Raw genomic sequence first — 144,179 nt, forward strand, 5'->3', positions numbered from 1 at the left:
TGCAGGACAACTTTTCATGTACTTAGTTGCCACCTGTGAGTCCTCTGGTAAAATGTCTCATAGCAGTTGCCCATTTTCTAATTAGCTTTTCTTTTCTTCCTTGCTGAGTTTTGACAGTGCTTTGTATAGCTTAATTAAGAGCCTTGAGGGGGGGGGGTAGATCCATGGCTTGATGATATATTCTCAAAGTCCCTGGCTTAGCTTTATGAAAAGTCTTCTTGGAGGACTTGGTGGAGAGCAAAACTTTTCAGTTTTTGATAAAGTCAAGCTTATCTAGCTTTTTAATCCATGGACTATGTTTGTGGTGTCATCTTTAAGAATGATTTACCTAGTTGTAGGTCCTGAAAACATGCCATTCTTTCTAAGTGTCATAGTTCAACATTTTGATTGGAGTCTGTGATCCAACTTGAATTAATAAGTTGTCAGAAATGCACAGTTTTCACACTGAGGATGTGAACTGTCTTTATAACCTTTTATGCCTAAAATCTACTTGTTACTGATAGAAGTTGTGCAGAGTCTACAGGAGCATTGTCTCACTTCATCTGAATGGCACCGAGTGTTGTCCGTTTTGCTTGTTTGATTTCAGAGGCCCTCACCTTGTTCTGAATTGTGCTGGGATTGTCATTTTTACAGACTAAAAATTGGAATTCTGGCCTCACATTCAAGAGGGTAAGAAACAGTTGCCAGCTTCTATCTTTGGTTTTGCTTTTCTTTTATTGATATTTTTATTTACTTCTAGTCCCTAATCTGAATAATTTATAACTGCTGGGTTCAAATAAATTGTTATCCTTATAATGTGTGAACTTTTTGTTCACTTGTCTGTTCTTTATTCTTCAAACAGATTAAAAAAAAAAACTCCAAAGGAAAAGACTATGAAAAATATTTCTCGAGAGTTGGGCGGTAGTGCTGTGGGTTAACCGGTGTAAGGATTCTGGTTCGAGCCCCCAGCTACCCACCTGCGGGGGAGCTGCTTCACAAGCAGTAAAGCAGGTCTGCAGGTGTCTATCTTTCTCTCCTCCTCTCTGTCTTCCCCTCCTCTCTCCATTTCTCTCTGTCCTATCTAACAATGATGACATCAATAACAACAACAATAATAACTACAACAATTAAACAAGGGCAACAAAAGGGAATAAATAAATAAATAAATCTTTTTTAAAAAAAAGAAAAAAAATTTCTTACTTAGAAGTTTGACTATGGGTTTTCTCCATAAGCAGTGTCTGATGTAAATACTTGGATATAAGTGGTTTGTTTGGTCAGTGTCCTGAAAAAGTTCATGTGAAGGAGAGGGAAATGTTAGAATGGGGGATAATTCATGAAGGGTGGATTAATAATAAGATTAGGGTTACAGGGGCTCATCCCCTCATTTCCCCTGACGAACCCTGCTGAATGTGCTTCAGAATTCTCAGGAAGGGGCAGCATATCTGGGTGTCTATTCCACATAAACTGAGGGTTGCCATGGGGACATTCCCCAACATGGACTGAACAAGCTTCCTTTTGTGGGAGGCATGCCCACAGAGAGATGCCATAATGGGAGGAGGTAACAGTTAGGGTCTAAGCCATTCAAACTAGGACATGCCTTAATGCATAGTCTCTAATACTCACACGTCAGGGAGCATGGAGAATCAGCCTTTTCTTGCAAGTCCTTCCCATTTCCACTCCAGGTAATTATGGTGGTTGCAGTGAATTCTGTATCATCCGACATTCTGACCTTTTTGAAGCTGTCCTGTTCATATTGCTGTGTGGATTAAAGGGTCTCCAGGGGAACAGTAAAGCTGGAGCCCTTGATCTGGTCTTACCTGTCATGCTTTGATACCAACTATGGGAAGGAATAGTCTCTGTCCTCTCTTAGGCTTGTGTCTCCCAACTGGAATTGGCAGCTGACTTGCAAGAATCATGGCACATTCCTGTTCCCACCCCAGTACAAATACCCTGATATTTACAAAAGCATCTGTAACTTACTGAAAGCATGCACACTTAAATTTTGTCATGTTGCATGTGGGGTATTTACACCTTACTGGGTTTTCCTTCATGCCTTACACCCCAAATCTAGCAGAACCATAGACACATCTCACCATGTGTATAACCAACTTATCATCGGCTATGATTATAATGACTTATATTATTTTTAATTGCATTATAAATAAATAGAGATAGAGAAGATGGAGAACATATCATTGGGCTTCCTCTAGTGCTGTGGCACTGCCATGTGTTGCTGGTGCTCGAGTCTGGACCACACACATGGCAAAGTACACAGTCTACCAAGGAGGCTATCTTTTAGTCCTAAAAAATAATTCAGTTCCATTAATAAAAATAGGAACTAAGTGCATATACTCCTGCAAAATAGAAGCAGGGAGACACTCCAAGAAATAGGGATGTGGTGACATTCAGAGACGAATTGGGATAGAGTTAGATATGCCACACTACAAGGAAGTATTTTTCTGTCAAACTCTCCCTCCTGGGGGGTAAATTATGCCCTCAAAAGGCCTCAGTTGCCACAGTTTGAAACCACTTTTGTGCCACTTTCATAAAGCCGTAAGAGTACTTGACATCTTAAGGAGGCATTGAGAAAAGGGCATTTGTTGTTCATATTGGTTCTGTAACTCTTTGCCAGGAATCTGGAATATTGTTACATCTTTAGTGTATTTCCATATGTTGAAAAGATGAAATAGTCTAACGACTCCACAAAGTGATATGCTTTATTACATCTTAAAGCTCTCTGAAGAGCAAGGCTGGAGGCTTGGGCCTTTTGTTGCCTACAGATAATACAGATGCACACACAGAAGTTGAGGGTGATTTACCTTACTAAAAGGGTAAGCAGTAGTGAAAACAGCATAATAACCAGCCTTCTACTCTTTACCCCCGCTGGTCTGTGAATATGTGAATTTTATCAGTAGCTTTGTATTTAATCTATTTGTCTCCTAGATGCATGGAAACCTGAGAATGGAAGTCAATCTGGTAGCTTGGTCTTAGTTGGGAGATCTCTCCAGCATTGTACTATCATCTATCAAGGATGGAAGTAAGAGAGGGAGGGGAAGAAAGAATTCTATAGGACATAATAGCTGAGAACTTCTCTAGTCTAGACAACATAAAAGACATAAATGTTCAAGAAGTCCAGAGGGTCCCAAAGAGAGTTAACCCAGACTTAAAGACACCAAGATACATCATATTTAGAATGGAAAGGAATAAGGATAAAGAAAGGATCCTGAAGGCTGCAAGAGAAAAATAAAGAGGAAAACCCATAATATTAGCAGGAAAATTTCTCTACATAAACACTACAGGCCAGAAGAGAATGGCAAGATAACTATTGAGTGCTTCAACCTTTGGGGGGCTTTTAGCTGGACATCTATCCTGGTTCATTTCTCCAATATTTCTTCTTGTTTGTTTAACCATCCTAAATAGTATGTTATGAGGTCCCTCTCTGTACTTTTCAAATTACTGATCGCTCTTGCCTGGATTGACTTGTGTCTAAGTACGGTACTTAGAGAGTTCACAGTTGTGGAAATTAGCAATTGTTTCAATATTATGTCAATCCCTGACTTGAAGCACAGTGGCTTTTAAAGCCTTTTTTGTTCTTTTTCTTTCCTTTAGGCTATGGGAGCCTGAGAGCTTTTAAACTATAAGTAGGCTTCTTAGCTTAATCCCTCATTCCTGACCAAGAGATAAAGCAGGGTGGGAGAGAGATATCACAGTGTTTATGCAGAGAGACTCTAATAGTCCAAGGACCCAAAACTCTGGGCTCAATTCAGCTTTTCTGCCCAGCACTGCTGGGCCCTGTGAGTTTCTAAACAAGTCCCATTTATAGACTGTAGTTTCTGAGGCAATTATTCACCATGTTCTCATCAGGAGAACAATGTGGAAAGGCTCCCACCACACAGCCCCACTACTAGGCCACCAAGGTTTTGATCTTCTCCTGAGTGTCCTGGTCAGTTCTCTGTTCCTAGATGTCAGCACAGTGCCTCCCCCCTACTGCTCCAGCCTTGAAAGCAGTAGCAATGGAGACTCATAGTTGTATTTGATGCGTCTTAGGGGAGTCCTCTCCTCCCTTGATCAGTCTTTCTGTTGGTAAAACAGACTGGAGGTAGCGCCTCAACCAGTAAACTGCAGTACTGTTACCAGCCGCTCAGTCTTTTCTTAGGCTCCTCTCTGTCCATGAGTCATATATGTTTTGCACTCACCAGACGGCAACAAGACAGGACTAGAACGACTACAGGAACCCACCAGGTCACCGGTGAATGCAAACACATGTGGCTGGTGACAGAGAGGAGCCTAGGGAGAGACTAAGTGGCTGGTAACAGTCCGGCGGTTTATCAGTTGAGACACCACCTCCAGTCTGTTCCACCAACAAGGGGACAGCTGAAGGGAGGAGAGGACTCCCTGGAGACTCACCAAGTGCAACTCTGAGTCTCCTTTGCTACTGCCCTCAGAATCTGGAGTAGCAGCAGGGAGGGACACCAGGGGACATAGATCTAACCAGGAAACTCAGGAGAAGACCTATACCTTGGTGCCATAGCTGTGGGGCTGTGAAAGTCTCTTTCCATAACTACTGGAGTATCTCTGCCACACCCTGCTTTATCTCTTGGTCAGGAGTCAGTGATTAAGCTAAGAAGCCTACTTGTAGTTTAAAAGCCTTCAGGCTCCCATAGCCTACAGGGAAGAAAAAGAAAAAGAGGCTTTTAAACTGGTAGACTTCCCAAAAAAGCAAATTGCCTGCTTAATGTGGGTGACCCTCATCTAATCAGTTGAAGGACTGAAAGGAAGAAAAGACTTGCTTCTCCAAAGGAAAAAACAAGTAGACCAACAGACTGTATTTGGATTTGAACTATAACACCAACTCTTCCATGGGTCTCCTGCTAGATTCCTGCTCTGAAGTCTTCCTATTCTTATTTTGCCACCAATTCAGGGTTAGGTTTGCACCTCATGCCAAATCCCACTTTCTTATACTCCTGTCTTCCTCTTTGGTTGACTTTTCATTTTTGTGGCATTTATGTTCCAGTATATTTCTGTGAAGTTGGAAAAAAGGGGGGACTTTATGAAAATATATTAACTCAAGATGGAAGTTTGACTGTATGTAATATTTTGAGTTGAAAATAATTTTCTTTTAGAAACCCCAAAGAATTGCCCCATTGTTTTTTTTTCTTTCTCTCTCTTTTTTATTGTCTTTATTTATTTATTGGATAGAGGCAGCCAGAAATCAAAAGGGAAGGTGGAGATAGAGTGGAAGAGAGGCAGAGAGACACCTGCAGCCTTGCTTCACCACTTGTGATGCTTTCTCCTGTAGATGGGGACTGGGTGCTTGAACACATGTCCTTGTGCATTGAAATTTGCATTCAACCAAGTGTGCCACCACCTGACCCACCCACCTTCATTTTTTTTTTCTGTTTATTTTTAAAATTTATTCTTTATTTATAAAATGAAAATATTGACAAGACCATAGGATAAGAGAGGTACAGTTCCATACAGTTCCCATCACCAGAACTCCATATCCCATCCTCTCCCCTGATAGCTTTCCTATTCTTTAATCCTTTAGGAATATGGACCCAAGGTCATTGCGGGATGTAGAAGGTGGAAGGTCTGGATTCTGTAATTGCTTCCCCACTGAACATGGGCATTGGCAGGTCATCCATGATGTGCAGGTCCACTTGTGGTCATCCATAGCAGTGACCCTCCGCTACCCTCACTTCCCTCTCCCACCAGCACCAATGGCCACTGGCTGTGATATGCATGTCTGTATTGTCACAATAAAGACAGGCCACGGAGAGCACATGTTACTACTTGCAAGGACCTTAATTTAAGCCTGATATATTTATTATTGTTATTATTATTTTATTTATAAAAAGGAAACATTGACAACAAACAGTATAAGAGGGGTACAACTTCACACAATTCCCACCACCAGAACTTCGTATCTCATCCCCTCCCCTGATAGCTGTCCTATTCTTTATCCCTCTGGGAGCATGGACCCAGGGTCATTATGGGGTGCAGAAGGTGGAAGGTCTGGCTCCTGTAATTGCTTCCTCACTGAACATGGGCACTGGTATGTCATTCATGCCTGCAGCCTGTTTCTCTTTTTCCCTAGTGCCTCATTTTTTTTTTTTTTTTTTTAGCATTAACTGTGACTTTGAAAAGGCCTCTGTGTGTCTTTGATCTTCTCAGCATGTTTGTCTTCTCATGACTTGATTTGGTTATAAGTTTCTTCCACCTCTTGTGCTGGGGTTTCAGTGAACTCTTTTAGGTTGACGATTCATTTTCTTTCTTTCTTTCTTTCTTTCTTTCTTTCTTTCTTTCTTTCTTTCTTTCTTTCTTTTTTAAACTAGAGGACTGCTCAGCTCTGGCTTATGGAGGTTTGGGATTGAACCTAGGACTTTGGAGCCTAAGGCATGAGAGTCTCTTTGCATAACCATTATGCTATCTACCCTCCACCTGAGAATTCATTTTCTTGAGTCAGTACAGTGATAATTTATTCTGTTCCTTTCTATCTGTTATTTCCTTTCTGGCCTCCCTATTATTTGGATGTTGGATCTGCACTGACCTGTTCATAGTCTTGCCTTTTCTCTGCTGTTTTGCACATCTGCTGCTCCCCCCCTCATTTTTTTTTCTCCAACACTTTTACTGACTTTTTAATTTTTGAGACATGTTTCTAATTTCCCATTTTACTATCTGAACATTCTGTTATTTGATAGTGCTTTGCTTCTCTCCTATGTCTATGATGCTTCTGTTCTAGTTACTGTTGCATAAGAAACTCCCTCAGGGTCAAGGAAATAGCAGAATGGCTTTGCAAACAAACTCTCATGCCTGAGGCTCTCATGTCCCAGTTCAATCCGCCACACCACCAAAAGGCAGAGCTGAATAGTGCTCTGGTAAAAATAATTAAATAAATAATATAGACACAGAGAGAGAGAGAGAGAGAGTACTGGGCTAGCATAGGGGTGCCTCTTCCCTGGGCATGTGCTCTCTGGGTTGGAGAGAACTCGACCAGACTCAGCCTGGACAGTTTCTCACTCAGCGACTTGGGAGATAAATGACTCAGGAACTCATGGCAGCGTGGTAATGCAAAAGGATCTATTGATCAGAGAGTCAATGCTTTCATAGGATAAAACCAGAAGTGGCAAGTCGGAAATGGAAATGCCTAGGAAAGGGGGTGGAGAAAGGCAAAAGCACACTGGGAGGGTAGAAGCTTCCTTAGCAACTGTTGCTAGGGTTTTAACTGGTGGGATTAATGTTACAAGATAGATCAATAGAATGGGTGGGGATCTTTCAGGCAAAACAATGATTATGTAAATAGGTCATAATATCAGCAATGCAGGATGCAGGGGGGGGGGCTGGCTTAATGCCCCACAGAGAGAAAGAAAGCAAGCTATCTCAAAGTTGGTGCAAAGAGTATTTCTGAGCAGTCACCTTGCTCTTTTGGTTCTGGCAGTCAAGGTGAGAGCAAGACTAAGAAACAAACAAAACCCCAGTGCTATTAATTTCAAGCGCAGTTGGCAATTCAGGTAAATATAAAAAAAAATCTGTGCCAAGGATAGCCGGCTGGGTGTGGGGTGAGCTTAGCAGTATGGGGCTCACTTCAATCAGGGCACACACACTAGAGAGAAAAATAAACACTTCAGAAGGCACTTGACCTTTTAAATGCCAGGCTCTAAAAATAGTCATGAAGTGCTTTTTAGCAGAGAATGCCCCTGCTGCTCTGAATCTGCTACCTGAGAGCAAGGTTCCCTCCTCAGAGCCAGGATTAATTCTGTCACCTTTACTTGCTGAGTCCTTGTAACCAGGTTCCTGTGATTTTAGTACTCTGCTGTTTCTACTTCCTCTTCCTTTTCCTCTCCTTTCCCCTCCTTCCCCTGCTCCCACCTTTTCCTCCTTTTCTTAACCAGAACACTGCTCAACTTTGTCTTATGGTAGTGCTAGAGATTGAACCTGGGGCCTCAGAAAGGCCTGACAGTTTGTTGTGTAAACTATTGTGCTATCTCTCCATTCTCTCTCTCTCTTTCTCTCTCTCTTTCTTTGTCTTCAGGCTTATTGCTGGGGCTCCATGCCTGTACTATGCATCCACTGCTCCTATAGCCATCTTTTCAATTTTTTTTTAAAAAAATTTATGTATAAAATGGAAACACTGACAAGACCATAGGATAAGAGGGGTACAATTCCACACAATTCCTGCCATTGGAACTCTATATCCCATCCCCTCCCCTGATAGCTTTCCTATTCTTTACCCTCTGGGAGTATGGACCCAAGATCATTGTGGGATGCAGAAGGTGGGAGGTTTGGATTTTGTAATTGCTTCCCCACTGAACATGGGGATTGACAGGTCGATCCATACTCCCAGCCTGTCTGTCTCTTTCCCTAGTGGGGCAGGGATCTGGGGAGGTGGGGATCCAGGACACATTGGTGTGGTTGTCTGCCCTGGGAAATTCAGTTGGCATCATGGTAGCATCTGGAACTTGGTGGCTGAAAAAGAGTTAAAATAGAAAGCAGAGCAAATTGCATCTTTTCAATTATTTTGGATAGCTCAGAAAGAAATTCAGAGGGGAGGGGAAAATAGTTGGTGAGAGAGAAAGACACCTGTAGGCCTGCTTCACCACTTGTGAAGTGACTCCCCTGCAGGTGGGGATCTAGGGGCTTGAACCGGGATCCTTGTTCCAGTCCTTGTGCTTGGTATTATGTGTGCTTAACCCAGTATGCCACCACCCCCACCATACTGTTTATAGCTGGAAATAACTAGAATCAGTAGGACTTTATTGGTTTACACTGGCACTCATTGTTTACACTGTAGTCTGCCACCAACTTAAAAGGATGTAGACTTTCTATTTTCTCTCTGTAGCTCCTCCTCCCCTGGTCTTATAAAATACCTTGCTTTTGTTATTCCCAGACAGATGAATCTGAAAGATTTTTCTTTTCTTCCTTTCCTTCCTTTCTTCCTTCCTTCCTTCGTTCATTCGTTCCTTCCTTCCTTCCTTTCTTTTTCTTTCTTTCTCTCTTCCTTTCTTTCTTTCTCTCTCTCTTTCTTTCTATTGTATTGTATTTCATAGGACAGAGAAATTTAGAGGAGGGGGGTGACAGGGAGAGAGAGAGACAGTTGCAGACCTGCCGTCACTGCTCATGAAGTGTCCGACCCCCCACTGCAGGTGGGGAGCTCTTTTCTTTTATTTTTCCCTATTTTCTTTCTTTTTCTAATAGAGACAGAGAGAGTGGGAGGAGCTTCACCCCTGCACTTGGGGACCAGACCACTAACCTGGGCTGCCATACACTGAGAGAGGTACACTCTACTGGCCGCATCAGTACCTGGATGGTTTTGCTTTTCTGTTCTTGCTTTGACCAGTTCTGAACTGTTCTTGCTTTGACCTTTTCAAGTGCTGATGGCGCTGTCTTTGCTATCTACTGCCTGCGAGTTAGATGGATCCTCTGATGACACCCTAAGCACATCCGTCTTTAACTGGCTAAAGATGTCCCATGCTCCCTGAGCTCTGCCTGAGTCTGAAGTGCTTCCAGTCTCCATTTACTGGATTTCTTTGAGTCCATGTTATTCTTCTCTCTGGCTGCTCTAGCAGGAGAAGTATTCCTCAGGTTAGAAAACAAGAACTACTTGCTCAGTTTGACCTTGTTCAAGCTCCAGTTTCTTTTGATTTATTTCAGAGTTTGTTAGGATTTTGAGTTTACGTGGAAGTTATGTGGAAGGCCCCAAATGCACAGGTCTTGCTTGACTTTAAGAGGAAAAGGTAGAGGAGGGAGAGGCTCTTGCCTTTTCAGCCAGTCATCGTCCCTGGAGTAGGGCTGGCCATGCAGGTCAAGCTGGGCCAGACTTGAGCAGCAAAGTCAGTTCCAAAAGCCCCTTCAGTCATGTGGGTAGCCTGGGGAAAGGATTATTTGGTCGGCGTTTTCTGAGCACAGCTTTGTCTTTCCATTTTGACCTTAGCACATTTTGTTAGGGGTTCTCTGTCTGAAAACACACTAACTCACAAATCAGACTGTGCAGAAAGAATTAAAATACTCCTGAGACCTGACAAATCACCGACCCATCTCTGTCTTCCCCTCTCAGGGAAAATCCAATTTTCCTGTACTTGCTCATCCTCTTGACTCCTTCTTTTGAGCGGAGGGTCAAAGACAACAACCTCTCCTTTCTTTTACTTCAGGCATCTTTAAAGAGAATGGTGGATGGGTAGTGTGGCTCAGCTGTACAGCACACGCACACGCTCTGCAGAACCTCTGGGTTTGATCCCTAACATCCTCAGCCCCGCCCCCATCCCAGTAAAGCAAATTGGACCCAGTTAGGTATTCTTCCCTGAGAACTAGTGTGGTCAGGCATGAGAAAGGGGATGAGGGTGGGTAGTGGTCACTGAGGCTCTTAGTGAGAGAGAGCACTGCCCACACATCTGGTCATGGGGATCATTGCTGTCCATCCACTTCCTTCTTCTCACCCCTGCTGACCACATCAGTGTTCTGACCTCTAATTGTGAAGTGAGTAGCTTTTGGGATCACATGAGTTGGCCGTGTGTGTGTGTGTGTGTGTGTGTGTGTGTGTGCTGAGGGAGGGCTGGTCCATATGTTTTAAAAAAATTTAAAGTGACTTAATTATGATTAACACTATCATAATATAACAGGAATACAATTCTATACAGTTCCCACCACCAGAGTTCCATGTTCCATCCTCTGCATTGAAAGCTTTCTTATTTTTTACCCTTCTGGGAATACTGAACAAAATTCTTTTTTTCCCCCATTTAAAAAATTTTATTATTATTTTTTGCCTCCAGGGTTATTGCTGGGGCTTGGTGCCTGCACTATGAATTCACTGCTCCTGGAGGCTATTTTTTCCCTTTTTTTGCCTTTGTTGTTTTATAGTTGTTGTGATTATTATTATATTGTTATTGATGTAATTGTTGTTGGATAGGACAGAGAGAAATGGAGAGAGGAAGGGAAAACAGAGAGTAGGAGAGAAAGACAGACACCTGAAGACCTGCTTCACCACTTGTGAAGCGACTCCCCTGCAGGTGGAGAGTGGAGGGCTTGAACCAAGGTCCTTATGCTGGTCCGTGAGCTTCACGCCATGTGTGCTTAACCTGCTGTGCTACTGCCCAATCCCCCACCAAAATTCTTTATGGGGTGCAGAAGGTGGAATGTGTGGCTTGTATAATTGCTTGTCCACTGTGCATGGGTGTTGACAGGTTGATCCATACTCCCAGCCTGTTTCTATCTTTCCCTAGTCAGGTAGGGCTCTGGATAGGTAAGGTCTTGGGACATGTTGGTGAGGTTGTCTGGCCAGAGAAGTCAGGATGTTTAGCTTTATCTACCTGATCTTTCTGCACTGACTTTGTGGCACCATTAGTCACAAATTGAATCAGCCATTTTGGTTGCAACCAGATTTCAAACTAATCTCTGCCGTCCGACTAATCCTATCAACTAATGACTTACTGGCCCCATCAGTGAGGCTGCCTTCTCAAACAAAGAGAATTTGTTCCCTCTGTCATAAGGCCAGCACAGGAAGTCAGAAGTCCAACTAATCATTTCCTTTCTGAATCACATGTCTAGCCCCAAAACACCAGAGAGCATTTTGAAGCCCTATTTCACATTTGGGAATGGATGAATCTTTTCCTTCTGTCTTCCAGGGATATGAGCTGAGCCAATACCCTGTTCTTCAGTGGTGTTCTTTGATGGACTCATCTGTGTGGGGCCAGGGGAGACTGGCAGAGGGTTTGTCAAGTGAATGGGGGAATTCTGACCCCAGATGTTCTGCCTGCAAATGACATGTTTGTTTTTGTGCCTGGGGGGGTAGGAAATCACTTAGCTTTCAGCTGCCTGAGGTCCTCTGAAGGTGCTGGCCAGGGTAGGTGACAATTCCCCTGTATTTGTAACACCTTGGTGCTTGGAGAGCTCTCTCAGCGGGTCCTGAGTGAGGCCCTCCCCGGAAAGGCCTACAACCATGTTCCTGAGGAGACCTCAGGTCTGACGCTCTAAACAGGTGTGCAGCCCAAAATGAGACTTAGTGTTTCTGAAGAAAAGCAAGGTTGGAATAAGATGTGATGACAGACCACCTCTATTTGCATCTTGCCCTTGAGAAAGATTTTTTAAAGACATTGCTATTAAAAATAGCAATGAAACTTCAACAACAGTTGAGCAGTGCTGCAGATGCCTCCCTTTCTCTCTGTAGTATAAAGAGAGAAAGAGAGAGAGAGAGAGAAATGGCTGCTGGGGGTGTTTTAGGAACAAGCCCCAATGACATGCCTGGTGGCAAAAAAAAAATGGTGAATTTAGGGAAGTAGAAATATTTGTAGGTCCTCCAGAAATTGATTTAAGTAGTGTGTCATTCAGTAAATAAACAGTTTAGGAAAATATCCTCACTACTTCTCATCTCCCCACAAAATAAAGCAGCGTTTTGGGCTTCAGGTCCTAGTTAGCATGTGTCACATAGCTCTATGGAGTCAGCGTCTCCTGAAGCCTTTGGATGCTGGATTGGAATGCTGCCGTAAATATGCTAGGAGCACAGAAGGGGGGTTAGGGGGACTGAGTAGGTTTCCTAAGGTACACTAAGGTAGATACGGACCAATCCTGACACCTCCACGGTCCTCTGCTTGGAAAGGAAGCTTGTGGAAGAAGAGTGACTTTCAGGATATTGCCATAATGTGGTGAGGAGGTCGAGGTCAGCTCTGGTGTGTGCCACAGATCTGGCAGGCTGAGTGAGGCCTTGGGTCCCCACAGCCCAGTCAGTACCATGTGGTGAACCTCCCTCAGTGTCCTAATACACAACATTAGGAACTCCAAAAGAGTGGTTATCAGGCCACTAAGGTTGCTTTTTGATGTTTTAGAGGGGTGGGGTACTATTAATAAGTCATAGAAAACAGAATCTGGAGTTACTTAGGATATGAATAATGTTGTAGCATAGGTTTTAATGACTGCTTTATATCCATTTGACATGGTTCTGGGATGTTCAGGTTTTTGATTGAATACAATTTTTGGCACGTCAGAGGGCTGTTTTCTGGATGAGACTCACATATGTACCAGTGGATTGAGTATAAAGCAGACTGTCCTTCCCAGTATGGGTGGGCTTCATCCAATCCATGGGCATTTTAAATAGGAAAAAACAAACAAACAAAAACCCTACTGAAAACAAATAAGGGCAATAATAAGAAACAGTAAACACAAAGTTAGTAAGTAGCAGGAAATATTTCTTTAAAAAATATTTATTTATTCCCTTTTTTGTTGCCCTTGTTGTTCTTTTATTGTTGTGGTTATTGATGTCATCGTTGTTGCATAGGACAGAGAGAGATGGAGGAGGGGAAGACAGAGAAGGGTAGAGAAAGACACCAGTAGACCTGCTTCACCATCTGTGAAGCGACTCCCCTGCAGGTGGGATCCTTAAGCCTGTCCTTGCACTTTGCACCCACCTGCTTGTAACCCACTGCTCTACCGCCCGACTCCCGAAACATTTATTTTTAAAAAATATTCATTTACTTATTATTTTTTTATTTGATAGGGCAAAGAGAAATTGAGAGGGAAGGGGAAATAGGGAGAAAGGAAGAGACACCTGTACTTACGAAGTTTCTCCCCTGTCGGTGGGGATGAGACACTTGAACTGGAGCCCTTGAATATGGTCATATATGCACTCAGCTAGGTGTGCCACTAGCTGGCTTTAGAAATAACTATTTCTGGGAGTCGGGTGGTAGCGCAGCGGATTAAGCACACGTGGCGTAAAGTGCAGGGACCGGCATAAGGATCCCGGTTTAAGCCCCTGGCTCCCCAACTGTAGGGGAGTCACTTCACAGGTGGTGAAGCAGGTCTGCAGGTGTCTATCTTTCTCTCCCCCACTCTGTCTTCCCCTCCTCTCTCCATTTCTCTCTGTCCTATCCAACAATGACAACATCAGTAACAACAATAACTACAATAATAAAACAACAAGGGCAACAAAAGGGAATAAATAAATATTTAATAAAAAAAGAAATAACTATTTTTACCTGACACACTTTGAACTGAGGCATCATTTTTTTTTTTGATAGCCTCCCAACCTAAGCCCACACAGATGAATGAGAAAATTTTTTGCCATTGTAGACAACAACCTTCATTTTGGATCCGCCAGGTGATGGCTGTATGCAAATGTGTATGTAACTTTCCTTTCAGGAAAAGCGATTTGTACCTATTTCTAAAACCCCGCCATTCAAGAATGCTATAATAATACAGAGTCGCCTAGTATGTTCCCTTTGAAAATCGACTTTTTCATTCAGAATAATTCAGTGGAGAAGAATCTTAGTTGTTTTAGTACCAATGAATTCTTCCTTTTATTGTTGCACAGAGTTCCATGTATGGGTAGACTACAGCGTGTTTAGCCCATTGAAAGCATTTTGATTATTTCCAGCTTTTCCCAGTGACCCATGCAGCTGCTGGGCTCAAGCATGTGCCAACTTCCATGTGAATATATGTTTTCACTTCTCTGACTCATGTACATAGGATTGTATGGGAGTTGAATATTTGGTTTTACACATAAAGTGGTCTGTTTTTCAGAATGACATTACCATTTTAAATTTCTATGAACTTATTTTGTTTCCTTTCAAATAAAATGTTATCAAATGATTCGGAGGGAGGACAGTCACAGACGTGGTTATAAAAGCCACTAGTGGGGGTCGCGCGGTAGCACAGTGGGTTAAGCGCACATGGCATCAAGTGCAAGGACTGGGGTAAGGTTCCAGGTTTGAGCCTCAGGCTCCCCACCTGCAGGGGAGTCGCTTCACAAGTAGTGAAGCAGGTCTGCTGGTGTCTGTCTTTCTCTCCCTCTCTCTGTCTTCCCCTCTTCTCTCCATTTCTCTCTGTCCTATCCAACAACAATGGCATCAATAAAAATAACAATAATAATCACCACAATGATGAAAAACAACTAGGGCAACAAAAGGGGGAAAACAGGAGGCTTGCAGGAGCTGTGGATTCATGGTGCCAACACCACACCCCAGCAATAACTCTGGAGGCAAAGAAAGAATGAAGTCACCAGAGAAGTGCTAGGGTTAAGCTCACATGGTTTTATACACAGTGCATGGGCTCATAGTCAGTGACAGGATTGTATAGAACTAAACTCACACACATGGGCACACATACAACAGGAAATACAGAGCTGTGGATATAACAAGTCAATTGTCAGCAATAGGGTGTTCTGAATGGTATATTATCATAGTTATGCAAGATGACATGATGGAGAAACTGAGTAAACGTAATGAATGCAGAATCTACAGTTCTATAACAATAAAATGTGACCAAGAGATAAGTCTATGAAACATTATGAGGAGAAGCCTTTAATCTCACTCCTTCTCCAGTTCCAACTTAGATGAGTTGGACAGAATTGAGGGAACTGAATCTCAGGCAGACTGGCACCGGGAGGAAGGAGACGCAAGTGACTTTTCCCAAGCTGGAACTTCCTGGTAGAATCCTTGGCATATCAGGGCTTAAAAACCAAGCATAGGCAGTCGGGCGGTAGCGCAGCGGGTTAAGCGCACGTGGCGCAAAGCGCAAGGACCGGCATAAGGATCCTGGTTGGCAGGTCTGCAAGTGTCTGTCTTTCTCTTCCCCTCTCTGTCTTCCCCTCCTCTCTCCATTTCTCTCTGTCCTATCTTACAATGACATCAATAAGAACAATGATAACTACAACAACAATGAAAAACAAGGGCAACAAAAGGGAAAATAAATAAATAAATATTAGAAAAAAAATTAAAAAAAAAAAACCCAAGCATGAAGATTTACTTCAGGGGCTGGGTGGTGATGCATCTGGTTGAGTGCACATATTACAATGCGCAAGGACCGGGATTTGATCCCCCGGTCCCTACCTGCAGGGGGAAAGCTTCATGAGTGGCAAAGCAGTGTTGCAGGTGACTCTGTCTCTCTCTCCCTCTCTGTCACCCTTTTCTCTTTTGATTTATGGCTGTCTCTAGCCAATAAATAAATAAAGATAATCTTTAAAAAATTTAAAAATGAGCTCAGGGCATTAAAAAAAAAAGATTTACTTCAGACCCAGTAGAGGGTCCTTGAGACTGAGCTGTCAGGTCTACCAATGTTCTATATTAGACGATATCATGGTGATGTTGAAACTTAAGAGGAGAAAAGCCATTATGATAATCCAGGGGTGGACAGTAGTTAGAAGTTATAGGTCTGGGCTTGTGGGAAGCTCCTGTCTTTAATTTGTTCTCTGATGGCTGCCAGACTTGATTCCGATAAGACATCTGGAATATTTGTTCAGGCCCACCTTTGCTTTGTGGTTCCTGTAGAGGTAACTTTTTTTTCCCCAGGAAAACATTGGCCTTTAGGATGGACTATCTTGTCACCAAAGGCTTTGTAGCATTAAAATGTGACCTGTTTCATTAGCATGTCATATGGAGCCTATAAATAACTAGAAATGAGATCCTGTCGCAGCTTGCCACTGTTATTATTGAAAACAAATATTGGTTATTTATAGTCGGGTCGTTAAGGTGGCCATTTCTTTCCAAAGCTTCTTATTTCCTTTAATCTAATCTGTGGCATGTAGCTTTATAAATAACCCTGGAGGTGGAACGAGGTCCCACAGGCTGCCTCTCCTTTTTAGAACCTGGTCTCCTAGTGACACAAAACTTTACAGCATTTATACCCTGGTTAGCCTCTTGAAAAGTCTATTCTGTTTCCACTGACTCAACACTCTAATCTGCATATGAAATTCTCTCTTTCAGTAATTCTATCCTTGCAGGAGTTGTGATGGGTCTGAGATTTACTTCTTCTAGCAAGTTACCAAATTAACCTGTAAATTTCCTCTCCTTGAGATTCCTGGGTCAGAGACAAAGACAGCCCATCAGCAGCAACCAGAGCACCAGTATTTCTGTATTTTTCCCCGAACCCCAGTTCATACAGGAATCCCAAATCCCCCTCATTCCAAGGGTGAGGTGATATTGTTTTATGGAAGAAGCCCAAACTGAGGGAATGTTTTTTTATGCCTCTAGGGTTATTGCTAGGGCTTGGTGTCAGAACTATGAATCCACAGCTCCTGGTAGCCATTTCCTTTCTCTCTCTTTTTCTTTCTTCCTTCCTTCCTTTCTTCCTTCCTTTCTTCCTTTCTTCCTTTCTTTCTTTCTTCCTTTCTTTCTCTTTTCTATAGGATAGAAAGAAATTGAGAGGGGAGAGGTGAGAGAGGGAGAGAGGACGATAGACACCTCAGACCTGATTTACCACATGTGAAGCATCCCGACTGCAGGTGGAGAGCAGGGGCTCTAACCTGGGTCCTTGATTATATAGTACTATGTGTGCCTAACCCAGGTATGCCACTGCCTGGCCCCTGAGAATGTGAAGTTTTAATAAACCTTTTGTCTGCTGTTCCATATTCTTCAAGGAGACTTTGTCATCATTTTGGTGAACAGGAAGTATGCTTACTCTTTGTTTCAGAGGAAGACACCTTTACCCAAGAGCCTTTGCAGACATAGCCCAAAACTAGAGGCAGTCAACATCAGATTCCTGATTTGTGCAAAGGACTATGCAATGCATTAATTTAATTTTTTTTTTCTGAATCAACTCCTTGTCCCAGTTATGCAGCTAGTTGCTTGTTCTTGTTCTTATCTCCGCTACTAATAATAAGTCACGTGCCCTTGTGTGGCAGCTCTGAAGAACTGTCGTTCATCTCTTTTTCCAAAACACTATGCTACTCAGCTGCTAGGAGCACCATTAGCTTCCAGTCTCCAGCTGTCATGCAGCAGAGTCCACAACACCATTGACGGCAAGGTCACAGTCTTCTTGGCAGAACCCTGACCAATGCCTGAAGATAACAAGGCAATAGAGACTGGTCACTTGCATTGAGTAGGCAACTGTTTATATGGATCCTTGTGAGGCTTCCTGATGAACTCCTTAAGACTTTCCCCAAGTTGTGCTTCAATATGAGGCTCCTCAATGTTCCTCCTCCTCCTCCTTCTTCTTCCTCTTCCTCCTCCTCTTTTTTTTTTCCCTCCAGGGTTATCGCTGGGGCTCAGTGCCTGCACTACTAATCCACTGCTCCTGACGCCAATTTTTTCTATTTATTGGATAGGACAGAGAGAAATTGAGAGAGGAGGAGGAAATAAAGAGAGAGAAAGACACCTGCAGACTTGCTTCACTGCTTGTGAAGCTTCCACCCTGCAGGTGGGGAGCTGGGGCTTGAACCCAGGCTCTTGTGCGTGTCCTTGTGCCTAGTACTATATACGCTTAACTGGGTGTGCCACTACCTGTCCCCCTTTTGTCCCTTCTGCTTTCAGGAATTCCAGGCCTGCATTATGACGTTAAGTCTCTCCTACACACAGCTACATCTATTCCTTCTACATCACCGATCTAACTTCTAACCAATCAAACTCAATTTCTAAGGGGACCCAATTTATACTTTTGATTAGGTCAGCCGCTAAATTTCTCTGGAAAGAATTATCTAACAAAATGTGAGACTGAGCAAGCTTTCCTCTAAAACATCCTCTAAAACATCCCCTTGGACAAATGCACTTTGGTACTTTGAAATATTTTCTTTGCCAAGTGATATTTGATATTTATCTCCTATTTTCTATGATCCCATTTATAACCTGTCAACTACTTCTGAAAACCAGGGAGAGATTTAATTCAATCCATGTCCTTGTTTGGATTTTTAATGGGCTTTTTGTAGTATGTGGGCTCAGCTCAAAGATTGTCTGTTGGACCAGTCAATCCTGGGCTTCCTTTTCTGCCCTTTTTAAAAAACTCCTCCCCCCACTCCAGTCTTCTTATTTGCTTTTTATTGCCGCCAGGGTTACTACTGGGACTTGGTGCGGTACCTTCTGGGGAATCCACTGCTTCAGATGGCCATTGTCCACAAATTATTATTTGACAGGACAGAGAGGTATTGTGAGGAGGGAGGGAAATAGAGAGAGAAAGAGAAACAGAGACACCTGTAGCACTGCTTCACCTTTTGTTAACCTTCCCCCCTGCACTTAGGAGTTGGGGGTTCAAATCTGGCCCTGTGTGCTTAGTAATGTGTGTTCAACTGGGCATGCCATCACCTGTGCCCCCTACATGCCCCTTATTTCTTTATAAGTATATATGATTCCCACAAGATGGTAAAATTTGTGAGTATAGGTACACTTTTTTTTTTTTTTGCCGCCAAGGTTATCACTGGGGCTCGTTGCCTGCACTAGGAATCTACTGCTCTTGAAGGCTATTTTTCCCCTTTTGTTGCCCTTGTTGTTTATTGTTACTGTTGTTATTATTTGTTGTTAGTATTATTGAGGTTCGATAGGACAGAGAGCAAGGGAAGACAGAGGGAGAGAGAAAGACATCTGAGACCTGCTTCACCGCTTGTGAAGCGACCCTCCTGCAGGTGGGGAGCTGGGAGCTCGAACCCGGATCCTTATGCCAGTCCTTGAGCTTGGCGCCATGTGCACTTAACCTGCTGCGTCATCGCCTGGTGCCCCACATTTTTTTTTTCTTTGATTAAAGTATTGCCTGTCATGCAGTAAACTTTAAATTAGATTTTTTTATCAAAAAATTACAAGTAGGTACTCTGAATTATTAATTTGTCACTTTTTGAGTTTAATAATGATATCAAGTCAAATTCTGTACTCCTAACTCTCCTCTTATTTATTTATTTTTTTGGCTCACTTATCACAGATGCATTCTGGGGTAGTAAGTTTCTGATTTATGAAAATGCTTGCATTCAAAGTAAATGTATCAGTTGTTACTCCTGCCTGTGGATTTCCCAAGTGGTGACATTCAGAAGCTGGAGATGTCACAGAACAATATTTATAGGCTCCCAAAATGCTTTATCAGCATCTCTGTGGGAGTCGTTCTTGCTTCAACTGTGCTGAGAAATGTTCTTTCTCTGGGGTCATCTCTGGGAAAATCCACAAGGATGACAGAGTCCTCCCAACCCCCTAGCTGCTCCCTCCCCACAACACTACACCCTCAGCCTGAGGGGCATTCCCAGATAGGGAAAGAGTTGGAATGGTCAGAGCACTTAATTTATTGGGAGACACAAGAGCATTCTTTGACAAGTCTGATGGTCGTTTCTACAAACAGTGATCCCGCTCTCCTCTACTCCTTCATCAGTGCTGGAATGTGCCATAGTAATTTCAGAATGTTCCTGTGTTTCTGTAAGTCAACACTCTTCCCAAGCACTCTGTGTTCCTGGACTGCCAAGGTCTGGCATATTTCTCAGATCTCTGGGGATTATGAGTCCAAATTGTTTGTGCTGTTATATAACACATCTAACCACCCAGACTTCAAGACTCAGTTTCTATTCAGCAGTCATAAGAATATGTTAGAAATATTTTAATTGATTTATTTTAATGGGAAGAGGGATAATATGAAAGAAGGAAATCTCTCCACCCAAGTATGTGTAGAGCTAGAGACTCAAACATGAGAATTCTGTGCTTAACCCTGAGTCACCTTTCCAACTGTCAAAATACTTTCTGACCATCCTCTGTATGTTGAAATAGATGCAAGTTCAAATTCTTTTTCTCAACTATGACCAACCAGCCCCTAGTCTTAAGTTAATTGTCAGTGAAAATAAATAGGTTGGCACTGTGCCCCATAAAAATATTTTATAAGTAATGGATATAGTTAGTATATAAAGCAAACTTTCCCACTAACCATTTAGGACTTGTTCTAGCTTTCTGCTACTGATGTCTTGGAAAATAATAGCCCTCACTTGTGTTTTCTATGGTACAGAGATAGACTTTGTCAGCTCACTATCATTGATCTTACAAACTTCCTGATAGCTACCTTTACTTTTAAGATTCTCAATTTTGGACTATTTCACTATTATGGTCACTACTAGTGGTATTCATGCTTTACTTTTTTCCTTTTGCTATGATATTAACAGTTTTAAACAAAAAATGTGATCAAACTTGATAGATAGTTAATATTCTGCCTTCCATGTTCAGTATTTTATGGCAAGAAATTTGCTACTGCATATCAGTTTTATTTCTTGAAAAATATTTATTATGACACTATACCACTGGTCATCATTTATTTGATAAACTACTTTTTATTACTGACTTAACAATGATTGATAAGACCATAGGATAAGAGGGGCACAATTCCACACAAGTCCCACCACAAGAGTTCCATACCCCATCCTCTCCATTGGAGGTTTTCCTATTCTTTATCCCTCTGGGTACATGAACCCAGGATCATTAGGGGCACAGAGGGTGGAAGGTCTGGCTTCTGTAATTGCTTCTCCACTGGACATGGGCATTGGCAGGTTGACTCATACTCCCAGCCTGTTTCTATCTTTCCCTAGAGGGGTAGGACTCTGGAGAGTTAAGACTTTGGAACATATTGATGAGGTCATCTGCCCAGTGAAGTCAGGATGGCATCGTAGTAGTGTCTGCAACTTGGTGGCTGAAAAGCATTAAGATATAAAGAAAAACACATTGCTTAATAATCATAAGCTTGAAAGTAAGAATATATAGATGAGATTTGGAGTCTCCATTTTGGAAAAAGCTAGTAGGTCTGTGTTAGTTATATTCTAAGGAGCTCATGACTTTACGAATTTGAATCTTATGTTCTTACATGTATTCCTATTGTAAACAAGACTGCTATGAATCTCATTTGTAATGGATTTTTGTATATTTGATTGATCATTTAGACTTGAATTGGTGGCAGACAATTCCAAATCTTAGTGAACTAATGCACTAAACACTATCTCTTGTCCACTGACACAATTAACAAAGCATGTCCAGGAACTACAATTCCCTAGTCACTAGGTATTCAGAACTGAAGAAACTGAGGAGGCCTTTTCCAGAGTTTGCACTGGGATCCAATGGGGAACTCACACTGCTTTTCAGTGCTCACTGGATGTGCAGCTTGACATGCCTCTCACAGCCAATTAACTAAGCCAGCCCCTAGTTATTGAACTGCCCAGGAGTTATATTTACAATTTTTCTCAAAGGCCAAAGGGAGCAAAGCAGAAGGTGGGCAGGCAATGATATCCCTTCTGTATAAAGGCATGATTTTACTGAAGATATATGTTCTGTATTATTGGGTTCTCCCATTTTACTATTACCTAATAGGTATAAAATATTTCAATCATTTTGTAAATTACTTTTATTTTTTACTTTTTACTTATTTATTTTATTGTTGGATAGAGACAGAGAGAAGTTGAGAAGGGAGGGGGAGGTAGAGAGGATGAGAAACAGAGAGACACTTCCAGCCCTACTTCACCACTTGTGAAGTTTTCTCCCTGCAGGTGGGGACCAGGGGCTTGAACTTGGTTCCTTGAGCACTATCATGTGTGCACTTCATGAATTACTTTTCTACTCCTGAAAAGCTTGAAGTGTTATAATTTTTTTCTTTACTGTTCATTGATCTAAGAGATATAAATTCCATCTCATTGTCTTCCCCCCCCCATCTCTGGTGTTTCACAACTCCAGCATTAGAGAGAGAGAGAAAGAGAGAGAGAGAGAGAGAGAGAGAGAGAGAGAGAGAGAGAGAGAGAGAGAACCATAGCACTGAAGTTTCCTTCAATGCTATAGGGGCTAGACTCTGAGTTGGGCTGTGCACATGGCAAAAGCAGCACATTATCTTAGTGAGCTGTTTTGATTTGTGCTGTTTTTATCACTGTAAGGGATATCTTTTCATATGTGGATCACCTATTTTTACTTTTACAAGTTGTCAATAGACTTAAAAACAGGAAAGTTCTCTGGGAACCTGGTGGTGGCACACCTGATTGAATACACATGCACCATGCACAAGAACTCACATTCAGGCTTCAGTCTGCATCTGCAGGGGCTGGGGGCTGGAGATCTTCACCACTGGTAAAGCAGTGCTGCTGGTCTCTTGGTCTCTCTCTCTCTCCCTCTCTCTCTCGTATTAAATTTAAAAAGAAAAAAAATAGTAGAAGTTTCTGAATGTCCTTATCCACTTCATTTTTAGTGTTCAAAATATTTTTAAATATCTATGAAAATGTTCCCTATCACTTAGCTTCCCATTTCTCTCCTAGTGGTCATTTGAATCATTCCTTTGGGTACAGATCATTCCTGGAATAGTTCCACATTTTATAAGTCACAATAATCCTTGGTTCTCTGGCTTTGGCACCACTCTGAAGGCGAGTCTCCAGCTGAAAACTCACTCCTTTCTATCTACTGTTAGAGGAGTGGGAGATGTAGGGATGTCTAGAGTCCTTCTATAGGGGCTAAGAGAAGAGCTCATAGGAGTAACTGATTCAAAGAGTGGAAAGCATAGTATTTCATATACTTTAAAATATTTTTTTTACAAAGGAAACATTGACAAAACCATAGGGTAAGAGGGGTACAACTCCACATAATTCCCACCATCAGAACTCCCTATCCCACCCCCTCCCCTGATAGCTTTCCTATTCTTTATCCCTCTGGGAGTATGGACCCAAGGTCATTGTGGGATGCAGAAGGTAGAAGGTCTGGCTTCTGTAATTGCTTCCCCACTGAACATGGGTGTTGGCAGATAAATCCATATACCCAGCCTGCCTCTCTCTTTTTCTAGTAGGGTAGGACTCTGGGGAAGTGGGACTCCAGGACACACTGGTAGGGTTGTCTGTTCAGGGAAGTCTGGTTGACACATGCTAGTATCTGAAACCTGGTGGCTAAAAGAGAGTGAACATACAAAGCCAAATAAACTGTTGACTAATTATGAACCTAAAGGCTGGAATAGTGCAGATGGAGAGGTTTGTGTATGGGGCTCTCTATTTTGTAGATAACCAGATAACCAGTAGGCCTATTTTAGTTATATTACAAAGGGCCATGACTATAATAGTTTTCTTTCTTTCTTTTTTTTTGAAGCTTAGGAAGTGATTTAATTTATTATTTTTCTTTTTTAATTTAATTTTATTTATTAAAAGGAAACACTGACAAAACCATAGGATAAAAGGGGTACAACTCCACACAATTCCCAATTCCCAATACCAGAACTCCGTATCCTATCCCTTCCCCTGATAGCTTTCCTATTCTTTGTCCCTCTGGGAGCATGGACCCAGGGTCATTATGGGGTGCAGAAGGTGGAAGGTCTGGCTTCTGTAACTGCTTCCCCGCTGAACATGGGCGTTGACAGGTCGATCCATACTCTCAGCCTGCCTCTCTCTTTCCCTAGTGGGGTGGGGCTCTGGGGAATTGAAGCTCTAGGACATATTGGTGGGATTGTCTGTCCAGAGAAGTCTGGTTGGCATCATGCTAGCATGTGGAACCTAGTGACTGAAAAGATAGTCAACATACATAGCCAAACAAACTGTTGACTAATCATGAACCTAAAGGCTGGAATAGTGCAGATGAAGAGTTGGGGTAGGGGTGTCTCTGTTTTCTAGATCACTAGTAGGCATATTTCAGTTATATTCCAAAGGGCCTGTGGCAATACTGGCTTTTTTTTTTTCTTTCTTGAGCCTGAAATCTGATATGCAGGTGGACCCAAGTTATTGTCTGGGGAGATGATGTCATGGCTGGATAAAGGTCCAGAAAGCTAGATCAGGGAAGAGAGTAGCTCCCAAATATGGGAAAGGTGTATAAATATTGTTAACTGTAAACCCCATTGATTTGATCTGATCTGGGGTCCATATTCAGCTTAGGAGCCTATGTGGCCTCTGCATCCCTATAAATCTGAGCTCACATTCTGTGGTCATCAGTAGGAATGTTCCAAGCTGCCCCAATTTCAGGACCCATTTTCCTTAGGTGTAGCATAGGGTATGTTGTCCATCCTCCCTTCAGAGGATGGAACATTCTCTACTGTTGTTGATCCAAGTGGAGGACAAGGTCCCATGGGGGTTCACAAAGGGGTCTATTGTGTTGTTCTTGATAGAAATAACTGATAACATTGGGGAGAGGGATTTATTGTAGGTCTAGGCCCATCATGTCTGTTTGGGAATCTCAGGACTCCCCGACTAGGGCCCCAGCTAATGGGGTGGCCTGATAGTGACTAAAGAGTCATCATTAAAATATACCAGTCTCTTTCCCTTATTCAGCTTTTGCAGTCCTTGCTTTGATAAGGTTAGCCTTGGAGTGAGTGGGGGAAGTGTAACAGGAAGTAGGTGAGGAGGGTACCTAAGTCTAAGTAGACAATATTTTTTTAGGAACGTTATACTGACTCACTGCAGTCTAATGTGTACTTTTGCTTTCAGGTATATATTTTGCCCTAATTTATGGATACATGTGAACATATGCCCTATCTCATGGGACCTGGTCTATATCTAGGTTTTGGGACTTTGTTAGGAAGTGAATCTCCTGGAATGGAATTAGAGAATCCTATGAAAGGAAAGGTCTCACCCAAGTAGTGATGCTGATGAGTTGACATTGACTGTGTCTCTGGACAGTCTGAAGTGAAGCATGCTGAGGTGGTACTTACTGCATTGGTCAGGTTGGGATCAGCAGATGCAATATCATTTGGTATGACTTGAGAGAAGCATGCAGGAATGTGAGCCCCATCCTAGAGGTTCCAGGACTGGGGAAATATAGGCTTTATAGAGGAAGCTGTTCCTGCTGTCTTAGGGTTTAAGAAGGTAGTAGATATGTATTGCTATAATCAAATTATTTGGCAATTGGGTTAACTTTGAATATCCATTTGTTAGGATTTGCTGTATCATACACAACGTCACCATAATTTATGTCCTTTGACATTATTTGTATATATCTGTGCCACCGGTTGCTTCTGTTCTCCCTGGTCTAAGCTTTTAAGAGAGTCAACATATCAAAGACTCAGCCTACAGTCTGTGCATTAAAAAGTTTGAGACATTCAATCAATTTTCCCCTCTCATATTAATTAAATAGTGATTTATATGACTACAGATTAATAGGAGTGTACATAAACATCGTTCCCACCACCAAAAGACTGTGTCCCATCCCTCCTTCCCCCCCACCCCCCACCTGCCCCATGAAGCTGAACATCCACCATCACCCTTGAGCCAGGATTTTTACTTTGGTGCCCTACTCCAAATCTAGTCACATCCTTCTTTGAGTTTCCCTTTCTGTTCTTCTTTCTCAACTGCTGTTGATGAGTGGGATCATCCCATACTCATCTTTATCTTTCTGACTTAGCTCCCTTAACATAATTCCTTCTAGCTTCATCTAAGATGGGTCAGAGAAAAAATATATATACATATATATATTATCCTTTTTGATAATATTTAAATGACACTGTTTCCTTAATTTTGTGTTTGGATTGTTCATTATTATTGTGTAGAGAATATTGATTTTTCTGTCTCAGGCAAGCCTAAACTGATTTTTGGACAACTGACCAGGCTTAAAAATATATATCTTTAGGGTCAGAAAGTTTCCTCACTGAGTAGGGCATTGCTTTGACCTACAAACAGCCCAGGTTTGAGGCCCAACACCACATGGGAATGCCAGAACACCAGAATTTTAGGGGACACTCTGAAATTCTGGTGTCTCTCCTTCTTTGTTGTTTATTCTGTCTTAATGAAAAAGTGACCAGGGCCAGTGAAATTGTTTATGTGTGAGGTTGAGGAGCTACAGGAAATACTGATTTTAAATATTGACCTTGTGACCTCAGCATATGAGTCCTACTAGATTATTTTGTAGATTACTTACAACTTTCTTTATACAAACTCATGTTATAAAAATAATTTTTCTTCTTGATGGCCTTGGATTTCTTATGTAGTTTCTCCCAGAGAGTATTTCTGTCTTTTTAAAAGTTGCTCCCAGAAGTATTTCTGTCTTTTTGAAAGGACAGGTTGCAGTAGCCTGGTGCCACAGTGACTCAGTTAAAAGGAAATTGAGAAGTCATCCATTCACTAATCCTTTTATTTGTCCAATGTCTCCTCAGTGTTCACTGTGGAGTGGATAGTGTAGATACAAGAGAGAGAAGACCCTGCCTCATGGTATTGAGAGTCAGGTGACAGAAGCAGTAAAATAAATCAACAGGATCATCAACAAGATTGTTCATAGATTTCATAAGATTCTATGTAGGAAATAATCAGGGTGATATGAAAAAACATATTTTGGGGGAGAGGGGATTGTGTTACCTAGAACACCATCAGAAGAGATCCACTGAATTCAATCCTTTTTCTACTCAAGTATTGTCTACTGATCTCCCAATAAGAGCTCATTAGGATTTGACCTGGAGAACTACTTCCCAGGAGAGGAAACTCATTGCCTCTTTTGAAAATCTGTTTCATTTTAAGTCTACTCAAGTATGTAAAGAGTTTTTCCTTAATGCTGGAATTGAATTTCTCTTAGCTTAGTTCACTGCTGGCATGGAATTCTTTATCTAGGGATTTGCTTATATAATGAACACAGTCAGTCTCTCCTGTAACCAAACAAACAGTTCTGTTTGTCCCCAGAGTGGATACTTGGTTGAGAATTAACAGGCTGGTGCTAATGCCCATGACATTCTGGAATTAGTGCACTTATTACCACCCACAGTTTCCATGGGGGAACCTGAGATTTGGAGACCTACAAACATAGTAAGGAAGGCTGTTGAAGTATGAATTTAAGTTTGCATGAAACTGAGGCCTACCCTCCATCAGGTTAGGCACCACCAACATTAGAGGGCATGTGAGTTGAAGTAAAATTAAGAACCACTACTGAAAAATCTAGAGTTTGAAAGAAATTAATGATATTTCCATTAAAAACTCCTTGAGGTAACCTTTGATACAGTGACAGACTGGAAATGCCAACAGGGTAGCTCACACACACGGTTTTACTACTGAAACGGAGGGGAAAAAAAACATAACAAAACTTGTGCTTTGGGGCAGACCTCAGGCTCTGAGAGAAAACTGCCATCACTCTGTTTTCTGATGACTCAAGTGCAGAAACACACTCGATTTTTGAGTATGCAGGTCTGATTGGTGACAACATGCTGATGTTCTTTGGCAACTTGTCTATTCATTCCACTCAATCAGACAGTCAGAAATGACTGATAAAGTGCAATGGTTTTTTGTGAAGTTTTTTTTGAAACTTGAAACTGAAATTTTAAGTAAGGCAATAGGTTAAACAAAATAAAAGTAAGTAGGGACCCGGTGGTGGCGCACCTGGTTGAGCGCACACGTTACAAAAAAAATAATTATAAAAGTAAGCTAGCATATAACCCCTTACCCTGATAGAGGTTAGATTTAAAATTTTAAAACAAATCACAAACAGGTTTTTTCTTTCTGTCTTCATTTTTTTTTCTCCTCCAAGTAAAACCTTCATAGTGATGAAAGTGAAAACCCTTTTTCTCAGGTGACTTGAAACAAAACTTTGAACCATGCAACAAAAGTATGTCTACTGCCTGCCTGCTACTTATGTAATCTGTGTCTCAGTTTCCTCATCTGTCCTAGAGGATAATAACCATCTTTGTTTTATTGTGAGAAACAAATGTGCCAAAACATGTCAAGTTATACAATAGGGTCCACCAGAAACTTTTGGAAACTTTAGAAACATTTGTCATTGGAGTTTAATCTCTAGCCGTTAGAGGTCAAAGCTCATGCTGTGGGTTAAGTCATTTTATACATAGTATAACAAATATTAAATATATTTTTATATATTATCCATTAAAGCAGAATTGAAAGCCCACAAATAAACCCACATACCGATGCCAACACTTAATCCATGACATACGAATTGAAGTCATGTAATAAGGGAAAATCTTTTCAACAAATTATCTTAGAAAAAAAAAAGGGTAGCCACATGCAAAAGGATAAAACTGAATTGCTATCTTTTTAACTTTTTTAAAATTTATTTTTAATGACAGAGAGAAAGATACACAGAGACACAGACCAGAACATTGCTCATCTCTGGCTTGTGGTGGTGCTGGGGATTGAACCTGGAACACTGGAACCTTAGGTATGACAATCATAACCAGTATGATATCTCCCTAGCCCTACAGCTACTCTCTAATCTAGCATGCAAAAAATCTAATAAATAAATTGAACACCTCAGGGAAGGTCCCTAAACTTTTAAGTGCATAGAAAATACCACAAGAAGTCCAGAAGGTGATTTACCTGGTAGAGTACACACACTGCCATGGGTGGGAGCCCTGAGCCACCACATGGGAGCATCTGTGGTGGGGGGAGGGGAGCTTCATGTGTGGTGGAGGGGTGTTGTAATGTCTCTCATTCTCTCTCTGTCTCTCACCCTTGATCAAAGAAAGAAAAGAAATGGCCCCTGGGAGTGGTGGAGTCCTGTAGGCAGTGAGCCCCAGTGATAATGCTGGTGACAAAAATAATAAGTAAATAAAAGAGAAAAATTCAATTACATTGATATTGGAGATGTTTGGAAATTCAGTCACAAGAGAAATAAAATGAAAATAAAATAAGCAATTAAAACTACTTTAAATTGAAATGCTTCTGAATAGCATAAAAAAATATAAAGAATGAGAGGATAACCTACTGAGTGGGAGGTATTTACACATCATATATATGAGAAGATGTTAATAGCTAAGGTATAAAAAAACTCCAACAACTCAAAAATAAAATGTCAAACAACCAATCAGAGATGGTCAGAAGAACTCAGAAGACAGTTCTCCAAAGAAGATAGACAGGGGGCAAATAGACATACAAAAAAATGATCATCGTCACTGATTATTAAGGAGATGCAAATCAATACCACAGTGAGAAACCACCTCACAGAGAATGGCTTGCTTCAAAATGAACAAGTATTGGTGAGGACGTGGAGAAAAGAAGAACCTTCGTACAATGTTGGTGAGAATGTAAACTGGTATGGGCGTTTTGGAAAACAGTGTGACGTGTTCTCCTGAAGCTCATGATAGAGTTAGTTTGCAAGCCAGCAATCCTCCTTTTGGGTTTCTACCTGAAGAATATAAAAGTACAAATATGAAAAGTCATAGCTACTTTGATATTTATTGAAGCATAATGTTTAGTAGTTCAGATATGGAAACCACCAAAGTGCCTATGGATGGATGAAAAAAAATGTATTTTTTTTAACTGTTTCCAACAAATGGAAGAAACTTAAGGTGCTTCTGTGAAGCAAATAAGTCGGAACAAAAATGAAAAGTATTGGCTGATCCCACCAGTGTGTGAAATATAAGGACATAAAATGGATGAATGAACAAAACCAAAACCAAATAATAGACAAGAACATAGCTAAAATTACTTGAAGTGGAGAAAGTGTGATGAGGGGTAAGAGAGAAGGAGGTGTAAGACAGTGCAGGGGACTTTGTTCTTTTAAATGAAGATAAATAAATTAAAAATTTTAAATACTGACCTTTACAAGAGGCACCTTCATTCAGTGGAAGGACATTCAGTTGCTTTATACTCAAAGACATCCACATGGGCCCTACAGCTCTTACATCCACATGGGCTCTACAGGTCTTTCCTAACCCAATATGCCTTTGATTTGTAACTGTTCCTAAGAAACACATAAAAACATCAGATAAATATATTGCACTGGGGATATTGACATTTCTATGCAGTTGTGTGAATAATTTTAAATGACCACCAGAATTTTCCCAGGTTCTCTGAGCTAGTTCAAAACCAAATACAGGGGGCCAGGCAGTGGCATACCCATCAAAACACTAATTATAGGTTCAAGCCCTAAGTCCTCACCCATAGAGGGAAACTTCATGAACAGTTAAGTAGTGCTGCAGGTCTCTCTTTCTTCCATTATATCTCCTCTTCTCTCTTATTTTCTGTCTTTACCCAGTAAGTATAGTAAGAAAAAAAATAATAAAATTTCCCAAATATGCTGACCACCATCTATTTCAAGTATATGTCTGATATTTTGTTGTGTGTTATCTGATTCTTTCCAGCATTCGAAGATTTGTTTGGATTAAGTTTATTGCACAGAAGACGTAGAGGTCAGAAACCTAGTCAGAGAAGGAATTCCTAGGGGAGTTCTGGCTAAGACATAGCTCACCCACTTCTGAATCACCTGCCAGGCTACCATTGAGGAGAACCCAGGATACCTCACCCAGATAGGAATTATCAGTCTCTGGACCTTTCTTTTTTTTTTTTTTCTGTAGTAATCAGGGTAAGGAGGATCCAGCAAATTATGATGAAGGGGGCAGAGTCTTGATAGGATCTGTGGAGAGTCTAGAAGATAGCTTCTGAGTAACAGAGAGCCACATGTTACCACAAATTACAGCACCGCCATAGAAATAGTAGAGAAAGCTATTTGCAGAGAAAGCAAATTAGAAAAGCCCAACCGCCCCCCCAAAAAAAAAACTCCCTCAGGATCCGTTGAGAAATACCCTCCTCCTGGGGAGGGGAATTAGGGGCCCTGAAACTGAAGACTTTGGATGCTCCCCACTCACTCTTCAGTCTTGTTGAAGTGTGTGGATTAAGATTGGGGAAAGGAGGATAAATCTGCAGGAGTTTGGGGTTCAGTCAGAAGAACATTTCTTTTGGGTTTTAGCCATTGTAACCTGGAATGTTACTCCCCTCTGCTATCTAGATTTTAGTTCTCTGTTCCAAAGAGAAATCACAAAAGCCCAGGAACTTTCTTCTACCTAAGTATAAAATTCTGGACCAAACCTTTGCCTCTGATTTTGCGTTTCTTCTCACTTAGTATGTCTCTTGTAATTTATTTTTTAAAAAGTTTCTTCTTTTTTTTTTCCCCCAGGGTTATTTTTTTGGGCTTGGTGCCTGCACTAGAATCCACTCCTCCTAGATGCCTCCCCCCATTTTATTGGATAAAACAGAGAGAAATCAAGAGGGGAGGGAAAGACAGAGAGGGAGAGAGAAAGATAGACTCCTGCAGACCTGCTTTACCACTTATGAAGTGACCCCCCTGCAGGTGGGGAGGTGGGGGCTCGAACTGGGAACCTTGTACTTTGTACTACATGCACTTAACCCAGTGTGCCACCACCCAATCCCCTTATTTTTAATCTTTATTTATTTTATTTGATAGGACAGACAGAACTTTAGAGAGAAAGAGAGACACCTGCAGACCTGCTTCACCACTTGTGAAGTTTCTCCCTCCTGCAAGTGGGAATGGGGGACTTGAACCCAGGTCCTTGTGCACTTTAATGTGTGCACTTAACCAGATGCACCATCACCTGGCCTACACAGGTCTTTTGTTCTAAAGAGACAATGTGTATGATAATGTGCGCCACTCAGGAGACATTCTTGTACCATTCCACAGAGATGTTAGCATATGCCATCACAGACAAGAGTCTAGTTACTTTAAATTGTTGATGTGATATAAACTTCTCTCATGCAGATTTCCCCTCTGTAGCTTATAAACAGACCTGGGCCACAAACCAGGTTGAGAAAAGCCATCAGTGTATCCTACCTTGGCGTTTTTCTCCTGGTCCAGTGTAACTGCAGTTCTGAAAAATCTTAATCAAGTTCTTTTCTTTTTCCCACACACTGAGATATTTGACTTAAGTTGACAAATGTGGTTCCAGTTCTGCAGGGTTGGAATGGGACCTAGTTCTGGGGGTAGGGAGTGAAGCTGGGGTGGTGATATTATGGAGGTTACTGGTCACCCACACTTTCAGCAGGAGGATTCATCTCCAGCATCACCCTTTGTCCCTTTTCAGAAGTCTGATATTTGTGTGACAAGCCTACTATGAGTATAGGAGTATCTGAGGCTTTCTACCAGTTGTCCCCTACTATGAGGAAAGCTGACTGAAGTAAAAATATCATCCCATTGCACAATGCTGAAATAGCTGTGGATATGAATGATGGTAGAAGTCTGTGTAGTGATTGCCTGAGGCCATGGAAGGCCAAGAAAGCAACTTCAAACCTTAGTTCTAATCACTGTTAGTGACATCAGTGAACTTGAGTTGGCTTCATATCTGTGCCATAAAGATAGAGACATTTACGTCATGGAGAGTAAGAGAATTTGGAGGTGAGGAAAATCGAGGAGTAACTTATGCAATATTTGTTTCCTTCCACTCTTGTTATTACTGAGCACTGATGAATCTCTGTGCCCCACGGGAAGTACTCTGCAGAAACAAGTCTGTAACTGTGGCATCTTCCAGAAACACTGAAGACAAGGACCTTCTCTGATGAAGCCATCCACATTGTTCAAATCCAGAAACTTGACATTAATGCACAGTGGTTTTTCTAACTTCCCCAAATGGCCACTGCATCTCCTTTGCACCCAGGATCAAGTCACAGCCTGTGTAGGGCTACTGCATCAGGTTAACCCTTAGCTGGAGCAGAGTCTTGCTTTTCTCTGCCTTCCTAAGCTCAGGATTTGGGCGACAACAGGGAAGTCATTTTGTTGGTTGTCTGGATTTGTGTTAATCAGACATGTGGCAAAAGTGATTCAGCTAAAGTTCTTCTGTCTAGAATGTGTGTATCATGTGCATGAGTGTGTGAATATGTATGTGCCTATTTGGAAGTACATATCTGAGCATGCATGTTCATATGAAGATGTGTGAGTACATAGATGGAGTGTATATGTGTGTGTGTACACATGAATGAATGTGTATGTAATGGCTGCCTCCAGAGTAGGGTATAGAGATTCCAGTGGAAAGATCTTATTCTTTCACTGATCTGATGGGTGCCTGACTCCCAGATGTACTGATCCCCTTGTGAGGTGGTCTGTGTGCTGAACAGTATCCACCCAAAGGGCCATAGTTAATGAAGGGCAAGCCCGGGGAAGTCAGAGATCCTGACTTCAGAAAGAAGGTAGACCCCACAGAGGGAAAGCAAGACATAGGCAGATACAAGAGGGAAAGGAAGCAGACGGTTTCCTACTCTGTGAAGGCGTCCTCTTCAACAGCCAGGGGACTCTGCATGCACTTCTGACAGCACTTCAGGTGCTACCTATACGGGGAGACTGAGATTTCAGTATCTCTGTTTGCAGGCAATATAAAAACAGTGCAGACGCCCCCAGTTTAGGACCACACCACATGGGAAGTCTTGTGAGGCATCCATTTGTCTCTGTGACATTTGCATGCACATGTGCATACTCCCCACCCTCTGTGTACTTTCTTTCAGATTTTTCTCCCAAAAGTACTCATTGGACCAGTTGGAATTCTTCATTCAAGGAAGACATCTTTCATCTCTGTAACCCTTTGCAGCCTACGCTTTCCTCTGGGCTTGTTCTCATTTTCATTTCAACTGAAAAGCTTATCATTGTAACAGTGAAGAAATTTAACAGTTCTGCAGAACTTCCCCCCCAAAAAAAAAAAAAAAATTGAGCTTACTTTCCAAAGCCGGTCTGTACTCGAGATCAGGTGAGGTTGCGTTCGATGGTGAATGGATTGTTTGCTTGGAGTTGCTATACTTGGAGATGAAGAGTCACTTCAGGTGTGGAAAGGCAGGCAGGTGTGCATTCTGTCTTTAGGTAAGCTTTGTGGCAATCCTGCATTAGTAAAAGATTCCAAAATTTCTCACCAGACCGTGACTGGCAGACATTGAAAACTGCTGCCCTGACATTGCCTGGGCCCCTTCTCATTTGTGAAAGTCCTGACGACGACGTGTGAATCACCACGCTTGTCACACATATTTTACTTCACTCTGCTTCCTTTTAAGGCTGACTCATTTAATTAGTCAGTCCCTCTTTTCTTGAACTTGCCATCTTGTAAGTGCAGTGAGTCTGTGCAGTATTGTTTTACTCTTGGAGTTTGCAAAGTACTGCTGGACTGTTATTTCCAGTTGATGAAAATGCTGTAGTGAGAAAGACAGAGAATCTCGAACTCCAGAGAGGGCCACTTAGAAAGTGCTGTGCAGGTCTTTTGGTGAATGCTGTATGCCCTTCGTTTGCATTTGCTGAAGTGTCTATGCTTTTAGAATGGAGGGACCACCCATATCTCCTATGCTGAGGTGAAGCATTCCTAGACACATTCTAGGTTTCTAGGTTTATTAAGAAAATGAGAGAGCAAAAAAAAGAAGAAAGAAAATAAATGTACATGCGTTTTTCTAAATCTACATAAAACAATGTTTCTTTTAAAAATATTTTTATTTTATTTATTTATTTTTCCTTTTGTTGCCCTTGTATTTTTATTGTTATTGTTATTGTTGTCTGTCTTCATTGTTGGGTAGGGCAGAGAGAAATGGAGAGAGGAGGGGAAGACAGAGAGGAGGAGAGAAAGATAGACACCCGCAGACCTGCTTCACCGCTTGTGAAGTGACTCCCCTGCAGGTGGGGAGCCAGGGGCTCGAACCGGGTCTTTGCACTGGTCCTTGCGCTTTGCGTCAAGTGCGCTTAACCTGCTGCGCTACCACCCTACTCTCAAAACAATGTTTCTGTATCTGTTCTCTCATCACTTGCTGGATTTGGGGACTGGTTATGATTTGAGCCCTGTGGTGAGGCACGTTCAGTTGCCCCTTTGCCTGAGTCACAGTATCCTGCAGCTGCTGTATATAAGCAATGCTGCCTCTAGTTTTATTTGAGGGTTAAACAGAGTGTCCTAGAGTATTCTGGAACATTCAAATGTTGGTTCCAGTCTTGGGGTGAGCAGGAACAGATGATGACATGACCTCCAAGTGTCCTTCTGTGGAAGATGACAATAGAGGCTCACAGTGCGAGGCTGCCTCCACCACAGAGACCACAGCAGAGGCTGGGTGGGAGGGCAGGCTACAGCCAAAGAGAACGCGAGAGGATGCCAGATTGAGGGAGCTGCTTTTGCTGGAGGTCCCCTTTTTAGTATCAAGTATGCTGGCAGCCACGTCTGGAGGGCTCCCTCTGTGGGACAAGCTTTGTCACAAGACTCATGGAGGTGCTATGTACACTCAACTGCTCTTGGCAGGGCAAAGCTACTGGTCTGCTATGCTCTTTAGGTCAATTATAGAGAAGGTCCCTCTGTGGTTGCATCCAGGGTCCTACCTCTTTTTCCTGGGACCGCATTCCTTAGACCAGCATCCAAAGATGCTTCCTACAAAGGATCAAAGAGTAATCACATCTGCTTTTGTAGATCAGTCTTTATTGAATAAATGCTGTTTATGTGCTTTGGTAGATTTGGGATATCATACTTGCCTGATTTTACCGCTCCTTCCAAGTCACTTTTTTCATTCAGAGAGAAAGAGACAGAGAGATGGAGAGACACCAGTGCACAGAAACCACCCCCACTTGTCAGAGCACCTCCTGTGCAGTGCCAGGACTCCAACTTTGGCTGCTCACACAGCAGTACTGGCTTGCTGCCTGGCGAGCTTTATCCCTGGCACTTCCTCCTTGTTCTTGCTATTGCTCTCCACCACCTCCTCCTTTTGAGGAACTTTAGCTGGCAGGCCACACAGACAAGGTCAAGGCTGGGCTTAACCAGGATTGTCCTGCTAATTCTGCTCTTGACCCTGAATCCATTTATGGCCATGCAGGTGGCCTGGGAGCCTTCTTCTTTGTCAAAGAGGGTTGACTTGACTCTGTCTGCCTTCTTATCAAGAGCTCATACTTGCTTTTCTTTCTTCTTCTTCAGCTCCTTATTACCATTTGATGTCAGCCAGTAGAAGCTTATCATGCCTAGAGACCATGTGAAACATCACAGGCAGACAACCTCCTTCCTGTGTCCTAAACCTGGCTCTCTTGAGTGTGATGTTCTTTTTCTCATTTCCTTTCTTTCCTGGTTTTTTTTTTTTTAATTGAGTCTTGGTCATTTTTTCTTTTCTTTTAGATAGTGATAGAGGGAGAGAAATGGAAAGAAGTAAAGATAGAAGTAGACAGAGAGAGAGACAGAGGGAGAGAGAGTGAGAGAGAGAGACCTGGAGCCCAACTTCACTGCTGAAGAACTTCCTTCTAGGAACCTGGGGTTTGAACCCCAGATTATTGTGCATAGTAATGTGTGAGCGCTACTGGGTATGCCACCACCTAGCCCTTCCCTCTCATTTCTTTTTCTTTCTTTCTTTTTTTTTTTTTTTTGCCTCCAGGGTTATTGCTGGGACTTGTGCCTGTACTATGAATCCACTGCTCCTGGCAGCCAATTCCCCCCACTTTGTTGCCCTTGTTGTTATTGTTGCCATTGATATTGTTGTTGTTGGACAGGACAGAGAGAAATCGAGAGAGGAGGGGAGACAGACAGGGGAGAGAAAGATAGACACCTGCAGACCTGCTTCACTGCTTGTGAAGTGACCCCCTGCAAGTGGGGATCAGGGGGCTCAAACTGGAATCCTTAGGTGCGTTTAACCCACTGCACTACTACTCAGCCCCCTCCCATTTAAAACATATTTATCTTTATTTATTGGATAGAGACAACCAGAAATCGAGAGGGGTAAGGAGAAAGAGAGACACCTGCAGCACTGCTTCACCACTCATAAAATTTTCTCCCTGTAGATGGGGACTGGGGGCTGAAACCTGGGTCCTTGAGCATTGTAACATGTACACTCAAAAAGGTGCGCCACCACCCTGCCCTCTCTTCCATTTTTATTGTTGAAACTCCCGTAACAATTGGAATAAGTCATTGTTGTGCAGGGATGTATTTTTCTTATATCTTCAAGCAGAAATGCCTTCAGATTGTGTATAGATGCTTAATAGTAGGTGAGAAAGTTACTTTGGAGTCTGTTGTGACACACTGTGAAAAGAGCATTAAAAAAAAGAATTAGAACTTTGGTTAGTGAGAGGGATATAGAACAGATACCCTCATCCCAGTGTTTTTGTGATTCAGTTCTTCTTCTTCTTCTAGTGTTTGCCCTTCTTCTGTAGCCAGTCAACAGCATCAGGTTGAGCCTGATGTAAAGTTTTGAGACCTCCTTTGAATCTGGAGAGGTGGCAGTCGTTGACTATGTGGGTCATAGTCTGTCTGTAGCAGCAGGGGCAGTTCGGGTCGTCTCTGGTTCCCCAGCGATGGAACATAGCGGCGCACTGGCCATGGCCTGTTCGATAGCGATTGAGGAGGGCCCAATCATAACGTGCTAGGTCAAAGCCGGGTTGACGCTTGCAGGAGTCTGTGATGAGGTGTTTGTGTAACATTCAGCAGCTGGGGACCTACTGCACATTGGACCCTAGTCTGGGTGCTTGGGGACCTGGTAAACAGAGAAATTAGAGCCCCTGTCCTCAAGAAAATCCAACAGTCTTGAGTCTTCATGTGGGGACAGTCATGGTGGATGTTTAAAGGGACAAGCAGATGCTGCTTCATGGCTACTGGCTCACAAGTTGCTTGTGTCAGTTACATGACTCTGGGAAAACAGCCCTGCTGAGGCCACTGCACCAGAGAAATCTGCAGCATATTGTCTCTCTAGTGGCTTCACACTGATGACCAGCTCTGCTTGGATCCTCTCCAGGAAAAAGACTTGTTTCTCTTTTTTCCCTGTCTGCCTCTTACAATGCAGTGGATTGCTATATTAACATGACTTTTCTCCCCCTTTCCTGATTAGCACTGTTAGTGTTCAGAGAAGAAACACAGTGGGTTTATCCTTTTTTGTACTAAGGTAGTAAAACCAGATTTCTTACCATAATCTAAGAGAAGCGTTCTAGGAAGTCTTATATCATACTTTTGAGTTCTTAATTAATTTTGCCACTAGGGTTATTGTGGGAGCTGGGTGCCTACACAATTATACGACCACTTCTGGTGAGCATTTTTTCTTATTTTTTTCTCCCTTTTTTCCTTCCTTCCTTCCTTCCTTCTTCCTTCCTCCTTCCCTTCTTTCATTTCTTCCTTCCCCTCTTTCTTTTTTGAGAGAGACAGAGAAAAATTGACAGCTAAGGGATAATAGAGAGGAAGAGAGACATATGTAACCCTGTTTCACTGTTCATGAAGCTTCTCCCCTGCAGACAGGACCGGGAGGGTTTGAACCCAAGTCCTCGTGCATGGTAACATGTGTGCTCTTCTGGGTCCACCACTACCAAGCCCCCTTAATTTAATTTAGACAGTACTTTGTGCATTTTAATATTTTTGTGATCTGGTATATACTTCTAATACCTTTAAGTGTGTATATTTTTATAAAGAGATTTGTGGTAAATTTCTGGATTCATATACCATAGTTAGAGTCTGAATTTTTGAAATTTATATGTAATATATTTTGTGAGTTTTGTTTGTTTTGCTTGAGGTTAAAAGAGAGAACAGCTTTGTATTCTGATTATTCACATGGGGACATATTATGCTTTAATGCAAGCATCCCTCTGAATGCTATTCATTCAAACATATCAACACAATTATTTTCTTTCTGGATTAAAGACATTGAAGACAAGGTCTTCAGTGTTTGTCTGAGTCTTTACATATGCAGCTTCGCCTGTGCACTGGATCTCAGTGATGCTCTTTTTTAAATTTTATTTTTACTTTTTAAAATTTTATTTATTTATTTACTGGACAGAGACAGCCAGAAATTGAGAGAGAAAGGGGTGGTAGAGATGGGAGAGAGACAGAGAGACACCTGCAACACTGCTTCACCACTTGCAAAGCTATTCCCCTGCAGGTGGGGACTGGGGCCTCGAACCCGGGTCCTTGCACATTACAACATGTACGCTCAACCGGGTTTGCTACCACCCTTAATTTTTATTTTTTATTTTTATCAATTTATGACTGGTTAGAAACAGAGAGAAATTGAGGAGAGGGAGACAGAGAGGGTAAGAGACAGAGACACCTGCAGCTCAACTTTACCATTCATGAAGCCTTCCCTCTGTACATGGGGACTAGAGATTTGAAACCAAGCCTTGAGCATTGTAATGTGTGAGCTTAACTAGGTATGCCACCGCCTGGCCCCAATCTCAGTGATTCTCTAACAGAGAGGAGATGGTGGGTGGGCAGATCTCTTTTAGCTTTGATTTAGACTGAGTCTCCTTGAACTAGTTCAGTGAGGGAAGTGCAGGCAGCCTGGTTCTTTGGTCATTGTGGCTGTGGGGAAATATAGGGAAGGAAATAAAAAGAAACTGTGAATGAGGGGGAACTACGGAACTTCTCTGGTGGCTTAGTTTCTCATCTGTAAAACTGATTAAAATAGTGTGTCGGGCAGTAGCATACCGGGTTAAGTGCACGTAGATCTCGGCTTGAGCCCCCGGCTCCCCACCTGCAGTGGGATTGCTTCGCAAGCGGTGAAGCAGGTGTCTGTCTTTCTCTCCCCTCTCTGTCTTCCCTTCCTCTCTCAATTTCTCTTTGTCCTCTCCAGCAGAAGCAACAACAACAGCAATGGGAAAAAGATGGCCACCAGGAGCAGTGGATTCTAGTGCAGGCACTGAGCCCCAGCAATAACCCTGGAGGCAACAAAACAAAACAAAACAAAACAACCTGGATAAAATAAAGCCTATCCCAAGGATAGGCAAGGTACAAATGTGAAGAGAATAGGACAGGACAGTGACACTCCATTAAGGCACCATCCCTGTATGTTTGCAAAGGTTCCAGTTTTCAGAGACATGGCCAGCCCGAGTAGTGCATATGCAGTCAATACACATAAGCTTTATGGGGAGTCCTGGGATGTCCTGTGATGACAGAATTCTTCAGATACTCAGAAATAGTTGGGACAATCTCTCCGTGAACTAGCAAACTTAATTAAGGACCTGGAAAAGGTGAGTAACATCCTGCCTTTTTCTGACACAGGATCATCCCTACTCCCAGAACAACGTGACAATAAAAACAATCTTATGCAAAGAGAACTCGAGATGTACACTCCTTGGATATGACTAGAGATATTTCTACTTGTCACCTCAGTTCATAGGTAATTGCATCTTTGTACACCCATCCAACAAGTCACAACACAGACTTGAGGATCTTGTGTGGGATTACTCTCCCCATTAATAATGAAATGAAACCACTTGAATCTGTATTAAAAAGTGAAAGCTAAGATAGGGAGATTCTTTAAAGTGCCTTTGGGGTTTGTGTTAACATTGGCTGTCCTGCCTTTCTCTATTATGACCTGCCTCTGTGGAGCAGGTCAGCCCAGGTGTGTTCAATATATGCTCTGGAAGCCCCAGCCTTCCCAGCAAGAAGGTCCTTCATCTACAGGCATAAAGTTTCTAGAATACTCACATGAGGTCAGTTATCTAATGTGGTCAGGCAACCACAATGCCTCCAGCCAGCATCTGTCCACAAATCACACATAGGCGTACATTCTGTGATGTTAAGACTATATCTCCTTCCTTCCTTCTACCCTTTCTTCTTTCCTTCCTTCCTTCCTTCCTTCCTTCCTTCCTTCCTTCCTTCCTTCCTTCTTTCCTTCCTTTATTTCTTTCTTCCTTTTCTCTTTCTCTATTTCTTTCTTTCTTTTGCTACCAGAGTAATTGCTGGGGCTTTGTACTTTCAGAAAGATTTTTAAAATTCCCAGAGCCTTTTAATTTTTTTTATAGAGAGTGAGAGGCAGAGATACAGGAGAGGAAACAGACAGAGATGAAGAGAGACACCTGTAACACTGTTCCACCTTTTGCAAATCTTCCCTCTTACAGCTGGGGACTGAGAGTTGTAGCCAACAGTCACACCTGGTGACCTGTGTTGTAAGTGAGCCACCACTCCACCCTTATTCATGACTTTCTTACAGATGATGCATGAACATGTGAGACTGCTTTAATTATATTTTTAGTCAGCTCACCTCCTACACACTGTTCCACATGCATAAGTTTACTAATGAAACACAATCTTCTAACACCCTATTTAGCTCATTCACAGAGTCCAGTATGAATAGAGATGGAAGGTGCAGAACCAGCTGTTTCCTGATAGTACACAGACTCCTGGAGGGCAACTCTGAGGTTCAAAAATGTGACAAGAGAAGTTAACTATCTATCCTATTGGACAGTGAATGTCTCAGTGCGTCTGTGATGCTATAACAACAATAACAAAAACCTACAGATTGGATGCTTTATTTATTTTTATTTCTTTATTGGGGGAGTAATGGTTTACAGTCGACAGTAAAATACAATAGTATGTACATGCAAAACATTTCCACATAACAATTCAGCCCCCCACTAGGTCCTCTGCCATCATGTTCCAGGACCTGAACCCCCCGCCCCATGCCAGAGTCTTTTGTTTCGGTAAAATATACCAACTCCAGTCCAAGTTCTGCTTAGTGTTTTCCCTTCTTTTTTTTTTTTTTTTCCCAAATTTCTTTTTTATTTTTTTCTTTATTGGGGAGATTAATGTTTTACAATTGCCAGTAAATACAATAGTTTGTACATGCATAACCTTTCTCAGTTTTCCACATAACAATACAACCCCCACTAGGTCCTCTGTCATCCTTTTCCAGGACCTGTACTCTCCCCACCACCCACCCCAGAGTCTTTTACTTTGGTGCAACACACCAACTCCAGTTCAGGTTCTGCTTAGTGTTTTCTCTTCTGGTCTTGTTTTTCAACTTCTATGAGTGAGACCATCATATTCAGATTAGGTGGTTTATAAGCAGCAAGTACATATTCTTCAGAGTCAAGGTCAAGGTAACAACAGATTGCATGATTGTCAAGAGTCCCTTTCCTGCTCCACACTGTGTCTTATATGGTAGAAGGGACTAGGGAATCTGGGGAATCATTTGTAGAGAGACAGATTCCAGTTATCAAGACTTCACATTCAGGGTCCATTCACCTCCCAAAGGCTTACCTCATAATACAACATATAAATTGACGGGAGTTGTTAACAGATACGTATTTATTTAAGACAGACAGAAACTCCAGCCCTCTCCTAGTATGTCTAGGAATTCGGCAAAGTCTGCATGTCACAGTAATTACTCTTCCTCCTTTTACCCTAGATTAGATAGCTCCTCAGATGGTCACCTCTCACTCTTGGAACTCCTATTTTTTTTCTGAGACTTTTCCTGCAGTATGCATTTGGCATTTTCTCCCTTATTCTAGTTATGTCTTAGGCATTATAGATTTTTAAAATTATGACAGCATTTTCTATCACTCTTACAAATGGTGTATATGTACTTTTGCATATGCAGTATATGCAAATAACAAGCAACCATATGGAGCTGAAGTAAATTGTATGTGGTCTTCATATTATTTTTCTGAATCTTCAAACTTAGGGATTTAGTCAATGTTTTTAAATATTGGTATTAGGGAAAAATTATAACAAAAGGGAGGAAAACTTAAGATAGCCCAGCTTTCATTCCCAGTAAAATTCTTTGGCCAAAGCAGGCCCATGTCCCAGCTTTAAAGTACTTAGCTGACATACTAGTCTCACTTCCTCCGCCCTCCTGCTTCATTCAGACCAACCCTGCACTTTCACTCTTTCGAAAACCTCTTTCCTCAGGTTTCATATTTATTTTAGCTGCTATGGTTTTAATCTCCAGAGATCATTCTTTTTTTTTTTTTATCAGTACAACTTTGTTTTTAATTTTTTTATGTTACTAATAGTTTGTTATAAGATTGCAAGATTACAATTTATGGTTCTATACTACACCCACCACTGAAGTTCTGTAACCCCATCCTCCTCCCTCCCAAAGATAACCACCAGAGACATCTCTTAGGTCTCAGTTTGTTTGCTTCTGTTTTGTTTGGATATATATATATAGGCAAGTGCATGTAAATTAGACTCTAGATTCCACATATGAGTGAAGCCATCTGGTAGTTGTCTTTCATCTCTTGACTCCAGGGACCATTCTTAATTGTCCTCTTTAATTATAACCTTTCTGGTTTTATGGGTGTAATATCTGATGCTATTTCTCTAAAGGTATTAATGACAGTTATTTTGAGGTTGTGTTTTACTGTTTATCTTGTCTCTCTTCTCTCTGGCTTTATTACCTTCTCTCCCTCTTTCTTCCCCCTTCCCTTCTTCTTTTCTTCCTTCTTTCCTTCCTTCTTTCCTTCCTTCCTTCCTTCCTTCCTTCCTTCCTTCCTCCCTCCCTCCCTCCCTCCCTCCCTCCCTCCCTACCTTCCTTCCTATCTCCATTTTCACCTCCTTTCTTGTCTTTCTCACTCTCTCCCAGTCCTTTCCTCCTACCTTTTTGGTATTCATATCTCTCTTTCAGTCTTCTTTTTCATATAGGAATGATTCTGTAAATGTTTGAGAAAGTTTCTGTGTTAAAGAGAAAGTTAAGAAAGACTGACTGTCAGATAGTGCTGCCCTGTAGGGACAGCATGGCAGGCAGGCTCTTTTTGTGTGTGTTCAGGTAGGAACCTACAGCTCTCTCATGGAGACTTCTCATTCAAAAACAAATACACCAGGAACTCTCACCAGTGATATGCTTTCTCACAAGGAGTGAGCTGGAGAGGGAGGAGTACAAAGGGCAGAATGGGTGGGGCGGACGGGGGGGGGGGGTGTTTCTGTAATTGTCTGAGGCACTGGGAAGGTGTCCTTTGTAAAATGCTTTCCTCTAGTGTCTTCTTGGAACCTTCCAGCTACTCTGGTGCATCAATTCTTGAACTTTCCTGGTGTTTTGTTGAAGTTTTCTCACTTTTGTCAGAATTCTCAGCAGGTTTATGAATTGTAGTTTCATTTACCCTGTTGTTGGTTTCTACTACTTCTGCGTGGATTTTTATTTCATGTTTCTAAAATACTTTTTATGTCAAGCGAAGTATTTTAGGCCTTCATTGAGATATAATCAATATTCAATAATGAACATATTTACAGAGTAAAATTTGATACATTTTGGGAGTAGGGTGGTAGTATAGCGAGTTAAGTGCACGTGCCGCAAAGCGCAAGGACCCTCGTAATGATCCCAGTTCGAGCCCCTGGCTCCCTACGTGCAGAAGAGTTGCTTCACAGGCGGTGAAGCAGGTCTGTAGGTGTCTCTCTTTCTCTCCCCCTCTCTGTCTTCTCCTCCTCTCTCCATTCTCTCTGTCCTATCCAACAGTGACATCAATAAAAACAGCAATAATAACTACAACAATAAAACAAGGGCACCAAAAGGGAACAAATATTTAAAAATCCCTCTTATTAAAAAATTGTTACATTTTGACACATATTCATAAGGTTCTTGCCATAAACAAAACATGTAACTCACTCCCCAAAATTTCCTTGTACTACCTCTCCATCTATTCCTCCCATCACTGATTGATCTGCTTTCTGTTCATCAGTTTCCTAAAATAAGTGTAGTGATTCCGTATGTACTTTTTTTTTTGGTATGGATTCTCCACTCAGCATAATTGTTCTGAAAACAAGCTTTGTTCTACTGCATTCTTCATTATTAACGAAAAATGTTCCAATCTATAAATAGATTACAAGTAATAATTTGCCTACCTCCTAGTCGACAATGGATTCTTTCCAATTTTTTGTCTTTCTTTCTGTGGACATATGCTTATTCTCGTTTTGGTTAAATACCTAGGAGTGGAATGACTGAGTCATACGGTTTACATATTCTTTTGGTTAAGCGTAATTTTTGTGAAACTGCCAACATGATGTTCAAAAAACTTCCATACATTTCCACCAGCAATGTAAGAAAGTCCCAGATATTTCTCATCTTTAACAATACTTGATGTGCTTTGAAATGTAATCATTCTGCTAGTGGATTGTTGAGGCATCTCACTATAGGCTTAATTTTCATCCCTGTAATAGCTGCTGATGTTATGTTTTCATGTGCTCATTTGTCATCCAACTCATTTGATAGTGATTTATGCTGATCATTTACCTATTTTGAACAGATTTTTTTTGTTTTTGCTATTAATATTTTGTGGTTTTGTATTCTATGTGTGCTCATATCTCCAGTATGGAGAAAAACACAGATAGTTATGTAATGATATGTTTTCTACATATATCAAATTACCAAAGGGTAGCTTGTTCTTATATAGTTTTACTGTATACACACACACACACACACACACACACACACACACACACAGAGACACACACACATTTTTTTTTCCCCACTAAGGTTATTGCTGGAGTTCAGGGCCTGCATAACTACTTCACCACTCCTGATAGCCATTATTATTTTTCTTTTATTTGATACAGTCAGAGAGAAATAGAGAGGGAGGGGTGAGAGAAAGAGATACCTGCACCATTTGTGACAATTTTTCCCTCTCCCTGCTGGTGGAAACAAGGGGCTTGAACATGGGTCCTAGTGCATGATAATGTGTGATCTCTAGTAGGTGTGCCAATGCCCAGCCCTCTTAGATTTTTTTTTTTACCAGAGCACTGCTCAGCTCTGGCTTATGATGAGGGTGTGGGGATTGAACCTGGGACTTGAGAGCCTCAGGCATAAAAGTCTCTTTGCATAACCATTATGCTATATTCCCATCTCCATATTTGTTTTTTGAATGGAGTATTTTGTTTTGCCATAACTGGGTAACTTTTTCAGATGGAGATAGACATAGAAACAGAGGAAAAGATTCCACAGCACTAAGGATTCCTCCAGAGGTGTGGGGGCTCCAGTTTGGGTCATACTCATGAAAAAGCAGGCATATTCCCAAATGAGCTAACTTGCTGGCCTTTGAATTTTATTTATTTTTCACAGTATGCTATTGAAAAGAGACCGTTGACTGATTCCCTTTTCCTTCTAAAATGTAAACATTAGCACTTGGTGCATATTCATGGTTTGATATTTTTACTACCTACACAATATTTTGTTCATTATTAACCATTAACTTTTCCCTGTGTATGGATTTTATAGTAATGTAATAATTTATGTTCTATTTTTGGTTACAGTGTGTTGTTGCAATTAATTCATCTATGCTGATTCATGTCCCTGTAGATCATTTCATAGTGGTGGATTTCCATTAGATGATGACTCCAAACTTTATTTTCATAGTGTTGTTATTCATGGATAGTTTGTTTCTTTCCATTTTTTACTATTAACAACAAAAGTACTATAGGCATTCTTGTTCTCACCCTCCTTATGCATGTTTTCACCCACCCCCCACCAACCCCCCCCAAAAAAAAAACACAGAAAGAAGAGTCAGTTGTGAAATATTTCATTTCTTTTTTTTTTAAACTTATTTTTTATTTTATTTATTCCCTTTTGTTGCCCTTGTTGTTGTTATTGATGTCGTTGTTGTTGGATAGGACAAAGAGAAATGGAGAGAGGAAGGGAAGACAGAAGGGGAGAGAAAGATAGACACCTGCAGACCTGCTTCACCACCTGTGAAGCTACTCCCCTGCAGGTGGGGAGCCGGGGTCTAGAACCGGGATCCTTAAGCCAGTCCTTGCACTTCGCACTACCTGTGCTTAACCCGCTGTGCTACAGTCTGACTCCCCAAATATTTCATTTCTTAACTGGATTAAATAAGTTTGCAGTTCCACCAACCAGTGATGCTGCGTTCTCATTCATTTACATTCTGTCCAATACATGGTATGAGCAGACAATGTCTTTTTGTTTAGTTGGTAGGTGTGAATAGAATTTCAACTTCTTATTGGCATTATGCCTGTCTTAGATGTTTCCTTTGTATTGTCTTCTGAATCCTATCGCTATTTTCCATTCTTTTGTATATGACAGTTGTTTTGCAGCTCATATGTTGTGTCCTTTAGCATCCTTTTCAAACTTGCTCTTTTCTTTTGTTGTCACTATGATATATCTATGTGCAGGGGAGGATCTTTAAAAAAAAAACAACTATGCTAGAATTTTATAGAATTTCCTAGATCTAGTTTGTTGTTCAACAAATCTGGAAGATTTTCAGAAATCATCTCATAAAACTACTGCTTCCTCATCCCCTGACATTTCTTTCCCCACTCTGATTAGACATTTATTAACACCATCTCAGTTGATAATCCAAGTTTCATAACTAACTTTGTTTTTCTTATTTCTTTGTCTGCTTTATCTTGGCTGCTTGCTTTCCTTCTGTGTTCCTGTTTTCTCCAAATCCTGTCTCCAAATGAAAATAACCCGAGAGTTGTCTTTCCACTATGTTTTGAGTGACTGTTTCCTCGTTAAAATACGTTTGCCTTCTTTTTCACATAATCATCTGTTAATGTAAAAATGTATGGGGTATAGGAATCTGCAGTTTTGTAGATAGTCTAGAGAATTATTTTTCCCAGTTTTTTTTCTTTCATCTTTTTTGATTAGTGATTCAACAGTGTTTTATAAAGTTATCAGACTTCAAGGGTATAGTCCCATACCCACACACGGTGAGTGTAGCCACCACTTCTGCCACCAAAGTTCTGTGCTCTCTGTCTTCTGATAATTACTAGTTCTCATGAAGTCTAAGAGCAGATTTAGCCATTTTTTTTGCAAGTTATTCACTTTAGTTATCTCTACTCCAAAAATGAGCAATGCTATCAATAGCTGCCCTTCAGCTCTTTGCTTTTTTCTGACTAAATCTATACCTCCAATTCCATCTAGTTTGTCCCAAATGATATAATCTTGACTTTTTATTGCAGAGTAGGATTAAATAGAATAAAAGTTTATTCCATAACCTCCCAGCTTCCTTTGTCCTTAGGTAGTTAGGTTACTTTTATATGCTGACTATTGTAAATAGTGCAATAATAAACAGAGAGAGGTTCATATAACCTTTTGAATTATTGTTTTTATGTCCTTTGGATATATGCGTAGTAGTGGTATTTCTGGATCCTAAGTTATTTCCGCTTCAGTCTGTTAAGGGCTCTCCATATTCTTCTTCTTCTTCTTTTTTTTTCTCTAGTGGCTGCACCCATTTGCATTCCTACCAACGGTGTTTCAGAATCCCTTTATTTCTATATCTTCACCAGCACTTGCTATCTCTTGATTTGTAGATGTAGATAATTCACTTGTTTAAGAAATATGGATATGACTTAAGAATGTAAAAATGCCTTCCATACAGCCCACTTCCCAACAATGTTTTCTCATCATTTTTTCCACAGTATTGTTGGAAAAAATATACTAAAATTTAAGAATTAAGGCAGATTAAAAAAAAAAAAAAGACAATGCTGTCAGTAGCTATTCTTCAGCTCTCTACTTATTTCCATTAATGCAATCACCTCCAGTTCCATCTAGTTTGTTCCAAATAATACAAATCTTGACTTTTTATTGCAGAGTAGTACTCCATGGAAGCTGTAATCCACAGCTTCTCTGGTTTCATCTGCCCTTAGGTATTTAAGTTACTTTCATATGCTAGAATTCTTCTTCTTTAATTTGATAGTCAAATATGCATTCCATAGTTCTTTTGTCTCTAAGAATATCCCCTATGAAGCCCATGTTGCATTTGTCAAAAAGTTGGATTTGTGGGTGACAGGATAGAAAATAGGGAGGCTATGGATGTAGGGATAAAGACCTTCAGAATTCCTTTTTTTTTTTTGTTTATCTTTTGGCAATTTCAGGATAAAATGATGTAGCTTTTTAAAAATAAAACTAATTAAAAAAATAAAACTAATTGCCATTTTTTCCACCTAAAGCAGATAGATTTCAATACACAAACCTGGGGAACATTTAAAAGCTTCTGTCCATTTCTAAGACACTCCTTTTTAGAGTTAAACTCAAATTTACGTTGTGCAATTTGTGGAAGACTATAACAATAACGTGAAATAAATAGATGGTATTTATCTAGCACCTACTTTTCTCTGCATCATTGTCTCTGAGTCATTACATCCTTACAATAGCCCTGTGAAGTAAGCTCTGTTATTAACTTTATTTTACAGATGAAGGAATTGAGACACAGAGAGGTTCAGCAAATTGTGCAAGGTCACACAAAAAATAATAGAAAATCCACAATTAGAACTGTGATAATGAGGTCCCAGAAACTGTGCACTTAACCTTTTAAACAATTTTACCTCTTTGTATGCAAAAAAAACAGGAAAGATAGAAAGAAAGGAAGGAAGGAAGGAAGAAAGAAAGAAAGAAAGAAAGGAAGAAAGAAAGAAAGGAAGGAATGAAGGAAGGATAGATAGATAGATAGATAGATAGTACACCATAGTTTAGATTAGCATGCTTAATCCCTCAGTGATGGAATAGGGGAAAGTGCTACTTGAGGTTAAAAAAATCTAAATTTAGGGGCCGGGTGGTAGTGCACCTGGCTGAGCGCACATGTTACAGTGTGCAGGGACCCAGGTTCGAGTCCCCAGTCCCCACATGCAGGGGGAAAGCTTCATGAGTGGTGGAGCAGGGCTGCAGGTGTCTCTCTGTCTCTCTCCTTTTCCCTATCACCCCCTTCCTCTCGATTTCTGGCTGTCTCTATCCAATAAGGAAATAAAGATAATTAAAAAAAATTTAAATCTAAATTTTTATTTAGATATACATAGTTATAAATATAAAGTTACCCATATCTGTGGCCTTAGGAGAACTACTTCAGCTTCCAGTGGAGGGGATGGAGACTCAGAACTCTAGTGGTGGGAGTAGTGTGGAATTATACCCCTATTATCTTATAAATTTGTAAGTCAATATTAAATCACTAATGAAAAAAATATATCTGAATTTTCCTTGGAAGGAACATACTGAAATACACATGAAATCTGATAAGTTTTGTAAAACAATGTGAAACCACTACCAAAATGTAAAAAGGTCATTTGAAAAATCTAAAGTTAAAGGGTTTGATGGGATTGTTGCTACAGAGTAGACTAAAAGTTAATTTGAGACACTGAAATTGCTGAGTCAACCTCCCCCCCCCAAGGACAACTGTAGGTCAAACCTGGTCTACCAATATCACATGGCTCAAATACAGAATCTGTATCTGTGTGGGACTTGACTGTCTAGCTAGAGGTTTTTATTGCATTTTTAAATCTGATATTAGAAAAGACTGAGTCTCAGTCTCTCTCTCTCTCAGAAGGAAAATACAAGGGAATTAGAACACTAGGCTTATTTCTAATACTCCTTAGATGACAACCAGGCATTTTAACGTTTCCCAATGAACTATTTTGTCTTGTTGATGGGATTCAGTTGGTAGATTTTATTTGTATATTGAAACCAGGTGGAGTGTTGGCTCCATTCTTTTTTTAAATCTTGAGAATTCATCTGCATTTGTTCGGGACTTGGTCATTCGGTGCTCAGTAGGGTTTCATATTTATATTTTTAAAGCATCTTGAAAGTTAGTGATTCTTCATGAAAGCCAACAATGACTCTGTCATATGGTGTACAGATCAGGGTGAAGTACAGTAAGAGGAGAGGGTGGGTGGGCCCATTAAACTATAAATCTATCCTCTAATACCTGGTTTAGGATTGGGACATTATTATATTAATTTTAGTTTGAGATCTCTCTAAAAGATACTTTTTTTTTTTTCTTTCCTGATACATGGTACCTGAGTACCTTCATTTTAGAGCCTTCAATAATAATCACTCTTGGGACTGAGCCTGCTGCTGGTTCCTTTTGTCACTCACACTGTGTTTGATGCCTGGCTAAAGGCTGCTAATCTGAGGTTTGGACATTCCCTTTAGAGGGACAAAATAATATCTCAGGAAAGAGAGCAGCAAACATAAAAGAGGTCTTCTGTACAACAGAATAATAGTAACTTATCACAGGATAACCCTTTTATTTATTTATTTATTTTCCCCTTTGTTGCCCTTGTTGTCTTTTTTATTGTTGTTGTAGTTATTATTGTTGTTGTTATTGCTGTTGTCGTTGTTGGGTAGGACAGAGAGAAATGGAGAGAGGAGGGGAAGACAGAGAGAGGGAGAGAAAGACACCCGCAGACCTGCTTTACCACCCGTGAAGCGACTCCCCTGCAGGTGGGGAGCCTGAGGCTCAAACCAAAACCCTTCTGCGGGTCCTTGGGTCCTTGCGCTTTGCGCCACGTGCGACCCGCCATGCTACCGCCCGACTCCCTGGGTATAAGAACCCTTTCTAAAAGTAATTTACTAAGATCATTCATAACGCACAAATCAACCACTTGATTAAAAAGTTTTTGTAGAGTCAGCACTTCACACATGAACAATTTCACCATGCCAAGTGCTTTTTCATTCAGAGATGGAAACAGAGAGACAGGAAGAGGGAAAGATACCTCAACCCCAGGGCTTCCTAGGTGCTTTCAAAGCCAGAATTTGGGTGCACACATGGCAAGGCACCCCAGTACCTGGTGAGCTAGGCTCCAAAGTAACCACAGTGAAGTGAACAATACAGTGGCACCTAACACATCCATAATAGTATGGAACTACTACCTCCATCTAAGTTCCAAAGGACCTCTATGTATCAAAAGAAATATCACACCTACTAAATAATAATGACAATTTCTCCTGCTCTCCAGCTACTGGTGATTAACAACTTCTCTTCTGATATCTTTGAATTTACCTATACTAAGCCTTTCATATATCAAAAGATGGGATTGTTTAATACGTAACCTTCTGTATCTGACTTCTTCCACCTAACATAATGTTTTCAAGGTTGGTTTTGTTAGCCTGCAATTAGACTTCATTCATCAGACTTCATTCCCTTTTTAATGGGTGAATAAGTACTACATTGTTATAAGTACTTAACTAGAACTTATTTATTGATATATTAATACAGAACTTGTTCATCGATCTATTGCTATTGCTATGAAAATATATGTACTTGTATTTGTTTAAATACCTGTTTTCAGTTCCTTTGTGGGATGTTTACATAGGAGTAGAATTGAGGAATCAAGTGGTAACTCTATGTTTAGCGTTTTGAGGAACTTCCAAACTGCTTTTCATAGAGGCTCTCCTGTTTTGCAACCCCACCAGCAATGCCTGAGGGTTTTGGGTTCTTCATATCCTTGACAATACTTGGTATTGCCCATTTCTCAAAAGTTGCAGCCATGGGTATGAAGTGGTTTTTGCATTATGGTTTTGATTTGCATTTCCCTAATGTCTACTGATGTTGAACTTCCTTTCATGTGTTAATGGGCCTTTGTATTTCTACTCTGAAGAAAAGCCTATTTAGAGTCTACACTCATTAAAAAAAAAAAAAAGAAGAAAGAAAAGAAAAGAAAAAGAAAAAAAAAGGTTGTCTTTTCTGTTTCAAATATGCAGAAGTTCCCTACAAATGTATGATTTGCAAAAACAGAGTTCCGTTCTGTTAGTTGTTGATGGTGCCCTTTGAAGCACAATTTTGTAGATGAAATCTAACTTACTTATTTGTGCTATTGGTTTCGCATTTCTCTAACCCAAATTTGTGAAGATTTAATCCTATATTTACTTTTAAAATAATTTTCTTTTATAGTTTTAACTACTGTATTAAGGTTTATAACTGATTTTGAAATAACTTTATATATGGTGTGAGATAGGATTCTTCATTTTTGGTAATAAAATTGTATATATTGCATTGTCAGAAAATTGATGCATTTTTGCATGGAAAAATAGAAAATTTCATCATGACTTTTCTGACAGCCTAATATTTAAGATTGTACGACATGTTGATTTGACATACGCATATATAGCAAGAGAGTTACTACAGTGAAGTTAACTGGTATCTTTATTCATTTTTATTATTTATGAACATCTGTCTTGATCTTCATGATCTTTCTTTAAGTTGAAAATATTTTAAAAACAAGGGCCATTTTTATTATAACATTTCTTGTATAGTTACAGAATAAATGATATCTTGTACATGTCATTTTGCCTTGAGAATCAGTTTACAGTCCATAAGATAATAAATCTTGACATTATGATTCTATGTTAACATTCGAGTTCTTGTCATCAAGTTATATGGCTTTTTCTCAACTGGGATAGTTTAGTAATATAATAATGTAAACATTAATACCTGGTTTAAGATCCTGAATTAATTTTAGTTTGAGTGATCCCAAGAAGACTTTTTTCCTGGTACATGGTGCCCCTGAATAATTCCATTTTATGGCAGAGCCAAGAATAATAATCGTTTCTCATAAGGAAGCCTTTGCTAGTGGTCTAACCTTCTGGTTATTCCAGAGATAGGTCATTTTATAATGGTAGTATTAGCAATAATGACAGTTACACAGAGAAAGAAGCTTCCTTTGAGGCATTCTGAAGTATTCCCTTAGAAATCCATGCCCTTTCAAAATAGGAAAGGGATGAGTAATTGTTTATATCAAGTGATTATTTCCTCAGGCCCAGTGAATTGGGCTATTTTTGTACATTTCAGCTATGCAAATTTAGTTTTACTGTGCTTCTAGTCATTGTGAAGGACTCTGTGACTCTTTTGTGAAGATAATTCCCATTGTCTCAAAAATGTAATGACATTTGTTTCAATATACCCACTAAATGTCATAGTTTGTCATGGAGAATAACATTGACTTGAAAATATAATTTGGGCATAAATATTTATTTGACTTTAGGTGACTTGGAATGTTATCCCTAAATTTATATTTTTTTGAAATGTTAAAATTTATGGGCCTATGTTATTTACTTATTTTTTTGCCTTCAAAGTTGAGCAAGTACTTTTGTAGCACTACCTATCCTAGGAAGTGCATCACTCCACTTCATAAAGGGATGCCTTGAAAGGACATGTGACATATTCCTAGAGGAAATAGCACAGAAAATATAGTTTCTGTGTTATTCATATAAGTACCTCGCGCTAACCGATTGCACCACTGGAGCTCTAGTTCTTGTGTTATTCAAACAAGTATGGTGTACTACAGAAGAAGAAGAAGGAGAAGGAGGAGGAGGAGAAGGAGGAGAAGGAGAAAGAGAAGAAGAAGAAGAAGAAGGAAATGCACTATGTTTTACAGTTCACTCAGTCCAAGTTAAATACTAAAATTTGATTTTAAGAGGGACAAAATAAGGTCCATTGTTGTCAGTGTATCAGTTCCATCTATGACTATACATGTGAACTCCAGCAAAAGTATAAAATACTAGTTTGTCACATTCAGCAGTGAATTAGAAAAACAAATCCTGCTTGATCAAGTAGGATTTCCTCCAGGAATATATAAACAATTCCACAGGGTTAGCAAACTTATTACACAAACTCATTAAACAGTCATAAAATCTTATCACTAGATTTAAAAATGATAACAAAAATTCTAGTTATTTGTCGCATTATGTTGTAAATAAACAGGATCAGGAATAAGCAGCTGAAATATAATAAAGGAAATTTAGTTTAAAAATATGCATATTAAATTGTGAAGCATTAAGCGACTAAAGTATGGCACATATTTTGCACATATAATGGACTGGACAAATGACAAGAAAACCATTGAATTCAACACATAACTGCATACACAAAACAAACACATGAAAATCCGTAGCTTAAAAATACTGCCCTTAAGTGTAACTAAATGGAGAAATCTACAGTTTGAATAAAAGCTAAAGAATAAATGTAAGTGAATTTGATAAAACATGCTCAAATTATGAGGGAAGGAAGTTGTTTTTTTTTTTTTTTTAACCAGAGCATTGGTCAGCCCTGGTTTATATTGGTGCAGGGGATTGAACCTGGGACTTTGGAGCTTCAGGGATGAGAGTCTTTTTGTATATTTTAAGATAGAACTTTAAATAACTTATAGTTAATAATCTATTTTCTGTAATATATAAATTAAGTATATCAATTTCCCTCCAAATAATTCTTTATATCTTATTATTGCTAGAGTACTTTTATTCAGTTCAAACTAATTTCTAATTTTCATTGTGATGTCTTTGGTTTTTGAGTGATTGAATTTTCTCTTTATCTTTCAAATATATGGATAGTTTCTACTTGTCACGCTGTTCTTACTTTTGAGATGTACTGAACTGTCACTAGACCACATACTCAATATATTGATTGCTTTAAATTTCATAAAGCTTGCTTTCAGGTTCAGTATTTGATTTTTGTAAGTGTTCTACATGTTCTAAAGTTAAGTATATTCTACACATCTAAACATATATAACTGAGATAAAGTCATCTTCCCCCAAATCTTGTTTGATCTTAATTTTTGGTTACTTTTATTCTAGCAATTGGCTGTGAGGTAGATGTGTGTAGATCTCTGATTTGGGTTGCTTATCAGTCTATCTTTGGGGCCTATAATTCTGCTCCATAAATGCTGAAAAAGTGTTATTATATACATGAAAACTAGTAATAGTATATCTACCTGATGAATCTTTGATATTCTTATGCTTTACAAGTGCTTATTATTATTTTGGCTTTCTCCCATCCAAGTACTAACCAGGCCCAACCCTGCTTAGCTTCCGAGATCAGATGAGATCGGGCATGCTCAGGCCATAGACTATTTTGGCTTTCTATAAAGACTCACTATCTTTGTCTTTTAATGGAACTTATAGATTATTTGTGTTTAACCTGATTACTGATAACTATTTTAAATGTACTGCTTTACTCTTTTGTACTTACTGTCCTACTCCAGCTTTGGGGATACTCATTACTGTTATGTCTTCCTCCCTTCTTTTCTTTCTTTCTTTCTTTCTTTCTTTCTTTCTTTCTTTCTCTTCTTTTCCCTCTTTCTTCTGTTAGCTTTATAGTTTTAGAGACTTTTATTATTATTTTTAAAGATTTAGTTATTAATTTATTTATTAATGAGAGAGGGAATCAGAGCATAACTCTGGCTCATGTAATGCTGGGGATGGGACTCAACATCTCATGATTGAGAGCTCTATGCTTTTATCCACTGTGCTACTTCCCTGACTACTTTCTATTATTCTTATTACAATTATCTTAGCAATTACAGTAGGCATACTGGTTCTGTCACATATACTATTTCTTGGTACATCATATCCCTTACCTGGCAGTTCTGGGATCTTAGGCTCTTTTAAATCTATTTGTTTCTTCCTGATTTTATTTTCACATGGAATCCATAATTTCTTAGATTTAGCATTTTTTAAAAATTATCTTTATTGGATAGAGACAGCCAGAAATTGAGAGGGTAGGGGAGATAGAGAGGGAGAAAGTGAGACACCTGCAGCACTGCTTCACCACTCACAAAACTCCAGTCTTTGAGCACTGTAACATGTGCGCTCAGCCAGGTCTGCCACCACCCAGTCCCTTATTTAGCATTTTTTTTTACAGTTTTTATTTTGTCTCTTCCTAAATCTCCAAACCTATTTCTCTTATAATCGCCTTCTACCTTTTGACACATTATTTATTTAATGATTCCATTAGAGTTTCTTGTAATATAAAAATTTCCAGTTTTTGTTTATATGAAGAAGTCTCTATTTCACCCTCATACTTGAAGAGTTTTTACTAAGCATATAATTATTTTTAGTTATGGTCTTTTCACTATCACCTTGTCAATATTATGTTTTTCAAATTCCAATATCTTTTAAATTTTTTTCATTATCTTTATTTATTTACTGGATAGAGACAGCCAGAAATTGAGGGGGAAGGGGGTGATAGGGAGAGAGACAGAGAGACACCTGCAGTACTGCTTCACCACTTGCAAAGCTTTCCCCCTGCAGGTGGGGACCAAGGATTTGAACATGTGTCCTTGAACATTGTAACTTGTAAGCTCAACCAGGTGTGCCACCACCCAACCCCAACTTTCAATATCTCTATCAGGGAACAAGATGTAAGTTCAAGGATGGATCCTTTGAAGATAACTTTTGGTTCTCTTTATATCTTTTATAACTTTTTATACATATATGTCTTTTGATATTATTTGGCATCTACAGGGCTAATTAAATATGTGCCTGATATTTGTGATGTTCTAAATTATTAAGAAAGCAGATCTTATTGTCCATGACATGAGTTAGCAGACAAAGCACACGCTGCTCTCATATGTGAGGCCAGAAACACATGAGAACACCACAACTCTGAGGATGGTGAATAGTTTTCTGCTATCGCTTTCTCTCTGTAGTAAGAAAAGTAATGATTGGACCAGGGAAGATGCTCAGCAGTATCATGTGTGTGCAAAACCCTGTTTTTAACATTTCATTTGCTTTTTTCCCCCTTTTGTTGCCCTTGTTGCTTTTTTATTGTTGTTGTAATTATTATTGTTGTTATTATTAATGTCTTCGTTGTTGGATAGGACAGAGAGAAATGGAGAGAGGAGGGGTAGACAGAGAGGGCAAGAGAAAGATAAGACACCTGCTGACCTGCTTCACCACTTGTGAAGCGACTCCCCTGCAGGTGGGGAGCCAGGGGGCTCTGCCGGGGGCCAGCCCCAGCAGGTTATTAGGGTTAGCCTGAAGGAGGAGCATCGGCGAAGAATGAAGAATGAGAGATGAGTGAGTTGATGCTGAATCAAGATCAAGTGGGCATCTCTGTCTTACTTAAGCAGAACTTTTATTTTTATAGTCTCATAAGTCTTAGATCATTCAAACAAAAATCACCTAGGTATTGATTATTAAAACAAAATTCACCAAGGCTTTGATTATTGAAACAAAAATCACCAAGTAAGAACAGCACAGTTAGGGAACACCTCTTGCTTTGTGGAGCATTTACATTCCAGGGGCACTTTCTGCCCTAGAGATCACATCACCTTTTCTGTGTCTTTTGTTTTTCCTGTACCTGTGTGCTAGGTAAATGTCCTATTGATTAAGATGAATATTCTACCTTTTATGCCATTCTCTTGGCCCTGTGCATCAGAAGACAACGGTTTAGGTTTATAGAAAGTTCAAGCTTGTTATGTTTCTAGGGGCCTTAAACAAATGGAGCAGCCCATTTTTCATAAAATCTGTTCCACTGTTTGATCAAGGAGTTTTGTTTTATTCTGTTCCAAGTTAAACTCTCTAGCTAGAATCTATCCTCTGTGTATGCTCACTATGTGACCTAGGTTCTTGTGTACTATTCCTGCATAAGGAGGTGGGAGCATAGTGGTGGATGGTAGATTAAAAGGCCCATTGTATCTAGGCAGGTACCATAACTTTCCACTAATTATTTATGTAAGGTGGCCCCTCCACTGTGGGAACCACCAATCTTTTTCTGTATTTTAGGGGGAATACTAAAGGAAGTGGTGTTGATAAAGGGAAAACATTGTTTCCTATTGGGACCTCCTGACAAATTCTGCATTACTGATATTGCTTGTTCCATTATGTTCAATCTTACAGAGTGCAGTGCAGGTTTTGTCATTATTTTTGTCATTTGGTCAGGCTCTGAACCTGGCCATAGGTAAATATTATTAAGACCACTCAGAGCTGAATCATGGCAAAAGGCGAGATGGTTTCAGTTTGGCCTGGAGAGTCCAGTCTTGCTGAACTTCCTGCGAAGCTGGTACCGTGTCAAGCAGCTCGCATGGCGGCTCCTGCACCAGGGCTCGAACCCAGATCCTTATGCCAGTCCTTGCACTTGCTGCCACGTGTGCTTAATCCACTGCGCTACCGCCAACTCCTGCAAAACGCTGTTTTTATTCCCCAGGACCACATAAAAAAAAGAAGGGAGGAAGGAAGGAAGGAAGAAGGAAGGAAGAATATGAAGATAAATTATGTCTCTGATTGTTCTTACTACTTGTCACATTGTGTCTGACTCTCAATCAGTGATCCTGACAAAGCACTTTGAACTCATCCAGAAAAAGTTGATGAGGTAGATCTCAGACACTTTCCCTCAATGACTTTCTGGGAGCTCAAATGACAGTTCTTTCAACAATATGGGGGATATTTTTAGAGGATGTAGTTTTTTTTTAAGAATATATTTATTTATTCATGAGAGAGATAAGAGAGAGAGAGAGAAAGAACCAGATATCACTCTGGTACATGTGCTGCCAGGAATTGAACTTGGTACCTCATGGTTTAGAGTCCAATGCTTTATCCACTGCGCCACCTGCTGGACCACATGATGTAGTTACACAACAAAGAGTGTTGTATAACCTTTTTGTACACATGATATAGAAAGTCTGTTGGGATTCAGTGCAATGTGTAAGGAAACAAAAATCTGTTAATTCAAAAAGAATGCCATTGAAAAAACTAATTTAATTAAAGGAGCCCTGGAGGCAAAATGAAGTTCACCTTTGAGATAAAGAATGCTCCTGGGAAGCCAGGTGGTGGAGCAATGGGTTGAACACACATGTTACAATGCGCAAGGACCCTGGTTTGAGCCTACAGTCCCCACCTTTGAAGGGAAAGCTTCATGCATGGTGAAGCAGGGTTGCAGGTGTCTCTCTGCCTTTCTTCCTCTCAATTCCTCTCTGCCTTTCTTCCTCTCAATTCCTCTCATTTTCTCTCTGTCTCTAATAAATAAAGATAATAATAATGAGAAGGAGGAGGAAGAGAACGAGAAGGAGGAGAAAGAGAAGGGGAGAGGGAGACAAGGAGAAGAAGGAGGAGAATAAAAGGAGAAGGAGAAGGAGGAGAAGGAGGAGGAGGAGGAGGAGAAGGAGGAGGAGGAGAAGGAGAAGGAGAAGGAGAAGGAGAAGGAGAAGGAGAAGGAGAAGGAGAAGGAGAAGGAGAAGGAGAAGGAGAAGGAGAAGGAGAAGGAGAAGGAGAAGGAGAAGAATTATCCTAGGGAGGAATCTGGTCTGTGAAGAGAATCAGTTTTCATGCTTCCAATTTTACCCCCTTGTCCTAACCCCCCCAACCCCCAACTGATTTCCTCCTTTTTCTTCTTAGAGAGGAGGAACTTATTTCACAGAAATTGGCTCTCCTTTCTTCTTTCCAAATTTCTCTGTGTTAGAAGACTATTTAAGGGCATCATTTCCTCTGGCAAGATAACTCATCTAGATAGTGTGCCTGCTTTGTCATGCACAAGACCCAAGTCTGAGGAAGCCTCAGTACTATGATATCTACCCTAACCCCCCTAATCTCAGCCTTTACCTGAAAAAGTCATATGGGAGCAGTGAATCCCTGACACTGACAAAGAAAGGGAGCTGAGAAAGAGAGAAAGAAAGGAAGGAAGGAAGGAAGGAAGGAAGGAGAAAAAAGAAGAGAGGAGAGAAGAGAAAAGAAGAGAAGGAAAGAGAATATATAATCACAGAAAATTCTCTTTGAACCCGGGCCTGTAATTATAGTTACTTTCTCCAACCTTCTTTTGCAGCTCAGGCCATTGTCACAGTGTCTTACCTAAATCCTAATTTCTATACTCTAACACTTAGGAAGAGCAAGACCTAGTTTTCCAGGGAGTAGTAAACACAAACTCTGAACTGATGTGAGTATATTTAGACTCAGAACTTAGTGGGGGCAAGTATGTCAGAGGATATATACTATTCTTCTCCTTTCACTGTAGACCCAGTGGTTCTGGAACTCTAGGTTATTTCTAGGGTTATTTTCCTAGCTTTTTAAATATACACTTTAACTCAACAATTGCCTGCAGCCTCACATTGATTATTTTCTGATAAGGAAAGTTCCCTGGAAGAAGGTCTCTTCAAGAGTGACATAATTTAATGATGGCCCTTTTGGTCACTACCAGGCCACTCCATCCTTTGAAGTCTTAGTTAGGGAATTCTGGGATTCCCATACATATATGATGTGCCTAGACCTCTGACAGATCCCTCTCTCCACCATCACTGGTCATCTCGCTCATAGACAGCATCATAAACCCTCTTGTGGGCCTCTACGGGACCTTGCCCTCAATGTAGAACAACTGTCCCACTCTCCAAAGGGAGCTTGGGTGAACATTCTCTGCCATTCGAGTGAGACTGGTCCTGAAATGAGTGCAGCCTAGAATATTCCTAGCTATGACCATGGACTGCAAGCTCAGACTTACAGGGATGCAGAGGTTGTACAGGCTCCTGTGCTAAGTGTGAATAGACATGGGCCCTAGGTCAGATCAATGGGTTTTACAGTTAATGGTATTTATATACTTCCCCCATATTTGGGAGCTATTCTGTGCCCTGATCCAGCTTACTAGTCCTATTCCGAACTCTGACACCATCTTCCTAGGCAATTCTTTCAGCCCACCTGCATGTCAGCTATCAGGCTCAGGTGTAAATTAGGAAAGTCATGGGCCCGTTTGAACATATGTAAAATAAATTTCCTAGCTTCTTCCACCATGAAGACCCCAAATCTCATCTGCTATATTCTTACCTTAGGTTACTGATTACTAAGCAATTTGTTCTGCTTTATATCTTAATGCTTTTCAGCCACCAAATTGCAGACGCTACCATAATGCCAACCTGACTTCCCTGGGCAGATAACCTCACCAGTGTGTTCTGGAATCTCACCTCCCCAGAGTCCTACCCCACTAGGGAAAGATAGGAACAGGCTTGGGGTATGGATTGACTTGCCAACTCCCAAGTCCAGTGTTGAAGTAATTACAGAAGCCAGACCTCCCTCCTTCGGCACCCCATAATGATCCTGGGTTCATATTCCCAAAAGGATAAAGAATAGGGGATCTTCCAATGGAGGGGATGGGATGTGGTACTCTGATGGTGGGAATTACATGGAATTGTACCCCTCTTATCCCACAATCTTGATGATCATTATTAATTCACCAGTAAAAATATAAAAATAAATAAGTAAAGAAGGTCTTTTCAAGTGGTGCTGGGAAAATTGGACAGCCATATGTAGAAAAATGAAACTAGACCACCACTTAGCACCATACACCAAGGTAATAAAAATGGATTAAAGATCTAGATATTAGACCAGAAACCCTAAAATTTATAGAAGGAAGTGCTGGTAAAACTTTGCAGGACCTTCACATCAAAGGCATGTTTGGAGACTCCTGGGCATGAGAAAGGAAAAAAAAGAGTAAATAAATGGAATTACAAGAAACTAAAAATCTGTATGCATCAAAAACAAACTACACAGGGAAATAAGTAAATTGGAGAAGACATTTATACATCACACATCAGACAAATGACCGATATCAAACATTTATACAGAATTGCTACAGATCTACAAAAAAAAAAAAGCAAAAATAACCCAATTGAAAAATGGGCCAAAGAACTAAACAGACAGATTTCTAAAGAAGAAATGCACATGGCCCACAGACACAGGAAGAAATGCCCCACCTTATTTATTATTAGAGATTCCATCTCACACTTGAGTGGAAGCAGCCTAAATGCTTATCATCAGATGACTGGTTAAAGAAGTTATGGGGTATATAGCCCACTATTACTATTACTATTACTATTACTATTACTATTACTATTACTATTACTATTACTATTACTATTACTATTACTATTACTCTGAGACCAAAAATGATGATATTGTGTCCTTTGGGACAAAAATGAATGGATCTAGAGGTGATGATGTTTAGAGAAATAAGTAAAGAAATGAAAGACAACTACCAGATGGTTTCACTCACATGTGGAATCTAGAGTCTGATTTACATGAACTTGCAAAAAACATAAACCAGAAGCAAGTATATTATTTCTAAGACTTGTGAGAAGTATGGTGGTTATCTTTATGAACTGGGAGGCTCAGGATACAGAACTTTAGTGGTGGGTGTGGTATAAACTATACATTGTAATCTTACAGTCTTGTAGCATACAACTAATAATAAATTTTTTTTTGGGAAAAAAAAAAAGGAAGAGGCCTCTTATGCTAGAAATGGTCAAGTGGAGAAGCCCAAACTACTCTTCCATGTGTCCTGAGTCAGCACAAATTACTGAAAGATTTGCACAGATGAGAACCACTCCAGAAAGATTGCCAGAAGCTCTCAAAGTGACTCCCGTCTCCCTCTCCCACCAGTTATTGGATATGCAGAGTAACATGGGGCAGAATTACAGTAAATTTTCCTATATATGTAACTATATGTAACTACAGCTGTAGCTATTCTTCAGAGTGGTGTCATTATCAGAATAAATCAGCACAACTCTTAACACCTGATATAATCCTCGAAGTCTGAAGAGCGTCTTTTTATTTTTTTAACTTTTTGCCACCAGGGGTAGTGCTGTGGCCTCAATGCCTGCATGAAGAATCTACCACTCCAAGTGGTCTTTTTAAAAAAATAATTATGTATGTATGTATGTATGTATGAATGAGAGGGATAGGAGGAGAGAGAAAGGACCAGACATCACTTTGGTATATGTGCTGCCAGAGATTGAACTCAGGACCCCATGCTTGAGAGTCCAACTCTTTATCTACTGCACCACTTCTTGGACCACCCAAGTGGTCTTTTTTTTTTTTTTGTAGAGATGCAGCAAATCAAGAAGGGGAGAGGGAGAGAGAGAGAGAGAGGGAGAGAGAGAGAGAGAGAGAGAGAGAGAGAGAGGAGAGAGAGAGAGAGAGAGAGAGAGAGAGAGAGAGAAGAGAGAGAGAGAGAGAGAAGAGAGGCACTTGTAGCTCTAATGGCTATGAAACTTCCTTCTCTGCCAGTGGGGACCAGGGACTTGAACCAGGGTCCTGGTGCATGGCAACATGTGAGTTATAACTGGTGTGCCACAACCAGGCCCCAAGAATACCTTTTCTTGCAGGCAAATAGCATAATGGTTATGTGGAGAGACTCATACTTGAGGTTCTGAAGTCCAATTCCAATATTTTATGTACAGAATGATCTCTATAGAGAAAACATACAGGCTTTTTGGTATGAACTCCATGAGATCTCAAAGAACTGTTGCACGAGAGTGGAGGTATATGAGTAGGGAAGATGTTTGTTATGCAACTCAGCTTCTTCATTAGGTCACCTCTGATGGTAAGGCTTGGTGTGCTTAATTAGGATATAGCAGGCCTAAAAGAAACACTAGTTCCTTCCAAAAAAGAGCTGAGGTGACGAACTGGAAGTCAATTAGGACAAGATAACGTCATGGCTTCTAGCACAGGTAGGTTGTCTCTAATAAGATGATCTAATTTTGTTTTCCCTGGGGCAGGTCTAGAGTTGGGCTACATACCAGAATAAGATAAGTTCTTCTGGTGTTTGGCCTTTATTATAAAGTCTCCAACCAGCCAGTCACTCTCTACACGCCTTCATAATCAGAGAGGACTAACTCCCTCTCTCCTTCATGTAACTCATACCCACTCCCCCCTCGCCACAGTTCCACACTGCTTGGCTATTAAGCAATGAGCTGAAAGTCTTCTGAACCAGTGGCACCCATTCTCTCTGTTATGTCAAATAAAATAGAAAGAAAAAAAAGTGGAAAAATGGCTGCTGGGAGTGGTGCTGGCACTGAACCCCTGCAATTACTCTGGTGGCAATAAAAAAATAAAAATAACATAAAATAAATCACAAAACATCCACTAAATACAATATTCAGTGTGCACTTTGGGAAGCAAAATTACAACAGTATCCGAAAATTGAAACTGAAATATGTGTTTAGCATAGTAGCAAAGTATGATGTCCAAAACCAGTCAGGCCTCCAGGCATCTGCAATCAGTATTGTGTGGATGGTTAAACCCACCACTTAGATCTCTGTCAGGTTACAGAATTGTGAGAGATAGTCAACAGTTTTGTCATGCAAAGCTTCTACTTTTATGGTGATTTGTTACATAGAAATAGTAAATATTTTCATAATTTTTAAAACTAGTAGCAGCACGTGAACAGATTCACTTCTTACTTATTTACTTATTTACTTCTAATAGTGTCACGTCATCAGGAGACAAGGAGAGAACTGGGCATTTGGATCTTCTTATTTAATACTAAAACGTTTGAACTTGAGAGAATGAAGCTGTATTCATCTAAAAATGTTGTTTGTCTCTACTTTTGGCATTCTTAAGAAAACGCTCTCTGTGTGTGTGTGTGTGAGTGTGTGTCTCTGTCTCTCTTTCTCGCCATATAAAAGGCTTAGTCACAAATATAGACTGATGATATGGTGTGGTTTTGCCATTAATGTGATTATCTTTTTTTAAAAATTATTTATTTCCCCTTTTGTTGCCCTTGTTTTATTGTTGTTGTTGTTATTGTTGATGATCATGTCGTCACTGTTGGGTAGGACAGAGAGAAATGGAGAGAGGAAGGGAAGACAGAAAGGGAGAGAGAAAAATAGACACCTGCAGACCTGCTTCACCGCCTGTGAAGTGACTCCCCTGCAGGTGGGGAGCCAGGGCTCTAACTGGGATCCTTACACTGGTCCTTGTGCTTTGTGCCACATGCACTTAACTCACTGCGCTACCGCCTGACCCCCAGTTAATGTGATTATCTAAAAAGATGAACTACTTTTGATAAAATCCCCGGTAAAACAGAGTAAGTCTTCTTCCTGATTACAGGATATGTACATTCTTAGAAATTCAGTGAATTTTTCCTAGGCCAAAATAAAATCTCTCTTAGAGTTGTATGCATAGAGTTAGGTTTTGTGTTCAGTGAGTCATGAACAGGTTTCTCCATCTATGTAAAAGTACAAAAAAAAATCATGTGGGATGAGGGGCAATTTCTATTTGGTGGGATAGTTAGTATCCTGTCTTCTCCCTACCAAACGCCAGAAACATCCTCAATCACTATCAGCATGACAATCAGGCAAACTCAGACAGAAGCTTATCTTATAAAGGTGGGGTTACAATACAAATGGATGCTTAACTTCTCAGTATTCTTTTTGTTAAAATCAGAGTGCTGATTAAGAAGTGATGGAATCCTCAAAATTGGAATAGAGACATATGAACAGATGTACAGTGGGGACCTCTGCTCCTAAAAGCCACCAAGTCCTTCCCAGTTATACAGAGAGGGATTTAGTAGAATCATATGAGATGTACTCCTCAGAAAGCCCTGGCAGGTCTGCAGGTATCTTTCTCTCTCTCTCTCTCTCTGCCTCTCTCTCTCTCTTTCTCTCTCTCTCTCATCCCTTTCTCCCCTATCAATTTTTTTGTTTGTTTGCTGTCCTATCAAATAAAATAGAAGAGGGGGAAGAAGAAAAAAAATGGCCACTGGGAGCAGTGAGTTTGTAGTGCCAGCACTGAGCAATAACCCTGGTAAGAAAAAAAAAAAGGCAGGGGTAGATAAGCATAATGGTTATTCAAAAAGACTCTCATGTCTGAGGCTCCATCAAATCCTAGATTCAATCTTCAGCACCACCATAAGCCAGAGCTGAGCAGTGCTCTGGTTAAAAAAAATAATAAAAATAAAATAAAATAAAAAATAAAAATTATTTAAAAAAATAAAGAAAAGAAAAGAAAAATAGAGAGAAAGAACTGCTGCTACCTGACTATACCAATCTTTTCTGAAGTCTTGGCAAAGTCAGCAATCTATAGTCCAAGGCCACACAACTCTTCCAAGAGATTTAAATCATTCCTTATAGATTCTTCTTGATCTGTAGTCAGGTGCTCTACCAATGAGCTATACCCCTGCTAGATTCTCCTTGAACAAACCAGTGGGCCCTTGGGAAGCTTAAGAACACTGTCTCTCAGGTTCAGTCAGTGAGAGTCAAAGATAGAGAAGAGATTATATGGAGAAAACTGTGGATATAGTTTAAGGAAATAAATCCCACTGAGAATATACAGAAAACCCACATGCTTCTTAAAAAACATACCAGCAGAAATCCTGCCAACTTGGACTAAATAAAACAGATAGCACAAAATGGATGAATTTACTCAGCTATAAATACATGTTTCCTTCTGTGGAAAAAAAGAGCCTTACTCTAGGCTAATCCAAGAGCCTACAGAAGAGAGACAAAAGAAATGCCCAGAGACACGGATTTCTAGTCTTTAATGTCCAGTGAACTTTGTCCAACTGAGTTTCAAAACTGTTTTAAACACATTACTCCTACCTGTAATTTTAGTTATAATCTCACTCCATGTGCCTTTTTGATTGATCCCCACTACTTCTTTCTGAACTGAAAGTTCTGTAACTCCTACTCTCTCCATTATTCCATTTGGTATGGAATAGTGCACCACTGGGGAGTATGGGAGGGTTAGGTGCTTTGATTCTGATTTCATGAATGAAGACAATTATGCCCTGAGAGTTATACCTGGTTTACTGTACATGGGAATTTAACATACACCTCAGCCAACCACTTAGACAGAAAGGTTTGAACTTTGGAAGTGATGATGGTCAGTCAGCTCTTTGGTACTGTAATGTATTGATACCATTGGGGCACCAATGGAGGAGAGGAACAAGTGTATTTTTCAGATAAGGAGAATGTGAATTTTGGGACTGGTGTTTGGAATGTGATGGGGTGAATTGGGATGTGATCCTTTTGATCTCTGACTCATGTTTTGCTCCCACAATTAGGAAAATTTTCTCAGCAAAAGAATTTTGCCTATAGAATTAATTTTATTAATTAGATGATGTTAAGAAAGGAACATTAACTGGGTGGATCTAATAATTACATGAGCCCTTTAAGAATAGAGTTTATCCTGCTGGAAGCATGGGCCAGAACTTAGAAGAGTCTAATGAAAAATATGAACACACTATAACTTATTGTGAAAACAGAAGTTTCTTGCTTTCAACAGAAGCAAGAAACATGAATGGTCCCTATTAGCTGAGAAGGACCCCTGGCTGACAGAAGCAAGGAAACCAGGACATCTCTCAAACATTAACATGGAAGTCAATGCTGTCATAAACTCAAATAAGATTAGAGGACTATTCTTTGAAACTCCTAGGTAAGAACCTAGAATACAAACACCCTGATTCAATCTGTGATAACACAAATAGAGATCATATTGAATTCACTTGAACTTCTGAGGTACAGTCCTGTAAGATGATAAATGAATGGTTTTTGAAGTCTTTAAGGGCCTCATAATTTGTTGTACAGCAGTAGAACATTTATATACCCCATAGTCACAATAAACAATTGTCTCTTTTTTCCCCAATAAATAATCTTAACTAACGTATATATTAAAAAAAAAGCATTTGTGGAATGATTACTGAATTAATAGCACAGTAGAAAGGATATAGAGATAGCAATTACAAATAATAATAATAATAATAATAATAAACTGACATTTATAGGACATCTGTACTCTGCCAAGTAAGCACATTGCTGAAATTATTTGAGTACTCTCCTTCAATCTCCCTGATTATCTGTGAAGATATAATATTTTTATCACTGATCCAGAGATTATGAGGATGAGCCTTGAAGAGAATACATATTGTCAAAGCTATATTCAATTTCAAATATACAGCTTCCTTACCTCTTAGTTACCTGGACAATTATCAGACACATTCCCCTGATTTTCTAAAAGAACTCTTATGTATAAAGTAATTATTAGCAGTCATGTGGTATAAAATAATGCTTAATAATGGTGGGCCTTATAAGGATCCCAAGTGTCTAGCAGGTCTTACCATCTGTGTTTGTGGACTTATACTCTACGAATTTAGAATGTAGTTGGTTTGGGGTGGTCATTCCTTCCCCACCTGGCTAGACCTGGAAAGTCCTCTTCTAAGAGAAGTCCATCCTTACATGTCTGGCAACTTGGTATTGCTTCTTAGCACTCCCACAGTGACCCCCTTCCCAGAGGGTCTGCATGCTTCAGCAGTTCCTGATGGAGTCTGCATTATTCACAGTGGTGGCCTCAAATAGCTACACATCTTCATGCTGAGTGGCTTCAAAGAAACAGGAAGCAGAAGCGGCTAGACCAGTTCAGTACTTTATCTATAGTCTCTTGGAGAAAGTAGTTGAAAGATCTGGCCATTTCATTGCCAGAGTACTGTGGATTGGACCATATTGTTGGGGTTATCTTTGGAAAACAGTTTTTGTTATCTGAGGAACTAATCATCGTGTGTGTGTGTGTGTGTGTGTGTGTGTGTGTGTGTGTGTGTGTGTGTGTGTGTAGGGGGATTCTTGGGTGAGTCAAATCCAAATCATAGGTGACTATATTGCTCTTAATTTTTTGTTCTCAATGTATTTTTTAAAATTTATTTATAAAAAGGAAACACTGACAAAACCATAGGATAAGAGGGGTACAACTCCACACAGTTCCCACTACCAGAACTCCGTATCCCATCCCCTCCCCTGATAGCTTTCCTATTCTTTATCCCTCTGGGAGTATGGACCCAGGGTCATTGTGGGATGCAGAAGGTGGAAGGTCTGGCTTCTATAATTGCTTCCCCGCTGAACATGGGTGTTGACAGGTCGATCCATACTCCCAGCCTGTCTCTCTTTCCCTAGTGGGGCAGGGCTCTGGGGAGGTAAGGCTCCAGGACACATTGGTGGGGTCGTCTATCCAGGGAATTCTGAAGTTAACCTTATCAAAGCAAGGACTGCAAAAAGCTGAATAAGAGCAAGAGACCGGCACACTTTAACGATGACTCTTTAGTCACAATCAGGCCACCCCATCAGCTGGGACCCTATTCAGGGAGTCCTGAGATTTTCAATGTAGTTTTTATAAATGTAAATTCCTATTAACAAATTTAAAGAAAAATTAGACTGTTAATTCTTATTGTGTCCTGTTCTAAAGTAATTTGTTTTTCCCTCCAGGGTTATTGCTGGGCTCGGTGCCTGTACCATGAATCCACTGCTCCTGGAAGCCATTTTTTCCCCCTTTTGTTGCCCCTGTTGTTGTAGCCTCATTGTGGTTATCATTATTGCCATTGTTGATGTTGTTCGTTTTTGGATAGGACAGAGAGAAATGGAGAGAGGAGGGCAAGACAGAGAGGGGGAGAGAAAGATAGACACCTGCAGACCTGCTTCACCGCCTGTGAAGCGACTCCCCTGCAGGTGGGGAGCCAGGGGCTCGAACCAGGATACTTACGCCGGTCCTTGCGCTTTGTGCCACATGCGCTTAACCCACTGCACCACCGCCCGACCCCCCTGTTCTAAAGTAATTTAAAATCGTGTCCTCTAAATTGTGTTGTTCCAGGGGAAGAAACACAGCTGGACTTTCAACTTGTCAGAGCAAGTTCTGGCAGTTAGAGCAACGAACAGGTGAGATAATTGTTTTCACTACATATAAAAAGAAACCATGTGTCTGTGGAGAATGTGCGAATGAGTCCGAGTGGATGAATCATCACCCAAGACAAACTCTTGCTAATCTCAGAGTCTTTAGAAACAGGCAATCTATCCAGGAAGGGTTGTCACGCAGCCAGAACAGACCATGGTGTCTGTATGTATCTTTACAGGAAACTACACCAAAGGGCAAGTAGGTGACTCTATAGGTTAAGGAAGGGAGCAAACAGTGGCAGGGGAAGCACAGATCTGGGCCATCCATTGAAAAAGGCCTACTTTTCTATAAAAGATCTTCAAAGAATTTCCAATGTGTCTTTCAACTTAGGCTCACTTTTGTGGGAAGGAAGGCAGTGGAAGGACTGTCACTCACAGCTCCTCCCTCATTGTTCAAAACAATCTTTCTTGACCTCAAACTTGTATCCACCTTCAAGTACCACAGTTTCTATTCACTCTTGCTCACTCACAGGCTGCTTAAAGGAGCTGTTAAGAACAATCCTTCCCAGTGGGTATAGTTCTTCATCATCCTGAGTCACCCCATATTGATCAGAAAGCAAGAAATTTCTGTGTCCAACTAATAGAGAATAATATGGGATTTAAATTTGAGAATGAATTAGTGGATCCTATTGGACTAGGTTCACTGAGGTTAGATGAAAATGATGAATAACATAGATTTTACAGTTCCCCTGAAAATGAAATGCTTGAAACGAGTTTCACAACTCAGTTGTCACATGAGTGGGTATGTGGGGTTGCCCATACTAGCAAGTAGTTAACTCTCACAGTGTTAACACAATGTTAGACATACTACACAGCGGTATGTCTAACCATTCAACTCAATTCAGCTCAGCTCTGATACTGTTAACCCCAAGATAGCATCTGCTTTAACAAGGTTTAGTTCTCTAAGACTGCCTTTCAATGCAAATGCCAGGTTCTTTTCTTATCTTTTCTTTCTTTTCTTTTCTTTTCTTTTTTCTTTCTTTCTTTTTTTTGCCATCACGGTTATCACTGGGACTCTATGCCTGCAAGGAGAATCCACCACTCCTAGCAGCCATTTTATCCTTGTTTGCTAGGACAAAGAGACACTGAGAGCGAAGGAGAGCTAGAGATGGAGAGAGACAGACATAGAGGGCACCTACAGCACTGATTCAGCACTTGTGAAGCTTCCATTCTCCAGGTGGGGGATGAGTGGCTTGAACCCCAGACCTTGCACATGGTGATGTGTGAGTATAACCAGGTGTGCCACCACCCAGCCCCCTCAGATTCTAATCCAGAGCCCAAACTATTACCTATGCATCTAACTTACTTATTATGAATCAGAGATTCCTCAGACCACCTCTCCAGCTTCAATTTATTTGCTAGAGCAGTTCTCAGAACTCAGAGAAATATTTTATTTACTGGGTCAGTGGTTTATAACCACTGAAAGATATTACTCAGCAACACACAGATGGAAGAGATGCATAGGACAGGGTAAGAGAAAGAGGCCCGGAGCTTTCATACCTTCTTAAGTATCCCATCCTTCCCACAGACCTCCCCATGTTCACCAGCTCTGAAACTCAGTCCCATTCTGGTGGGTGGTTTTTGCTGTTGTTTTGAGACTTCATCGCACAGACATGATTGATTAAATCACTAATCACAGATAATTGAACTCATCCTTCAGTCCTTTCTCCTTTCTTTGGAGGTCTGGGAGTGAATGTCTAAGAAACACTGCTGGGAGTCGGGCTGCAGCGCAGCGGGTTAAGCACAGGTGGCACAAAGCACAAGGACCTGCATAAGGATCCCGGTTTGAACCCCGGCTCCCCACCTGCAGGGGAGTCACTTCACAGGCGGTGAAGCAGGTCTGCAGGTGTCTATCTTCCTCTCCTCCTCTCTGTCTTCCCCTCCTCTTTCCATTTCTCTCTGTCCTATCCAACAACGACAACAACAATAATAATTACAACAATAAAACAACAAGGGCAACAAAAGGGAATAAATAAATAAAATAAATATAAAAAAAGAAAAAAAGAAAAAAAAAGAAACTGCTAACAACCCATTTGGGAGATGGGAGAGTAGGTATATTTTCTGCATTTAAGTGCATTGCAGATGGTGTTTTGCTTAGTGTAGTTGAAAAGTTTCAAATATATTATAGTATAGAGACCATTTGAAATGAATTTTCTATCATTAGGAAGCAGAAAGTAGCTTTCTCTCCAAAAGATAGTCATTGGTCATTGGAAAGATAGTCATTGGTCATTGGGTGGTCATTGGAAAGGGGAGGAGCATAGAGAGGCTGGGTGGATGGGAGAAAGAACCACAGGTAGGTCTGAGAACTTGAAGGAAGATTGAGTATAGCAGGTGGGATGCTCAGCCTGTTTGGGGAAAGTACTAAAGCAAAGTGGGTTGGGTGTAGGGAGAAGAGAATCGATAAACAGAAAGAGAAGTAGGCATAGACAAGGCGGAAACTAGTTCAGAACACATGGTTTAGAACCTCTAGAATAGTGTGTTGGCAAAGATCCTTCACAGAAGGATTTGGGATGGGAATGCTGAAAGAACATCTGCTCAGTCCAGTTCAGTCAAAGTTGGTCACACACTTGCATCACATGTCTATATCCTGAGCACTAAATAGCAGCATGTACTGAACTAACAAGAAAGAACTCATCATAAGGATGAGTTCAAATTTCCAAAGACTTTACTGAAGCACAAATCAATATAATTGCTTTGGGTGCCCTGAGGATAAATATATTTAAATGTGCATACATAGACAAGTATATAAAGATGGTGATATCCATATATGTGCATCTACATGCCTAGGCATGTGAAATGATGGTGTCCAGGCTAGTATGCATCTGTATCAGTACCTGAAGATGGGATGATGGTATTCAGGTTATATACCAGGGCCACATTGACTTTGAGGTTACCAAGGAGAATCCTGCCCAGTGAAACACATCTGTGGTTTCAATTCCAGATAAACATAGTCTAATGTCCGTCTGTAGTACACGTCCAGTGTGTGTCACACTGGAGTAACGGTGTCTCTGAGGGGAATCCCATCCATGCTGGGTCTCCTGGAGGGCACAAAGAATGTGGAAAAGTCAGGAGAGGCTTGGACCCAGAGAATACTGATTCCTAGCTCTGCCCTGTGACCTCAAGTATTTAGAGCAGTATAACATCTTCAAACCACGGGTCCCACACAGTCACATGGAGATAAAAACACTCCCATGTACAGGCTCATGATAAGCATTAGACAGAATCTACCTCTGGTACCCACTTCTAGGTGGCTGTCTAATAGAAAACCAGGATAAATGATGGAATCTAGTTCTTCCTGTTCCTGATCTTCATTACCATTTCTCAAACAATTTTAAAGGCCAAGAATTGTGTGTTGGGGTGTGTGTGTGTGTGTGTGTGTGTGTGTGTGTGTGTGTGTGTAAGTGTTATGAGGCATTGGTATAAAGATTTCATGCCTTCACTAACTCCACACCACTGATCCTTTTTAAAACAAAACAAAATAAATTTTACCAGACTGATAATACAGTTTCCTTGTAAAGATCTGAACAATGGAATTTGTAAATGCATCAAAATCCAATGGAGAAGACCTAAAAAGCAGCCTTCAAGTTCTTTTTCTCTGCTTGACATACTTGTACATACACATCCTTTTTTTTCAGTTATTAGATCATATGACACATAGTATTTCATGACTCTCTTAAAGCATGAAGTTTGCTGATTGTCTTCTACATTAGTCTGTAATCTGTTGCTCTCTATTTTAAGAAGCTGAATAGTATTTGCAGTGTATATATATCATATTTCATTGAAGCTATTTCCCACTGATGGACATTTCTATTATTTCCAATATCATAAAGCTACAGTATTTCTGTCTCAGTGAGTTTGTGGTTATATAAGAATAGATGCCAGAAATGAAATTGTGGCTCCAAAGGTCTACCCATTTATAATGTTGGGTTTACCAATTTACTCTTCTGAAAAATTGAAAGGGAATGTCTAAAATTTGCCAGTAGTATTAATTTTCAGCTTTAATAACTTTGTTGACATCCTTTAAGGTTCAATTCTTTATTTATGAGTGATACAGAGCATTTAACAAAACATGCTAACCATTTTCATTTCTCCCCAACACACACACACACACACACACACACACACACACACACACACACACACTCTCTCTCTCTCTCTCTCTCTCTCTCTCTCCCCCTCTATTTCATTCTCTTAGCTTTCTAGAAGTAACCTTATTTTAGTGAATTGTAAAAGTTTAAAAAAAAAACTCCCTACAGACATTATGTTTGCCTTTTCTCTTCTTTTCTCTTCTTTACTTTTCTCCTTTCCCCCCCAATCATTTTATTGAGGAGGTAATGGTTTAAGCACAGTGTTTGACACATGAGTACAATTTCTCAGCTCTCCATGATAAGTGGCTCTAAAAATACTCTCTCCCCCAACTTAGGTCTTTTCCCACCTTCTTACATCAGCACCCTAACAACCCCCACCCCAGTTCCCTTTCTGTAGTATGCTAAAACCAGTCCCAATTTTACTTTGTTGTTTTTCCTTTCTGTCATTATTTCTTAAGTTCTGTGAGTAAGATCATCTGGTATTCATCCTTCTCTTTTTTGGCTTATTTCACTTAACATTATTCCTTCATGCTCCATCTGGCCTTCTAGTTTTTAAAGTAAGCAAAATCCAGTGACAGGAGGCTTGACTTGGTCCTCAGATTCAGGCCTGTCTGCATCTTGACTAATATTTCATCCCTGTTCCTGGATTTCTGTTCTTCCCATGCTCCAAGGTGAAGGAGATTTGCCAAAATCTGTTTAGATGTTAAAGATGCATTTTGGGGCATTCACCTGGCCCCTCAGAGTCAGCCAAATTTTGCCTTCCAGTGGGAGAACTCAGAGAATGGAGATAAAGGTCAGCTGACATGCATTAGACTGCCCCAAGGTTTCAAAAATTCTTCAACCATTTTTGGGACTGCATTGGCTTCAAACTTAAAAGCCTTTCCAGTAGATCAACTTGGCTGCACCCTGACCCAGTATTCAGATGACCTGCTTTTAGCAGGAGGAACACAACAAGAGCGACATTATGCTTTTCTATCCTACTCTTTTTTTTAATTTTTATGTTTTTCATGGTGTAGATAGTTTACCATTTTCTGGCTTAACTAGTCCATTTTTTTTCTATTTATGGCTTCAGGGTTCTATATTTTCCTTAAGAAAACCTCTCCCTTGCTCTCTCTGTGTTTTCTTTTTCTCTTTTTCCTCTCTCTCTCTCTCTCTCTCTCTTCCAAGGCTTAGTGCTGGCACTACCAATCCACTGTTACTGGTGGCCATTTTTTCCATTTTATTGGATAGGACAGAGAGAAAGTGAGAAAGGAGGAGGAAATAGAGAGGGAGAGAGAAAAATAGACATGTACAGACCTGCTTTGCTCACTTGTGAAGCATCCCCCCTGCAGGTGGGGAGCCAGGGTTTGAACCCATATTATTACTCAGGTCCATGTGTTTAATCAACCAAGTGCTCTACTTCCTGGGCCCTGTTTTCCTTTTTTACCTACCTGTGATGAGGACTGTTAAAGTGCTCACTTTTATTTAGACACTCTTCTCTTACACATGCCACTTTATTTCTGGTCTTTTAAATTGTATTCAGTTATTAGTTGGTCTGTGTTTCAGTGTCAGAATTTCTGATTGGTAATTGTAGTTTTTCCCTTTCACTAATATTCTAGTACTAGTATTCCCAAATCCTACTTAAAGATTAATGAATCGATACCCCAAGTACTTACAACCCATTGAATGTATAACTGCATTGAAGCTTGTTTTTATAATGGAATGTTAGGCAGAATTGTAAAAGGATGGAACACTGGATGTAGGCAATCACTCTGCTGAATCACACACATATATATATATATGTATGTATATATATGCTGAATGAAAATTTTTAGACACGAACATATACTATAATATTTCATCTACACAGACTTCCTGAACAAATAAAATTCCCAGTGGAAAAAATCAGGTTTTTGTCTCACAGTTCAAGTAGAATTGGATTGACAGATACATAGGGAATCTTCTGGGGGAGGGGGGATGCCAATGTTTCAACTTGTGTTAAATAGATGTACCCATACCAAACATTAGGACACATTCACTTATAATTTGTTTACTTAACTGCATGATTTTTTTCTGTAAATGGGAGACAGAGAGATACCTGCAGCCCTGCTTCACCACTCATGAAGCTCCCCCCTGCAGGTGGGGACTGGGGGCTTGAACTCATAGGTCCTTGAGTGTTGTAACATGTGCGCTCAACCAGATGCGCCACCACTCAGCCCCTCTAGATTTATAGATTTAACTGGAAGAGGACTTCAAATAACACACACACACACACACACACACACACACACACACACACATCCCTGGAATCCTTTTTTGTATTTACTTTTTTGGTAGGTCTACACAATTCTTTTTTATTTTATTTCATTGCCACTAGTGTTCTCACTAGGGCTCAGTATGCCTACACCATACTGGTGGTCATTTTTTCCTTTTTTTTTTCTTTCTTTCTATTTTATTTGATAGGACAGTGATAAATTGAGAGGGGAGAGGTAAGGAGACACCTGCAACACTGCTTCACTGCTTGTAAAACACTCCCTTCTGCAGATGTGGAGAGGAGCTCTAGCATGGGTCCTTGCACATGATAATGTGTGTGCTAAAACAGGTGTGGCACTGCCTGCCTCCTCCGTTCCCCCTTACATTTTTACTATGTGCACTTAACCCAGTGCACTACTGCCCAGCTCTCCCCCCCAATTACATTTTTAACTGAATTGCTGTATAGACAAAATATTGGTTTCTGTGTGTAGACCTTCCATCTGTTGAAGTTATTAAACTCTTATGAGTTTAATGATTTTCAGAGATTACCATGGATTGTTTAGATATGCAATCACTGTGTTTTCATCTTGTTTTCAAATGATGACTGTAAGCCCTACCCCACTAGGGAAAGACAGAAATAGGTTGGGGGTATGGATCGCCAATACCCATGTCCAGTGGAGAAGCAATTATAGAAGCCACATGTCACCCCCTTCTGCACCACATAAAGAATTTTGGTCCATACTCCCACAGGGATAAAGAATAAGGAAGCTGGGAGTCTGGCGGTAGTGCAGTGGGTTAAGCGCAGGTGGCGCAAAGCACAAGGACCGGCGGAAGGATCCCAGTTCGAGCCCCGGCTCCCCACCTTCAGGGGAGTTGATTCACAGTCCGTGAAGCAGGTCTGCAGATGTCTTATTTTTCTCTCCCCCTCTCTGTCTTCCCTCCTCTCTCTGTTTCTCTCTGTCCTATCCAACAACAACGACATCATCATCAACAACAATAATAACGTGAATAGTAAAAAACAACAAGGGCAACAAAAGGGGAATAAATAAATATTTAAAAAAATTTTTTTAAATAGAGTAAGGAAGCTTCCAATAGAGAGGGTACATGGAACTCTGGTGGTGGAAATTGTGTGGAATTGTACCACTATTATCTTACCATCTTATTAATCATTATGAAGTCACTAATAATTTTTAAAGTGATGACTACATTTGATTACAGTAATATTCCTTATACGTTTCTATTCTTTTCTAGTATTCACATTCTTTTTTCTTACTTCCATGACCCCCCGAAAAAATGGATGTTAATAACGATGAGGAGATCCATTTTGGCAAATACAGGATGTGAGGTGAAGCATTGGCAGGTATATTGGTCCCATGCTGGATCTTGATGCCCTCCCTAGTGAAGGCTTAGACTCTGAGGAGCAGAAGACCCTCTGGCATATACACCAGAGATTAGCTTCAGTTAAGAGTCTCCCTGGATCACTTAAGAATTGGGCAAATCAAATGACAGACTTGGCATATAGTCATTTGGTCTATCTCAGGCAGGAGGTCATGGTAACCTGGACTATGGTTTTAGAATGTGAAGGAGAAGAGGAGTCAAGGAGGTTCTAAGTTTCTAACTTGAGCAACTGGTTGCCATTCATTGTGGGGAAGAGTGTGGAGTGTGGAGAAGCAGGTTGGACTAATAGAATGTTTGGTATGTTTGGATCATATGTTTGGCATTCAACTAGAGATACTGGGTTGCAATTCAAGAGACGATGCCTTGGTACTCTTTCCAGTACTCTTCCCGACCCTAGGAGGGTCAGGTGCTTGACCCAGCTTCCCTGGATATCATTCCCAGTTCAGCCCTGCTGACGCTGGTATCCCCTTACTATGGGGTCACGTAGTGCTGACGCTGCTTTCCTCTGTACCTCTGAGTGTTCTTTTCTTTCTACCTGGCAAAATTTACCTCCACTATAGCTTCTAGATTGGACTGTATCTGGCTCTCAGTATCTCTTATGCATTTGTTTATAATTTATTTCAAATAAGTATTTGAGTGTATAGCTTGCCATTCTGATCCAACATTTTACAATCATTTCCTTGGAAACCCCTTTTTCCTCATGTCATGTCAGCACATGTTTCATATCAGGGTTTCCACCATCATCTCATACTTGGAGAAGTGCAGATGAATCTACCCTGTTGATTGCATCTCCTTTCAAGCTTTTCTATTCAGAGGATTGATGTTACCATCTGGTATGTTCCCATCATATGACTACATGCTACTTTTGCTGTCATCCAGGACCTGGTCTAACTAGCCCTGGGCATGGAACCTCCTCCATTGTCGACATCTCTGTCCACCGAAAGACCTGTTAATGCAGCCCATCATCTTTCCCTCCACAGGTTGTGTTCCACCTGGGCCCCATGCATCCCTGCCTTTCTGTATCTCCTTTTCAATACCCCCTTTGTCTTCTACACCTTCAGTGACTCTCTACTGCTTACTGGCTGTATTCTAATACCTCAACTCAAAAAATATGGAAGGAAGAGACATAGGAAACTTCTTGCATGGGAGAAATTGGAAAGAAAATATAATCTTCCCAACACAATAAATATCCCCCCTCAGGTAAATTACATTGTCGTGAAAATGTAATTTGCCTGAGCTGAAACTGTTGTGAAAATGTAATTTACCGAGCTGAGAAATTAAAAATGAAAGTCTGCTTTGAGGTGATGCAGACCTCATTGAAAAACAAATGCTAACTGACTCCCAATCTAAAATTGATCCTGAGGAGAAAGGTGAAGTTGGTGGCTGTACAGGAGTGGGGACACTCGTTGGGGCACAGGGAAGTTTATATTTCTGTCTTGTTACTGGAGGAAACTGGTGGCCAAGATGACAGTTAGAACCCTGTGCAGAGACTCTCTGTTCACCAGGACACATGTGGACCAGACCCCCTAAATTTAGGAATCCCAGATGCTGCGGTCCCTGCCTTACCCGCCACAGGCAGAGTTCCTGATTGTTTGTCTCAGAGGATGTTTTGGACAGGGGTTTTGACTTTAGTTTTGCAGAAGGTTCATCTTGGATAGTAACACCAGAGTTGATTGATGGCCCAGGCCACACTGCCTTCTCTGAGGTGCAGGCCAGGCTGTGGCTTCAGTCAACGGCAGCAGGACGCCAGCTGAGATGCTGCGGATCCCACAGGCGGTGCCTGATTTCCGGCAGATGTCCCAGATACCAGACAGGAGAGCCCACCACAAAAATGGTTGCGTAAAAAAGGCCTGCTCAGTGTGACCTGCCAGCCAAAGGACAATGACACCCCTCCTGGCATGTGGGAAGATCCAGGCAGTTCTGAGCTCACACCTGGGAGTATCAGTTCCTATGGGATAGCAGGCCTTGACTGGTCAGGCAGAATCTTATTACAAGGATCCTCTGCAGTGTCCTCCCTGACATAAAAGGAATAAACTGAGGCTGGCTGTCCCTTTCTCTCCCTTGCACTTCAAGTACGATGCTAACAGGAGGCACTTGGAAATAACGTTGGAGTTGACAACCAAGAACTTCAACCACAACTATCCACTGTGTGCCCAGTACTTGTACCTATCCCTGTTGAGTGGGGACCCCAGGCTGCAGGACCTAGTATGGGAAGGCTCACATTCAGGCGTCAGGTGCAGGAGCTTTCAGAATGAACACACAAAAAAAGCTAGTTGATTATTATATAGAGTGTCGATTATTCCTAAAGTCCAGGAGATCAAACCCAGGACAATGAAAGCACGAGGGAGTGGAACAGGAAGAGTTGTATGAAGAACCCAGGATGCTGCCTGAAGCAGGCAGGTTAGGAGCACTTATGCAGAAAGAGGGTCTGGGGGAGAAAGCCAGGCTTCCTTCAACCTTTCCTGACTTCAGCTTTCCTCATCAAAGATGCGGACACGGAGGCTCAGTGGCTCCATACCTAAGAGACCCAGTCTGGGAGTTGAATCAGGTCTCTGAGGTTCCTTTACAAAAAAAACAAAAGAACTTTGTTCTTGCAAATGAAGGAAGCCAGATGACTTTGAAAATCACATGAATAGGCCTCATGCTTGTTAAGTATAAAAATTGCCCCAAACCCCCAAGTAGCCCCCTCCCCATCAGGCCAGTTTTAGTCAGGATGTCCTGAGTTTTCTTCCTGCTTCTCCCTGAGGTCTTCCACTCGTACTCCCCACCATCTTGCACCATCCTGGCTTCCTCCAAGATGCCTTCTGTTCACTCCCTACCATTCCCTCAGACCTCCTTCTGCACTATTTGAATGGGCTGTTTAGTGAACAGCTGACTAATTCTCCCATTGGAGGTGAGTTCACTGGCACTCAGATCTATAGCTGGCCTCCCCCTCTACAAATTCATCAATGAAATGGGCAGGGCCAACTAAATAGGAAACAAGCTGAAGGACTGAATGCCTGATGGAGTTGTCAGTCTTAGCTTGGAATACCAGCATTGAGAGGATGTCCCTAAAACCAGGTGTTAGGCATGAGGCAGCCAACAGAGTGTTTGACCCTCTCTTCTTCAGCTGGGAGGAGCTGCCATATTTGTCGAGAGATTGTATGTGATGTAGACAGTCACTTTGAAACTCATCAGCAGTGTGAATGAATGGTCATGGGCATAACCAGTCCTCTGTGCTCAGGGCTCTGAAGATGTCCAAATCTGCCAAGTGTTTACTCTGCCTTCCTGGTAGAGTATTAGTTAAGAGAGAATAAAGTCTGAAAATACCTTGCAAAGTTATAACTGTACATCCAGGAATTCAAACTTGTGAGGCACTGAGTTGTGACCCAGGATCAGGAAGATCACAGCAGTTCAGTGCTCAGAGGTCTTCCTCAGGATGGAGTGTTTGTAATGTGCTCATGGACTTACAGCTCCTTTGGGGGATGGCTAGTTCCCACACACAGGCTAAGAACAGTTTCTGTATGGTAGTCACTGAATAGACACATCTTAAATAAGCATTGAATGGCATTGTCCTTAAGAAGCAAAATATTGTGTGACATGACAGGAGTAACAGTGTATGTGGATCAGGTGGAGAACTGTTATTAATAATATAGGAACCTGAAAAGTATCAGAATTTCTTTTAAAAAATTTTTATTTATAAAAAGGAAACACTGACAAAACCCACAGGATAAGAGGGGTACAACTCCACACAATTCCCACCACCAGAACTCTGTATCTCATCCCCTCGCCTGATAGCTTTCCTATTCTTTATCCTTCTGGGATTATGGACCCAAGGTCATTATAGAGTGCAGAAGGTGGAAAGTCTGACTTCTGTAATTGCTTCCCCACTGAACATGGGTGTTGGCAGGTTGATCCATATTTGCACCCTATCTCTCTCTTTCCCTAGTGAGGCAGGGCTCTGGGAAAGTAGGGCTCCAGGACACAGTGGTGGGGTTGTCTGTCCAGGGAAGTCCGGTTGGCATCATGGTAGCATCTGGAACCTGGTGACTGAAAAAAAGAGTTAACATATAAAGCCAAACAAATTATTGACTAATCATGAACTTAAAGGCTGAAATATTGCAGATGAAGATTTGGGGTCTGCATTTTATAGGTAGTTAGTAGGCTTGTTTTAGTTGTATTCCAAAGAGCCCATGACTATACTATATAGTTTTGTTTTGGATCCATCTTGGATCCATCTGATATGCAGGTGGATCCAAGTCATTGAGGAGATGATGTCACAGCTGGAAAAAGGACAAGGAAGCTGGATCAGGGAAGAGAGTAGCTCCCAAATATGGGAAAGGGGTGTTGACTGTAAACTCCATAGACTTGATCTGGGGCCCATATTCAGTTTAGGAGCCTATGTATCCTTGTAGGTCTCTGCTTACATTCTGAGGTCATGAGTCATGTGAACATGTCTTTTTATAAAAAAAAATTACTTATTATCTTTATTGGACAGAGACAGCCAGAAATTGAGAGGGAAGGGGGTGCTAGAGAGGGAGAGAGACAGAGAAACACCTGCAACACTACTTCACCAGCTGCAAAGATTGTCCACTGCAGGTGGGGACCAGGGGCTTGAACCTGGGTCCTTGTGCATTGTAACATGTGCACTCAACCAGGTGATGTGCGCCACCACCCGGTGCCCTCAGTATTTCTTATTTTGACTTAACAGTCCCACAAGAAATATTTTACCTCTTTCTCTTTAAGGTGACAAAATAAACTTCTGAGAGGAAAGGGGTCACAGTTCATTGAGGGAGATTCTCCTATAGCCTTTATCCCCTGGTCTCTAATCTAAAGCTTCTTCTGTATCTGTGTATACTGTGTCTGTAGTATCCTTAAAGCTGTTGGTGCAGAGAGCTTATGTTGTATAGAGCCCAGTTGGGAGATGACACTGGGATTCCCAAGAACATTGTTCTAGCAGTTACAAGTTGGAATTGCTGTGGGACACCCAACCTGGCTGCACATGGAGTAGTGTTCAAAACTAAGGCATTAACCCCTTCCTCAGGTCCCTTAACTTTTTTTTTAAATTACATTCCTTATTTATTTTCATTTATATTGGATAGAGACAGAGAGAAGTTAAGAGGGACAAGGAAATGGATACTGTGTGTCGAAATGGAGACAGAAAGATACTTACAACACCACTTCATGCTCATGAAGCTTTTCCCCTGCAGGTGGGGACCAGGTGTTCACAGGGTCTTGTGAATGATAACATATGCACTCAAGCAGATGTGCCACCACCTGGTCCCTCTAAAATCCTTTATTTTAAGAAATGTATTTATTTATTTGGCTACGGAAGAAGGGCAAACGCTAGAAGAAGAAGAATTTATTTATTTTGCCACCAGTGTTATCACTATGGCTTGGTGCCGGCACTACAAATCCACTGTGGATATGACCATTTTTTCCTTTTTTTTCTTCTTTCTATTTTATTGAATAGGACAGAGAGAAATTGAGAGAGAGAAAGAGAGAGAATGAGAATGAGGAGATAGAGGAGGAGAAAGGTAGACACAGACCAGCTTTATCACTTGTGAAGCATCCCCCCCCCCCCCCGTACGTTGGGAGTGGGGACTCAAACCCAGGTCCTTGTATTATGATAATGTGTGCACGGAACCTGGTGCACCACTGCACCTCCCCCCCCCAGATCCATTAAATAAAAAGGACAGAACTCCTGATTCTAAGACGGCATTGCTATCCATAGAAAGTAATCTCTGGGAGTTGGGCGGTAGCGTAGTGAGTTAAGCACACATGGTGGGAAGCGCAAGGACTGGAGTAAGGATCCGGGTTCAAGCCCCCAGCTCCCCACCTGCAGGGGAGTTGTTTCACAAGCGGTGAGGCAGGTCTGCAGGTGTCTATCTTTCTCTCCCCCTCTCTGTCTTCCCCTCCTCTATCCATTTCTCTCTGTCCTATCCTACAACGATGACAACAACAATAGCAATAGTAACTACAACAGTAAAAAACAAGGGCAATAAAAGGGAAAATAAATAAATAAATATAAAAAAAAAAGAGAAAGTAATCTCTGTGTCCCCACTGTTGACAAGACAGTTTTGTGGGTTTTTTTTTTTTTGCCTCCAGGGTTATTGCTGGGCTCCATGCTTGCACTATGAATCCACTGTTCCTGGAGGCCATTTTTCCCATTTTATTGACCTTGTTGTAGTTGTTATTATTGTCATATCTGTCATTGTTGTTGGATAGGACAGAAAGAAATCGAGAGGGGGGGAAGACAAGAAGAGGAGAGAAAGATAGACACCTGCAGACCTGCTTCACCACTTGTGAGGCGACCCCCTGTAGGTGGGGAGCCAGGGGCTCGAACCCGGATAGCTTTGCACCATGTGCGCTTAACCCACTGCACTACCACCCAGCTCCCAACAAGACAGCTTTCTAACTGCAGTCACTGCCCCACACACCACAGCAGAATTCTTCCCGATGGGAACTGATCTGAAGTGCTCCGACAAATGCCTGAAATGCAGGTGGAGATGGAAAGACAGAAGTCCTGTGCTTTCACAACCCTTGTTGCACTACACAATATTTTAGTACAAACTATACTTGATTTTCCCTTTAAAAAGAGACTATTCTTGATCTTTAACAGCTCACGAAAATGCAGTAAAGATCCCTTTGATGATGTCTCCTTGCGAAAGTGCTGTCTGTATGAAGGATTATTATTCATTTGCTGAAAACTGTGTTAGGTAGGATGAGTGCCAGTTTCCTTGGCATTGCAGTGTGTTATTCTTGGCTCCTCTTTTATTGCCCACACAGTCCCCTTTTCTCAAAGGGTTGAGTTCTGGTGGCCCCAGTTGCTCACACAGGTGATCTTGTTCACAAAGGTGATGATACTTAACACATCGGGAGAAGTACCGGTGTGGAACCAAACATTATGCTCTTTTGCACCTTTTTTTCCCCAACCTCCTGGTATTGCAAAGATTCCTACTCACTGCCTCCAGCTTTTTCAAACTTTATTTTCTTCTTCTTAAAAGCTTACTTGTGTACTACATGAGAGTGAGACAGACCCACAGGAAGAAACGAGCGCACTGTTCTTTCATATCTGGTGCCAGGGATCAAACTTGGGTTCTCACACACTGGAGAAACTCTGCTTTACCCACTGAGTCACCTCCCTGGCTGCAGTTGTTTCTCCCATGACAAAACCCAGGAGCATAGCTTTCTGACTTATCATGGAAACAGCAGAGGTAAACAGTTTTTCTGGGCAACTGTCTGACTTTATTTTAGTGAGAGAGCTTCACAGTTGCCATGGGAGAAAACAAACATGTTAATGATGCCACTTCTGCTTTTTGTTTCTTAAACTGCAACATAAGTTGATATTTGAATTCTAATTTCTGATAGGATCTCCCCCCCCCCCCCCCCCCCGCCGAGGAATGTAGGACTCTACAATTCTATATTGTTCTTACACCTCTTTTCAACTGCTTTGGGTAGTGGTTGTTAGCCTGTCTGGACAGTGTTACCTTCTGGGATTTAAAGCTATTCACACTGATGTCTGTTCTGGATATGCAAATGCTGGTTCTGGGCATGCGCAACGGCAAAGTTTCTCAGGAATTCTGAAGTGCAGACAATGTTGGACACTGCCAGATATTTTTTTCTTTTACATACATTTTTTTAAATTAGTGATTGAATATTGGTTTACAAAATTACAAGATAACAGGGATACAATTCCACACCATTCCCACCACCAGAGTTCTGTGTCCCCATTTCCTTCATTGGAAGCTATAGTGGTTCTCCTAAGGTCACAGATATGGTTTAACTATTATTTCTATATCTATCTATCTATATACCCATTTTTCCTATGGTTCTGCCTTTTCTTCCTTTCTAGGTCACATGTACACTTATCACTCCTTCTGAATGTCTTTTCTTTTTTCCTCTTCTCTCTCTGGGTTCTCTAGTCATCTTCCCCTAACATTTCTTCCCCTCTGGGAGTATGAATCAAAAAAAATTTTTTTTGTTTGTTTCTTTAAAAAAAGTTTTAAATTATATTCCTTCATTGGATAGAGACAGTCAGAAATCAAGAGGGAAGGGGGAGATAGAGAGGGAGAGAGACAGAGACACAACTGTAGCACTGCTTCACCACCTGCAAAACTTTCCTCCTGCAGGGTCTTGAACCTGGGTTTTTCTGCATTGTGTGCTCAACCAGGTGTGCCACCACCCTTCCCCTGGACCAAAATTCTTTTTTGAGGTGTAGAAGGTGGGAATTTTGGTTTCTATAATTGCTCCTCTGCTGGGCATGGGCATTACTGCTATATTTTTAATACTTCCACCATCATATATTTCTGAAGGTGCATTAGGTGTGAGGGGTCCTGTTCTCATTTTATCTTCTTTAGTCTGCAACAATAGAATTTCAATGCCTTAAGCTTTTGAATGTTTCAAGTTCTGGGTCTGCCTAGATTCATCAGAAAATGGAGAAAAGTCAAAAGTACCAATACTTTAAAGATTGCTAGTGGCCAGTTAGCTAGATTTAACCTGCTATCAGATTGTAGCTGCATTTTTAGCTTACTTTGACCTATTAAGAAAAGATGGTTTTTCAAGTGGTGAGGGTAGTTGTGTGATTATTCTTTTGACCTGTCTTCTTAGGCATGCATTGGATCGACCTTCTCGTGGTGCATCCCGTGAGTCCCCATTTATTGGGGAAACTGACGATCCTTCCTAGCCGACTGAATCCACATGGATCCCAGTCACTTTCAAAGCCAGCAACAAGCAGACATCAGGCTCAACCTGACACTGTTGACTGGCTACAGAAGAAGGGCAAACACTAGAAGAAGAAGAAGTCAAATGTTAGCTCTCATATGAGGAAACTGACAGGAGGCATTGGTGGTGGGAGGTGTAGGGGTTGGAGACAGAGCCTAAGGAGACAGGCTTGGGGCTGATTTATCTTTATCATGACCCCAAGGCCTTTTCAGGGTCAGGCTACTTATCTCTCCAGGAGAAAGAAAAAATTCTAGGAGAGGGCTTAGTTACAGACCTTTTCAGAGATGTCTTGTTTTCTCACTTCAAAACCATATTCTTGAAGGCTGGTTGGTAGTTCATCTGGTATCATGTAACATTATTATGTACAAAGATCCAGGTTCAAGCCCCCAGTCCCTACCTGCAGGGTAAAAGCTTCAGGAATGATGGATCAGTGCTACAGGTGTCCCTCTGCTCTGCTTTTCTTTTCCTCTATTTCTGTCTCTTACCTTTATCAAAAAAAAAAAAAAAAAAAAAGAAGAAGAAGAAGAAGAAGAAAAGAAAAAAGGGAGGAATAGTCTCCCAAATAATGGATTCATGTAGGCCCCAAGCCCAGTAATTACCCTGTGACAAAAACAAGCAAGCAAGCAAGAAAGCAAACAACACATTCTCCAAGATCAATGGCTGATTCTTGTTCCTGTTGTTAACTCACCAAGTCAACATTTTTTTTCAGATATTTATTAAAGAACAGTTTCAAGTTCATAGCAAAAATGAGCAAAAGGTATAGAGACTCCAGATGCAGCCCTCCATACTTTCCCATTATCAACATCTCTACCAGAGGGTGTGTGTGCTGCAATGGATAGACCTGCACCTGTGCAACAGAATCACCCAAAGTTTACAGTTTAGATTAGGGTTCACTCTTGACATTGAATGTCCTCTGCATTTGGACACTTGTACAGAGCAGTATGCATTCATCAGTAAAGTCCCATATAAAGTATCTTCTCTACATAAAAGTTCTCTAACTCCACCTGTTCATTGCCTGACCCTAGCCTACTCCCAAACTACCACAAGTATTGGAAGTTATTGCTCTTTTTTTGACTCTGTAGTGTCACCCTTTTCAGAATGTAGGGTCCTTAGAATCCTACCGCATGAAACCTTGACAGATTGACTCCTTTGACTTGATGATATGTCTTTCCTCCCTGACTTTTCACAGTTTTGGTAATTCACTTATATTTATTGCTGGACATGGTTCCATATTCTGTTTGACATATTGTTTTACCAATCACCCACTGAAGGGTATCTTAGTTGTTTCCAACTTTAGGCTATCATGAATAGAACTACTATAAACATACATGTGCAGATATTAATCTGATAGAAGTTTAAATAAGTACTAAGGAGTATAGTTTCTGGGCTTTCTGGTAGAAATACATTTTGTTTGTTAAGAAATTGAACTGCCAGGGTAAGGGTAGATAGCATAGTGGTTATGCAATGAGACTCTCATGTCTGAGGTTCCAAAGTCCCAGGTTCAATCCTCTGCACCACCATAAGCCAGAGCTGAGCAGTGCTCTGATAAAAACAAACAAAAGCAAATAAATAAATGAATAAATAAAAGAAGAAATTGAACTGATGAATGAGAGTTCCCAGTGTTGATTTTTAATGCACCTGTAGTCAAATAATCAAAACTTTATGTCACACTGTGCCCCCTTTCCTACTTCTAAATGCTGAGAGAATTCTGCAGGGATAAGGAAGTCAGAGAAAACTGACTGAGAATTTATGGGTTGGACAATGTGATAATCCCTTCCTTAAGGGCAGCTTTATTCTTACATTATTTTGATACTTATCGGACCAAGGCAGAGTCTTATAAATACCTTCATGCTGATAAGGACCCCATACTTTGGAGTCTTTGCACTAGGAATCACCATGACTGACAGTATTCTGCACTAGGAATCACCATGACTGACAGTATTCTCTCTCCTTATTACCATAATACACACACACACACACACACACACACACACACACACACACACCCCTGATTGCATTTCTCTGCCATTTTCTGGGCAAAGGTGGAATTAGGCATGCTTATCGTAAACCCCCAGCTCCATATGCTCACTTTTCTCCATCATAAACACGCATCATTTCCCCAACAAAGTCATAAGTAGGTAATGATTGTTGCATTGTCCTAACTCGGCCTATTGCCAGGCTCTCTCTCTCTTTGGAATGTTCTCCATAGCCTGTGTTGAGCAGATTTGATTTCCATTTTGCAAGTTGTTTCCTGGTTAGTAATGTCTTTCTTTTCTAATTGTTCATGAGATATCCTTTTGTTTGTTTGTTTGTCACCAGAGTTTATGCCTGTGTGATTCTATTGTCCTTGGCAGACTTATTTTTAAATTCCAGATAGAGAGAGACAGGGACAGGAAAAGAGAGAGAGAGGCAGAGAGAAAATGAGGGCAACATAGCAGATCTTCACTGTCCATCCAGCTTTCCCTTGCATCAAACACAGTGCTCCCATGTGGTGCCTGGGGCTTGAACCCTCTTCGTGCGTAGCAAAGTGTGTATTCTACCTAGTCTCTTGTGTGATCTTTGGATACCATAACAAAAAGTCCATTTAGTTTGCACCAGAACTGATCACCTTTCTGCTTAAATCAGCATAAGAAAGGCTCAAAAGAAAAAGGAGGTGTAGGGAGTCTGGCACTAGCGCAGCGGGTTAAGCGCAGGTGATGCAAAGCGCAAAGACCCACATAAGGATCCCGGTTCCAGCCCCCGGCTGGCTTCCCACATTCAGGGGAGTCGCTTCACAGTCAGTGAAGCAGGTGTGCAGGTGTCTATCATTCTTTCCCCCTCTCTGTCTTCTCCTTTCTCTCTCCATTTCTCTCTGTCCTATCCAACAATGACGACATCAGTAACAATAATAACTACAATAGAAAAACAACAAGGGCAACAAAAGGAAAAAGAAAGAAAGAAAGGGAGAAAGAAAGAAAGGAAGGAAGGAAGAAAGAAAAAGGAGGTATAGTATATTAGTAGATATAAATTACTTTGATCTCCCTTTTTGATCTTATGTGCCAGTAACTGAAACAACTAGGACCAGAAAACGAATAACAGTTCTGTGGTATTTCATGCTGTCAATTTTCTAGAACTTGTATAGTCCCCACATTGTTGGTGATGGCAGATGAAGCCCCCAATGGCACTGATCTGTCTCTTCTTCTGTCTCCATGGTGTTGGAACATACATACAGAAATGATGCGTTAACCATCAATGTCCAGTCTTTATGGATCCATGTAAAAGGAGAGAGGCCACATTATAAAGTGAGAATGCATATGTTTTGACATATACACACTAGTCTTCACAGCAGAGGTATCCCAGTGTTGAGTCATTCTGTATCTCTTGCCCACCAGTTCCATCACACACACCTAATCTGTACTGTGAATACAGTGCCTGCTGTGAAGGGAATAGATCAGTTCAAGTTCAGGCATAAACCCTGCAGCAGAGGACACCTCATTCTGGAGCAGACTCTGTAAGGTGAATAGTCCAGGCCACACACACCCGGCTGGCAGAATGGTGGTGTTACCTGGAGCAGATGATACCCTGGGTCTGAAAACTACATTTCTTTTTTCCTAGCACTTTTTTTAGACCTGGAAACTGTTGACTTCCAGAAAGTCTATAGCTTTGCACCCACTGGTGGCTTTTTTTTTCTTAACAATACGCTATTTCTCCAATCTCTCCTTTTACATCGTACAGTGAGGAAACCATGGTCATAGTGACACACTCATTGTCCTTTCTGATAATAGTTCTGTGGTTGTACAGATGTACTCAGGAGATTCTAGAATTCCTTGAAACTCAGTCACTAAGCAAGTGAGTATTCATGGCATGGAACTTGGTATAATAAACTGCTCAAGACAAAATGTGACTTGGATAAATTCGTGTACATACAAGTGAAGTGCTAATTATAATGCCTCCTTTTTTTTATCCATTCATGAAGTTTTCCTAAGTACTTCTAATTTAAAATTTGTACAAAGTAATTAAAATTATCAAGATATGTGCTTGCAGTAAATAGTCATAATCACACCTTGCAAGTCGCCTTGCAATTTATTTTCCCTACATTATCAGAGGACACTGATAATGATGCAGTAAGTTTTTACTTTTCTGTTTTTTGGCACTTGGGAGATTTTTTTTTTTGCCTCTAGGGTTATTGCTGGTGCTTGGTGCCTGCACTACAAATCCACTGCTCCTGGCAGCTATTTTTTTCCATTTTGTTGCCATTGTTGTTGTTGTTATTGTTATTGGACAGGACAGAGAGAAATCGAGAGGGGAAGACCTAGGGGGAGAGAAAGACATCTGCAGACTTTCTTCACTGCCTGTGAAGTGACACCACTGCAGGTAGGGAGCCGGGGCTGGAACCAAGATCCTCATGCCAGTCCTTGTGCTTTGTGCCATATGTACTTAACCTGGTATGCTACCTATACCCCAGCCCCAGGAATCTTATGAAGCCAAACCCTTCTTAAAGGGGGCAGAATTCCAGCAATGGGAACCTGGCAGAAAGTAAAATGCATGTGACTACTCCTTCCTGATGGAGTGGCTGGTATCAGAAAGGCTGATGTTTTAATCTCATTTACTAGCTGTGAGAGTTTGTATTTAACTTCCCTGGGATTCGGTGTCCTCATATGTAAGACAGAGACAGGAGCGTTCTATTCCAGTGTACGCTGAACAAAAGTAAATGTACGATTGAATGTGACTGCTTTAAAATTCATAGAGGCCACTTGTCATGTAGCAAGTGCTTACAAACTGGGAGCTGTTATTGTGTTTGCATCTGAGCAAATATTGACCCATCCCACTGGGAAATCTATGGGGATAATAAAATAGCAGAATTCCATTTTCTAGTGTTTATCATTTTCATGATTTAACTGTTATAATGCAAAATAAGACTTAGCTTCAAGATGAAAATGGCTTCACTTTTGTAAAAATAAGAGACACCACTTCTAAACCATATTGTAACTTGCTGGTCTTTTGTATGCAAGGAACAATGAACTCCAGAGTGCTTGGAGTGGAGTGGATTACAGCAAACCATCCACGGGTTGTGCAGTATTTCTTAACCAGCTCTGAGGCCCTCAAGTCACTGACTGTGGATAATAACCTCTCAACAAAGAGATGTAGGGTATTTAAGATGAGTTTGTCATACTCTGAAGAGGTAGGAGCAAGACACTGTCTTTGAATGAAATGCTGTGCTATACTTTAACACGAAGCTCAGTCCCAAAGGTCCCTGCTCACGTATTTGTCTTTGAGAATTTGATCAGGCACATACCAGAGCTGGCATGTGATGATTCCATGAATAGCTCCACACCATCTCCATAATTTTAGCATCCCCTGCCTTTTAAGAATTTCTGAGTCAGCCATAAAAATGCTGCTAAAGATAGTTTTGACTAAGAATGATGTCGTTCTGTTCGGCCCATAAACTATCAATCAGATGCCATATTTTACTTTTCTATTTATAGAATGAAAAAGTAGAACAAAAATAGAGCAAAAGTATTTGACGTTTACTCAGTTGCCTTTGATTTGAAACATGGCGTCTTTTATATACCACAGATACGTAATTTTGTGGTATGTGACTTGTAAATAGTTTATCCATATTTGGTCACTTAAAGGGTCTAAAGGATGGACAGTTTGATTTCAGAAGCTTTGGACATCACTTAAGGCAGATGAAAACCTGCAGTGGGAAGGAAGGAGTGGAGGCTGTTGAGAGAGGGAAGATATGTAAGCTATATTTGTATGGGGCGGGGGGTGAGAAGTTGAAGTGATGGGTTCTGCCAGCATAATGGTGTGGACTTGTCCTCCTGTGATTTTCATACAGTCTATTCAAGTTGTCATCTTAATGAGGAAATTAGAAATATGGGATATTTGGGGGAGGTTGATTTAAGTAGCCAACTGTCCTTCATGACATCCTGAGCAAATCCACACTTGTCCCAGATTTGCACACGTGATAGGAAGAGGTGATAGGAATCATCAGTATTTCTAACACCTGGGAATTAATGCAGACTGCCACTCTCTATCTATTCCACACCATCTAACTACCATATTCTTCCTTTTATACTCCTTCCTTTCCTATCTCTCTTCTTTCATTAAAAAGTCAGAAATGAAAAAAAAAATGATATTGTGCTCTTTGGGACAAAATTGATGGAACTAGAAGTGACGGTGCTCAGTGAGGTAACTAAGAAAAGTTTCTCATATGTGGGATATACAGAATTGGAAAACATAAACTTGAAACAACAACAACAACAATAAAAAAGAGTGACCAAACTCTAAGACTTTGTGAGAACTATGAAATCTGTTGATGAAAGAATAGGGGCACAGACTTTGGTGGTGGGCTCAGTACAGGACTACACCACTGTAATCTTATAATCTTGTAAGTCATTACTAGATCACTAATAATTTTTTAAAACAGCTTTTGTGTTTGTAAGTGAAAAACAAAATATAAATAGCCCAAGAAAGAAGAAACTATTGAGTTCTGAGCAAGTATTATCTCTTACCCATTTACAAAATAAAAGTGTATAGACCTTTCCCATATTTGGGAGCTACTCTCTTCCCTGATCCAGCTTTCTGGTCCTTTATGCAGCCATGACATCATCTCCCCAGACAGTAACTTGGATCCACCTGCATCTCAGATTTCAGGCTCAGGGGAAAAAACAAACAAACAAACAAAAAACACTAGTACAAGCCCTTTGGAATATAACTAAAATACGCTTACTAGCTATCTACAAAACGGAGACCCCCCCCCCACCCCCAAACTCTTCATCGGCTCTACTCCAGCCTTTAGGTTCATGATTAGTCAACAATTTGTTTGGCTTTGTTTGTTAACTGTCTTTCCAGCTACCTGGTTCCACATGCTAGCATGATGCCAACCACACTTCCCTGGACAGACAACCCCACCAATGTGTCCTGGAGCTCTGCTTCCCAAGAGCCACACCCCACTAGGGAAAGAGAGAGGCAGGCTGGGAGTATGGATTGACCTGTCAGCACCCATGTTCAGCGGGGAAGCAATTACAGAAGCCAGACCTTCCACCTTCTGCATCCCACAATGACCCTGGGTCCATATTCCCAGAGGGATAAAGAATAGGAAAGCTATCAGGGAAGGGGATGGGATACGGAGTTCTGGTGGTGGAAATTGTGTGGAGTTATGCCCCTCTTATCCTATGGTTTTGTCAATGTTTCCTTTTTATAAATAAAATAAAAATAAATAAATAAATAAACATCAAATTCTTTTTGGGTACAATATGGGCATTAGGTTGACATTAGGGAATACTGTTAATTACAAGTGGAGCAGCTCCTGTGCCAGGAATAAACTTGTTTGTGTCTATTTAAAAGGCTGACATGACTCATCTATGCTGAGTTCACCCTTTGATGTAGGTGCCAGGTAGGATCAGCTCTTTCATGGGCATCATCATTAATTAGTGGGATGGGCCTTCCCGCTGCCAAGGCATATTGCTGGCTCACTCCAGACTTTCTGGGTTGTCATGGAGTCATTGGAATAGATACTTTTCACCTGGTAAGGTATTTATTAAATAGAGGAAGACCAGTTGGAATCCCCAGACTCTAAAACTAGACCATGTAGAACTGAAGATGACCACCACCACCGCCACCGCCACCCCACCCCACCCACCCATGTCCCTGAGTCCTACAAAGTCACCAATGTCAAGATCAGTGAGTGTACCTCTAGGACTCAGGAGGAGAGAGAGAATCCCTGACTCTCCTGGAGCATCTCTGTCTCTACACTCCAAAGCCAGGTACTGACTACCAGCTGTCTTCCCAGTGGGCTCCATTTGAAACCAAGGTAGGTAGGGATAGTTGGGAGACCAACATCATCCTTGGGACACCTGTACTATAGAGTGTGGGCAGGAGGAAGTCTAACAGAATAAATTCAATCAGATTTTCTGAGTCCTCTCCATTTCAGTGAATATGGTGTGGACCCAATAAAACCTGGTAGAATTAGCATGGAATAAGTTTCCTTCCTGGAGGAAACTTCACAAGTTCTAGAATAATCTGGCACTTTGTGTCACATGATTAGATGAATCTTATACAATAAAATTATGACTGCTTTATTGAGGTTTTTATTATGTTTCAAGCATTATGCCCTACACACATTCTTCTTCAGTTCTCACATGTCTAAGTGATGTTATGATGCCTTATATTTATATGACAAAAAATTGAGGTCCACACATAGCTTGTGGCTGAATTGGGATCTGGATCTAAGTTATCTATCTCTAAAGATCATGGCAATACAATGTAGCAAAATGTTCTACTAAATATTGTTTTAAAAACAGCATAAACTTCTAGAAGGTGATTTTTTTCATGAAAAGTCTCTCAGTTTCCCCAGTGATTTTTGAATATCCAGGGGGAAATAATGCAGTTTCCATAAACTACATGACCAAAAAAAAAAATCCACATATATTTATTTTGATAAATTTACTCTGATATTTCTAATAGACTTGTAGAAATAGGGGGGACACAGAACACTTTTGTAAAATGTCAGATAATGGATGGTATTTGTATGTGCAAAGTGGGAAAAGGTATGGAGAGGCAAGACTAGGGCAGAGATTTGGAGAGAAAGAAAGACAGGGAGAATGAAAGGAAGAATGGGGGGGAGAAAGAAAGAAAAAGAAAGAGAGAAAAGAAGGAAGAAAGACTAGAAAATCTAGAGAGAGGTCTCCCTTTCTTTCTTCTGCTTACACATTTTGCCAAGATCAACTTTACATGTGCTTTTCAGCTTCTACCCAAACCTGAATAGAAAAGCATTAGCTAATCATACTTATGTTTTCACCTGTAAGCCAGGTTTTATTTACAAGGAACGAAAATCAAGATGTATAACAGCAGTAAGAACCAACGATGAAGAAGTAGTAAGCATTTAATCTATAGAATTTTTTTTTTTTTCTTATACACTTGTTCACTTAGAGAAGCCATTGATGTCAAGGGCACAGGGAAAAAATGTGGGTAGCTCCAGCCAGTCAGTGTAGTTGCCATGGAAATGAGTACTGGAAATCAATAACAAGGGATTCCCTATGTTTAACATCAGAGTCATGTCAGTCCAGTAGAAAAATCTGCTACTTTAAGGGAAGGAAAATAGAAACAGACACCAACCCTCAATATCCATTGTCCCATTTTTTTTCTCTTAATAATGAAAACCCTCAATATATTTTATTGTGCACATGATCAAGAGACCATATTTCCAAGCCTCCTTGGTTGTATTCATGTGGATATGTTCATGTGACAAATTTTGGGCCAATGAGAAGGGACAAGATGTGACACTGTTTTGAAAGCCAGGGGATTGTCCAACCCTGCCCACCTACCAGCTGGAGTACTTTCCTGGAACCGAAAGTGAAATTGCTGTGTTGAAAGAGACACAGCTATCACATCAGCACAAGCTGTCTTTGACATTGTATATTATAAAGAAATAAAATTGTTTTACCCACTGTGACTTCAGGATTTTGTTACAGATATTCAGCCTATAGTCTAACTCCTACAGTTAGTTTATTGTAAAGATGAACTTCAAATCAAGTCTAAAAAAATTTCCCTCCCACCTCACATTTCTCTCTCTCTCTCTTAAAGTTGAAACACTGATGTCTGACTTCCATACTGCTGTGTCGGGCTAGCTTCGCGGGCGGGAGACAGATGACCAAAGACTTATGGCTGAGCTGTATGCAGTATCTCTTTATTCATGTGGAACACAGCACAGTCCAAGCCATCTAAACTAACTATAATCACAATCCTTTCCTTATATATATACTCGCCAAGTAGGGTAGAAACAATATGTGATGTAGAGTGGGTGGTGTGAAAAGTGACTGGTGCAAATCAGGGTGACTAAGAGAGGGGGTGGAGCAAAAAGACATCATGAACCAGTGGAGATTAAACCAATGCCCTGCAGTCAGGGTGGTGCTTAGTTAACAGTGGTTATGTAAATAGAATACAGTATTAAGCAGGAGGGATTAAACCAATGAAGCAGAAGGGGTCTTAGAAGCATACTAACACTGCTGAGCCTCTACAAAGAGTTTAACTTTCTTTCATTTTTTAAGTTAGATAGGCAGATAGACAAAGAGAGTGAAAGAGACTACAGCACGGATGATTCCCTCAGTGTAGTTGCAGGCTGAGCTCAAACTTGGGTTGTGCACCTGGCAAAGCAGCACACTATTCATGTGAGTTATTTTGCTGGCCCAGAATTTGACCTTCTAACCCCACAACCTCTAGTCCTATAAATTCACTAAATACAGTCTTGAAGGAGAAGTCTGTGAGCACTGCTGAAGCAGCATGATGAGCAAGGGGCATTGTCTGACTCCTTTAAAAGCTACGAAACAATCTTCCTATTTTTACCTTTAATGATCACTGAACAGAAATTGTATGCATCTAGGACATACAGGAATAAATAATAAATGGGTTTTCTTCATTTGATCTAAAGAACACAAGAAGGCACAACAAAGCATGCAATGAGCAAATATAAATTTATTTTGCTTTGAAATGTAAATAAGGGAGCCTGGTAAAAGCAGCCTACACTGGAGAACTAGATGCCCGGATTCCAGCTCCTGTGCAGGGCCTCGGAATTTGCAGACATGTTAAATCCCTTCTTATTTCATTGTTATGGAAATGGGGGGGAGAGATTTTCCAAAGATGACTTCAAAGACATTTCCTGTCCTACAAACTCACCTTCAGTATGACTTTGCCACCCTTTACCTGGAAAGTTGGTAGGTTCAAATCCTCCTCTGCATCTGGTGTATTACTAGAGACCAGTGTTAACTGACAGATTATTATTAAAGATGACTTCTGAGGCATCCATCCAGGTGTCCCGGAAAAACAATTATTCTTCAGAGGCCTGTGTGGGCATTGCAAATCAGCTCAGCCTTATGGCAGAGAAAGATTTCTAGATGGTTCTATTGATAGTCCCAGCTATTTAACTCTGCCCGGTTGAGACTCAGGCACTATGGGGAAGAGGAACCTTTCTCTACAATACTCAAACAGCTCCTGTCCCATAGAATTGTGAGCATGATTTGCTGTCTTTCACCACCATCAAGTTTGAGCTGATTTGTTGTGCCATAGTAATAACCGGAACAGAGTTTAATTTCCTTCCCGCAGGGTACAATCTTAGAGTGAAATGAAAAGCACATCTTTAAACACATACTTTGAGTTATTAGTCATCTGGAAATTTCCTAGTTAAATTATCTGGGTGGAAAAATCATCCCACACGTAGATATTGGTGGCTGGAAAAAGGTCATCAAACAGTAATGTCAAAAGGGCCCCTTGGGATGAACACAGACATACCGTTCTGTGGAGCCTAAGTTTACTTCTGTGTGCTCCTCTGTCCAGTTTTGGTCAGTATGGAAGACAGTAACAACACAAAGGTCTGAAGTGTAGGAAACTCACAAGGGTCTGTAGGATGGATTGGTTGTGAGGAGTTTCAAGAACCAAACTTTTACATAGATAGTTATGTATGTACAATGAAAATACACTCATTCTCATTCAGGGTGATTCCACAATAATTCTCTATGCCACCTGAGGTCACCTAACTAGAGAAGTTGGAAGTATAAAAATCAGTGGGCAAAGGGGTCAAAGTAGGGTCCTAACTTGAGGGTCATCATTTTCCAGATGCCAAAGCTCTTACTGAGGCCAAATCTGTGAGTCCCAGCAAAATCAACCCTCAGGACACAAAAAGAGTTGGTTAAATGTAATGAGGCCAGTTGTGTCCTCTCATAATCCAGAGGACCAAGGAGGATGGACATGAACAATACTGCTCCCCTATTGCTGCTGGTCAGGGTCCAGGGTTCACAGGAAACAACTGGGTCTGTGTAGCTGGCTCAGGGTTTTCCCAATTCCACTTTCTACTGAAAAATCTCACCTGCCCATGTTTTGCATGTGTTTCATTTTTAAGTTGAGTTTGTTTTCCTTATGATGATTCAGATCACTGGAGATCAAATCCTCCCCTGGAGAAACTGGAAATGAGGGGATGCTGAATTCTCTGGAGTGGTGATTCACACTGCAAAGATTTGGTTTTACTATTTTAAATAGAAAAAGATTTGGTTTTACTATTTAACTCCATTTGACATTTTTCTTTCCATCTGACAGTGCAGGTTAGTCCAAAGAAATCTTGAGTACTTGTTTTCCTCCTGGTTTTCTCCACTACCACCCCCCAAACTTAGTAGGAATCCTCCCATGGTTTCTGACATATGTGAGTGCGAGCAAATGCAATCCCATGTACTATAACTATGTTAACACAAAAAGTTGCATTTTATACCTGTGTTTCCAAGGAAGGAAATTTTCCACCATGAATTTCAGGTGATCATTCAAATAATATGGCCTGGAATGTTATTGCTGAGGTTAATTATGTTAACTGGTTTGGCTATGGTGCCCAGCTGTGTGTACAAGCATCTGTCTAGATCATGAAAAAAAATGTTATTATTATGTAAGATATTAACTATCATGTCAGTTGGCAGAAGGGTCTCTGAGTAAGTTAGATGATCTCCATTAATGTTGATAGGCCTCAGCCAATCATTCGAAGGCTTAACAAACAGAGATAAGGGGAAGATTTTTCTACTGAAGAAGTAATTTGACCTCAAGGCTGCCCCAAAGAAAGCCCCGCTTGAGTTTTCCAGTCTGCTGGTCTTTAAACTTCAGATTCAAGACTGCAAAATCAATTCTCATCTTGAAATTTTCAGACTTGCGGTTCCACCATCAAATAAACTAGTCTCTTAAAGTTAATCTCTCCTGCCCGCTCTGTTTCTCTCTCTACATCATACTGGTTTTGTTTCTCTGGAGAACTTTGACAAATGTATTGGTTATGGTTTGCATTCTTAGGAGATGATGGCTGAGGAGTTTAGCAGCAATTATGGTGTCGATAACTTTCACCTGACTCAGGAAGAGAGCGAGAAAGCAAGACAAGTAAACATGAAACATGAATAGCTGAATCCAAGTGACAAACATGGAGTGTTAGCTACACCGATGCCTCGACCTCTCAATATGTGTAGACATTTTCCTAGTGAGAAGCTGGGGACATCACTTCCCCAGCTGCGTTTCCACTTAGGCTCCTGCGTGGGAGGGGAAGGCCACATACACGTATCCTGTCCTCCCCTCACTGCCACTTGGGGGTGGAAAGAGAACTGGTGTTCTAGAAAGGGCTCAGAATCTGCTGCCCTTGCCCCTCCCCATTATATCTCATTGTTTGTAGTTTATGAGGAGGCAGAAAATGGATTATCTATCTTCCACTGGCACTCAGGAGAAAAACTTTCATTGTTGGAATCACAAGTATGGAGTCTCTTGTATGTATTACAGCCTTCCTGGAGGGTGTGTAAGTGTAAAACAAAATGGCTGAGGAGCAGAGAGGTGGGTGTGGAGTGCTTCACTCATCTTGGTTGTAGTCTACTGGACACAAATGGATGTTGGGCACCAAAATTCCTCTGCCAAGACTGTCTTCCAGAGCAAAATGGTCCCCAGAGAGCCACCATTGGCACTGAACAGTGGTCAAGAGCACACACAAGAGACTTGACTTTTCTGGGACTCAGATTCCTTGTCTTTCAAATGACCAAGATGTGTTTGCTTATCTGAGAAGTCATAGAAATTAAGTTTGTAAGACCCTTAAAGGGAACCTGTCCCAGTTCAAACTACCCAGGATATGTGATCTGGTTGTTGTTGGTTGTTTTTTTACTTGTTTGTTTGCTTTGTTTTGTTGTTTTTAGTATAATTTTTTTTTCTGTCTGAAAAATTGTTGTTCTTGACTGAAATGAGTCTTGAGATTGGATCATGCTGAGAAACAGAGGTGCATGTTTCTAGATTCTTGTGGGAATCAGGCAGGCATGACAAATCAAATGTGAAAAGTTCTTCTTAGCATGGATTTCCAATTGAAATCAACAATAGAATAAGATACAGCTTCACATTTGCTGATCTAGGTTGTGGCCATTCTGTCTTTTTTTTTTTCTGAAGGGAATGTATTGGACAAACTGGTCTCTGTGTAAATAGAACACAGAAAGGGTGAAATTCAGCAGTCCTCTCTGTAACTGCTCATAGCTACAGACCTCTTTTTGGCTGAATTGGGCAGTGTCCACTGGAAAATATGCCAGTTTCTTTCTTTCTTTCTTTCTTTCTTTCTTTCTTTCTTTCTTTCTTTCTTTCTTCCTTCCTTCCTCTCTCTCTCTCTCTCCCTCTCTCTCTCTCTCTCTCTCTCTGTCTCTCTCTCATTTCCCTTTCCAGTAAGTTGCTTCTCTCTTGCCATATGTGTGTGACTTGTACTCTTCTGTGCTCATTCTGCTGGTGACACCAGAGGGTTCTTTGTTTATTTTTTTCTTTCCTTTCTTTCTTTCTTTCTTTCTTTCTTTTTTTTTGTAGGAAAACACATACAAGAAAAAAGTGATATTTATACAGATGATTTGAAGCTTGAATAATGGTAGTCAAAACTGATGCAGTAGATTCCAAAATAAAATTATAGAAACACTCCTGAAGTTAGATTTTTTTTTTTTTCCTCCTCCAGAGTTATTGCTGGGCTCGGTGCCTGCACCATGAATCCACCGCTCCTGGAGGCCATTTTTCCCCCCTTTTGTTGCCCTTGTTGTAGCTTCGTTGTGGTTATTATTATTGCCCTTGTTGACGCAATTCGTTGTTGGATAGGACAGAGAGAAATGGAGAGAGGAGGGGAAGACAGAGAAGGGGAGAGAAAGACACCTGCAGACCTGCTTCACCGCCTGTGAAGCGACTCCCCTGCAGGTGGGGAGCCGGGGGGCTCGAACCGGGATCCTTACGCCGCCAGTCCCTGCGCTTTGCGCCACGTGCGCTTAACCCACTGCGCCACCGCCTGACCCCCAGTTAGATTTTTTTTTTAAAGGCAGTTATTGGCCAGCAATTGTGCACCCAGTAAAAAGTACACATTATAATGCATGAGGATCTGGATTTAAGTCCCAAGTGTGGTGCTCTCTTTTTCCTACCCCTGCCCCTCTCCTTTGTCTTTATTAGAAATGAAGATAAATAAAATGAAAAAAAAAATGGCCATCAGGAAGAGGAGTTATCTTACAGGCAATGAGTCCCAGTGAAAACTTTGGCAAGATAAAAGGAGAGAAAAGGAAAGGAAAAAAGGAAAAGAAAGAAAAAGAAAAAAAATATTCAACATGCACGTGGAGGGGGCAGGTGGTGGTGCGCCCAAATAAGTGCTCACATTATCATGCATGAGGAGCCCCCAGACCCGCCTGCAAGGTAGATGCTTTAGGAGTGCGGGAACTGGTCGACAGGTGTTTCTCTTTCTCTCTTTGTGTCTATTTTCCCCTCCCTTCTCAATTTTTGTCTGTCCTATCAAATGAAAAAAAAAGGGGGGGGGGAATAGGTGCTAGGAGCAGTGGATTCATTGTGCAGGCACTAAACCCCAGCAGGTGACAAAAATGATAATGATAACAATAATAATAATGACAAAAGAAAGTAAGGAAAGAAAAAAGAAAGAAAAGAAAGGAAGAAGGAAAGAAAGAAAGAAAGAAAGAAAGAAAGAAAGAAAGAAAGAAAGAAAAAGCAAAGCAAGAAGCAAAGAAAGACACATAGAGGTCTACTTTTCCCTATTGTAATCTTTTTGGGTTTCAATAAACTCTGGTGACTGGTAGTGATTGTGTTAGTGAAGTAAAGAAGTGAAGCACGACCATGGGATGATTTCACTCATGAGTGAAATATAGAGAATTGAAACACACAAGCCTGGAAAAAGTGAAATAGATATGTATATAATAATCGAGATATCTGTGGTCTTGGGAACTATGGTGGTTAGCACTAGAGGGAGGTGTGCCAACACAGGACTTGAGTGGTAGGGAGTGGTGTGCCATTATGTCTCTATCATCTAGAGCCTTGCATATCACTGTTAAAACACTAATGAAAACATAAAAATACACAAAGACCTAAAATAAGCCCTGGTAAACACAGGGCCTCCTGCGTTCCCTCTCATGTGAGTTTTTGTCCCTTCCCAGTACCATGCATTAGTGAAAGGCAGGACTCTGCTCAGTGCTCAGGAATGTAGGGACAAGTGCGTCCTGGACACAATCACAACCTTGCAAAGAGGACACGACTCATACCCCGGACAATCACAGGCTGTTTTCCCTGTAGCACCCAGGAAGAGGGAGGTGGCAACAAAGACATTCTGGGAACCAGGTGCTTTGATTTCTTGAAGTGTGTTCATGTCAATTTTTGGCTTCCCTAAAAGCTATTAAACTGGGAGTGATGCGGTAGTGCAGTGGGTTAAGCGCACGTGGCACAAAGCGCAAGGATGAGCCTAAGGATCCCAGTTCGAGCTCCCAGCTCCCCATCTGCCAGGGAGTCACTTCACAGGCGGTGAAGCAGGTCTGCAGGTGTCTTTCTCTCCCCCTCTCTATCTTCCCCTCCTCTCTCCATTTCTTTCTGTCCTATCTAACAACGACAGCATCAATAACAACAATAACAACTACAACAATAAAACAAGGGCAACAAAAGGGAATAAATAAATAAATAAATAAATAACTATTAAACTTAGCAAGATCACCAAATGGAGAAAGTCACTCTTAGTGACCTTGCTAGGTGGGCAGAGTTTAGGGCTGTTTTTCCCAAGGTCAATTTGGCACTTGCTTCAAGAGGAATAATCAACAGAGAACTTTTTCTATGAATGTGATTTTACTGTAAAGGTGGAGGATCTGTCACTAATGCCTCTTTCCTAGATCTCTACCTCTCCCTGTATGTTCTGGGTAGAAGAAGGCACAGGGTGGGGAGACTAACACTGGGTAACAGATAACACACATTCATTGGTCTAAGCAAACACCACAATGGTCTCACCTCTCATGTCCATCAAGAGTCAGATTACTGAGATCCTCTGCTCAATTCTGAGAGGCTGAAACCAGGAGGTGGCAAGACAGTTGCATGGAGGTCTGCTGTCCTTGAATAATTGCCCCTGGGGTGACTTCCAGCTCCTAGAACTGCCCAGGGGCAGATTCCAGTCTTTCCTCTGACTAGCAAAAGTGCTTCAGTGAGCTTCTGCTGTAGACAGCCTGAGGAAATGCTGGGCGTTTTAAGGCCTCATATGACCCGACTGACTCCAACCCGAAGAAGTACCTCAGTCATTATAAGTGATAACCCACGTCCAAGGGAACCAAGAGTGGAAGCCTTGGGGTGTGTGGGAATCCTGCCCCCCCATATTACTGAAGGATGGGGCCCTGGAAAAGATTTTCCTCCAGCACCAAACAGCTGGAGTGGCTTTTCTTATGTTGTTTTGTCCAGTACAGCTGGTTTTAGTTTGTAACTCAAATGTCAAAACATCCATTTCATATTTTTGAGTTTGAAAATGAAGAAAGATTTTAAATGTTCTATGCTCAGGAAAAAAAAAAAAAGTTCCAGGGCATGAGGCCTTCCATTTCACTGGAACGTTTTTGAAATATATTGTGTGTGTGATATTTTCAATAAAATAAAATATTTCTAGTAAGATACTCAAACGTCTATGCTATTGGGTTTTTGGGAAAATCATGATACATTTTTGCATGGAAAAATAGGTCATGAATTTCTCAACATTCTAATATTTATTTATTTTTTAAACAGTTTTTCTTTTGATTTTTTTATTATTATATGTATTTATTTATTGGATATAGACAGCCAGAAATTGAGAGGGAAGGGGGAAATAGTGAGGGAGAGACACCTGCAGCACTGCTTCACAACTTGCAAAGCTTTCCCCTGCAAGTGGGTCCAGGGGCTCGAACCTGGGTCCTTGTGCATTGTAACATGTGTGCTCAACCAGGTGTGCCATCATCCAGCCCCAGAATACAATATTTAAAAACTAAGTGGGTGCTGGGAATTGACCCAGAAAATTGGGTAGACATTCTACTGGTGATGGTGGTTTCATAGAGACACTGAACCTCAGTGATAACCCTCGTGACAAGGTGGGGGGGGGGGCGGAGGAGAGGAGTGAAGAGGGCACATTTTGAGAAATCTTAGTTTGAATTAATGAGAGAAGTTTACATTATTATTATGATTATTGCAAGGTCTTCACTGCTTTAGGTCAACTTTCAGGTAGAAAGACAGAGAACACTTCCAGGAACCATGGCTATGGAGGAAGGGCAAATAGATTCTCCCCTCAAAACAACAAATATCTACGACTATTGATCTTAGCTCATCTCACCAACTTCAGCTGAGACATGTACAGAAGCACTGCAGCCTCAGCCACCAAGTTGCAGACACTATCATGATTCCATCCTGACTTCCCTGGGCAGACGACCTCACCAATGTGTCCTGGAACCTCACCTCTCCAGAGCCCTGCACCACTAGGGGAAGATAGAAACAGGCTGGGGGTATCCATAGACCAGTCAATTATCATGTCCACTGGAGAAGTAATTACAGAAGCCAGAACTCTCACCTTCTGCACCCCATAAAGAATTTTGGCCTAGAGAGATAAATAATAGAGAAGTTTCCAATGGAGGGAATGGGACTTTGAACTCTGGTGGTAGGAACTGCATAGAATTATACCCCTATTATCTTACAATCTTGTAAATCAATATTAAATCAATAATAGAAAAATCAAGGAAAAAAGAGAGAAAGAAAGGAAAGAAGGAAGGAGGAAAGGAAGAAAGGGGAAAGGTACCACGACACAGAAGCATCCCCCACTCACTGAGTTCTAATGTGGTGCTGCATAGTTATCCTGTAAGCAAGTGTTTAGGATCTTTTGGGTACTTACATGACTTCTCCATGATTCAATTTTCTCACCTGGAGCATGGGGGAAAAGGTGGCTTCTTTATCAAAACATAGGCTATCAATATTAAATAAGGTAACATATTCAGGCTGCAGAGTCATGCTTACTTGGCACATAGTCACTAAATGTCAGTCTAAAATGCTAGTTAGATCACCAAACTACATGCTTCTATAATATCCAATTTTAATCAAACTCTTAGGTCTCACTCAAACCTCTGGGGTTTCTGCTTTTAGAGTTCTGAACTCCAGAAGGTTATAATTTACCTTCTGTATTACTCCTCCTTTGACTTCACATCAACTACGAAACAAAAACAGATTAGGTGTGGCTGGAGCTGCGAAAATAGTTCACTTGAATGAAGTGCAGCTTTGCTATGTGCACTACCCAGGTTTGAACCTAGGCCCCACTGTATTGAAGGAAGCTGAATTCAGCACTGTGGTCTCCTTTATGTTCCTTCTCTCTGCTACTCTGTCTCCCCTAAAAAAAAAAATGACTGTGGAGGTGGTTCAGCTGGTATATGTGTAAGGTCTGTGCTTGATACCAGAGTAGAGTGGGGCCCTGGCCTCAGTCTCTCTCTCTCTCTCTCTCTCTCTCTCTCTCTCTCTCTGTAAATAAATATTAAATGCAAATACAAGGATGCTTTTCACAGGTTTCTGCAACCAGTTGGGACAGACTTGTGCTGCCCCAGTGAGAACCCATCAAAATGGCAGTCCTGGGAAAATTAGCTCTATTTAGTAGGGGGCCTTTGTGGAAGGAAGAAGGTGGCATAACAGTATACTGCAGATTTGTAAGCGTGAGGTCCTGAATTCAGTCCCCATTGCTGCATATACCAGAGTGATACTCCACCATAAATGAGTAAGTAACAAAAGGTCCTCCAAATCAACATCCCTACTCCCTTCACTGTAACAAAGGCAACAATATAAACTTTAAGGGAAGTGAATTGTGAAAATTGGGCTTGGAATACTTGTAAGAAGAGACAGGATTCCATGAGACTGGACTAATTAGATAAGGACATTTGACTTTGCACAGGCTGTGCGCAGGCAGGCACAAGGGATTCCTGGGCTAATCACACTGACACTGAAATGTCCATGATTCACACTTCACACACACCCCCACCCGCCTTGAGGACACCCCACTGTCTGTCCTGTATAAACATGATTTCCGGGACAGCTTACTATCCCTGGGACCCATAACACCCAGCTGTGAGCCTCAGACTCACTGTACCCCAGGCTTTATGCCAAGAGCTTCTGTAATCATTCCTTTTGAAATTGCATCGAAACAGTCCTATTTAAATATTTAAATAGCAATTAAACAGTGTTGCGCTCTCTCCTCTCTTGACATCAGATCCGCCCACACTAGGGTCATATCTAATGACTATTATTCAATTACCATTACTGGTATCATTACTAGGGATTGCCCTTCCAGGCATCCTGCTCTCCTGCAGCCTCCTCCCACCTTCCAGCTCACCCTCTCCCAGCTGTCTGCTCCGGGTACTTCCACACCAAATTTGGGTCTCCAGTCACTGCTTCTGCTAATGCTGATTAAATTACTGGGCATTACAGCCACACGCTAACATACATTCTATAACCACACATTGCTTTTTTTGCTTTGTTGAATGCTCTTGAAAAATATCTCCTACCAGAGGGGTAGTGCAGTGGGTTAAGCACACATGGCACAAAGACCGGCATGAGAATCCAGGTTGTAGTCTGTGGCTCCCCACCTACAGGGGGTTGCTTCAAAAGCGGTGAAGTGGGTCTGCAAGTGTCTTATCTTTCTCTCCCCTTTCTGTCTGTCTTCCCTCCTCTCTCAATTTCTCTTTGTCCTATCCAACAATAACAACAACAAGGGCAATAAAGGCAACAAAAATGGGGGGAAATGGCCTCCAGGAGCAGTGGATTCATAGTGTAGGCACGGAGTCCCAGCAATAACCCTGGAGGTAAAAAACAAAAAAACTCCCACCGAATAAACCTAATTGTCCCAGGACTGCCATTCTGAGTGGTTCTCACTGGGACAGCCTCAGTCTGTCCCAACGGGTAGCAGTAACCAGCAAAAGGCATCCTAGTAAGAATTGGGCAGTAGAGAAATCTGGAGAATAATATTCTCTTTCATTTCTTAATTTTTGCCATCACAAGGGTTTCACTGCTCTAAGCCAATTTTGTTAAGAGAGGCCTCTTTTTAAAAAAAAATTCTTTATTAGGGAATTAATGGTTTACAGTCAACAGTAAAATAAAATACAATAGTTTGTACATATGTAACATTTCTTAGTTTTCCATAAAACAGTACATCCATCCCCCACTAGGTTCTCCTCTGTCTTCCATGACCTGAACCCTCCTCTCCACCCCAGAGTTTTTTACTTTGGTGCAATACACCAACTCCAGTCCAAGTTCTGCTTTATGTTTTCACTTCTATTCTTACTGCTCAGCTTCTGTCTGTGAGTGTCATCATCCATAACAATTCAATCCCCACTAGGTCTTCCTCCCCCCCACCACAGTCTTACTTTGGTGCAATATACCAACTCCAGTCCAAGTTCTGCTTAGTGTTTTCCCTTCTGATCTTGCTTTTTTAAAATTTCTGTCTATGAGGGAGATTGTCCCATATTCATCCTTCTTTCTGGCTGATCTCACTTAACATGATTCATTCAAGCTCCATCCAAGATGAGGTGAAGAAGGTGAATTTATTATTTTTAATAGCTGAGTAATATTCCATTTTGTATATATACCACAAATTCCTCAGCCACTCATCTGTTGTTGGACATCTGGGTTGGCTTCCAGGCTTTGACAATTACAAATTGTGCTGCTATGAACATAGGTATACACAGATTTTTTTGGTTGGATGTTTGGTTCCCTAGGATATATCCCCAGGAGAGGAATTTACTTTTTGAGTTAGAAAATAGGGTGACAAAGTCCAGATCATAGAGGTTGCTTGTTTATGGCTTTTAAAAATTTATTTATTTATTCCTTTTTTGTTGCCCTTGTTTTATTATTGTAGTTATTATTGTTGTTGTTGATGTTGTCATTGTTAGATAGGACAAAGAGACATGGAGAGAGGAGGAGAAGACAGAGAGGGGGAGAGAAAGACACCTGCAGACCTGCTTCACTGCCTGTGAAGTGACCCCCTGCAAGTGGGTAGCTGGAGGCTCGAACCAGGATCATTACTTCAGTCCTTGCACTTTGCACCACTTGTACTTAACCTGCTGAGCTACTGCCAACTCCCTATGGCTTTTTTAAAAAAATATGTTATTTATTCCCAGTTTTCCTGAAACACACACACATATTTTTTACCTCCAGGGTTATCTCTGGAGCTTTGTACCTGTACTACGAATCCACTGCTCCTGGAAGCTATTTTTTCCCTTTTGTTGCCCTTGTTGTTTATCATTGTTGTTATTAATGTCATTGTTGTTGGACAGGACAGAGAAATCGAGAGAGGAGGGGAAGATAGAGAGGAGGGGAAAATGAGTTATCTTCAGACCTGCTTCACAGCTTGTGCAGAGATGTGAAAAGGCCATCCTCCTCCCACTAAGGGGGGAGCATGGGGCTCAAACCAGCATCCTTTTTCAGCTCCTTGCACTTTGCGCCATGTGTGCTTAACCCACTGCGCAACTGCCTGGCAGTGGAGAAGTATGCCTATATTATGTTTAATTCTGGAACGCATTAAAGTTTTTCTATGTGTCCAATTAACGGGTCAATTTTTGCTTGAGTCATAGGCATTTGAAAAAAATAGTGTTATTTTGTCTTATTAGAATTCATTTTTGTCTGCTTACTCTGTTAAGGACTGAAAAACATTAAGATTTGTCCCAGTGTGCCTTCCTTCCTAGTCTGTGCAGTTGTTTCTTATGTACTTATATTTCATCCCTTATGACTATTGATGCTTTTTCATGTAGTGAAGGGATACTTATACTTGTTAGCATTCCATATACGCCTCCACTGGTCTGTGCCCTTGTCACTTGACACTGAAATCTCGCATGGCTAGATTGGGATCCAACTCTCTCTTCTGCTTTGCCTCTGCTTTTTTTTTTTTTTTTCCTTTTTTCCTTTAGACACTTTTATTTACTTATATCTGTCTCCTGTGTATATAGTGCATAGTCTGTGCATCAGGATTTAGTACCTTTCACTTTATATATTAAGACATTTTCAAGTACTTATTTAATAGTGTCTTCTTTCTATTTTATGCTATCCATCTTGATTTAATAGAATTTAAATATTTTGTCTTAGTTTAGTGTTCATTTTCCTTAGAGATTTGAAGTAGGTTTTTTTTTTTTTTTTTTTTTAACTTTTCAGAGCACTGCTGAGTCCTGGTTTTAGGTGGTGGTGAGGGATTGAACTAGGTGGGGACTTCGGAGCCTCAGGCAAGAGAGTCTTTTTACATGACCCACATAGTCAACGACTGCCACCTCTCCAGATTCAAAGGAGGTCTCGAAACTTTACATCAGGTTCAACCTGACGCTGTTGACTGGCTAGGAAGAAGGGCAAACTCTAGAAGAAGAACCATTGTGCTATTCACCCCCACCTGATAGCATAATGGTTATGCAAAGACACTCTCCCCTGAGGCTCCAAAAGTGCCAGTTTTAATCTCCTGCACCTTGGTAACCATAAACCAGAGCTGAGTAGTGTTGTGGTTAAATAAATAAATAAGTACAATTAAATTTATTTAAAGAATAATTATAATGCTATCTACCCCACCCTAACTTTTCATTATAATTACCACAATATACTTAATCCTTCATTTCCTTAGACAAAATTCAGTTATTCCTTATCTTACACAATGACATTGTATGACCTTCCACCTCGTACCACCCCATACCAAGTTATTTTGATTGTTTACATTATTTTTCTTTGTGTTCCCATATATGTTTAAAACTGTATTTCTCTTTTAATTTGCTCAGCAGTTTTACTGGTCTCTGATTATTCAAGATGAAGAAACCACCCTGTCTGCAGTGTCTATCAAGTCTTGTTTAGTTTATTCAACTATGATCTAAGTCTTCACCATATTATAGCATACTGCTACTCTGTTCAGTCCTGGTTCTGAGGACTCTATGAGGAGAGAAACCCCAGATAACCTTGAGAAAGGCACTACCCACCCCCCTACCCCCTACCCCCAACACACACACACACACACACACACACACACACACACACACACACACACACACACACACACGTATCTTATGCTGAAGCTTCTAAGTCCTGAGATTAAACTTTCCTAGACAGAGCAGTGCAGGAAAAGATAAAAGGAATCTTAACAGTAACTAAGGCAGCCAGACCCTGAGCAATGGGGACAAGTCCCACTCCCTAAACCTTGCAGCCCCTGCTTCTGTAATGATGCTTTTTCCTCTCAGCCTGCACCCCCTATATAAGCTTGGACTGTCCCTTTGTTCCAGGCACAGAACACAAGCTCTTTCTGTGGCCTGTTAATGAAGTTCCTTCTTGTTGACTCCGTCCATCAGCTTGCTCTGATTCTTGATCCTGCAACATTTTAAGCTAAGCCAAATAGTTAAGTAGTCCTGTTTGCCACCATGACTTATCACTTATCTATTTTTCTGTCTCAGTATTCCCAGAGCAATATTAACATTATTATGTATTTTTTAAAAAGACTTTCCTTCATGCTCCCTCAATTACATTTGCTCACAATTCATCTGATATGCAACAATATTAATCATGAGAATATTCTTTGCCTGGAATTTGATTTTCTTACTGTGTGCTTCCTTTATTTCAAGAGATTTATTTGATTAGATTCTATACTAGATTCATTGACTATTTTTCTTTTATTTTTTGTACAGCCAGGACCTTGTTTATATGTGACTTCACTGATCCTAGGACATTTTGCATTAACTCAGAAAGACACATACATAGACAAATACTCTAACACTGGAACTTTTTCTGGTTTCATAACATCTCACATGTGATGCTAGGCTTTGAAACTGAGCTACTTTCATGGCAACAATAAACCATACAGAGGAGTTATGGTGGTAGGAATTGTGTGGAGTTGTACCCCTCTTATCCTATGGGTTTGTTAATGTCTCCTTTATAAAATAATTAAATAAAAACAATAAACTATAGCTCTGACTCTTACCTTTAAAAGAGCTGAGTTCTTAGAAAAAGAAAGTTGAGGTTTTTTTCTAGACAAATCATTGGAAAATAGGGCATGGGGCATGTATTTGTTGGTAGGGCTATGTTTTATGACATAGATATGTGTATTTGTGTCATGGGTTACTTTTTAAAAAATTTTTGTATTGGGGGACTAATAGTTTAGAGTTGAATGCAAATACAGTTGTTGGTACATGTGCAAAATTTCTCAGTTTTCTGCATGACACTCTAATCCCTTGCCTACATCCTCTTCCAGCACCATGATCCAGGACCTGAACCCCCTCACCTTCCCAGAGTCCTTTAGTGCAATACACTAAACCTACTCTTAGTTTGTGGTTGTAATTGTTGTATTTCTCAGTCTGGCAAGCTTTCTATGTAGTTTGGTTATTAGCCTCTTGTCTAATGTACGGCCTATAAAGATCTCCCATTCTGTAAGCAGTTTCTTTGTTTGGGTGGTGGTTTCTTTTGCTCTGCAGAAGTTTTTTTTTTTAATTTTTTTATGGTGTCTTAACTTTTTTTTTAAAGTTTTTATTTATAAAATGGGAACACTGACAAGACCATAGGATAAGAGGGGTACAATTCCTAAACTCTATATCCCATCCCCTCCCCTGAGAACTTTCCTATTCTTTAACTCTCTGGGAGTATGGACTCAGGGACACTATGGGATGCAGAAGGTGGAAGGTCTGGCTTCTGTAACTGCTTCCCTGCTGAACATGGGCGTTGACACGTCGATTCATACTCCCAGCCTGTCTCTCTCTTTCCCTAGTGGGGCAGGGATCTGGAGAAGTGGGGCTTCAGGACACATTGTTGGGGTCATCTGCCCAGGGAAGTCCAGCTGGCATCATGGTAGCATCTGGAACTTGGTGACTGAAAAAGAGTTAAGATAGAAAGCAGAGCAAATTGTTGACTAATCATGAACCTAAAGGCAAGAATATTTTGGATGAAAATTTGGGGTCTCCATTTTGGAAAAAGCTAGTAAGGTCTATTTTAGGTCTATTCCCAGGGACCCATGACCCAACTAGTTTTTGCTTGCGCCTGACATCCAATATGCAGGTGACCTAAGCTATTGTCTTGGGGGGTGGTGTCACAGTTGGAAAAAAGACCAGAAACCTGCATCAGGGAAGAAAGCAGCTCCCAAATATGGGGAAAGAATATAAATATTGTTAACTGTAAACCCTATCGATCTTATCTGGGGCCCATAGTCAGCATAGGAGCCTATGTAACCTCTGTATCCCTGTAGGTCTGAGCTCACATTCCGTGGTCACGGTTAGGAACACTCCAGGCTACACCAATTTCAGGACCCATCATGCTCAGGTAAATGGCAGAGTATGCTATACAACTTCCCTATATAGAATATTCCCTACCATTGTTGATTCACATTGAGGGTCAGGTCTGATAGGAGCCCACAGAGGGGTCCATTATGTTGTTCCTGATGAAGATGACCAGTGACAGTGATGAGAGGGATCTGTTAGAGGTCTAGGCCCATCATGTCTGTGTGGGAATCCCAGGACTCCCTGACTAGGGCCCCAGGTGATGGGGTGGCCTGGTAGTGATTAAAGAGTCATCATTAAAATGTGCCAGTTTCTTGCCCTTATTCAGTTTTTGTAGTCCTTACTTTGTCTGACAAGGTTAGCTTTGGAGTGCTTGAGGGACGTGCAGCAGAAGGTAGGCGAGGAGGGTATCTAGGTCTAAGTAGAAACTATTTCATTAAGTACTTTATGGTGTCTATTTAGGTCTTTCTGCTTGTTTGCTTGTTTATTGACACACTGAAAACTACTGTGCACTTTTGCTTTAAGGTATATGCTTTTCCCCAACTCCTGGATATATGTACTATGACCCATCTCATGGACCCTGGTCTATATCTAGGTTTTGAGGTTTGTTAAGAAGTATACCACCCGCAGATCCAAGAAGGATGACAGAGGACCTAGTGGGGGTTGTATTGTTATATGGAAATTTGGGAAATGTCATGCATGTACAAACTTTTGTATTTACTGTCGAATGTAAAACATTAATTCCCCAATAAAGAAATTAAATAATAATAATAAACAATAATTTTTAAAAAAGAAGTGTACCACTCAAAATGAATTTAAGGAGTCCTATGAGCTGGGAAAGGCCTCACCAGAGTGATGAAGCTGGTGGGTTCACATTCCATCCCTGACGTCTCTGGATGCAGTCTGAAGTGGAACATCCTGAGATGGTATTGGTTGTGTTGATTAGGTTGGGATCAGTAGGTGCAGTATCAGTTGGTATGAATTGGGAGAAGCATGCAGGAAAATGAGCCTTACCCTAGAGGTTTAAGGACTGGGAGAAGCATGGGATTTATAGAGAAAGGGGAGGGTTCCTGCTCTCTTAGGGTTTAAGAAAGCAATAGATATTTATAGCTATAACCAAATCATTTGGCATTAGGGTTAACTTTGAAAATTCCATTATTCGGTTTGCTGTAGCATACAAGACCTCACCATAATTTATGTCCTTTTATGCTATTTACTTATTTATAGCTGTATCTTATAAAGGAACACTACCAGTTGTTTTTGTTCTCCCTGGTCTAAACTTTTAGATTTAATATTCCATTATTAGGAATGTATTAACAGTTTAAGCTCACTGTTCAAATTCAATCTGATTACTAATTTGAAGTCTTCAGTGCTTAGATTGAAGAAACATATACCCAGAGCTATGGTCTATGCAGTAAAAAACTTGAGGCATTGATCCATTTTCACCTCTTTTATAAATTGAATAGTAATTTGTGAGACTATAAGTTAATAGGAGTGTATATTAACACCTTTCCCACCACCAAAAGTCTGTGTCCCATTCCCCCCTCTACCTTCCCACCCCTCCCCATTAAAGCTGAACATCTACCCTCACCCTCCACCCAGAGATTTTTACTTTGATGCCCTACTCCAAACTCAGTCCAATTCTGTACATAAGTTTTTTAATTTTGTGTCCCATTGGTTTATTTTTATTTTAGTCTTCCTTACAATTGAATTTATATCACTAAAGATGCCTAAAAGATTTAGATGCAAAAGAGCCAATATTTTCCTCTCAGTATTTGGTAGTTTCTGGTCTAATACCTAAGTTTTCACCCATTTGGAATTTACATATGCATTTGGTGATATATAGTGGTTCAGTTTCATTCTTCTGCGTGTTTCAACCAAATTTTTCTAACACCATTTGTCAAAGAGACTTTCCTTTTGCCATTTAATAGTTTAGGCCCCTTTGTCAAATATTAGATGTCCATAGGTGTGGGGACTTATTTCTGGGCTCTCAGTTCTATTTCACTGGTCAGTGTATCTTTTTTTGTTCAAGTATCAGGTAGTTTTGTTTATAATATCTTTGTAATATAGTTTGAAATCTGAGTGTGTAATGCCTCCAGTTTTGTGTCCCCCACCCCAAGATTGTTTGTGTGAGTGTAGGTATTTTATGGTTCCAGATAAGCCTTTTTTCTATTCTCTCAAAAAAAAAAAAATGGTGGAAACTTCATGGGGATTGCTTTAAATTTGTATGTAGTACTGGGTAGAATATTCATTTTGATGATGTTAATTCTTCCATTCCATGAACATGGATTATCTTTTCAATTCTTTGTGTCTTTTCCTATTTTCTTGAGTAGTGACTCACACTTTTTAGTATACAAGTATTTTGCTTCTTTTGTTAGGTTTATTCCTATATATTTCATTGTTTTTGCTGCTGTAGTGAATGGGACTGATTTCTGGATTTCTTCTTTTGATTTTCTTTTCCCATCAGTAGAGAATCCACCCTAACATTCATTCTAACCATTGTCACTGAGACTATTTTTCCTAATGAGAATCAAGTTGACTTTTCCCAAGTCTTATTGGTCATCTTTACTGACATCAATTGTTTCTCTAAAGATGAGAAATTCTTAACAAATGACACATGGATTTTCCCATCAAGTTGCCAGTGATTTCCAGAAAATATTCTCAGGGTCAGAGAGATTTTGCAGCAGCAGCACAGCAGAACTACATGCTCACAATGCTGGTAGTACCAGGTCCAGTCACCAGCACCACCAGGTGTCTGATGAGCAATGCTCTGGTTTCAGTAAAATAAATACATTTTGAAGACTGTAGTTCATATATAGAGAGCTGTTACAGTGCTGAACCTTACTTCAGTATGGTAGCGGTTGGGCTCAAACCTGGCTTGTAAGCTATATTTTCATCCTTATAAACTATTCTTTTTCTTTTTCTTTCTTTTTTTTTTTTTTTTTTTTGCCTCCAGGTTTATCACTGGAGCTCAGTGCCAGCACTATGAATCCACTGCTCCTGGAGGCTATTTTTCCCATTTTGTTGCCCTTGTTGTGGTTGTTATTGTTGTTATAGCTGTTGCTGGATAGGACAGAGAGAAATGGAGAGCAGAGGGGAAGACAGAGAGGGGGAGAGAAAGACACCTGCAGACCTGTTTCTCTGCTTGCGAAGCAACTCCCCTACAGGTGGGGAGCTGGGGGCTCAAACCGGGATCCTTACACTGGTCCTTGCGCTTCCTGCTGTGTGCGCTCAACCTGCTGCGCTACCACCCAGTCCCCTAAAAACTATTCTTTAGATTCTAACTCAGCAAATATTTCCTTTCTTGAAAAATAACTCAATTATTTTAGGCAGATCAAAACTTTAGAGACACTACTATAAAGTACCATTTTTTTTTCCCAGTGATGGAATATTAGCACCACAGCATAAATAGGCCCCTGGTAGTTTGGAGAAAACCCTACATGTAGTCTAGGACTGGACCTAGAGATTTTAATTTTCATTTCTGGAATCATAGAAAAGGTAGTGCATACAAAGTCTTTCTATTCCTGTGTTACTGAATACATGCATTTAATCACTCCTTTACTTTTTTGTCTCTGCTTATTATTTACTACTATATATTTGTTATTATGATGCACATGTATTCATCCAATTATCTGTAATATTCATATTCTGTGTTATTTTACTGTTGTACTTTACAGTCTTAATGAATTAAACTGTGTAAATCCCTTTGGTCAATGAGACATTAGCAAACCTGACAAGGAGCTTGCCAAGGACTTTTATATTGGGCTTGTCTTCTTAGAATACTGTCTTTGAACTTTAAGCAATGTGTAAAGAATTTCATATATCCTTATGGGAAAAATACATGAACAGAAAAATGCCTTGGCAGCCCCCAGTCAAGTGGAGAAAGGATGCCAGACATTCCAACTCTAGCAGTTTCTACTACCTGATCCAGAGAGCCAGTTAAGAGAAATAATCAGTCAATGTTGTTTTAGCTTCTTAAATTTTGGCACTGTTGGTTCACAACAATAATGCAAACAGTACTACTTATAAAGACTACTAAAATAAAAAGATGATACAACTGTTAATCAAACTGTATATAACAAGAAAGAATCAAATGAGTCAATGAGTGGAACACATTCAGAAAAATTAGTCGAAAAAAAAAAGTAACAGCCCGGCAGGCTGGCTGGGCTGTGGTGCAGCTGGTTAGGTGCATATGGTGCAAATCACAAGGATGGAAGTAAGGATCTCGGTTTGAGCCCCTGGCTCTCCACCTACAGGGAGGGAGGTTTGCTTCACAGGTCTGCAGGTGTCTATCTTTCTTTCCCCTTCTCTGTCTTCCCCTCCTCTCTCCATTTCTTTCTGTCCTATCCAACAACAACAATAATAACAACAACAGTGATAAACAATAAGGGCAACAAAAGGGAAAAAAATAGCCTCAAGGAGCAGTAGATTCATAGTGCAGGCACTGAGGCCCAGCAATAACCCTGGAGGCAAAAAAAAAAAGAAAAAAAGAAAAAAAACCGAAACAAAACAAAAAACATACTCTAAGTGAGAACAGTTCACAGTCTGGCCATTATATACTAAATGGTTGTGAGTGGTGCTAAGCTTTATGTACAGAAACTAAATGAAGAGGCATAGTCATTGAAGGGTTTGAGTTTTTAGAAAGAAGAATACAACCTTTGGCTGGACTGTACATCTGTGAATAAAGATGGAATGGAATGCTGACTCTGGAGTACAGGAAGTCAGTCCAGGTTCATACCAAATGATGGTTGGGTAACAATTATCTTCTCTTGTTGTGAAACATTAAACATAGTCACAAACTCAAATGGAACTAAGATAATTTATCACGCAGAAAATACTACACAACCAGCACCCAGGTCAAGGAGGAGACCATGACCACTCCTGGAGGCCTGGCTTTCCTGTCTCCGGGCCCCTGGCCTTAGAGGTGCCAATTATCTTGATGTTGATAGAAATCACTTCTTTGCTTTCCTTTAACAGTGGTTTGGTTTTGCTGGGTTTTTGATTTTTTAATCTTAATGAAAGCTTGTGGCAAGTATTCCTTTGTATCTGTTTCCTATATTTAGCTGCAAATCGTTCCTTTTCATCCCTGTCTAGCACCACATCTGTTGACTGTATCTCTATTATTGCTGTACAGTTGGGTTGTTTTCAATTTGGGCTTGTAACACAAAAACTTCTGCATAAATATGATTGCCTTTCTTTTGCATGTCAGAGCAGTTCTCTTAGGAACATACTAAGGAGTGAAATTGCTCCATTATTTGTGTCTTTTTGGTTTTAATAAATGATCAAGCTGTCTTTCTAAGTCTTTGTTCTGACCGAAACCCTTACCACAGCATGTGACAGCTGTCACTTCACACCCACAGCAGAGACTTCATGCTGCCAGTCTTTCTACTGGTTTAGTGGCCATAGGGATAGCCCACTGTGGTTTTAACTTAACTGCTTTTGCTTATTAATAAGATTAAGTATCTCCTTATAGATTCATTAGCCATTTAATATCTTCTGCTCAGTTTTCTTTTTTTTATCATTTTATTTATTTGGATAGAGGCAGAGAGAAATTAAGAGGGGGGTGGAGAGAGAGAGAGTGGGAAACCTGTAGCACATCTTTGCCACTTCAGAAATTTTCCCTCTGCAGGTGGGGACTGGGGTCTTGAACCTGGGTACTTGTATATTGTAACATGTGCGCTTAGCCAGGTGTCTCACTGCTCAACCCCTGTCTGCTCAGTTTTCTAGTTGCCATTTTCTTAACTAAGTTATAGAGACCTCTTAGATAATTTAGAAAAGAGATTATTGTAAGGTGACCCTCCTTTTCTCTTTCCTGCTTGTGTCTTTTAATAACTAGTAGGTTTTAAGATTATAGCAGAATAATTTTATCAAATCCTTTTTTGTGGTAGTGCTTGGTAATGCTTTTTCTGCATCTTATTTAGTTTTTTTTCACTATCTTATATTCAAGAAGATATTCTTTTACATTTTCTTCAAAAAGTTTTATGATTTTACTTTTCCTACAAAGACTACAAAAGTGTGCGTATGGTGTGAAGTAATTCCCAGTTTCCTTTTATTTCTGTGTGAATCTCTGATGCAGAACCACATACCATAAATTATTCTTCCCGTAGTTTAGCTTTCCTTGTATTCATTTTGTTTTGTTTTTTCATTTGACCAGAGCCCTGCACATCTCTGGCTTATGGTGGTGTTGGCAATTATAGGAATTGAACCTAGGACTTCAGAGCATCAGGCCTGAAATCTTTTTACAAAACCATTATGCTGTCAGCCCCCTCCCCTACCATCCTTTGCTTTTTAATTCCTTTCATTCTCTCTGGAGGGCTTCTGGGATTCAGACCTGGCATCAATAAGCAAGTTATGTGCATATGTGTGTTTCTGTGACTAGCCATGAGAGTGTGTGACTGTGTATAACTATGTGCACATAGTATGTTTATGTCTTTCTCCAGGATGCATGTGTGTGCGTATAGTTTAGTAAAAATGAAAAGAAAGTGGAAAAATTTAATTACATTTAATTTTACTCTCAGGGAAAGGCAGCCCTAAGGTGAATTAGTCAAGACTCTATCTTCACTTCAGTTTTGGCTCAGTAAAACTAGAATTTACACTCAGTTCTTCCAGGTTCTTAAAATGCTTCATACTGTATCCAGATTTTATTTTGTTCTCAGCAGGAGTTTTTATTTCAAATGATATACTTACTACTAATAGGAGCAGAAGTCTGATAATTCTGCTTTTACATAAATTGTGCAGTATACCTGAACACAGCAGAAGAGAGTGGGGAACAAACAGGCCAGTGTTAAGAGTACAAAGTTGAGAGCTTGAAGTACACAGAGAATCTGAATGATATACATGCCCCTCAGGGTTTAAGACCAAGAGACTAAGAGATGGACTCTGTGCAATACAAAGGCCAGACACTGCGGAGGGAAGGCCTCAGGCCCACAGAGAATGTTTCATGATTTAGCAGACCTTCCCAAGGTGACTTGAAGCAAAATTAACATGCAAGTACAAGCAAAAGGACCGAAAAGACAAAGGAAATGTATATTCTCTCCTGCTGCAAATTCAGGGGCTAAGGTTTAGTGTGTTTCATCACAGCAGAGGACTCTGGGGAGGGAGAAAAAGAGAAGAGACAGGAGAAGGGTTGTTCCTGGTACATGATGGTGGAGAAGAACCTAACTCTGTCCCGGAGGAGATGGAATCCTTCATCCATGTGTCAACAACTCTACTGTAATTCACCAAGTCCTTCCCCCATAAATAAATAAACCAGATTCAACTTATTCATCACCTAGTAAATCTTCAAGAATGTGGTTTCCTCTGTCATCCTCAGCTGTTAACTGAGAGTAGGTATGATGCCAGCACTACCAATCATCTTGTTATGCATCAGAAGTGGATAATGATACGGACAACAGTGCTCTGTACTCCTACAGATAGAATGGTCTGCAATGTTTCAGTGTCTGTGCTTAATTCAACCACGGTGGGACTCCAGTAATTAATCCATCTCTCAGGACTATCCTTTGGGTCAGGAATGTATTGATTAGCATCCCACAAGAGGATTACAGAGGCACAAGAATAGCATGTTTAAATATTATCTAGGAAGTCGCCTTCACCTCATCTTGGACAGAACTTGAGGTAATCATGTTAAGTAAGATAAGCAAGAAAGAGAAGGATGAATATGGAATAATCTCATTCATGTGCAGACTTTAAGAAACAAGAATAGAAAGTGGAAACATAGGACCAGGCGGTAGTGCACTGTTCAGAACACATAATATGAAGTGCAAGGACCAGCGAAAAGATCCCTGTTCGAGCTCCCAATTCCCCACCTCACAAGTGGTGAATCAGGTCTTCAGGTGTCTATCTTTCTCTCCCTTTCTATCTTCCCTAGTTGGGGGTTGAGCCCACTGCCCGGGAAGTCCAGGCCATTGTTTCCATGAGAGTCTGAGCAGGTTGACCCCAGACCCTGCCCCCTGCGGGATGAGATATGGTAGGTCCCTCCTGACCTCTGGAATTTATGACTTGGACCCCCGGACATGGGTGCTTCTCTACACATGCCACCCTTCCTCCCTTTGTAAATAAAGACTATAAATTACTATGTATGGCTAACCTGAGAACTGCCAGCAAACATCCTGATTGCTCAGCTGCTTCCCTTCCCCCCTGCCCAAAGTGCCTGCAATCTACCTCTGGAAAAATATACATTGTGAACCTTGTGATCAAACCTTATATGGTAACCTTTTACTTGTGATCAAATGGTCGTTGGTCAAAATGTGACTAAGCATTGTGTTGCTCTGTGTTTGGGTTAATAATTACCTCAACCTTCCCTCCCCTGCCCCTAAGAAATGGGTATATTTGCCTGCTTTTCCCCCCAATAAATGAGTTGCCCCACTGAAGGTCTCCCAGAGCTGACTGCTTGTCTCTCTAAGCACTTGCCCTTGACATGTGGAGCCACCCTAGGACTCCCAGGGGGCTGCTTTGACTTCCATCACCCAATGGCCAGGGAGGTGGGGGGCCCTGAGAAACCTGCACTCCCCTCTCCTCACAGTTTCTTTCTGTCCTATCCAATAAACTTGAAAAATATGGCCTCCAGGAGCAGTGGATTCATAGTGTAGTTTCTGAGCCTCAGCTATAAGCCTGGGGGCAAAAAAAGGGGGGGGGACATAATGTAAAGCCTGAATTGGTTTGATCTCGTGCACCAAAACAAAAGACTTTGGAGAAGAAACACATAGAAAGGGGGGTTTTGAGGTCCTAGTGCATGACTAAATTGGGGTGAGAATGTTTTGCAGACACCAATCATGGCTACATGAGACATTTTTCTATGTCAACAACTGTACTGTGCATGATTATACCTTTAATAAAATTATAAAAATAATGCATAGGGAGCAGAGAGGAGAAGAGAGAGCATCATACACTTAACTGTTGACCATAGCTGTGACCTAAAATAATCTAACCTGACATGAGTTTTGGTATAAACCAATGTTGAGAGGTGCTTTGTTACTCTTGACCTTTCAAGTGCAATCATCAATGGAAGACAACATCAATACCAATATCAATGATTCAGGTGCATTTGAACCTGAAGAGACATGCATGCTTGAGATGAGGTGATGTCCATTTCTGGTGAAATTTTGATAGCAAGCTGAGTTTTCTAAAAAACTAAGTGGGCTCATCCTTTAATCTTCTGGATAGCTCTGGCTATCCTAGAGTTGAGGAAGTCTTCATCTGGATGAACCAAAGCTTAGCTAGGACTTCAGCTTCTGAGGAGCTAGCATGAATGGAGTATACACTCAGACTTGGCTTTCCTTGGAATTCAGTGACGATTTGGGGGTCTGAATTAAACTTATATTCTGATACCTTAGCTAATAGCATCAGTCTACATGGTCTCTAACCAAGAATCAGGTTAGACTCATTCATGTACCATTCAAATGGGCTAAGAGTCAACACTGACACTATGCCCAATATTGGTACCCTGAAGATTACAAGTTGTTTTTGCCACACAAACCTTGTAGAATTCAGCAGTCAGGTCCCAGAACCCCAGATAAGACCCAGAAAGCTTTCTGGAAAGCACAAGATAGGAAATAATTTAGACTTTGAAAGCCCATGACTGCTTTCCAACTACTGGACTTGTTTATGTAACATGAAAATGATCATAGACAAACCATTAATGAGTTTAGTGTACTATGTTCCCACAAAACTTAATTAAGAACAATAGGCAGTGTGCTGAACTTGACCTACCAACTCCTTATTTAAGCACTAATGATACTGTTCTCTACAGAGATAGAATTTGGTAAAATTGTGCTTTATTGTTCTTATAAGAATGTACTATTTGATCTCAACCCTTGACGATATTATAATTGATACTTTTTAGTAAATGTGCATCATAGTTTTATCTTTATTTTTTCTTCCTAACTGGCCAACACAAGCAAAAGACATCCTTGGAATCTTCTTTGGTTCCTTATAAGGCATCTGGTCTTTGAGTGTGGTTTGCTGCCTAAGTAGCTATACCGGAAATTTCTGGGGGAGTTACATGGTGGGTGAGTCAGGCTCTAATGGCCCTTTCTGTTTCTATTTGTATGATCTCTGAAGAGTGGACACTCCTGTTTGCCATCCACTATCTCCATATCCACCTGGCTTTGCATTTCTCACTGTCACTCAGAGTCAGAATACTCACACAGTTTTTCTGTGTACTGAAGATGTCAATCGAAGGTCATCAAAGCAGAAGAAAATGTTTGCTGAGCTAATGCAGAATTTCACACTCCTCATGCAGTATCAACATTTACATGAAAGACATGTTTTTTTAAATATTTATTTATTTATTCCCTTTTGTTGCCCTTGTTTTATTGTTATAGTTATTATTGCTGTCGTGTTGGATAGAACAGAGAGAAATGGAGAGAGGAGGGGAAGACAGAGAGTGGGAGAGAAAGATAGACACCTGCAGACCTGCTTCACCACCTGTGAAGCGACTCCCCTGCAGGTAGGGAGCTGAGGGCTTGAACCGGGATCCTTAGGCTGGTCCTTAGGATTTTGCGCCACGTGAGCTTAACTCGTTGAGCTACCGCCAACTCCTAAGACAGATGTTTTTGATCAATGGTAACCAGTCTCCCTCACTGTCTCTGTCAGTTAACATCTGAATGGATCCCACATCATCGCCATAAACCTCAATGGAAAGACATGGAAAAATACTTAGGGTCAGAGAGTTGGTGCAGAAAGAGTTGAGAAGGAGTCTTTGCTGAGAAATGGATAGTGATTTTAGGGTGAGAAAACCCATGTTTGTATTTTCACTTGAGTCTTGCCATCTAACAAATAACTAGATTATCTCTGAGAATCCATTGTTTGTAAAATATGATAGATAGACTGCAAATCCATCCCCAATTCTCTCACCTGACTTCTACCTGTGCCTTTTTCCAGTGTGATAGTTCAGTCTTCCATTGAGATGTAGAATCTATCTCCCCATACCATGTACTAGGTGACTTGCTTTGGTTTATAGAATAATTATATAAATGACAGAGAGCTAGTTCAAAGGTGGACCAAAGGTTGGCACACTTGGTTCACTCCTGTGTTTCGGTTTTGCTTAGAAAAGGCCTGGTCAAGTTTGTGGAGAGAAGAACCTATGTGTTAAAAGCTGAGGTGTTCAACTGACTGCTTCCAGCCCCACAAGGACATAGAATAAGTCTCCATAGGTTTCCAGAGGCATGGCAGGGAAGAACACTTGCTGATACTACTGCCTTTCGCTGAACCACCTTTAGTTAAAATGAACTGGAAATCACGACTTAAAGAAGTTAAGTTGTGGGGCTAAGCACTGGTGCACCTGGTTAAGTGCACACATTACAGTGCACAAGGATCTGAATTCAAGCTTCTGTGCCCACCCACTGGGGGAAAGCTTCCCAAGTGGTGAAGTAGAGCTATTCTCTGCTTCCTTCTCTCTCTCTCTCTCTCTCTCTCTCTCTCTCTTTCTCTCTCTCCCCCCATCCCTCTCAATTTCTCTGTCTCTGTCCAATAATAAATAAATAAAAAGATTTTTAATAAAAAAAGGTGTTTGAAACTAGCTAAATTTGGGGTACTTGCTACCTACTCATAGCTATTTGTTACTCTTTATCTCACGTTTGATGAAAATCAAATGATACTACAATTGCCTGGAAATCTTTGTGGATCATCAATAGTACATAACTCTGAGCTGTTTCATCAGATTCATAAGTTTCAACCAGTGCTGAAGTCAAGCAGAAGATACAATCAATATAAACCATCCCTTCACTGTCCTTCATGCCCTCCCCTTAGTAGACAGATAAGCTCATATTTTACTTCTGAGTATCTCCTTTAGTTACACTCTTCCCATATTCACTCCACACATAGGCCCAACCACTATTTCCTGATCTTCAAGCACAGTGATTTTCTTTGACTTTAGAATAATTCCAAAGCAGTATCTACTCAGTGAAAACCAGACTTCAAGTTTTGAATCTGGATATTTTTCCTGGACTAGCAAGACACAATTCACCTCTCTTCTGCAATGCCAAGCCACATCAGGGAGCACTGCTCCCCATCAGCCATGTCCTCACAAAGGTAAACAGCCCATACTCCACAGACTGTTTTTCACTCTCCATGTTGTATTCAATAAGTTACTAGACACATCATTGTAAAGCACGTGTTGTCTAGATGCTTTGTCTTACTGTAGGCTTATGTAAGTTTTTTCTTTGACATTATAATAACTCCTGTTTCATTTATTGATGTTGGATAAAGACAATGAGAAATTGAGAGGGAGAAAGAAATAGAGATAGATAGAGAGAAAGACATTTGAAGAACTGCTTCACCTTGTTGGGCTGTGCTGAGGTGGGGAGAGAAGAGACCAGAGCAGAGAGGGAACACAAATCTTTATTCATGCGGGTACCTCAGAGAGAGAGTGCAGCAGTTCGAGCCACGTGGAGCTAGCAAAATGGCAGCCTCCCGCTATGTACAACAATCCTTCCCTGCTTCAGGTCACCCAGGTGAAAGGTGGGCAAGAGAGAGAGAGGTGGAAGCAGGAGGGCTTTATAGGACAAAAACCAGAAGTGGCGAGTAGGGATGGCATTGGCCAGGGAAAAGGGGCTGGAGAGGCAAAAGGCACCCTGGGAAGGTAGTCACTAGGACTTTTCCACCTGACTGGGTCAGAGTGTCTGTCTTTTAATCGCAGTCAGATGTGGACTGGGACTGCACCCATCTCAAAGATCAAGTGAGGCTGGAGAATCTGCTTCTGAAGTAGTAAACACGTTGGTAGTTGCTGTTGAGTGAAGATCTCAGTTCCTTTCCTTGTGGCCCTCCCATAAAGCCCCTTGGGTGTCCCCGTGGCAAAGTAAATGGCTCCTTCAGAGCAAGTAACCAGTCAGGTCCAGCCCTTTGCTAAGTAGCCTTTCCCGTCTCCTCTTCTTAGTCCATATTTGCCAGGTAACACACATCTATCTGAGCATGGTTAAAATGAATACTTTGACTACTGAATGTCTTTTTTTTTTTTTAAATAACTTTCATTCTGTGTTTATATGGAGATGAAACCAGCAAATAGATTCTTTTTTTTTTTTTTTTTTCTGAGCTTTGACTGGTGTCTCCTGTGTGGATATACATGAGAGAGAACTTTGCTCAGGGTTACAGAACCTCTGGTGCAGAGGTGAATAGATCCGCTGAGTGGGTGTCCACCTCTCTCCAGGCAAGGCCCTCATTGTTTAAAGGTTAATGCGCACAAAGAGCCAGCAGCTCTTCCAGCGTTATTACCTGCTAGCCTATGTGGCTGGTGCATTGTATCATCTGGGCATTATTCGAGCTGTACACTGATGAGCTGCTGCCCAAATTTGTGTGATGACACCTTATGGCCTTGTGTGTATTGGGGACTCCAATCCAGGCCAAGGTGCACGGGCTGCAGGCTTAGTGCCAGCCAGCTCTGACTTGTGCCAGATTTCAAAAAACATTCACAGATTAGTATCCATCATGGTATTGGGTTAAACTTATTTTTGCTTTCAATGATGATTTAAATGTTTATTATATATATATATTTTTTTCTCCCCCAAAGGTGGGCCCCATTGTTGTACCTGCTATTCTTTGTGTTCTACAAAATGGTAGGCAGGTAAGGATAGCATGAATCAATACCTCTTGGTGTCAGATTGGTACTGGGTGGGGCTGGGCTGTAGCATATAATGTTAAACACACATAGTGTGAAGCACAAGGACCAGTGCAAGGATCCCAGTTTGAGCCCCGGCTCCCCATCTGCAGGGGTTTACTTCACAAGTGGTAATGCAGGTCTGCTGGTGTCTATGTTTCTCTCTCCCTCTCCCCTCTCAATTTCTCTCTGTCCTATCCAGCAAAAATAGCAGCAGCAACAACAACAGTAATAGCAACAAATACAACAACAACAATGGGAAAAAAAGGGGGGGAGCCAGGAGCAGTGGATTCATAGTGCAGGCACTGAACCTCAGTGATAACCCTGGAGGCAAAAAAAATTGATACTGAGTAAGATTCTAGGTATCATTGCCTGAATGTAGTTATGATGGGGAAACACACACACACACACACACACACACACACACACTACTACCAGAATGGATAGATTTTAATGAAAAGGAACTTTTGGGTAGACAACTAAACATTTTTTTAAAAGAAGATTTTATTAATTTTACTAATGAGAACTATAGGAGGAGAGAGAGAAATAACTAAACATCATTCTGGTACATGTGCTAACAGGGGTTGAACTTGGGACCTCATGCTTGAGAGTCCAGTGCTTCATCCACCACACCACCTCCTAGACCACTACACAACTAAACTGAAATGAAAGTCAGTTGCTTGGCCAAGCCCCTTCCTTTGGACCTGACAATTCTCATCCCAGCAGACTCGAACAGTGAAAGAGGGGTTGGACATATTCTAACTGCATGTTTCATAGTCAATTGTGGTAGATATTGTTCCCAACTAAACTTCAGAGTAAACACCACAGAACTACCTTTATCAAGCTTTAATGTTCATGAAATTACATTTGTGAATCTAAGGATAAGTTATCTGATTTAGGGACTTTGCCATCTTAATTCATATAATTATAGCACTGAACTCGTCAGAAACAGGTGTGATTACGTGCAAGTTCTCATGAAGTGATTTATGTCTCTGGTGGGTTGGATAATAAGTAGTTTCATGTTGTGGGCTTGGGTTCAGAAGTCTCGTCATAATGGAAGTGCCATCTTATGAAGTATGAACATACCTACCTTCCTCCCCTCCTCCTTTTCTTTCTTCTTTTCTTCTTTCACAAGGCTTATTATCACTTGGTGACTGAAGACTTCACTGCACTCAGTTGGTACAGCGTGGATGGTTCAGGGATAGATCTGTCTTTTCAGGAATTTTTTTTAAAAAAGATTTTATTTATTTCATCATAAAGAATGGTAAGTGGGGGGGGGGAGGGAGAGGGAGAGGGAGAGAGAAAGAGAGAGAAAGAACCAGATGCCACTCTGGTACATGTGCTGCTGGAGATTAAATTCAGGACCTCATACTTGAGAGCCCAGTGCTCTATCCACTGGGCCACTTCCTGGACCACTGTCTTTGCAGGGTTTGTGCCACTACCTAGAGCTGAATGTGTCCTCAAGACCTGCAGACAAGGCAACTGAAACCTCTACATATACTGTGCTTCCTAAAGATTGTGGGATACACAGGGAAACTTGGAGAGGAACTGACAAGCCACAGAACAAGTCCTTATGCTGAGCTGAAAGAACAGAGAGCTGGTCCAAAGCCCCTGACACCCCCTCCTACTCTCCAGGTCACAACTGATCCAAACAAGAGAACAAGGCTTGTGTTACATGTGCCCCCGCTGTGACAGGGGGTATGGGTGAAAGGGGACTGGAATTTGTGTCTGACTTTAATGGGCCTTTACCCATCTCCTCTGGTCAAGCATATTGTCAAGTCAAGGAAATGGCTCAAGGATGTTTTCATCCTGATTAGCAGAGAGGCTGTAGGGTCCCGTTTGGCACTCCTTTTAGATCTCTGTCTTCAGAGATCCTGTGGTAAGAAAACCCAAACCATAGAGTGTTCTCAGTTGCTTTTAACAGACCCTACCCACCCTTGACTTCAAGAAGAACACCTAGCTAGATAGTTCTGCCTGGTGGAAGACAGATAGCATAACGGTTATGCAAAGAGACTCTCCTGCTTGAGGCTCCAAAATCCCAGCTTCAATCCCCTGCACCACCATAAGCCAGAGCTGAGCAGTGCTTTGGTTAAAAAAAAAAAAAAAAAAAAAAAAAAAAGTTCTGCATACGAGCCTCATGTCCTGAGGCTAACATACAGTCTGACGTGTTGGAAGATGATACTAATTTCTCAGAAAGACTGGCCCAGGTCAAAGGTGCTGGGTCCTTCTGTGGCCTATCAACAAGCACAAACACATCTCCAGGGCACACACCTTGCTGAGCACAGGAATCTCTTTATCTTGTTCCTCAGGTGCTTAAAGCAATGCACCTTAGTCAGCAACTCCAAAAAGAACCTAATATTCTATCTTTTTAGTCATTCCTGGGAGGTGCGATACGACTAGTCAGGCCTACATGCAAAGAGCCTCCGGCCTACAGGAGTCTATGGCTCCTGTTCTTTTGCCTCCTCAGGCTGGGGTTGTAGTAGCAGTCCCTGCTTGGCACTAAGAGGTGGTGTGTGAACCATAATATCCTTCCTGGAAGCTGCAAAGGCAGCCACGGAGCTCCAGACTGGTGACAGGAGCCTTAACCCCTCAACTCTAAAACGAAGGAAGTTATTCTTATGGGTCTGTTGCTCCCGGGCTATAGCAAAGAGCAGTTTGCGTCCTCTTCCTTCATCTCCCTGCATGTACTGTCTAATCATCCACTGCTGTGGACCATTTCAGAAACAGTGGCTGTAAGAACAATTTGCTGGGAGTTGGGCGGTAGCACAGCGGGTCAAGCGCACATGGTGCAAAGCTCAAGGACTAGTAAGGATCCCAGTTCAAGCCCCCAGCTCCCCACCTGCAAGGGAGTCACAAGCAGTGAAGCAGGTCTGCAGGTGTCTTTCTCTCCCCCTCTCTGTCTTCCCCTCCTTTCTCCATTTCTCTTTCCTGTCCAACAACGACAACATCAATAACCACAACAAGAACAATTTGCTATTGTTTATTTCTCTTGATTATGTGGGTTAGAAGTACTGCACTGACACATCTCTATTTTATAATTGCTGGGGAGATAGCCTAATGGTTATGCAGGAAGAGTTTCTTGCCTGAGACTCTGAGATCCCAGCTTCAATCCCAACCAGAAGCCAGACTGAGCAGTGTTTTGATAAATAAATATATACATTTTTAAAATAAAAATATAATATTTGAGGTCTCCATGGGAGGAAGCTCCCTGTTCATGTTTCTGAGTCCCCTTCTTTCTTATCACACAGTTTTGTTTTGTTTTGTTTTTTTAACTTGGGGAATTCCAGCTTCCCTGTAGCATGGATACCTGCCATGAAGCAGAGACCTGAGTGGGAATTACAAACCTTACGCCACCTCTGAACTTCCGGGATACCACTCTATCATATTCTACAGCAATTCCGGAATCTTCATATTGGTGCACACTTTGTGATTTCCTCATTTTTTAAAATCTTTATACCACAGCACTGCTCAGCTCTGATTTATGGTGTTGCAGGGGATTGAACCTGGAACTTTGGAGCCTCAGGCATGAGAGTCTTTTTGCATAACCATTATGCTATCTATCTCCACCCTACACATTTTGTGGTTTCTTTCCCATCACTTCACTTTCACGTGGGATTTCAGACAACCTCCTAGATAGACCACTTGTTCCCCAGCCCTGCCCTGCATTTGTTTTCAGGTATGTCTAAAATTAGGTAAGAACATGAGTTGTGGGAATCTCTAGACAATGCCACAGAAATGTAATAATTCATGTAGACTCACATACTCACACACACTCTCACACACTTAGAAACATAATCTTAGCAACCATTCTGACTCACAGTGGTTATGATGTTGAGTCATTTCCATTTTCTTTTCTTATTTAACTTAATTTATTGGATAAAGACAGAAAGGAATCAACAAGGAAAAGGGAAATAGAGAGGGAGAGAGAGAAGGAGAGGTACTCGCAGTATTACTCCACCACTCATCAAGTTTCCCAACTGCATGTGGGGGAATTGGGGGCTTGAACCTGGCTCCTTGTACATTGTAACCTGTGGGCTTAACCAGGTGCATTGCCTTTTGGCTCGTCATTTCCATTTTCAGCCTGAGTCATGTTCCTCTGTTTTGAAGATATCAGACTCAGGCTTTTTGAAACTGTTAGCTGAGAAAATGTCACCAGGTAGCTGATAAAGGCAGGCTGTACTGCATCTCCTGTAGGGGAAGCATAGTGCCAGGAGCATATTGAAGACTGGGGGATTAGTGGAGGGGGAAATCTGCTCTGGTATAGACCATATGGGGATTCATTAACAGCAAAGCATCTAAAAGCCACAATAAAATGGCTCAAAGTGAATTCTTTTTATTGTCGTCATACACTGGAAATTTTAAACAGTGTCAGAGATGGCATCGTCTTTTTCCCAAATCACTGTTGGTGCAAGTCCTGAGGTGCACTGGCAGTCCCTGAGTTTCTGTGACATGTGTCCCTGCAGATTCATGTGTGGTAGGCAGCCTTTTCAGACAAAGGGTCTCTCATATCCCATGATTCTCTATATTATATGAAGCACACTTTGTAAGTGTTACAGTAGCTCAAACCTGCCTCTGACAGTTAGTGGACCAGTCGTGAGTGTGTGTGTGTGTGTGTGTGTGTGTGTGTATGTGTGTGTGTGTGTTTCCACAAACAGAAAATTCACAAGAACAGCACAGAAGCTGAAGATGGAGAAGGAGAGTACCATCTCAGTGTGGTCACTCAGTGTTGGCCTTTGCGTCTGAAATTCTAAACAGTTAAAACCACAGAAAAAAATAAAAAGGCAACCTAGCAGATGGAGGAGGAGACCTATGTATGCATCATACACATTTGACAAGGGATTGCTCTCTAAAATACGTAAATAAGCCATACAATTCAACAACAAACAAGCAATCCAATAAAAGAAGTGGGCAGAAAACTTGAATATATGTCTCTCCAAAGAAGACATGTAGATAGTCCACAGACACAATGGTACTGTAAACCACTGCTCTCAAATCAATGACTTGGGGTTGGGGGAGGAAGGAAGAGAGGAAGGGGGGAAATTGTGCTCCACCTTACTAATTATTAAAAAAATGCAAATTTTTAGAATTTCTTTATTGGAGGATTAATGGTTTACAGTTGACAATAAAATATAATAGTCTGTACATTTCCCAGTTTTTCACATAATAATTCAACCCCCACTAGGTCCTCCTCTTCCTGTGTTCCAGGACCTCAACCCTTCCTCACTCCTGTGGAAAGGCGGCCACTGTACAGCCCCACTTCCAGACCACTGGAAGTAAATGTCTTCTCCTCAGTCGCCTGATCAGGTCTCTGCCCCTACAATGTCAGCACAGGGCCTCCCCACTGCTGCTCCAGCTTCCAAGGGACAGTAGCAATGGAGACTCACAGTTGCATTTGGTGAGGCTTAGGGGGATCCTCTCCTCCTTTCAGCAGTCTATTTGTTAATAAAACTCAGACGGGAGATGGTGTCTCAACTGGCAAACTGCCAGACTTTTACCAGTCACTCCCAAGTAGATATGGGCTTTCAGCCCCCCAGGAATCTCTCCTTAGGCTCTTCTCTGTCCATGAGCCACACGTGTTTGCACTCACCTGTGACTTGGAGGGTTCTCAAAGTATTCTGAGCCTTGTCTTGTTGTGTTCTCAGGTGATATTCTTTGTTATTCCTAGTTGACTGGGGAGAGGAGAGAGATGCACTTGCTGCTACTCTGTAGCCCCGAGGAAATGCACATTGAAACTTCAGTGAGATACCTTTCACTCTGTTGAGAATGGCGTACATAAAAAAGATGAGAAAAGAGTTCTTTTGGGCATGTGGAGCGACAGGAGCTCTGGCACATTGTTGGCATGAATGTAAACTGGGGCAATCCTTATGAAAAAACTAGTCTTTAAAATACAGACATGGTGGTGGCAGAAAATTAGCTGATATACCTGAAGGCCCACAGTGCAGCCACTGTTCAAATCTCCACTTCCAAGTTATTTCCTCACCTGTGTGCAAGTCAAGTTCTATTTTGGGAGCTCTACTGTGAAACCAGCCCCTTCCCCAAACCCCTATCTTACATGAATGCAACCCAGTGACCTGTTTTTGTTTGTTTGTTTGTCCCTACCTGTCTTTTCTCCTGTTTAGCCATGCTATATAACAAATAATTCTAGCCCTTCAAACTTCTAGGCTCATGGAGACTTACCTTCCTGATTCTGTGGCCAGACAAACAACAATCCCTAGACAGAATTATGTGGGTCAATTCCGGGGCTATGATTCACTGTCACCGAAAACCCTCCGGTATGATCCTCCTTGCCAGAAAGCACCCCACATGCATTCCAAAGAGAGCTGTGATTTAAGGGTATCTTATGTGTTTTGTAACATTTTTCCTCCACTTCATAAGCAGCTTAATAATGGTGTCAGGTGGTTTATTCATAGTAACCTGTGCAGTTCATGATGATCGATGATGTATGGAACAAACATCAGATACACTGGGGTCCTAAGTGTTGCTGATTGAAACAGGAAGTAAGCCATAGGGGCCACTGATCTCAGCCCTGAGGAATTCCCCATCTAAACAGCAGTTACAACAGTGTTTTCTTAGCAGCTCTGCTCAGGTAACTCCAAAATAGCCTTCAAATCTCAGCCCAAACATGTTTCCTTAGAGAGACTCCTATGACTGCGGCTTGAGACTGGCTCCCTTATTTTATAGCCATGGTACTTAAGAGAATGTTCCTGAAACCGCAGCAGGAGGGGCACATGGTGCTTGTTAGAAATGCGCACTCCTTGACCCTCCACCTGAGGAGGTAGAAACGCTAGGCCAGTGCTGGATTTAACAAGCCCCCCAGGTGATCTTAACTACCTCCATCTCAACCAGCTCTCTGCAGATAGACTCTGAAGCTCTCTCAGAGCTACGTTTTTTGTGTTGTTTTTTTTCTCTCGCCTGCAGACCTGCTTCACCGCCTGTGAAATGACTCCCCTGAAAGTGGGGAGCCGGGGGCTTGAACCGGGATCCTTACGCCGGTCCTCGCGCTTTGCTGCACTACCACCCAACTTCCCCAGCTATGGTTTTTCTCACCCATAGTAGCACAATGAAAGAGGGCACAGGGGATTATAAATCTCCACTGGGAAGGTAAACCCAGAAGCAGACTTGCTAACTCATTACCTATGTTTCTTTTTGTACCTTCCCCAGATGAAGCTATTATTTACATTGACAGCAAAAGAGTATGGGAGTCCCCCACCCCCTCCTCACATCCTAGATAATGCCAAGTATTACCAAAAGGGCTTCATCTGTCACTTTGATTGAAGATATAGAAAAAGTATCTTCAGCTATTGGATCTGAAGTTCCTCAACTGTACACAAGGTTATACCATCTACGTTAACTTCCTCAGAAACTGTTTTTGTTTTTTTAAAGATAAATTTTCTGCCAGTTGATCTTTTTATTCGCTTTTAGGCACTCATTATATTTTAAAGATACTGTTATTTGTCTTATGCATTCTATATACCTTAGTAGTTGACAGTGTCTTTTAAAGTTAAGACATTTTCCCCCGACAAGTTATTTTTCTTGTGATCATAATTATAAGTGGTATCTTTTAATGTTACTGAGTTTTGTGTTCAACAAAGAGAGGACTCCGCTATTCCAAACAGTGTGACAAATACTTGGTTTTATTGTTTTCCAGAAATGATGAGCTAGGTGAGTAACTTATCATTATTTATTTTTTTTGATTTCTCAGTTATTTGAAAGGGCAACATGGTCTGCACATGGGGTTCTTCTTAATTATTGTCTATTTCTCTGCTACATAGTATTCCTCTGATGCGCTGTCTAATTTCATCTGACTATCAGGCTTCTGTGACTAAATATGCTGTAGAACAAATTCTGTAAAGAGCTAGATAATGACTACTGTGAATTATGTATGGTCAGAAAAGTAAAAAAAAAAAATTCCAAAGTAAAAACAGTATTTGGATCATTGCTCATACAAAACCGGGCTGGATTAATTTGATTCTTGCTATATCATAGATATTATATGTAAGGTGAGCAGGAATCTTTTATTTATTTATTTTTATTATTTTTATTTATTTGTTGGATAAAGACAAGTCAGAAATTGAGAGGGAAGGGAGGGGTAGAGAGAGTGAGAGACAGAGAGATACCTACAGCACTGCTTCACCACTTGTGAAGCTTTTCCCCTGCAAGTGGGGACTGGGTTTATCTTTGGTTCCAAATATATGTTCATATTACCTGCAAGGAATAATAGTTACTCTTTTCTTTTCTAATATTTGTACCTTTTACATTATGACCATATTCTTTGTACTTCCCGAGTAACACTGAGAAAGAGTATCTTTGCCTTGCTGCTGATTTAATGGAAAATTGTGTTTGCCATTGATCATGACACCCTCTTCTGGTTTGATATATTTACATATTCATGTAGTATTATCATACATAGCACTGGTTCATTTTAATATTTCATTGGAAAACAGTTTCCTAGAAAAGATGATATATATAATATATGTAGATATGCATATCTATATATATAAATACTTTTCCACTGAAATGAGTTTTTATTTGTCACTGTACTTCAACTGTCTTTTCCTTCTGGGGATGACATCTTGTGTTTGGGAGTCCAGTGGTTTATCCACTGTTGGTTGCTTTGGTATGACTTGTTTAAATCACTGGAAGCCACAGAGCTTCAGTGGCCCAGTGTCAGATCAGTGACCAATGCAGTGTTCTTGCTGTCTTTCCAGTTCCTGCATAAAGATTGCAGAAAATCGAGAACATTTACCACGTATCAAAAAACCCTGTTTTTATTGTAAACCTCTACTCCGCCACCCCCATGCCAAATAAAAAAATAAAAGGTTTCTATGTGGTGGTGAACATTCAACTGATCCATCCTTGTAAAACCCTTGTGGACTGTGAGGAGAGTTCAGTTGTTTTTCTCATGGTTCACTGGGCTATTCACTAAGCCGTGTGTCATAAATGAAGACCATCTTCTCTGAACTTTCCTCTCTCACCCTCCACCTCGCACCACCACTCCTTCTTCTTCCTCTTCCTCTTCCTCTTCCTCTTCTTCTTCTTCTTCTTCTTCTTTTTTATTTAAGAAAGGAGACATTAACAAAACCATAGGATAAGAGGAGTACTGTTCCACACAATTCCCACCACCTGATCTCCATATCCCATCCCCTCCCCTGATAGCTTTCCCATTCTCTATCCCTCTGGGAGTATGGACCCAGGGTTGTTGTGGGTTGCAGAAGGTGGAAGGTCTGGCTTCTGTAATTGCTTCCCCGCTGAACATGGGTGTTGACTGGTCGGTCCATACTCCCAGTCTGCCTCTCTCTTTCCCTAGTAGGGTGGGTCTCTGGGGAAGTGGAGTTCCAGTACACATTGGTGGGGTCGTCTGTCCAGGGAACTCTGGTCGGCATCGTGCTGGCATCCGGAACCTGGTGGCTGAAAAGAGAGTTAACATACAAAGCCAAACAAATCATTGAACGACCATGGACCTAAAGACTGGAATAGTGCAGATGAAGTGTTGGGAGGTATTCCCTGCAGGCTCTTGTGTACTTCAGCTTTCAGGTATATATTTTTCCCTAGCTTATGGCCACGTGTGAACATATGCTCTATCTCAGGGGACCTGGAATATATCTAGGTTTGGGGACTTTATTGGGGAGTGGACCACCTGGAATGGAATTAGAGAATACTATGAAAGGAAAGGTCTCACCCGAGTGATGAAGGTGAAGGGTTGCCATTCCACACCTGAAGTCACCACCACTCCTTCTTACAGGGAACTTGGGACCTCCACATATCCTCTAGGGGTCACACCAGGGGGAAATTCCATCATGGTTACAACTGAACCATAGAGAAACTAATTGATCAGCCCACAGTGGTGAGCCAACATTACTCCTCTGCCTCAGTTTCTTTCAGCTCCTTCCCTGCAGGAGAGCAGAAGGATGGAGGCATGGGGGAGATGCATCATTATGCTATTCAGAGGGTTATTCAATTTTCTTTTCTTCTCTTTTTTCCCTCTGTCTTCTGTTCTCTCTCTTCCAGAACACTGCTCAGCTCTGGCATATGGTTGTGTGGAGGACTGAATGTGGGGGGAGGGGCTCCAGAACCTCAAGCATGAAAGTTGTTTGCAGAACCATTATGCCATCACCCATACCTGATTTTTAATTTAATTTAATTTAATTTAATATTTTTGCTACTTTTAAGTAGTTAATGTAGACTGTATTAGGCAGAACTCTTCAAAGAAACATCAAATAGGAGATAGGTAACAGATACATGTGAAGTAGGTTGGATGGTCCTTCTCCTTCTCCTCTTCCTCCTTTTCCTTCTCCTTTTCCTTCTCCTTCTTCTTCTTGCCTCCAGGATTATCGCTGGGGCTCAGTGTGCCTGCACTATGAATCCACTGCTCCTGGAGGCCATTTTTCCATTGTTATTGTTGTTGTTGTTGCTGGATAGGACAGAGAAACTGAGAGAGAAGGGAAAGACAGAGAGGGGGAGAGAAAGATAGAAACCAGCAGACCTTCTTCACCACTTGTGAAGTGACCCCCTTGCATGGGGGGGGGGGTGCCAGGGGCTTGAACCAGGATCCTTGCACTGGTCCTTGAGCTTTGCACCATGTGCGGTTAGCCAGTGCGTTACCACCAAGCCCCCGCGGAAGGTGCTTCTTATGAGAAACTGATAGAGAATATTGTAGAGATTATGATGTCTCACTATCTGTGGTCTCTAAGCTGGAGACCACAGGAAATCTGGACTAGAGTGTGATGGTAGCTCTAGTCTGAAGGTCTGAAGGCCAGGAGCACCAGTGTTGTAGCTGCCATTTCAAGGGTGGGAGAATACCAATGTTCTAGCTCCAAGAAAGGCACAAAGAGGAAATTCTTTCTTAAGGGGGAACTTAAGACTTTCGATTATTTTTAGACTTGCCACTTCTTCTAGCGTTTGCCCTTCTTCCATAGCCAGTCAACAGCATCAGGTTGAAAGCTGTCAGGAGCTGCTTGTTGCTGGCTTTGAAAGTGACTGGGATCCATGTGGATTCAGTCAGCTAGGAATGATCGTCAGTTTCCCCAATGAATGGGTACTCACGGGATGCACCACGAGAAGGTCGATCCAATGCATCCCGACTTGCCACTGAATCGATGAAATTCACCCACATGGGAGGACATTCTGCTTTACTTAGTTTACCAGTTCAAATGCTAACCTCATCCAGAATGACTCTCATAGATACTCACAGATTCATGTTTGACCAGATAGCTGGATGACCTAGTCAAGTTGACACATCAGTTATCCACCACTGAAACTTTTTTATTTCTCACTATAATTACTGTGTATCATTGTTCCAGAGGGTTCAGAAACAGTCTAGGTCCAGTGAGGTGATTGAGAAAAAAAAAAAAAAACTAAGGAGCCTTTTTCAGGTCCTTCTGAAGATCTTTGTTGTTGATACAGCAGATATGAAAGCAACAGAGATAAGCCCTTTGATGAGAAACAACAAGAGTACAATGAAATATGTTTGAGACTAGACTCTAGATTGTGGTGGCAGTTAGCAGGCACAAACTTAGCTTCCACAAGTTTGGTGACCTTGCTTCAGCCACAGGTCCTTCAGCCTCTTCTCTCTGTTGTTGTGGCCACAAACCCAGACTGTAGTAGACTATTTATCTGTTACCCCATTCAATCCATTAATCAAGGATAACACTATACCCTACTCATTCATCTTTATTTTATTTATTTTTGCCATTGTTTACACTTCACTGCTCCAGGTCAACTATTTTCCCTTCAGACAGAAAGAAACAGAACTAGAGTTCAAGGTACTACAGCAGCACTGACATGCCCCCAGAGCAATGGGAGTTAGGTGCGAACCTGGGTCCTGCATACTACAGAGCAGGTGTACTATTCAGGTGCTGTGTAGCTATAAATCTTCATGTTTTTAGCCACCCCATTACTTGCATATTTGAAACCTCATGAATTCATAATTGTATCACCCCTGAGCTGCTTTTTCATTCAGAGAGAGAGAAAGAGTGAGACACAACATCAGAACTTTCCTTGGTACCATAGTATTTCCCAGGTGATGTTGGGGTTCCAAACCTGGGCAGCTTGGATGTCAATAAAACACATGCCCTATCTTCTAAGATCAGAATGCTCTTCTCTTTCTGATTAAAAGCCTTGCTTCTGCTACTGTTATCTCAAAGTGGGCTCCCTGTTCAGAAGCCAATGTTCGAACAAGAGTTATTTCTCCTTTGATAAATTCTTTCTAGAATAAACATCCTTCCTGAGCATATATCATGAGGGGTCTTTGATATCCCATTAGAGGGGGGTGCGTTTCTGCATTGTCTCACTCTTGGTGTTTGGACTTTTGACCCATTACTTCCTGCCCTAGTAGGACTCTTAGTAAGAGAGTATTAGATTCTTCTGTTTTCTCGTGGTGCATCCCGTGAGTACCCATTCATTGGGGAAACTGACGATCCTTCCTAGCTGACTGAATCCACATGGATCCCAGTCACTTTCAAAGCCAGCAACAAGCAACTCCTGACAGCTTTCAACCTGACACTGTTGACTGGCTACGGAAGAAGGGCAAACGCTAGAAGAATTGGGTGAGTGGTCTTAACCTATATTCAGATCTTATGTATTTGATATCTTTTATGCTATTTTCGTCTGAGGACCTTCCAATTCACTGGACATAGGGAGGAGGAGAGGAGACGTTTTAGCCCTCCTAGAGCAATACTAGTTTTGCTTTGCTTTCTTTCTCTCCCCCCCCTTTTTAAAAAGGATTTAAAAGTATTTTATTTATTGTTTATTTGGGGGATTAATATTTTAAAGTAAACACAGTTGTTGGTACATGTATAAAATTTTCCCAGTTTTCTTCAAAACACTTTTACCCTCCAGCCTAGGCCCTCCACCACCATCATGCATCAGGACCTGAAACACGCCCCCCACACACACACACGCACACACTTCCTAGAGTCCTTTACTTTGGTGCAATAAACTAGACCCAGTCCACTTTTTACTTTGTGTTTCCCCTTTCTGTTCTTATTTTTCAACTTCTGTCCATAAGTGAGATCACCCCATATTCATCTTTCTCTTTCTGGCTTATCTCACTTCACGTGATTCCTTCAAGCTCTTAGATGCTATAATAGTTTGGAAATCAGGATAAATAAACAAAATACTTTCATTTAAAATAAGAATTCTAATAACAACCTGTATCTGTCAGTCTTCTGATAGTATGCCCTAAGATCAGTGGAAACAAAAATCAGGCTATGCCACAGTGAGAGGGACACCTGTGGCTATGGGTAGCACAATGAGCATTAAACCAAACAATCATTGGCAGCATGTTGTTCCAGTAACCGACAAGCTTGGGCTACTTGCCTCTAGATGAGGTCCAGTTATAGATAAGGCTGTCCAATGTGGTAAGGACTCAGAAGAAAACCACACTACAGATAGATCTGGCATGCTTTTGCTCAGCGATCAAGACAGGAGTGCCACCTCTCATGAAAATCAGAGTGACAAATCTCCTGGAATGTTAGCTCTCGGCAATGCTCCAGAGTCCACAATGCAGCTGAATTGCATCTCAAAATTCAACCACATTTTCAACTGGAATGCTGGTGAATCAGGAAACACAGCCTACCCCCTACCTCTTCCTTAAGCAGGTTCATTTGCTTTTGTGTTCACTGAATTTATTTATGAAATGGTGCTTTCTTGGGGGGGGGGGGGTGGGGGACACCCTAGAGCCTGTAAATTCCAGATAAAACCTTGTTGGTAATATACATTCAACCAAAGCAGCAATCACTAGCAAGGCAATTCCAAAATCCAATCCTGTTCATTCTTACATGTCAAAGGGCTCTGATTTCCTGCATCTCACCAGCATGGGGAAACAACTTTTAGCCTAAAGTTTCTGTGTACCGTGTTCTGGATTTACCTGAATATGCTGCCTCTGGCTGAGGTTTCTAGCATCATCCTATCTCTGACTCTAGTCTCTTTGAGATTTATTTTGAATGTAACGTTATAATATAATGAGAATTTATTATAGGTGATATGCTAGAGCAACATAGTGGTGTTACATTAGTATAAAATGTTGATTTTTTTTTCTTACGTTAGCTTATAATGGAGAACTCATCCCTCCACCACAAATATATTTTTTTTCAGGACAAAGTGAGAGTTTTTCATGACCTTTTTGACTGAAGACACTTCTGTGAGGTTGAATTCACAAGTGTTTCTATAACCCACTTCTGTGAGTGAAGTCATCTATTCTGCCCTTTCTCCCTTTTCTTTACACACATGCCTTTCATTCCTGGTTAGATATCTCAAAGGTGGAGACTGGTGAATAGTCAGTTTCCCAAGGATCACTTGCTATCCCTGTTTTTTTTTTAAACATTTTTTTTAGTATCTTTACTTACTTATTGGATAGAGACATTCAGAAGTTGAGAGAGAAAGGGGAGACAGTGGGAAAGAGACAGAGAGACACCTGCAGCCCTGCTTCCCCACTTGCAAAGCTATCCCCCTGCATGTGGGGACCAGGGGCTCGAACCTGGGTCCTTGCGCATTGTAATATGTGTACTCAACCAGGTGCGCCACTGCCTGGACCCTTCTCTCCCTGTTTTGAAGTCTCCATAATCTCAGTCTACGTTGCCTTTCAGAGAAGGGGAATGCAGAGGGGTTGCATCCTCTCTGGCGCTACAGATTTGTGCATCCTGTGGGGCTGCATTTAGGTTGTTCATTAAATTCTTTAGACAATAACAGCAGATGTTTCAGACTGAAAAATACCCTTGAAAGCCCCAGCTCCAGTCCTTCCCCAGTGAGTGATAATGAGCACACAAGTGCTTGGGACAAAAGAAACACACACACACACACACACACACACACACACACACACACACACACGGTACATTTCCACTATGGAGCTGACAGTAGACACAAGAGCAAGACACAAGAGATGTAAATTATCTCAGTGGAGGGCTGGGGAGACAGCAAAATGGTTATGCAAAAGACTCTCATGCCTGAGGTACTGAGGTCCGAGATTCGATCTCCAGTACCACCATCAGCCAGAGCTGAATAGTGCTCTTCTCTGTGTGTGTGTGTGTGTGTGTGTGTGTGTGTGTGTGTGTGTGTGAATCTCTCTGTATATTTCATAACTAACTAGTAAATAAATCAAAGATTTTTCAAATAGTTCACCTGGACAGTGCTCTGCTTTGCCATGTGTATGGCCAAGCTTTGAGTCCTGTTCCTACCATGCTGAAAGAAGCTTCGTTCTATGGGTCTCATTTTTTTCTGTCTCTCTGTCTTTGTGTTTCTCTTTAAATAAATAAATAAATAAATAAAATAAACTAGATATCCAATGGCATGAGACAACACTACTGTGAATCCTGTGAGGGTCAGAAGGCTATGAAGCAAGACAGAAGCATATAAACGGTGTGATTGCATTTCCACAAGAGACAGGGTTATGCTGCATTGTTGTTGGTCAGGATGGGGAGCGTCTGGGAGGATTGGAACCAGTCCATGACCTTCCATGGTACCTTTGATCTTTGTTTTGGTTCTGGGATGGATACATGGATGAGCAGTTCAGGAGACATCAAAGAAAGGTGCATTTTGAAGATGTGCTACCTTTCTGTGTGCTTGTGTATAACTTTAGTTAATAATGAAAAGGTATGAATGTTGGCTTTGTTGTAGGACAAACACATGGAGTGATCCATATGGGTCTTCAAAAAGGACAGACCCTTCTCTTGAACCACTTTCTTCTGCCCAGTGACTCTTCTTTCCTGCTTAGTGCCCTGCTCTGCTTTTCTTCTCCGACTGTATGTGACAGGAGGGATTAGGCAGGGAGATGCAGTGGGATCCTAATCAGGGTACTGTGAGATTATTGCCTTGAGGTTGCCAAGGAAAAGGAAGATAAACAACAACTATCATTGCTGCTATTGTTTTCAGCAGTGAAACTCCAGATAATTCAGAGGATGGAAAGCCTAAGAGCACAATGGTACTAGAATTGGAAGCTCGCAGATTCTTCAAGAATGTGTGCAAAAAGACAAAAGAATCTGTGAGTTAGATGCAGAGGTCTCATGAGGGGCAGCCCTTGTGCCCAGGTCCCATCAGGAACACTGGGAGAGGCTGATGACCAGAATCCTCCCCCCAATAAAGTCAATGAAATAACCGATTCCCAGCTATAAGCTTTTATGAAGTTATAATCCAGATTTGTTGCTACTAAGCTGACTCATGTGAAACTGACTTCTTAAGAGGAAGAGATTCAGTTTCCCTCTCAGAAACCTAAAAAGAAAGAAAAAAGAAGAAGAAGAAGAAGAAGAAGAAGAAGAAGAAGAAGAAGAAGAAGAAGAAGAAGAAGAAGAAGAAGAAGGTTCTCCACAGATAATAAAAAGGACAAACCAATTCAGAACTTTCACTTCCCTGTTCTTTGCTGATCTCAAGGGCACTTAAGGGGGAAAAAATGAACACTGAGATACACAGGCCTATTTTAAGAGCTGCAGGTATTTCCACATTTGTGCTTTGACTTATTTCTAGATCAGAAGCTGGATGGCAAGTTCACAAGGCCCCAGCCCACCTGGCATTCACTCTGTGTAATGGCTGGGAAAGAGCAGGCGTTTTGTGATTGAATACCATGAATTTTACTAATTTTTAACATCTACTTGGGTGTTATGCACAGAGGCCAAGTCTGGAGTTTGGCTCAGTCTTTTCTTGGAATGATGCTTTTGAAACCAGAAGGGCCCCATAAAGAAATATCACAGTGCATTCCTTGGTGACTCTTATCACACCAATATTTGTAGCTTATAACTTTTTTTAAAAATTTTTTGCCTCCAGGGTTATTGCTAGGGCTCAGTGCCTGCACTAGGAATCCATTGTTTTTTTCCATTTTGTTGTTGTTATTGCTGTTGTTGTTGCTGGGTAGGACAGAGAGAAACCCATAGAGGAGGGGAAGCCAGAGAAAGGGAGAGAAAGGTAGACACCCGCAAATGCGCTTCACTGTTTGTGAAGTGATCCCCCTTCAGGTGGGGAGCCGGGGGCTTGAACTGGGATCCTTATGCTGGTCCTTGCACTTCATGCTATGTACACTTAACCTTGTACACTACCAGGTTAATAAGAACAGCTGGCCCCCGCTTATAGCTTTCCAGGTTAAAACTTCATCTGGATACTGCAGAGGGTCTGTGCCCATCCACAAGTGTGACATGAGTGGATTGGACTCTATATGCCATCAGGATCTCTCTGTTTTAAGAACCACACTAGCATGGTCTGGAAGGCAATGGATAAAGCGTTGGACTCTCAAGCATGAGTTCCTGAGTTCAACCCCCAACAACATATGTACTAGAGTGATGTCTGCTTCTTTCTTTCTCTCCTATCTTTCTCACTAATAAATAAATAAAATATTTTTAAAAATCACACTAACTGAGCACTCAGGAGGAAAGAGATGTGTTCAAATTTGGCTGGGCTCCACAAGGGTTCACATAATGGAATGTGAAAGGATATCTGGTTCACTCAGTCCATTGGCTTCTAGGGAAGATAGTGGAGAGCCGGGATCACCTGGTCTAGGAGTTTCTGGCCAGCAGTCTACAAAGATGGGCTGCTTGAGGTGTTCCCAATACCCTAGGCACCCACTATAATTATTTCCATTCCCTCCATTTGCACACTTTGTGTTTGCCCAATAAGTTTTCATTTACCAATACTTAAAAAAACAAATAAACACCAATTTACTTGCAACCCTTATTTTACAGTTGAGAAAACTGAACACAGAGAAATATACCAGTCAGGTATTTACAAACCAGATAGGGAAGAGCTATCAGATTTCTGAGCCAAATGAACACTGCAAAAAGTAGTAATGTTCAAGAAGCCCAAGTTTCCTGTTTAGGAAAGAGCAAACTCCACAGAATCTTACAAAGATGTGTAATTAATATATTTAAGTGTTCGACCCAGGGCTTCCTAACTGCAGAGGGGAAGTTTTACAAGTGGCAAAGCAGGTCTGCAGATGTCTCTGACTCTCTCCTTCTCTCTCTCTCCTTCTCCTCTCTCAATTTCTTCTGTACTATCCAATAAGACGAAAGAAAAAAAAAAAAGACCACTAGGAGCAATCGATTCATAATGTCAACACAAAACCCCATCAATAACCTTGAAGGCAAAGAAAACAAAAAAAAGAATATAAACTCCAGATAATACCCAAAAGTTTATTATGAAAACAAGATTGGTGTATTGCACCAAAGTAAAAGACCCTGGGCTGGGGTGGGGGGAGGGTTTATGTCTTGGAAGACAGAGGAGGACCTAGTGGGGTTTGAATTGTTATGTGGCAAACTGAGAAATGTTACACATGTACAAACTATTGCA

General features: G+C 41.1%; 2 long non-coding RNA genes across 2 annotated transcripts; one reads left to right on the plus strand and one right to left on the minus strand.

Moving 5' to 3' along the window:
• Nucleotides 1-29,546: 29,546 nt before the first annotated feature.
• LOC132540937 (uncharacterized) lies at nt 29,547-34,374 on the minus strand. The gene is made up of 3 exons (XR_009552140.1): nt 33,994-34,374; nt 30,096-33,610; nt 29,547-29,681 (listed from the first exon to the last, which is right to left on the minus strand). It is a non-coding gene; the product is annotated as an uncharacterized LOC132540937 (long non-coding RNA).
• On the plus strand, nt 32,865-93,439 carry LOC132540938 (uncharacterized). Its single transcript, XR_009552141.1, has 3 exons — nt 32,865-32,979; nt 69,803-69,867; nt 93,141-93,439. It is a non-coding gene; the product is annotated as an uncharacterized LOC132540938 (long non-coding RNA).
• The last annotated feature ends 50,740 nt before the right edge of the window (nt 93,440-144,179 follow it).

The sequence above is a fragment of the Erinaceus europaeus genome, chromosome 10 (genome assembly GCF_950295315.1).
Source record: "Erinaceus europaeus chromosome 10, mEriEur2.1, whole genome shotgun sequence".
Taxonomy (NCBI): domain Eukaryota; kingdom Metazoa; phylum Chordata; class Mammalia; order Eulipotyphla; family Erinaceidae; genus Erinaceus; species Erinaceus europaeus.